General features: G+C 36.9%; 1 protein-coding gene across 2 annotated transcripts; it reads right to left on the bottom strand.

Moving 5' to 3' along the window:
* Positions 1-7,254: 7,254 nt before the first annotated feature.
* On the bottom strand, positions 7,255-104,431 carry ACVR1C (activin A receptor type 1C). Of its 2 annotated transcripts, none has more exons than XM_007965020.3 (9): positions 104,138-104,431; positions 62,171-62,401; positions 36,432-36,671; positions 30,848-31,078; positions 27,465-27,632; positions 25,728-25,884; positions 24,136-24,260; positions 21,662-21,792; positions 7,255-11,204 (listed from the first exon to the last, which is right to left on the bottom strand). In XM_007965020.3, the coding sequence occupies exons 1-9, from the start codon at positions 104,208-104,210 to the stop codon at positions 11,079-11,081; spliced, it is 1,482 nt and encodes a 493-aa protein (XP_007963211.1). In that variant the 5' UTR covers positions 104,211-104,431; the 3' UTR covers positions 7,255-11,078. The 2 variants fall into 2 exon arrangements, with proteins under 2 accessions (XP_007963211.1, XP_007963213.1); XM_007965022.3 differs by lacking the exon at positions 104,138-104,431 and adding an exon at positions 69,117-71,194.
* Positions 104,432-144,179: the final 39,748 nt, after the last annotated feature.

Here is a 144,179-nt window from a genome sequence, read left to right on the forward strand (position 1 = left end):
CAGCCTGGGCAACACGGTGAAACCTTGTCTCTACAAATAATAGAAAAATTAGCCAGGTTTACTGGCACACGCCTGGTCCCAGCTACTGGGAAGGCTGAGGTGGGAGGATCACTTGAGCCTGGAAAAGTCGACGCTACAATGTTTGCCAGTTTGGGTAACAGAGTGAGACTGTCTAAAAAAAAAAAAGAAGAAGAAGAAGTGCAGAATGCAGACAAAAAGAAGAAGTAGGGGGAGGATAATCAAGCAAAGGACAATAATTGTGGGAGAGGACAGTCTGTTGCAAAGGCCAGAGAGGGACAAAGGAAGAAAAGGGTAAATATCCTTGCACTAGACTGCTACAAAATACTTAGCACAGAGGAGGCCATTTTACAAGAAGAGTCAAAAATTCTATTGTAGTGGGTGGAGGAGTGAATGGGCCGAGAAGATGGGGACAGAGAATGTACCCTACACCTACAAAAGTGCTTTGGAAAGGAAAGAACTACAAAGTCTATGTCTTTGCGAATGTCATATTTCTACCCAATTGTAAATTTTTGGTTATTTCACAAATACCTCACAGTGACTACATTCTCAGTAAGATGTTTACGGTATCACCCATGTATTTCTGATAAAGGAAAAGCTGACATAGAGAAAAGTGCATTTTATGAACTAGTTCATATATTATATAAAAGTAAAGAGCCAGATTGCAGTATAGAATTGAAATGTGTTTTGCAAATTCTTGCTTTTGCTCTATACAAAAATCCTAGGCTGTATTTCCCCTGTTCCGCTTCACTTATATCTTATGTGATTGTCACCTTGTGTTTCTCCATTTAAAAATAAAAGGCAAACTCAGCAGTTCCTTTTTCTTAAACTGCTTCAGTAACCAGCAGTTGCCACATTAAAAGCTTTAGCTGCAGGACTATAAAAATAGTCTAATGCTCCCTAGCAAGTAGCTACATTTCAGCCAGTTCTCTTTTCAGGGATGTAGCAAGGTCAAATCTAATGGCCAGGGAAGGACAGGCTATGAGAAAGAAGGGAAAGCCAGTCGACATTCACAGAGCAAAAGTGCATTGTGCTTGGAATTTTTTGTGTAAATGTTAAACAGTGCCCACAGTTAACCACCTGCTTGTTGTTTAGAAGGGTTCAAATGAACAATTTCAAGCACAATTGAATAACACTCAAAAGAAAATCAAGTGTAATTTCCTAAGTTGCTGAAGCAAGGATTCTTCTATGAAACACCATTAGTATTTCTAAACCTGATTTGATTATGTTTGAAATTTAATGCACACAGTGTAGTGGCACCTAGAAATTTCTTTGTGCAAAGATGGAATTACAAGGTAGACCTTTATAAATGATTGTTTCTTTCTGTGTATGTATTTTTTAAAATTCTTTGTGTCATGATTGTAATAAAACTAAATGATTAAAGATTAAATGTCATTTCTTTTTTGTCTTCCTTATGACAATATTTTGTTTTGCATTTAAGATACATTAAAAAGTAGGGAAAATATACCACATAAAAACACTCACATCACACCGCTTGTATAGCTCGTCTTGAAATTCTTCACCTGCGTACTATCTCTAAATATTTATCGTTAGGAAAGAAAGGGTATGTTGGAATCTTCTGGTTACTTTGATAAATCTCTTAAGAGGGTAATTCTTTTACTGCTTTTATTAAATGCCAACTTCACGTATCACTGCTGCTTAAAAACCTTTTTCCCTCAATGACAGGATCAAGTTAATGCTGTAATCTAATCCTTACAGAATCCCTCAATCCCAGCTCTGTAGGTTACTCACTGCCATGAGCATCAGCCCTTGTTTTAGACACGTTTCCAACCAGGGACAACCTCTTCCTTGTATTCTACTTAAACGAATCTTTCCCATCCCACAAGCCTCAACATGTCAATTTTCTTGACTATTTCAACAGAATCAATATCTGATTTCTATGTCTCCATTCACATTTAATATTTGTACCCACACTAGGCCTTAATAATTTTCTTTCTTACAACCTCTCTTATATCACTATCTTCTAACATTAGATAGCTTTCCATGTGCATCATCTTCCTAAATAGATTATCTTCTTGAGTGCAAGAACTTAGTGTTTTCTTAACACATAAATGACTGCTAAGATACTATACACTTAGCAGCAACGTTTGATAAGGATTTGTTAACTAATATTTGAAGGAAAAAAGAATATTAACCTCCTTTAAATATAAAAGTGATTGTAATTACAATTTTGTTACATACATCATTAAAAAGACAAACAAAAAATCGCACTCTGTGGGAAAATATTTCTAATAAATAATTTTAAAGAAACTATTCAAATCAATGTTTTAATAACTCTCTACCAAAATACGTATATTTCTTCTAAAAGTCACAGAGCATTTCTTGAAAATCACTTCCAGAACACCTCATAAAACAGCCTGAATTCAGTAATCCCCTAATCTCCAGGAATTTATCCCGAGGCAAAAAGTAACTATCCAAGTTTATGTTCACACTGTAGGTAAACTATTGCATCAATGTGAACATTCACCAAAGTTTGCACATATTAATGTTTTAAAATTAAGATGCTGAAATTGCAGAATTACAACTGAGGGAAGAAAACGCTACGGCTAATGCCACTGAAACTAAAGCATTCGTTTTATTTCATGCATAGGTTTCACAATCTACATTGATATGATATAAATATTTTGCCTTTCTCTGCAACTCCAAGCAGCAGCTAATAATGAAGCAGTTGAGAACCTGACTTAATGATTGCTAACCAATAATATTTGGCTGGTGAAGCTGGTTAGCACTGACTTAATGCAAAATATTCAGGACACTTATCAAAACTCCCCCCAAAATGGAAAAAAAATAGATAAGCAAAAGAAGTTAAGAATCTATACCAAAAGTAAAACCAATTCAGTGTTGTACCTCTCTTATCCTAAGTCTCAGAAAACATCAACTTTGCAGGGTTCAGAATATAAACCAAACAACTAATCTTCTCATAATGTCATTCTGAAACAGCCATCATGAATTAGAAATCAAGCTGAACTATTCTTGATCGGGTAAGAAACCCAATCTGAAGGTTTATTGCAGATATTGGGGTGTGAATAATGAGTTTCATGGAGTATTTTTTTACTGTCCCAAACAATACATTACTCTTAATATTTTAAAACTATATCTTCAAACCTAAGTGAAATGACCCCTAATTCCCTAATTCCAGTGCTCAAGGATTTAGTCATTTTGATCATACATACTAGCAGATATATAATTGAATGCCGATTAATGCTAAATGCTGTAAAGAAAAAATTACACAGGGGAAATGGGTAGTGAATGACAAAGTGTGCTTCTTTTGAAAGGGTAGCAAGAAAGGTTAATTTGCTGTGATGGCATTCTTACAGAGACCTTTAACATTCCAGGAAGACCAAACAGCAGGAGCAAAGCCCTGGGACAGGCATGTGTTTGGCAAGTTCAGGGAACAGCATGAAGCCAGGGTCTGGAGAACAGTTGGGGATGAATGTGGGGACACTGGAAATGAAGGTAGAGCAGTTGTTTGGTTCCGTGTCCTGAAAAGGCTTGTAGACCACATGCTTGTGATTTTAAGTGTAATGGGAGCTATTTTAGGTTTGAGAGCAGGTCAACCCAGTAGTCATTTAGTAAATGTTTAAAAAGTGCAAAAAACCAGTTGCTTGGTAGAAAAAAAAGAAACAAAATCTATTGTCCTAAGTGCCATGTAGAGAAATGGCTATTGAAGAAGTATCCCTTCCAGTTCTGAAATTCTGGAATTCTGTAACTCCTTGGTTGAAAGGAACGAAGGAAGTAAAATTCCAGTGCCCATTGGAGCCAGCTTTTAAGTCTCCAACACCCTCTGCATACACTGCATACAAATAAAACACAATTTAAAAATAATCCAACATAATTATATAGAAACCAAACTACGACACATCTTCCTTTATTTAAAATAGAGTTCTATATGCTTCACAGAAACAAGTGCAAGTGCTTGATTTATTATCTTTCCCACTTTACAAAACAATACATTTTCAGAAAATGCATACATAAAAATATAACATTTAGGCAGATAATTATTTACATCTGAAGACAGATGAAAGTTACGTGATAATATTAAAAAGCTTTAAAATAAATACTTTTATGACTTGCTGTTGGTAAAGTTAAACATTTTGGTATAAAGGCTATCACTGAGTTTTTAATAAATTCTAAAACACTACTATTTCTAAATAAAATAAGTCTATACATATTACTATAAAATGCATATTTTCACAGACTAGAAATTAATGAAACATCTGAATATCATTCACTTGTCTTTGGAATTTGAAATTCTCTTCACCTTCAACATTTAAATTACAACTACTAAAATCCATCTACATATTTTTGATACAGTTTATTGCCCAATTCTTATTTTAAAACCTAATTTTTTTTTCATATTCCTTCCTTATATACATTCCTTTGGGCCTGTCGGCTGAAAGACAATCTTTTTACATACTTAAGAGTATCAGCTAGCTTACAAAAAGTCTTTACAACGGTGATTCTTTTCACAGTAGTTCAAGAGTTCAAGGCATGTTTTGCAATGTCAAACTGCAATGGTTTTGACATTTGTAATATGTTCTTAGGTATAAGAAGAGTCACGCTACCAAAAGAAAAGTATAATTAGTATTAGTACTTTGAAAGTCAATCCAAAATTCCTTTTTTGAGATCTGAATCTAATTTTCTGTTTTTAGGACATTTAAAAACCTGAAACACAGATCAAGTTTGAATAATCTTCTCCAGTCTAGAATTAGAAGAGTACATGAGCATGACACTAGTCATTGCAGAAATGAACTAGAATTTAATATTTTGGCTCAGATACTCTTATTTTGTATAAAGAGGAAAAAAAGGGCTGGGTCTTCAAAAATAGTTGCTATTATTTAGCCTATGGAAGAAATAGAAATATTAGTAAATTTCATTCTATGCTTGCATTTCCTAGACAAAATTTAGGCACACAATCCTCTCTTTACAGGCAAAGTCAGTAATTAGCTCCATGCATAGAATGAAAACTGTGTGTAAGATGTCAAAATTAGGGTCCATGTGCCTTGCTGCAGATTGTCTGGGTTGAAAAATTAAACCAACACGATAAACATACAATTTCTTTTCTCTCAGGAATGCCAGGATGAAAAGATAAAGTATTATTTCTTCTAAGTTCTATGTTCAATTTGCAGACGTCAAGAATTATTTTGGCTTTTTAATTCTCATTTTCTGAAGATGTATAAGCCAGACCATTCTTTAAACATATATAAGCCAATAAGATGCTTTTCTGTAAAATATAAAATTATGTCTGGGAGCCAATTGCAGTTGGATTTTAGCCCCCATCTGCCCCTCAGCTGGGAAGATTTGTATAGAGCACAGCAGGCCCGACTGGATGTGATGGCAGTGGGTATAAGGGTAATCCCCTAAAGCACTCAGATTCTCAGTGGCCCTATTAAAATTTAGATTAATGTAACCCACAGTAAACTCTTGCAGTTAAAACTGTTAGGTCTGGAGAGAAAAATTTCTTTTAGGATAACCTGGACCAATGATCAGGAAATACAGTCACATCTGAAAATATTGAAATCTAGGATGAAATAGAGCTCTTCTCTCAAATGTATTCACCTACAACTGAAAGAGAAAAGTATGCTGGCAGTTCTATTATTGTTAGGGGAATTTTAAAATAGAGATTGTTACCTAATTTTGCTGTATTATTATATTCCAAACTAATAGCATAATGGCTTAGTTTTAAGAGATGTCAAAAGCAAAACAAAGCAATGGTATGGAACAGCAGAAATAAACTGAGCAAGCACATTATGGGGCATATATTTCAAATTGTCTTTCCCAGTCACTATTTCTCAAGTGGGATTTAGCATTAAAGCAAAAGTAGACATTCTTTATATGTTAGCTAAAAGCTAGAATACCATTAACAGCTAGTCTTTTTAGGTTTTGGAAAAAAAAAATCATCTCTGCCATTAACAAATACTCTATAGTGCCAAATGAAGGATTACTGGAGAAGTTACGAGGTGAAACCTCTTATACATCAGTGGGGAACTTAAAATCTTGTTAAGAAGTTCATTGTGTAGCAGTTTGGACAGATTAAAAGATAACTAAATAATTACAGGAATTATAGAGTGACTTGGGATTGATGAGATCTGCCAAACATTTTTTAATGCACTAAAAGAAGATGGATGCCAAAGACAAACTAATGAGAAACTGATGGGGGAAAAAAAAGAGAAAGAGAGAAAAGTCAGATAATATACCACTGGACATAGTCCCAAATTCAGCTATTAAATCACCTTTCACCCCCATTCCAAAGTACAAAGAGAAAGAAGAATCCTTACAGAAAGGGTGGGGGATGTCAGGAAGCTTCTCTAATTATTACTGGCACTAAGAAATTCTGTACTCTCACTGTCCCTAAATTTTATCCATTAATTTTATCAGCACCCCAGTGGTTGCCTACTTAGCTTGACAACCATTCTACAAATCTCTTTGCCTAGTTTAGTTTTTCTCAGTGACCCCACCCTGAGTGAGTAAATTATTTTATTAGAAACACAAGAAGTGGGATTTTATCATCATCATTGAATGGCACATTACGTTAGTGTGCATTCAAGGTAGGTTTAGATGCGTGCAAATTAATTTTTAACCAGTAAAAGTTGGGGATATGGCAAGGAACAGTGCTGGGTGTCACCACCTGGCTTTCATGAGAGTTCTGCTAATAACTAGTAGTCATTTAATCTCTGATCCTTGGTCTCGTCATCTAAACAAAACTGGAATCAAGTTATATAATCTCTGAGAGTACTAAGGGATTCTCTTTCATTAGAAGGCTAAATTCCAGATGGTTAAGTTAAATAATAGTTACTTTTTTTAATTAGAAACTAATGATAATGTTGAAAGATAGGGAATATTAAGGAAAAAAGTGAGAAAAATAATGAAATATAAAGCAAGGCTAGATGGAAAAAAGAAAGTCAAATATCTATATATTTTCATTAAAATGTTTTGAAAAATGCCCATATTATAAAAATTCTACTTAATATTAACGTTTTTTAAAAACTTATATTCCAATTGACTTGTTATTTAGAAGCAGCTCTCAAGATAAAACAATTACTGTTTTCACTAAAATAGCAGAAAAACTCCATGTAGGTATTAGCACACAGAGCTAGAACTAAGCATTGTCAAACAGAAATGGTATGTTTCACAAAAGATGTTTAAAATATCTTCGAAAACCACAATGGTGCCATTTTAAGATACCAATACTAAACATTCCTAAGTAGCTTGTAATGATGTGTTTGTGAATTTATTTAAAGGAATGATTATTGAAGACATCAACTGCCAGCTTTTATTCATTTGGTACTGTTATTTTCTTAATTTTCCAGTGGGAAATAAAATTTCTATATTTTAAATACATTTATTTAGCCAAATACACTCTCATACTTATTTCAATCAAAGACTATGCCCTAACAAGCAATTTTAAGTTGTTTACTCAAACTTTGTATAATAGCAAACATCAACTCCCTGTTTTCAGATGATTTGCTAAGCAGGTTCCGTTCCCTGGTACTTTTGCGCAGACTCAAAGATAACCCTGAGTTTTCTCTGCCCCAATGAGTCACATGGTGGCAAAATTCCAGGAAAATAGAAGTAGTTGTGTTTTATTTTATTAATAATTCTACAATAGTAGCTGTAATAAAATAATAAATTACTGTGGAACTTCTAACCTAATGAATCTATTGTAGATTTTCATTTTTAAATAAAAGCTAATTTTAATTTTTTCAGATACTGCAACCAGGTTACTATTTTCATACAATCATGGAAATTTAAAATGCAAAGTTAATTGAAAGTATAAAGATGAAAAGCAAGTGCTATGCCTAAAATAGTGCACGACAGTCATGTTTCACTTAACTCTCAAGTCAGAACATAAATTAAGAATTCTAGATGTGACATGCCAAATATTTTAGACATAGAAGAAAGCATACAACAGAATCTGTACCAATTACAAACTTAAAGGCAAAATTTACAAGGCAACAAGTTCATGCTGAAATACTGACAACAAATAATGTTTCTCTTATTTTCAGAAAGTGATGCTGCATTTAAATCCCATCACCACTTTATACAGTACTGAAAATTCATAATAGCGTTTTCCCAAGTCTTGTATTATACCCCAAAGCCAAAATATCTGTAAGGAGTAAAGAACACTGATACTCTGAACCTAACCTAAGAAGAATTTTTTTTTTTTTTTTTTGCTTATAACAAAATTTAAAAGAAATAAATATTACACAAAGGGACTCCATTAAAAACAATATAACATTTGACAGCATAAGTATATACAAGAAGCCTGCCTTATGCTCTAAACTTCATCATCCTATTTTTGTAAGTGAGCATATTCTATATATAATCCTGTTAAGAGTAAAGGAAATATTACAACTTTTAACATTTTCCTCACCATTTTTGCTGCTCTATTCCCTTTCTTTAAAAATGTGTTTTGTAATTGAAATATAAGACTACTCAGCTAGGAGTCATAGTTAACCAACACAAGAACAAGAAAAATACCTCAAAATGTACTAACATACGGATTTCTTCAGAGTGAAAGTTGAACCAATAAAATATGAAATTATATTTAGACACCCTCAAATAAGCTACAAAACATAATGACAAGAAGAATGGAGATGTTAAAAAATCCTCTCTTAAAAATTCAATAAGCATATTTACCCAACATAAGTAAATAAAACAGGAAATATCATTCTTGTTTATTTGAGGCACGTACAACTATAGTAAATAAATAATTTCATTCTTATATATGCAGAACAACAATCTATGAGAAATTAGTAACAAGCATAAGCAAGATTACCCCTTCACATAGGCTCTTTTTAAAAATCACTTCACATAGGCACTTTTAAAAACTGATGATATATTTAGATTGTCTGTAATATCCAAATAAAGCTACTTTCTAAATGCGCTGCAAATGAAAGCGATTTTCAGACCTATCCTAGAAACCCACTGTCATGCAGAACTCAAGACATCCCACTTCATATTTTATCTGTCAATTTATTTTCTTCCCCCACACACTCACATCCCTATTCACATTCCCAAATTAGACTTTAAAATCCCTGAGGGCAGGACCTATCTATCTTTGTATTCCCTCTTGTACCCGATATTGTGGCAAGCAAGATATGGGTACTCTATGATTATTTAATAAGTGGATGAGAGCATTAACAAGCATGGAAGTACACGCAAATTCCATAGCTGTCAGTGTTTTGCCTTCCTTATTTCAGCTCAGTAAAATGAAGATATATTCAGTAACATATTTTCATAGTGAAATGAAGCATAATCACTAAATTGTATTCTATGAGAAAATACAGAAGTATATCCTTCAGAACACTATTACCCAAGCTGTGCTTTGCTTTATAGAACAGTTAAATATGGGATAGTAAAAAGTTTCTCCTCCTCTTAATAAAAGGGTTCCACCACGATCAAGTAATCTGAGCAATCCAGTTTAAAAAAAATTCAAGTAGCATTTCTTTACTGTTATTAGTTTTGGTTTTTTTGTTTGTTTTTTGGTTTTACCATTATCAATAGCATTTATTTCACTCTTCAAAATACATTATATGCTAACATGTACTATCACTTTCTAAGCAATATCAAAGAACACTTTAGTCTTGGATCATCTCAGCAGAAGAAAGTTCTATGGAATGGAGTTTGACAAAAGATGTTTTAGGAGAATAAAAGACATCATGTTAAATTTCCTTTACCAAAATAGCATTATAGATTTGAAGGGCATATTTAATGTCCCATTAAATATTCATTACTCTGTGTCCACAGAAAGTAGAATGAAGGCGGAACTATCATGAGCATTCTTCTGTACTCACTCACTCATTGTGAAAGGGTAGAGGAATATGTATTTGCTGTTTCTCATACCCTCTGTAGGGTTTGGTTGTTACACTTCATTGAAGGGTTTTCTTAATTCTTCTCAATATATTCTCAAAATATTTCCTTCTTTCCTCTTCCTCTTCTGTCTTTTCTTTCTAAGTGTGTATGTACAAAGGAAATAGGGACCTCTGAATTGTATCTTAAAGATATTTTCAGACAATGAATATTTATGTTTGATTAATCTTTGGAAGTGTTCAGAAAACATTAATACTCATTAACGAATGGGATAACCATGATATTTCTATAAGAAAAAAATGTCAACAGATATGGTTCTGAGATTTCATGCAGGTCCATCATGATTCTGCAAAATAACTCAATTTGCCTTCTGCATGACTAAACCACAAATATCATAATAAAAGATATTGCATAGGGAGAAAAGCACTATTCAAGGAAAAGTAGGAAGCTAGCTGACTCTACAGTGCTCATTATCACAAGATGTGGACCTAGTGCCAGTTCTGCCATTAGCTGTGTGACTTTGGGACATTTCTCAGTGTCTCAGGATATCAGGTATGTCTTTTGCAAAGGAAAGGAACAAGTTTAGTGGCTCAGCGACTGCTGCAGTAGTGGATTATGAAGGAGAACAGCAGAAGGGGAGACCAAGCACATGGGACACCGATCTCACTTACATCTTCCACTGAGCAGCTCCACTTTCACATGTTTGATATATTAAAATTTAGAGCAATATTTATTTTTAAAAAGTCCTGCTAACTTAAAAATGGGGAAACATAGATTGCATGACCTAAATTTCTATTTAAGATAGCATGGTCTAGTTCGCATGTTTAATTAATATGTTTTCGTCTCAGGAAAAAAAAAAAAAAGTTTTAACATCTTTTCCTGTTCATTCATGTGCTCTTGGTTCAAGTAAAATAAAAACTTAATGACTATATCATTTTTATAGAGCTTATTTTATACTTTTGTAATATATTTCTTTCTTATTAAATAAAAAGATGAGTGGAGGTGTTGCTTTCAAAATAAAATTAAACATAACAGAGAGATTGGATGAAGTCAACTCCTGCCCATGCTTAACTTTAGAGTTATCTTTTCATGCGGCCTTATGGGCACTTAAATACTGTACTGTCTTATCTTTGAGGTAGAACAAAAAAAATGGCAAAAACGTTCACATAAAGGGGAAAATGGAAAAGAAAGCTGTGAGAGATTTCTTTTTAACATAATTATCATCATTAGGCTTTGCAGTCTTCTTTGACACAAAGTTGAGATATAGTCTTCTTAATACGAAGAGCAGTTAGGCGGGCCGCTCCGTTGGCATACCAACACTCACGCATTATTCTCCCCATGACTCGGAGTGCCTTTAAGAGACAAAAAAATATCAAAGACTTTAGCTACTCACATAAAACAGAGCACAAAAGAAGTAAAGCCATAAACCCAGGAATTGATGCCAAGTTTCTTTATTATTTTTTAAGAGATGGGGTCTTGCTATGTTCCCCAGGCTGGAGTGCAATGGCTATTCACAGGTGCAAGCATAGCACACTACAGCCTCAAACTCTTGTGCTCAAGCGATACTCCTGCTTAATCTTCCAAGTAGCTGGGACACAGGCATGCACCACTGTATCTTCCACTGATGCTAACTAAGCTTTGATGAAGAAATAGTAAATGTAAAACAATATGAGAAGAAGATTAGGGTCAAACTCCTTCAAAAATGATATCAAAACTCAAATATTAACCTTGTAGAGACTAACTAAAAAATGTCTCAATCCACTGATTTCTGGGAATATGGGACATGAAAAACATCAAGGGATATGGGAAGGCTTGGAAATTCCCTGTATCTTGATGTTGGTGATGAGTACACAAATGTAGACATATGAAAAAAATTCATCAATCTGTATAAGATTTGTGAGTTTTACCAAATGTAAATTATACTACAATAAAAATTATGTTCCAAGTATAAATATCAGAAATTCTGGACTTTAAAAATGAACTAGCAAAGAGATAAGATAAATACTAAGAGGGGAAAACAATGAAAATGCATGAAACCAGAGAAATAAAGGAAACTGCTGAAGCAAGTGGCTGCTGTAGGGGTATCTGCTACTCTCATGGTCTAGAACTTCAGAACTGGTGGATCGCATGTAATAGACAGTACAGCCCACAGCACACAGAAAGTTTCAGATCAAGATGCCAGCCAGGCAGTGTCTCATGCCTGTAATTCCAGCACTTTGGTAGGCTGAGGTGAGAGAATTGCTTAAGCCCAGGAGTTCAAGACCAACCTGGGTAACACAGGGAGACCCTCTCTCTACAAAAAAATTTAAAAACTTAGCCAGGTGTGGTGGTCCCAGCTATGCAGGAGGCTGAGGTGAGAGGATTGCTTGGGCCCGGAAATTCAAGGCTGCAGTGCGCCATGATCACACCACTGCACTCTAGCCTGGGTGACAGTGCAAGACTCTGTCTCAAAAAAAAAAAAAAGATGCTTAGAAAGCCCTCAATTTAAGGATGACTACTTCCCTGAAACCCTCTAAGGGAAGTTGCCTAAGTCTTGGCTGTTGGTGAAGAAAAGAACAATCAAGCCCATGCCTTTAAACATTGCAGTAAACCTCAGCTCATAATGAAAATTCACAAACACATGAGGAAAAAAGGTACCATAAGCAAGAGTCCGTTGTAAATAGTAGTTTTGGCCCATAAAAACATTAGATGCTAGAACTAAATGATATAAGTACATAAAATATGTTTTTAAAAGGAAAGAGAAATACAAAATATGAGTAAAAAATGACAATATTTTAAAACGTGAAAAAGTACCAATAAAACATCTTGATATCAAAAATATAACAATTGGCCAGGTGTGGTGGCTCACGCCTGTAATCCCAACTCTTTGAGAGGCTGAGGCGGGTGGATCACCTGAAGTCATGAGTTCGAGACCAGCCTGGCCAATGTGGTGGCACGTGCCTGTAATGCCAGCTACTCCAGAGGCTGAGGGAGGAGAATCATTTGAACTCGGGAGGCGGAGGTAGCAGTAAGCTGAGATCATGCCACTGTACTCCAGCCTGGGCGACAGAGCAAGATTCTGTCTCAAAAAAATAAATAAATAAAGTAGAAAACTCAGTGGATGAGTTAAATAGCAAATTAGACATATCTGAAGGCAGAATTAAAGAACTGAAAAATAAATCTTGAGAGATACATACCATAATGACACAAATATAGAAAATATGAGTGAATTAAAAAAGCAAATTATAATGAAGGGTCTAACATGCATCTAATGAGTTCTCCAAAACTGAGTAATAGAAACAATCAGAGAAAAAACTATTTGAAGAAATATGACTCCGAATTTTCCAGAACTGAGGAAAGTCACAAACCACTAGAATAAGATAGTCCAAATATTCCAAGCAAGATTAACCAAGAGATATCTATACTGAAGACATCATAGAGAAACTGCAGAATGCTGAAGACAGAGTTCTTTAAAGTAGTCATAACGAAAAGCTAAATTAACCAAAAATTTATTGATTGATTATTGCTGACTTCTCAATAGCTAACTGGAAAGTAGGTAATAGTGGGATAATAACTTTAAGGTGTTTAGAGAAAATAACTGTCAACCTAAATTTCTACGGTTAGACAAACTATTTGTTCAAGATTGAGGACAAAATAAAGACATTTTGGATAACCCCAAACTGAAAAATCTTACAACCACTAGGCCTTCTCTAAAAAAACAAAATAAAATACTTTTAAAGGATTCATGTCAGGAAGTCAGAAAATGATTTGAGAGGTAAGAAGAAATGCTAAGCAAAGAAAATGGTAAACATGTGAATAAGTCTAAATAATGATGGCATAAAAAGAGGCCAATATCTATTACATGAGATTGACATAAAACAAGACAGAAACAAAAGTACTGGACAAAAATTGCATATATCAGGAATGTACAAAATTGATCACACTAAAATGACTATGTTGGGTCTATTCCAAGAATGTATATTTGGTTTAACACTGGAAAATCTATAAATGTAAGTCATTGCATTAAAAAACTAAAGCAGAATGCTATATCATCACCTCACAGATATAGTATATGCTTCTATTATATGGAATACTACACAGCAATGAAAATGGACAGATTATAGCTACACATATATAATGGAGAGTGAAAACATTTTGAAAATAATATCTACAGTAAGTTTCAATCACATAAGTTTCACAAATATGCAAAAGTAAACAACATATTGTTATTCTGGATATATGTATATATTCTGAAAAAATATACATATAGTAAAATTCTAAAGCAAAGCAAGAAAATAGTAAAGAAATAATTGATTATAATACTAACCTCTCAGAGGGGTAAGGAATCTTCAAAGGTATTGAAAACGTTCTATTTTTCAAACCTGGTAGTGGATTCACTAGTTTTCATTCTATTATACTTTAAACACTATATGTTTATATTGTTTCATGTACATAAATTATTAGAAAATTTTAAATTTAATTTCAATTGAATTATAAATGCTTCAAAATTTGCTTCTCAAGTATGTAGGTAAGATATCTACACAAAATATAAAACTAACAAAACACAAATCTTGTGTTTTAAATTAGAAATTAGAAAAAGGGTTGAGAAACATGATTAAATTAGAAAAGGGTTGAGAAACATGAAGGAACAGAAAAATGAGACAAAAAGGCAACTATAGAAAATGTTCCCTAAAACAAAACCAGACTAAAAGACATCACCTAAAAAAGACCTCATTCATTACATTAAAATATGGCAAAAAATAGACAGCGATAACTGAAATGAGAGACATTAAAGTATCAGAATGGTTCTGAAACTAGTTAGATGGTTTAGACTCTTTTTCCCACCTTCTACTCTTTTTCCTTGTAAGAGCTAGAAAAAAATCTCTATCTTCACATAAGGCATAACAAGTATTGCAATAACCATTTACTGTTTGTCTAGTACATTACAGTTAAGTACTGGTTTGCTGGAGATGATGAGATAAATAACAATGGTCTCTGATGTGAGGGAGCTTTTCTAATGAGAGAATAAGTTCAAACTTCAGCAGGTTAGAGATGAGGTATAACTTATTGAATATAAAGATGATTGGATTGTAATATTCTGTGTGGCAGAGACATTAACTGTCCACTGAGTCTACCTGTGTTCCCTGCAGTTCCTAGCCCCACTGCAGTTTGGGGGGACTATGTGATTCTGGTCTGAGCCATGAGTGGAAGAGATGTGTGTCACCTGATGCCAAAGCATTAAAGAGCCAGTGTGTGATCCTCCAGCTCCTCTCTTCACCTGACCTAGAGATCTGGAAACTACGTGTCCAAGGATCAAAATCAGAGTGATTACTGAGTCACTGCAGTGAGAACAGGTGCCATGGGGAGTTGCCTAACCTGCAGAGCAGTTTCTGTAAGCAAGAAATAAAGTGAAAAGTCACTGAGATTTCAAGATTTGTTACTGTCACATAACCTAGCATTATGCATGCATAGCACTAAAGGGAAAAAAAAACTCTTCTGAAGACTTATAAAAAGACATGTCGGGGGGCGGAGCAAGATGGCCGAATAGGAACAGCTCCAGTCTCCAACTCCCAGCGCGAGCGACACAGAAGACCAGCGATTTCTGCATTTTCAACTGAGGTACTGGGTTCATCTCACTGGGGAGTGCCAGACGATCGGTGCTGGTCAGCTGCTGCAGCCCGACCAGCAAGAGCTGAAGCAGGGCGAGGCATTGCCTCACCTGGAAAGCGCAAGGGGGAAGGGAATCCCTTTTCCTAGCCAGGGGAACTGAGACACACAACACCTGGAAAATCGGGTAACTCCCACCCCAATACTGCGCTTTAAGCAGACAGGCACACCAGGAGATCATATCCCACACCTGGCCGGGAGTGTCCCACACCCACGGAGCCTCCCTCATTGCTAGCACAGCAGTCTGTGATCTACCGGCAAGGCAGCAGCGAGGCTGGGGGAGGGGCGCCCGCCATTGCTGAGGCTTAAGTAGGTAAACAAAGCTGCTGGGAAGCTCGAACTGGGTGGAGCTCACAGCAGCTCAAGGAAACCTACCTGTCTCTGTAGACTCCACCTCTGGGGACAGGGCACAGTAAATAATAACAAACGCAGCAGCTCTGCAGACGCAAACGACTCTGTCTGACAGCTTTGAAGAGAGCAGTGGATCTCCCAACACGGAGGTTGAGATCTGAGAAGGGACAGACTCCCTGCTCAAGTGGGTCCCTGACCCCTGAGTAGCCTAACTGGGAGACATCCCCCACTAGGGGCAGTCTGACACCCCACACCTCACAGGGTGGAGTACACCCCTGAGAGGAAGATTCCAAAGCAAGAATCAGACAGGTACACTCGCTGTTCAGAAATATTCTATCTTCTGCAGCCTCTGCTGCTGATACCCAGGCAAACAGGGTCTGGAGTGGACCTCAAGCAATCTCCTACAGCTACAACCTACAGCTGAGGATCCTGACTGTTAGAAGGAAAGCTATCAAACAGGAAGGACACCTACACCAAAACCCCATCAGTACATCACCATCATCAAAGACCAGAGGCAGATAAAACCACAAAGATGGGGAAAAAGCAGGGCAGAAAAGCTGGAAATTCAAAAAATAAGAGCGCATCTCCCCCGGCAAAGGAGCGCAGCTCATCGCCAGCAACGGATCAAAGCTGGACGGAGAATGACTTCGACGAGATGAGAGAAGAAGGCTTCAGTCCATCAAATTTCTCAGAGCTAAAGGAGGAATTACGTACCCAGCGCAAAGAAACTAAAAATCTTGAAAAAAAAGTGGAAGAATTGATGGCTAGAGTAATTAATGCAGAGAAGCTCACAAACGAAATGAAAGAGACGAAAACCATGGCACGAGAAATACGTGACAAATGCACAAGCTTCAGTAACCGTCTCGATCAACTGGAAGAAAGAATGTCAGCGATGGAGGATCAAATGAATGAAATGAAGCGAGAAGAGAAAACAAAAGAAAAAAGAAGAAAAAGAAATGAACAAAGCCTGCAAGAAGTATGGGATTATGTAAAAAGACCAAATCTACGTCTGATTGGGGTGCCTGAAAGTGAGGGGGAAAACGGAACCAAGTTGGAAAACACTCTTCAGGATATCATCCAGGAGAACTTCCCCAACCTAGTAGGGCAGGCCAACATTCAAATCCAGGAAATACAGAGAACGCCACAAAGATACTCCTCGAGAAGAGCAACTCCAAGACACATAATTGCCAGATTCACCAAAGTTGAAATGAAGGAAAAAATCTTAAGGGCAGCCAGAGAGAAAGGTCGGGTTACCCACAAAGGGAAGCCCATCAGACTAACAGCAGATCTCTCGGCAGAAACTCTTCAAGCCAGAAGAGAGTGGGGGCCAATATTCAACATTCTTAAAGAAAAGAATTTTAAACCCAGAATTTTATATCCAGCCAAACTAAGTTTCATAAGTGAAGGAGAAATAAAATCCTTTACAGATAAGCAAATGCTTAGAGATTTTGTCACCACTAGGCCTGCCTTACAAGAGACCCTGAAGGAAGCACTAAACATGGAAAGGAACAACCGGTACCAGCCATTGCAAAAACATGCCAAAATGTAAAGACCATCAAGGCTAGGAAGAAACTGCATCAACTAACGAGCAAAATAACCAGTTAATATCATAATGGCAGGATCAAGTTCACACATAACAATCTTAACCTTAAATGTAAATGGACTAAATGCTCCAATTAAAAGACACAGACTGGCAAACTGGATAAAGAGTCAAGACCCATCAGTCTGCTGTATTCAGGAGACCCATCTCACACGCAGAGACATACATAGGCTCAAAATAAAGGGATGGAGGAAGATTTACCAAGCAAATGGAGAACACAAAAAAGCAGGGGTTGCAATACTAGTCTCTGATAAAACAGACTTTAAACCATCAAAGATCAAAAGAGACAAAGAAGGACATTACATAATGGTAAAGGGATCAATTCAACAGGAAGAGCTAACTATCCTAAATATATATGCACCCAATACAGGAGCACCCAGATTCATAAAGCAAGTCCTTAGAGACTTACAAAGAGACTTAGACTCCCATACAATAATAATGGGAGACTTCAACACTCCACTGTCAACATTAGACAGATGAACGAGACAGAAAGTTAACAAGGATATCCAGGAATTGAACTCATCTCTGCAGCAAGCAGACCTAATAGACATCTACAGAACTCTCCACCCCAAATCAACAGAATATACATTCTTCTCAGCACCACATCGTACTTACTCCAAAATTGACCACGTAATTGGAAGTAAAGCACTCCTCAGCAAATGTACAAGAACAGAAATTATAACAAACTGTCTCTCAGACCACAGTGCAATCAAACTAGAACTCAGGACTAAGAAACTCAATCAAAACCGCTCAACTACATGGAAACTGAACAACCTGCTCCTGAATGACTACTGGGTACATAATGAAATGAAGGCAGAAATAAAGATGTTCTTTGAAACCAATGAGAACAAAGATACAACATACCAGAATCTCTGGGACACATTTAAAGCAGTGTGTAGAGGGAAATTTATAGCACTAAATGCCCACAAGAGAAAGCAGGAAAGATCTAAAATTGACACTCTAACATCGCAATTAAAAGAACTAGAGAAGCAAGAGCAAACACATTCGAAAGCTAGCAGAAGGCAAGAAATAACTAAGATCAGAGCACAACTGAAGGAGATAGAGACACAAAAAACCCTCCAAAAAATCAATGAATCCAGGAGTTGGTTTTTTGAAAAGATCAACAAAATTGACAGACCACTAGCAAGACTAATAAAGAAGAAAAGAGAGAAGAATCAAATCAACGCAATTAAAAATGATAAAGGGGATATCACCACCGACCCCACAGAAATACAAACTACCATCAGAGAATACTATAAACACCTCTACGCAAATAAACTGGAAAATCTAGAAGAAATGGATAATTTCCTGGACACTTACACTCTTCCAAGACTAAACCAGGAAGAAGTTGAATCCCTGAATAGACCAATAGTAGGCTCTGAAATTGAGGCAATAATTAATAGCCTACCAACCAAAAAAAGTCCAGGACCAGATGGATTCACAGCTGAATTCTACCAGAGGTACAAGGAGGAGCTGGTACCATTCCTTCTGAAACTATTCCAATCAATAGAAAAAGAGGGAATCTTCCCTAACTCATTTTATGAGGCCAACATCATCCTGATACCAAAGCCTGGCAGAGACACAACAAAAAAAGAGAATTTTAGACCAATATCCCTGATGAACATCGATGCAAAAATCCTCAATAAAATACTGGCAAACCGGATTCAGCAGCACATCAAAAAGCTTATCCACCATGATCAAGTGGGCTTCATCCCTGGGATGCAAAGCTAGTTCAACATTCGCAAATCAATAAACATAATCCAGCATATAAACAGAACCAAAGACAAGAACCACATCATTATCTCAATAGATGCAGAAAAGGCTTTTGACAAAATTCAACAGCCCTTCATGCTAAAAACGCTCAATAAATTCGGTATTGATGGAACGTACCTCAAAATAATAAGAGCTATTTATGACAAACCCACAGCCAATATCATACTGAATGGGCAAAAACTGGAAAAATTCCCTTTGAAAACTGGCACAAGACAGGGATGCCCTCTCTCACCACTCCTATTCAACATAGTGTTGGAAGTTCTGGCTAGGGCAATCAGGCAAGAGAAAGAAATCAAGGGGATTCAGTTAGGAAAAGAAGAAGTCAAATTGTCCCTGTTTGCAGATGACATGATTGTATATTTAGAAAACCCCATTGTCTCAGCCCAAAATCTCCTTAAGCTGATCAGCAACTTCAGCAAAGTCTCAGGATACAAAATTAATGTGCAAAAATCACAAGCATTCTTATACACCAGTGACAGTCAAACAGAGAGCCAAATCAGGAATGAACTTCCATTCACAATTGCTTCAAAGAGAATAAAATACCTAGGAATCCAACTTACAAGGGATGTAAAGGACCTCTTCAAGGAGAACTACAAACCACTGCTCAGTGAAATCAAAGAGGACACAAACAAATGGAAGAACATACCATGCTCATGGATAGGAAGAATCAATATCGTGAAAATGGCCATACTGCCCAAGGTAATTTATAGATTCAATGCCATCCCCATCAAGCTACCAATGAGCTTCTTCACAGAATTGGAAAAAACTGCTTTAAAGTTCATATGGAACCAAAAAAGAGCCCGCATCTCCAAGACAATCCTAAGTCAAAAGAACAAAGCTGGAGGCATCACGCTACCTGACTTCAAACTATACTACAAGGCTACAGTAACCAAAACAGCATGGTACTGGTACCAAAACAGAGATATAGACCAATGGAACAGAACAGAGTCCTCAGAAATAATACCACACATCTACAGCCATCTGATCTTTGACAAACCTGAGAGAAACAAGAAATGGGGAAAGGATTCCCTATTTAATAAATGGTGCTGGGAAAACTGGCTAGCCATAAGTAGAAAGCTGAAACTGGATCCTTTCCTTACTCCTTATACGAAAATTAATTCAAGATGGATTAGAGACTTAAATGTTAGACCTAATACCATAAAAATCCTAGAGGAAAACCTAGGTAGTACCATTCAGGACATAGGCATGGGCAAAGACTTCATGTCTAAAACACCAAAAGCAACGGCAGCAAAAGCCAAAATTGACAAATGGGATCTCATCAAACTAAAGAGCTTCTGCACAGCAAAAGAAACTACCATCAGAGTGAGCAGGCAACCTACAGAATGGGAGAAAATTTTTGCAATCTACTCATCTGACAAAGGGCTAATATCCAGAACCTACAAAGAACTCAAACAAATTTACAAGAAAAAAACAAACAACCCCATCCAAAAGTGGGCAAAGGATATGAACAGACATTTCTCAAAAGAAGACATTCATACAGCCAACAGACACATGAAAAAATGCTCATCATCACTGGCCATCAGAGAAATGCAAATCAAAACCACAATGAGATACCATCTCACACCAGTTAGAATGGCAATCATTCAAAAGTCAGGAAACAACAGGTGCTGGAGAGGATGTGGAGAAATAGGAACACTTTTACACTGTTGGTGGGATTGTAAACTAGTTCAACCATTATGGAAAACAGTATGGCGATTCCTCAAGGATCTAGAACTAGATGTACCATATGACCCAGCCATCCCATTACTGGGTATATACCCAAAGGATTATAAATTATGCTGCTATAAGGACACATGCACACGTATGTTTATTGCAGCACTATTCACAATAGCAAAGACTTGGAATCAACCCAAATGTCCATCAGTGACAGATTGGATTAAGAAAATGTGGCACATATACACCATGGAATACTATGCAGCCATAAAAAAGGATGAGTTTGTGTCCTTTGTAGGGACATGGATGTAGCTGGAAACCATCATTCTTAGCAAACTATCACAAGAACAGAAAACCAAACACCGCATGTTCTCACTCGTAGGTGGGAACTGAACAATGAGATCACTTGGACTCGGGAAGGGGAACATCACACACCGGGGCCTATCATGGGGAGGGGGGAGGGGGGAGGGATTGTATTGGGAGTTATACCTGATGTAAATGACGAGTTGATGGGTGCAGCACACCAACATGGCACAAGTATACATATGTAGCAAACCTGCACGTTGTGCACATGTACCCTACAACTTGAAGTTTAATAATAATAAATAAATTAAAAAAAAAAAAAAAAAAAAAGACATGTCTACATATATGGAATGAATTGGATGCTTACATTAAAAAGGAAAAACTATACGGTCTCTGAAAATTCTCCCTGATACTCACCTCAAAAATATAATAAGAAAAATATAGACAAAAACATAGCCTTACTTCACAACTTTGCCACTGGTTTGGGATACTTGGTCGAAACTTCTGGTCACAAACAACCTTTCTCATTTCCTCTATCGAGGGATCTGAAGGCACCATGTCATAATAAGGCAATTGGTACTCCTCAACAATTCCTGTAAGAAATTTGCGTAATAAATTTCCATGTGCAAATAACAAACAAAGATGTCTATTTCAAATAATACCAATTAAGTTTTCTAGGCACAAGTGACACCCCAGGGAACTGGAAAGCCAAGTCTATTAAAATAATGTGTCACTATAAAATCAAGATATAAATTTAAATCACCCAGTTGAATAAAGTTATAAAAAGTTATATTATAAATTTTTTCATAACTGTAAAATGTATATAAGATTATATAAAATTATAATAAATAAAATAATTTTATAATTATTTAATACATAAAATTTCTATTTTATAATTATATAAAATAAATTTTATATTTTTCTATAATTAAAATTATGTAAATTTTTATTCAATTAAAATGCCATTATACAATATAAAAGTAATGCCTTTCTTTTGATTATGAAATTTGTAGCACAGCTTCATTGCTTTGTGAATGAAATGCATATATTTTCCCATCAGATAACTTTTCCAAAACAAAACAGCTTTCTCTCTTTGAAAACTTTTAGGCAATCTTTTTAACATTGGGTTTCTTACATTTAGACTTCAGAACTACTGAACCTGAGAATGTTCTGGAGAAGAAGCCAAAGATAGTTGAAGATAGACCGTTCAACATGAAGGTTAATATTTAAAGAGTCTCAAAGACAAAGACAAAGATGACCTTAATTATTAGAATACTACTTAAATTCCAAGAAATCCCTTATAAAATCTTTTTAATTAACTGCAATGCTTTTAAGTTAAAATATGTGAGACATGCTATAATACTAGACAACTAACTATAATTCACGTCTGCTAAATTACTATTTTTATAGTTGAAGAAAAGTTAAGGACAAAATCTAAAAGCAACTCTAGACTAATATCAATATGAAATTTTTACAAAAAATTATTAACATGTTTGAAATCTTGCTATTTGCCATGAATTGCCCTAATGCCTTTACAGGTTTTAACTAATCAGTCCTCAAAACTACTGACTAAACAAGGTACAGTATTATTTGTTTTACAGACAAGGAAACTGAGGCACAGAATGTTATGAATTTGTTCAGAGACACAGAGGTACTAAGTGGCAAATCTGTAATTCAAACACTAGTGTCCACTAGGGTTTTATAATGTTTTATAATATCATCTATGAATAAAAGAGAAAAAGTATATATGTTTGCTCATTCAGACATACTTTTAACCTTAGAAGCTTTTCATAAAATCTGCAAGGTTTTTTAAAAAATGAGATTAATGTAATGCAAAATGACATCAATACAAAGTGCAAAAATATGACAATAGTTTAATAATGACAGCTCTTTAATTGAATGTTTACTGTGAACAGGCTCTGTACTAAAAGCTTCACATGAATTAATTCATTAAATCCTTAAAGCCCAAGGGATCAGTTTTTGTATTATCTTCATTTTACAGATGAGGAAATTACTACTAAGTAACTTGCCTGAAGTCGGACATTGAAGGAATTGCTAAACCATTGCTTAGTCCTAAGTCTGTCTCACTTGAAAGTGGAAACTCTAAACCATTTTCTACCAGCATTTAACTTTTTCTCTACTGATGCAACAATTTCATCAGACGTATTTACAGGGCTTCCCCCTCCCTAATTCTTTCTCTCATTATTAAGTACCTTTTTTTTTTTTTTTTTTTTTTTTTTTTTTTTTTTTTTGAGATAGAGTTTTGCTCTTGTTGCCCAGGCTGGAGTACAATGGCGCAATCTCAGCTCATGAGCCCCCACGCCTGGCTAATTTTGTATTTTCAGTAGAGACGGGGTTTCTCCATGTTGATCAGGTTGGTGTCAAACTCCTGACCTCAGTGATCCACCCGCCTGGGCCTCCCAAAGTGTTGGGATTACAGGCATGAGTCACATTCCCAGGTGCATTATTAAGTTCTAAATTGCTGGGAGCAGGAAAGGTAGGAAGTTTGTCTTTGTCCGCCTCTTCCCACACCTTTATCCAACCCCACAACATTTATCATATCACAGGGAAGAAAAAAAAAAACAAGAAAAGCTTAAGAAATTGAACCCTTCAAGTCCTGTTGCCTCTGCAAATCATTTAACATCTTTGGGATATAAGTTAGGAATACCAGCTTATGGCTTACAAACTCAAATAATTTTCAAGTACTTCATAAAGTGTCATATGGAAATAAAAATTATCAGGAGAACTGTCACCCCACTAAGCAGTAATCACAATATAAAATCTCCATTACAAGCAAGATATCCCACTTTTGCCACTGGAAATATATCACCAAAAGGTATTCTTTTCAATATAGTGCTTGGGGAAAAAAGAATATCACATCTTGTATTCAGAGTATCAAGGAAAGGCAAACACAAAGGATATTTCCAAAATTTTACCTCCGACCGAACACCTCCGGGCTATTTCCCAGTAAACCAGACCAACAGAATAGATGTCAGCTCGTTTGAAGGACTCAAAGATATTCACATTCATTGTATCATCAAGCATTTCAGGAGCCATATACCTTCAAAAACATGCACATTTCAGATTCTGTGTATGACTTTATAGCACTCCAGTAAAACAATCTTAATAAATTAGGATAGCTTATGCCATTTTAAAAGGCAGATTTGAGGCATGAATAAAATCAAAGAATACATTATTGACTCAACCATCAAGTGTGTTCAGCAGCACTCCACCCATACTTTCTCTCAGTGAACAATTTTATTATACAAAAAATATAGCCATGTTTGAACAAGAGTCAGTGTAAGAAATCTACAGTCCATGGACCTGACCGAGCCTCGCTGTACTAGGGAGATTTTGGAGATTTCCCAGAATACTGAAGTGAGGATGCAACACCATCCCAAGTTCTTGCAAGGGTGTTAGATCCTCTGAAGGAATCCAGCATCCAAGGCTTCCCTGAAGGTTCCTGATGTGGGGATAATCAGATGGGTGAGCTAAGGCTTTTCTTGCACAGGGAAAAGAAGTCCCTTAGGGCTACCCAGTGTGAATAAACTGCCCGGAAGTGCTCCTGGGGTCTCATTAAAGTCTCCCAGTGAATCATGAGAGGCATTCACAGGCACTGTCCTGGGAATCTCAAATACGGCTTGAAGGCCAGCTATAGCAGCTTAGAATTTCTGTACTCTCAAGGGCCTTTAACAACTCCAAAAAAATATTTTGGTTGTTTCTAATTTCAAGGTGAAGAACTCTGGAATTTTGCCAAAGTAATATAGAGCCTGAAATTCAAGTAAAAAGAATTGGAAGTAGGCTGGCCATATGGCCAAAGGCTGGCTATAACAAGAAAAACACCAGAAATCCCATTCCTAATGGGCCGGACCTGACACATGCGTGGTATATGTTGTTACCTCACGCTCATTCTTAATCTTCAGATTCTGTTCCTTGAAAGTGGGAACTGTATCCAAACTCATATTATCTTAATACATGTCAATTTGGGAGACTTAATGATAAGTAAAAGTATAGGTAATACATAAACTGTGATTTAAAGAATAAGGCAATATAGTAGCACATAAGTGTATTCCGCATATAGAGTCCCTACCTATCTATTTCAACATATTGATTCTGTGTCTGTTGTGTAGAACCTGAATATGTAGAACTAGTCCTGAGTTTCAGTTCATTTATGGGATATAAAGGCTTTGGAGGAGCTACATACTGCTGACATTTTTTTTCTTATCTGTAGGAAAATGCATTCTCAGAAGATGGCACACTAAAAATAATACATCACTATCTCTTCCACCGTTTCTCTCCACTGGACTCTGTAGCTAAATGGCTGCAATCCATGTGGCCCAAAATGCCAGCTCTCCTTGCTTTATAACCATTATGCCCACTAACTTCTCAGTGACCCAGAGAAGACTTCTGGATTTCTTGGACCCAGTGGTTTCCCATTTGGACCTGAGCCTCCTCCACACACATGAGGACATTCATGCTTATTGGGCACTCTCACATCTTACTATGCTACCCAAGTCAGTCATCTTACCTCTTCGTTCCCACTTTAGGATTCTGAGGTATGTCGATAGTGTTCAGTATTGAATCATGCTTCACAGCCAACCCTAAGTCCGCTATGGCACAAGTTTCACATTTTTTCACTAAGATATTCTTTGATTTTATGTCTCGATGAGCAATAGCAGGTTTACCTATGAAGCATAAGAAGAACAAATTCATTTTTTCTTTACCGAAGACTGTTCAAGAGAAATCATCCTGAAGACTTAGCTCTAAATGAGCTAATTCAAAAAGAGTGTTCTTCAAAGCTCCTGTCACTATCTAAATTATCTTGTTTATTTATGTACCTGCTGAATCATCTGTCTCTCCCAAGTAAACTGTAAACTGAATAAGGACAGTAACTATTTTGTTCAACAACATTCCTCTATTGCTTAGAGCACTAGATGACTAGATCACTAATAAATATTTTTTAATAGATGAAGTGAGAATTAGTACTGCTATGTCCTCATAAGAGCATAGCAAATATTGTTTTACAAAATAAGTCTGAAAACTTCTATTACCCCACACCAGCAGTTCTCAGTTGTGGCCAAAAGATCCCTAAGGTCCTTGCAACTCTTTTCTAACTATGCATCTGTGTGACACCACCTTGTCTTCACATATTTCAACCAAAACAACGTATGAGAACAGACGGAATGAAGAACAGGTATGAAAATCCAGACATCAAAACAGACATTAAAGGGATTTGCAACAATGTAAAACAAAACCAATATTTTCGATTGATCAGTTTTTGTATTAGAAAAAAATGTTGTTACATTTAAAATGTTATTTATGTTAACATTTAATTGGTTATTATTTTAAGCAAATTAATAAGTACTTTTAAATTCCTCAATTTTAATTTCTAATACTGTAAACGGTAACAGATACAAGTTACATACACAAAAACCTTTGTAGTCCTCAATAATTTTAAGAGTGTAAAGAGATCATGAGTTCAAATTTGAGAACCACTGCCCTGTCTAGACTAATTGACTCTCTAGAGTCAACCTCTTAACTCAATAAATAGAAACGGCAGTAGGTACTATTTGGCTTCAAGTACATGATATACAATTTTTTTTTCAAAATCACATTATACTTTCCAATTACTTTTTTAATTATCAAAAGTAAACATTTAAATTATTTGTATTCTGTGAATATAGGACATTTGCCACTAAAGCAAGATCTCTGGGTACATATGCTAAATGGCAAAGATGGAACCACTAGGAATAATTTTTTTTTAATATTATTATGGATAAGATACAAAATAGTGAGTATATTGATGAGAGTTGGCTATATCATGACAACACCTTTAGCTTTAAAAATTACCTTTATTGTTTCTTTACCCTTTTTTTTTTTTTTTTTGAGATAGGGTTTCGCTCTGTCACCCAAACTAGAGTGCAGTGGTGCAATCGTAACTCACTGCAGCCTGGAGGTGATCCTCCTACCTCAGCCTCCCAAGTGGCTGGAACTAAAGGCACATGCCACCACAACCGAACTTTTTTTTTTTTTTTTTTTTTTTTTTGGTAGAGATGGAGATCTCACTATGTTGCCCAGGCTGGTCTCAAATTCCTGGCCTCAAGTGATCCTCTCACGTAGACTACCAAAATGCTGGGATTATGGGTGTAAGCCACCATGCCCAGCCTAAAGAAATAATAATTAATTATTTCTAATAAATTAAAATATAACTAAGTACTTCTATCCTCATATTCAAAGTGGAAAAAAATGAAAAGGAAATATATACCTTGTGTCCCAACAATCTCCATATGAAGGTGTGCCAGACCACTAGCAATTGAGAGCGCCAGCTTGATCATTCCAGCCACCGTCACTATATTTCTATTCAAATAGTCATATAAGGAGCCCTGTTCATGATATTCAGATACCAGCCAAAGTTGAGTCCAGGTTCCATTATCTAATAAGAAAATATAATTTTGTTGTTGTAAATACATATTGAGAAAGAAGCCAAAAGCTTTTGACAAATATCAGTGTTTAATCAGTGTCTAATCTGTATTGTTAACAAAGCAAAGTTAATTGCTTCAGTGGTAATGCTTACAGTCCAAGTTAGTAAAGAAAAAATTCTCAATGAATTCCTGAAGATACTGATATGTTGGAACCATAAAAATAAAAAGTTGTGAGGTTGTGATTGATTCTAACAACTGAATAACTCCTTTCTCATTTCCTCTCTATCAATACCTGCTAGCAATAGTAACCACATTATAGGAGAAATCACTGAGAGATGCATTTAGGCTCAGTGTTGTGTTATAAATTACTCTGAGCTTTTAAGAAAAATTGTACCAATAAAGATTAGAAATATAACAAATGTACACAAAGTATTATTTCTATCATAAAAGCTCTAACATTCTAAAAATGTTGATGTTATTTACCTTTCAAAATATAAAGTTGATGATTTTCCCCAAAAGCTTATAGTAAGAGCCAAACACAATTACTAGACATTTTCAAATAATTTGCCTCATTTAGCCAACACCTAATCCAGCTTATAAAAGACGTTTAGAAAAGCAATCACCCTAAAACTTTTCTACATATTAGTAGAGTGAGCTTTAGTTTTTGAAATAAAATGTCTACAGTAACCCTGGGCGGTCCTGACCAGTTCTGACACTCAGGGAAAGGATCTATAATGAACATTTGCTAAGGACCTATCTGACCAAATGCTTTATGTATAACAGCTCTTTGTTATCCAAATATTTAATTTCCAAATCTGGGTAGTGATAAAAATTTCCTACGAATTTAAAAGTCAACATAACATGGTAAAGCTCATTAACATACAACATATAAAAATAATCCTTACTCACACCTCTCTCCCTGATTGACACCAGTGGCTATCTTGCCCTCTAACATCAATGCTTTTGTCAGACAGTTGACTAAAGAGTGAATCTGTAAATGTTGCAAAAGGTAAAGGAATTAAAAAATCAAAGTGAAGTTAGAGATCATTTGGAATCATGCAAAAAGCCACTGACAAGTTAGGAGATGATAGAGGTAGACCAGTTAAACTCAAGAAGAGAAAACCAAGGATAATATCTCTAGTGCATATTATTATTTTATTTTTATGTATTCATTTTTTGAGACAGAATGTCACTCTGTCGCTCAGCTGGAGTGCAGTGGTGCAATCTCGGCTCACTGCAACCTCTGCCTCCCGGGTTCAAGCAATTCTCCTGCCCCCGCCTCCTGAGTAGCTGGGATTACAGGCATCTGCCACCAAGCCCAGCTAATTTTTTTTTTTTTTTTTTTTTTTTTTTTTTTTGTATTTTTAGTAGAAACGGGATTTCACCATGCTGGCCAGGCTAATCTTGAACTCCTGACCTCAGGTGATCCGCCCACCTTGGCCTCCCAAAATGATGGGATTACAGGTGTGAGCCACCATGTCTGGCCAATGCATATTATTTTATAATCCAATAAACATCATGATTAAACTAGCCCATGAAGATGATCCATGTACAGTCATAACTGCTTTGACAGAGTTGCTGCTTAATCCAACCAGCAGGAAGTTCAGCTCAAGATTAGGAGGGAAAAGAAAGCATTCTTAACAGCTAAATAAGAAATGTCTCCTCAATGATCTGGATACAGTTTCAAAGTATATGTAGTTACAAATCTGGAAAGAACTTTTTTTGTTAGCCGTCTTGCCTTTACCCCGTTTCTCCTTAGCAAATCAGAAATGGCAAATCATTAACAAACATAATTATGGCCAAAATGTATGCTAAATGCTAAGCCTCTCTTTTTCCATCCAAGTAATAATGAATACTTTTATGATTAAGTTTATATTAGATAAAATTGACTATAGGTTCTGAATTTTCACAGGCAATGGTGGATCCTTGACATTCATAGATAATTTGTCTTAACACTTTTTTAGACTGGGGTTACAACCTCGACTCTACCAAAGTTCTTCCTGAGTATTACTAACTAGAGTTAAGGTTTAAAAGCCGACTGAATCAAGTTTTCCTCACTTTTGTTACCTATTGGGGCACTAATGAACAGTTAAATAACAATTGCGTAAAAAAGAAGAGTAAAAGCATAGATAATCAACGAATTTTATATCCAATCTGTGATTATACAAGCATAGGTATTTCAAATATAAGAAAGCTGATGCTCTGACTTGCTCCATGAAACTCAAAAAATAACAAACACTACATGGCACCGTTAATGGTGGTCTCAAGACACAAACTGTGCACAAAGTAACATTCACAGAAAAGTTCACTAAAAGTGTCTTGCTTGCCACCATTCCAATACAATCAAAAGAGAATATTTTCAGAAATTTTGAGTCTTGAAGATGAAGGCTGTTATACGGATGAAAAATACAGCCCTAACAAAGTTGAGCATTCAGCTAGTATTAATTGGTATGTCTGTATTGGTTATTAAAATATTGAAATATTTCTGTCCTGGTTGGTAAACAGCTGCTATTCAAAACTCCTGGGCTGGGCGCAGTGGCTCAAGCCTGCAAATCCAGCACTTTGGGAGGCCGAGGAGGGCGGATAACGAGGTCAGGAGTTCAAGACCAGACTGGCCAACATAGTGAAAACCCTGTCTCCACTAAAAATACAAAAATTAGCCAGGTGTGGTGGCAGGTGCCTGTAGTTCCAGCTACTTGGGACTACTTGGGAGGCTGAGGCAGGAGAATCGCTTGAACCCAGGAGGCGGAGGTTGCAGTGAGGTGAGATCGTGCCACTGCACTCCAGCCTGGGCAACATAGTGAGACTCTGTCTCAAAAAAACAAACAAAAACTCCCAATGATACTCCTTTGCCCTAGACATCCAGATGCCTCCATATCTCTTCATGACCAAGCAGCATCTAATGGGATAAAACCTAGCACGGCAGAGTTCTCCAGGATTCTGCTCCAGTTGAGGCTTCTGTTCTGATTAGTTGGTTCCTGCACCAAACAAGTTAGCAAACATTTTAAGCACCACCCTGGCTATCTGGACATCATGATTTCCTATCACTCATTTGCCCTGCTTCATTGTATGGTTATGTACATTTATCTGTGGGAAAGAGGAAAGGATTTTATGCAAATTAGACTTTCATATAGACTTTATTAAAACAAAGAGATGAATTTAATTTTTCTTATCTGATACTAGACAACATTTTTTCACTTGTTGAACACAATTAGATTGGAAATACCTTTGTTGTCAGCAGCAATGAAACCAAGGATGTTTTCATGTCGCAGCATGACCGTCTGGTAAATTTCTGCCTCACGAAACCAAGATCTTTCATCTCTGGAGGAGAATATTTTCACAGCCACATCTTCCCCACACCATCTTCCATGCCACACCTCACCAAATCTACCTTTTCCTACTATTTCCTGAAGCACAATCGTCCTTGCAATTGTCCTTTGAACCAACAGAGGTAGACCTAACCAAAGAAAAGATGGAATTGATGATTAAACACAAATGCCAGAAAAGAACTCTCATAATAATCGCTGTTTTCAGATTTTAAAAAAGCAAGTATTTAAGTGCTTTAATAATTTTGTCTATTTTGAAGGAATAAGTACCATTGTAGCAAACTTATTTAATGTCAAAGCATGCTGAAAAAAAACTTCAAATTATGAATATGAATTTGTCTTCTCGTATTCACAAGTAAAAATTTTTTGAACATAGCCTGCTGCTGCAGATACCTGATTTCCAAGAATTGCTGGAAATCTCCTTCATTTGCCCATCAAAGCCAGTCAGGTTACTAAGTACACAAGAGTAAAAGCAAAAAAAAAAAAAAGAAAAAAAAAATGTGTTAGCCTCTAAAATAAAATGTATGGTTCCTGGTACAACTGGAAGTACAAAATAATTATTTGTGAATTTTTTCAAAACCAAGCTGAAATTGGAAAGTGAAGAATCAAATGCAATGATGATGTGAGACACTTATATTACACTAAAAGCAAGATACAGTCAAATGAGATATCAAATAAATATTTTCTGCGGAACAGAAAAAAATTTCAAAGAAAATATATCCTGAATGCATGTATGATGCTTCTATTCTTTGAACTACTAACTCCACCTCTAGAATTCTGTCGCAAATACCTAATGCAAAATGCAGAAAAATTTATGTCAAGATATTATTATTTATAGGAAAAAATAAGTAAAAGTGTCAGGTAATGGAATAATTGTGAAATAAAGTGTAGAGATTGAGAGCACAGGTGGGTTCAAATTTCAGCTCTGCCACCTGATAATCACGCACAAGTTCTTTCACCTGTCTGTGCTTCAGCTTCTTCATCTGAAAAGCTGGGGATAATCAACATTACCCATCCCATAGAGATGATTTGAGAATTAATAAGCCTGTTCAGCACCTAGCACAGTATCTGGCCTATTACATGCTCAGTAATGGTTAACATTATGTTAATCTTAGGACGGCTTACTCAGAGCCAATAATAATGATGACGCTTATGAAGAGATATTTAATAACATAAAAAAATTTTTGCTATACTATTAAATAAAAACAGCATAGAACATTTTATTCTTATAAATATAAGTGTACCTAGCTATTCAAAATACGCACAGAAAATAAGACTCAAGAGGAAATATGCTAAATGTTATGATGGTTATTTCTCTTGGTGAAACTGGGGTGAGTTATGATAGTCTTCTTTCTAATTTTCCACATTTTCTTTATTTCCACAATAGATATTTATTACTCTAAAATCAAAGGAAAAAATAGTTAAAGAGGTTACAGTCTACGTGTATTCTGAAAAGTCACATTCAGTTACTGTGTTTGTACTCAGCTAGGGAGCCCTCATAGCAATGACCCTGTCTTGCGAGGGCTTTGGTCCCTGCACCTAAAACGGGTCACTGTTCGTTCACATGTTCTCATATGAACATATAAGCACAGGCTAAATAAGCACAGACTACAAATCTGTTGTTACAGATCTCAACAATTAGTCACAAAACCCTACAGAAAGTTTTTTTGAAATCATCTGGTGCAACCCTATCATTTTAGAGATGGCAAAACTGAGGTCCCTCGATAATCAAAGTCTTTCCCAGGATTATGCTGCTAGTGAGAGGCAGACCTAGAATTAAAACAGGGATCTTCAGTGCAAACTCTTCCTCTCTAGAAGCAAACTATAAGGACTGTTTTTGTTTGTTTTTGTTTTTTGAGATGCAGTCTTGCTCTGTCAGGCTGGAGTGCAGCAGCATGATCTCAGCTCACTACTATCTCCACCTCCCAGGTTCAAGCAATTCTCCCACATCAGCCTCCTGAGTAGCTGGGATTACAGGTGTGCACCACTATGCCTGGCTAATTTTTGTATTTTTAGTACAGAAGAGGTTTCACCATGTTGGCCAGGCTGGTCTCAAACTCCTGACCTCAAGTGATCCACCTACCTCGGCCTCCCAAAGTGTGGGGGATTACAGGCGTGAGCCACCGCGCCCGGCCTGGACTGTTTTTGCAGGCAACAATCAATTTTACTACTTGACCACACACTAAGAGTTGTACTAACAATTATTACGTCAAATCTCAATCTCAGTCTCTCCCTTCCTCCTGCTACCCTATAGTCTTATCTGCATACACACACACACACTCACAGAAACATCACTACCAACAACCAGCACTACCCAAAACACAACAAATGGATAGAGAGCTAGATAAGCTTATGCTTTCAAACGGAAAATTAATCAAGTACATAATCAGTGGTGCAGATCAGGAACAAAGTAAGACAACAACATATAAAGTACTCAAGACAGCAATTAAATTGAGACATTAAAACTCAATAAAACTTGCTTTGGTATCTTTCAAAGCAATCACCAAAATGAATCTAATTCTTCTGGTATGCACCTAGACATTTGATTTGAAGATACATGGATTTTTGCTTCTCCCTGTAGGTTCATTTCAATCTTTTAAGCAGGGGTTGTAGAAAGTTAGCTTTCAAGAATGTCACCATCAGTCAGAATTGTTACACTACAAGGGAAAAGCAGCAGCCTACCCAGTTTCTTGGAAGCCATCTGAGACACCATCCATTCTCATCAGTCCATTTCCCCTCTTGCAGGCATTATATACATCTTTGAAATTTGTCCCTGACCAGGTCAAGAATAAGCTTCCCAGTTTTTGTTCCTCAGCATCCAACAAAACTGTCTCACATGTAAAGTTATTGGCCAATTAAGAAAAGCAGAGGGAAGCAGACTCCCCCTTCCTCCAATCCCCTCCCTACAGGTGAGTTTTTAGGACTGAGGTCTCACTGCGGATACACCCATTCTCTGATTATCATAGGCAGGGAGGCCTTCTGTTACTTTCAGCTGCTGGTCACTGCCAAACATATGCAACTGGCTTTGGGGGAAAAAAATGCCTAACGCTCTTTCAGATTGGTATTTCAAGAAATCATCCATGCTTGGGTACATTTACTACTTTTTATTTTTTTTTTAAACGAGAGATCTTAGAAAAATCTGAAAAGGAGAGAGTCCAGAATCAGTAATTCCAGATTTAGGTTTAAACATGCAAAAAACACCAGAAAATGTAATATTAATTTTTGATTTATGCCCAAGTCCATTACTACTTTCTCAAACTAAATCCCAATCTCTAGTATTAAAATCTGAATTACTTTCATTTGAAAGGAAAATCTTTGGTTATCTTAAATGTATTTAAGGAATAGCTCCAAAATACCTAACATCTTCAGATAAATTAAAATGTTTTGGGGGATGGGGATTAAGCAGAGAGTTATGTAACCTCTTGAACCTTATAAAGAAATCATATAAGGTTTCAAGAAACTTGCCATAAATCAGAGGTCTTTGTGCCTAGAATGTTGTCAATATTCAAGAAATCAAGGCACGGTGGGCCTCAAAGTGTCAGAGTCAAATAAGGAAAGAGTATTGAATACCAAGTTTTAATTTTAAAGAAAAATCTGTCTGGTGCATTGGCTCACACCTGCAATCCCAGCACTTTGGGTGACAGAGGCAGGCAGATCACTTGAGTTCAGGAGTTTGAGATGAGCCTGGACAACATGGTGAAACTCCATCTCTACTAAAAACGCAAAAATTAGCCAGGTGTAGTGGGGCACACCTATAATCCTAGCTACTTGGGAGGCTGAGGTAAGAGAATCACTGGAACCCAGGAGGGAGACGTAGCAATGAGCCAAGATAGCACCACTGCACTCCAGCCTGGGTAACAGGGTGAGAATCTGGAAAAGAAAAGAGGAGAGGAGAGGGGAGGGGAGGGAAGAGGAGAGGAGAGGGAGGGAAGGAAAGAAGGAAGGAAAGAAGGAAGGAAGGAAGGAAGGAAGGAAGGAAGGAAGGAAGGAAGGAAGGAAGGAAGGAAGGAAGGGAGGGAGGGAGGGAGGGAGGGAGGGAGGGAGGGAGGGAGCGAGGGAGGGAGGGAGGGAGGGAGGGAGGGAAGAAGGAAGGAAAGAAAGAGGGGGGAGAGAGAGAGAAGGAAGGAAGGAAGGGAGGGAGGGAGGGAGGAAGGAAGGAAGGAAGGATGGAAGGAAGGAAGGAACATGCCAGTCTTCTAGCCAATAATTTAATTTAATTTAATTTCCGGTTTTTAAAACTTTGCAGTTTGGGAGTTTTCTTACCAGTATTCTTCCCTTGAAAGATGCTACCTAATGTGTACAGTGATGGTGTAAACATTTAGACTTTGTCAGTGGGGGGCCAGGTGATTTTGCCCCAGAAGGAGCAAACTCTCTGGGTTCGACTATGCTTTTCTTTTCTGATGAATACAAAGCTGCTTCACGCTAAATATGGATGCACACAGAGATGTTATCACCCCTCTGTCCCCTACCTCTGTTAATTGTGTCTGCGTGAATTTTCCTGAAAGCCATTGGCAAGGGAGTTCTTCAAAATGTTGGGCTACAATCTTAATGATCCTTCCAAAACAAGAAGAGATGCAGGGGCCTCTGAAGTGGTTCACCTAGGGTTACTCTTGTTCCTATTTCCGTAAACCATGAGCTAGCAGGATTTCTGGATATATATATATATAGAATCCCCTACCATTTTATGGAGTTTGTTACTCTGGGAAAAACTGTCTTCCCACTAACCCCAACCTCCTGGAAAAAAAAAAAAAAAAAAAACAACTTCAAATGCTTTGTGTTGTGAGAGAGGCTCATTTAGGCTATAATACAGCCTGGTACTTTGAATGCTTTACCTGGGGTTCTGGAGTTCCATTAAAGAGGAAGAGGGTTATTAATATACAACTGTAGCCAGCAAAAGCCAGCACAGGAATGCTACACTGCTGTCTGTAATCTTCTGTTTCTTTGCTTTAAGAACATATTCTTGATTTAATTTCAGGTGTGTTCCCTGTTAGCTTCACACATATCCCAGGGGGTGTCTATAGATTCTGAAAATCCTCATAACCACAAGCAAAAGTGCTCAAAGAACACTACTTTGTATAACCCACATCTTTCCCTCAGAACTCAACACCTTAAATACTATAACCCTAACTCTTTTGTGTCCATAAAACATTACCAAGAAAGCAACAGTGATTGTTAGTAACCATAATAGGGGGAGGTAGGGAGGAGAGAAAGGAAACTGCTTTCTTGCTTCAGAAATAAATTCTGAAGGAAAGTGAACGTAAGAATCTGAACACCTAAAGTTACAAAAAGCAACTGAGAAGACTTAATTCTATAGGCCACAATGGTTTTTCTCTACCTCAGGTACTAAAAGGAGTTCCTATACCAGAGCGCACCATGTATCCTTTCAAGATGGAATGCATAGTATTTGGGCCCTTTTGTTAAAAAGTTTTTATTTACTTTTCAATAAAGAGTTTGCTTATGAAAAAATGGACAATGGTAACATACCAGAGCCAGATCCAGAGGCAGTTACATCATAAATCAGATCTTTCAGGGTTTTTCCAGCATTTACCAGATTGCACTCAGAGAGTGGTTCCTCCACATTCGGTCTCTTTTTCTTCCTGTAGGAGCACTGTCGACCCTGGCATGCCCATATTGTCAGCATCGCAGCTATGGACAGGAGGCAAACAGGCACAGTAATAATGATGGCCAGCTCCATCGGTCCAAGTTTTGGGGCATTTGGTGACGCTAAAGTTTAAAGAAGAAAGAACATGACCATAAATCAACCCATTTTAAGTATTTTTGGAATTGGAATTGCAATCACCAAAATTTCACATCCAGAATATGCAGCTACACAGTATGCACTTATGTTCATTGGTAAAGGCTCTCTGTGGTATAAGAAAAGATGGAGAAAAAGAAATGAGATGAGGCTGCAGCTAGGAATGGTTATGGCAGGTGACAATAAGAAATATGATTAGGATAATGGAAACTAGCACATGGGATCTGTTTTACGATCTCTGAAGCATTTTACTCTTTTCTATCTACTATTTTTCCTCCATTATTCAGCAGTACACTTTTTTTTTTCACTCTATCACCCAGGCTGGAGTGCAGGGGTGCAATCTGGGCTCACTGCAACCTCCACCTCCCAGGTTCAAGCCATTCTCCTGCCTCAGCCTCCTGAGTAGCTGAGACTACAGGCGCCCACCACGACACCCGGCTAATTTTTGTATTTTTATTAGAGACAGAGTTTCACCATGTTGGCCAGGCTGGTCTCAAACTCCTGACCTCAGGTGATCCACCCACCTCAGCCTCCCAAAGTGCTGAGATTACAGGCGTGAGCCACCATGCCTGGCCACAGTAGTCCACTTTTAAAGTATGTACATTCATTCTTTCATGCCAAAATAATTATTGGGCTCTTGCAATGTGTTGCTGCTATTCCAGGTGCTGGATATACAATGGTGAGGAAAGAGCCCAAATTCCTGTTCTTGAGTCATATATGTTCTCACTCATCTACTAAACAGATGTTTAACACAAAAGCAAGAAAGAATGGTGCTACAGAAAAAAAAAAAAAGAAAGAAAGAAAATGAAGCAGGGAAGAGAAAGGGAATGATGGTGGGATGAAAAGGATTAAGAAAAGGACTGTGAATTTTATTCTAAAAAGTTGTTTCAGGGTTTTGGTAGGTGAGAAGCATGATCTAACTTTTATTCTGAGTGGCCGCTGTGTGAATAGGCACTAGAGAAGCAAGAATAAACGTGAATAGGCCAATTAGAAACCTAATGCAAGAAGCCAGTTGGGAGACCGTGGTGTTGGCTGACAACCTTACCTAAAATAGCACTTCTTTCCCATTCCCTGTACACTCTCAAGACCCTTGTCCTGCTTGATTTTAATTCCTAGCTCTGATCACCACCTAACACATCACATACTCATTTATTGATTACCCAGTTCCCTCCAGAAGACATAAGCTTCGGGAGAGGAAGAAGTCTGCCTGCTTTGTTCCCAGCCATATGTCCAGTGTTTACAATGATGCCTGACACATAGTAGATGATCAGTAAATAGTTCTTCAATGACAGAATCACTAAAAGTTCTACTAGTGGTATTCCTATAAGAGACAAGACTTTTCATTTTAGAAAAATAAATGTGATCATTGAAACCAAGTAACATAAGGATATAATTAAATTTGTGATTCTAATTTTAAAAACACATGAAGCCAATTTTTTTTTTGCTTAAACTTCATCTTGCATTTAAGAAATCTTTTTTTAATTTAGAAAAAAAAAGTGATACATGAAAAATCTATGATGACAGATAATTTCCTGTGTTTTTCAAAGAAGTTATTTTGACACTTGAAACTGACACATTGTTCATTTCCTTTTCGTTGACTAAAGATAGCCACTGCATCAATCCCATTTCATCCCTTTGTCCTACTACTGTGGTGTTGATTTTTGTTTTTAATAAATCTTACAGCATATTTGATAGACTATGGGAACAGAATTGAAGAGATTTAGGTTCTCAAACATCAAGGAGAAGGAGAGGAATCCAGGTTTTAGAGACAGAGACACCAGCTCCACCTGTGGGCTGCCATCTTCTTGCTGTGAACCTTTGGCAAACTGCCTCCCCAGCTGATTCCTCACAGACCAAAGAATGGGAGACTATGCTTGGAAATCAATAGCCTGACACCAGCACCAGGGCATCTAAACAAATGGCAATGATAATGGGCCTTGATAGTTTTGCCATTCCCCAGATGTCCTCCTTTGCACTGACAATGCTAAAGAGCTTAATATCTTAGACGTTCTTACACTTTACCTACGATGTGTCAAAAAATACATGACTATCATTGAAAACAAATATTAATTAATTCTGAAGGAAAAAGAATCAAATTCCTCATAAATGTGTTCATAGAAATTTCACTATAATGCCAAAGATAGTAGTTTATCTACTATCAGTAAGTAAAATATTTAAAATTGTTAAGTGAACTTCAGAAATGATCATAATCCGTGCTGTTCTACTACTTTGCCTAGTGAATTTTAACTGATTACCAACTTTTCTTCCCTGAGTGTTTCAGAATTCCTCTGAAATCATTAGTAGTTATACAGGTGCATATGAGGAGAAATTGGCCTAGAGTGTTCTTAGAATAGGTACTAAAAGAATTCTCTGACTTGACTTTGTTTTAGTAATCATTAGCCACAGTAATTCCAACTTCTAAAGTTTGCTGTTCTAAAATTGTGTATTTCACAATGATCTTTCAAACTGTCTCTATATTTTTATGTCTGCACAAAGGTATTCCAGTTTTTCTAAAAAAGCCACAGAATGCATTTAATCTCCTGCATCTTACATAAACATCTACTTAAATGTGTTTTTAAATATACAATTCCACTATTGAATCCAATTACATGACTAAATTTTATTTTGATATGTGTTATTAGGAACCATCAATAAAACATTAGCATTAACAAGCTTATTGATCGTCATCATTTTTGTAAAGCTCTATTAAGCAGAGCTCACATCATCACTATAGCAACTAATAAAAAAGCAAAAGGTCAGCAACCCTAAAAATAGAATAATCTCCATAAAAGTATACCACTCTAGCGATGGCTATGGCTCTCAGAGATGTTTATTATAGATGAACAATGTTTCTACTTTTGTGAACAAATTTACCAATATGAGTCAGTAAAGAAAAAAGATTACTCAGCTAGAAAAAGTCTAGCAACACCATTCTGTAAGAACTCCTTAAACACTGAGGAATTTTAAAAGCAAACATTTGTAAAACTATGCTTTAAACGTAATGCTGATGATAATCACTAGAGGAGATAAATTAAAAAAAAAAAACAAAAACTGTAGTCTACATCCAGCAAATCATGGTACAAGAAAACAATCATGCAGCTAAGAATAGGTTTCAATAATAGCTAACTTTGATGAACATATTAATTTTTCTAGCAGTTTTACATTCTTGATCACAGGAAAACTTATTATTTATATGCTTTGCAATTTAGGGGATTTTCTGTGCCAAGTGAGATGCATTCTCCATGGAATTAGCAGCTCCATGGAGGGACACGTTAAATCCCAAAAGTGAGGTGGGAGGAGGGCTGCATTGTTAATTCAAGTCATTTCACTCCTTAGAAAATTAGGTTGAAGAGGATGGGGAAAATGAGAAAAAAGCACTAACCCAGAAAGGGTGAGGGCCTAGCTGACAAATATTTTCCCAAAATAAGCCCTACAATATGTTAAACTGAGATAATGCAAGGGAAGGAAGTATTAACAAGATAGCAGGAAGAGAAGGGGGAAGGGAGAGAAGGAGAGAGGAAAGGAAGGAAAGAGGAAGGAAGGAAGGAAGGAAGGAAGGAAGGAAGGAAGGAAGGAAGGAAGGAAGGAAGGAAGGAAGGAAGGAAGGAAGGAAAGAAAGAAGGAAGGAAGGAAGGAAGGAAAGAGGGAGAGAAGCAAGAAGGCAGGGAGGGAAGGAAGAAAAGAAGGAGGGAGGGAGGGAGGGAGGGAAGGAAGGAAAGAACGAAGGAAGGAAGGAAGGAAGGAAGGAAGGAAGGAAGGAAGGAAGGAAGGAAGGAAGGAAGGAAGGAAGGAAGAAAATTTTTAATTTATCTTTGTGACTTTTGCAACTCTCCCTGGAGACCTGCGTGGAACTGGTGGTTGTGAAAGTCACCGCTGGTTGCCACTGTCCAAGTGAAGACTTAGTTTAGATGCAGCAGCTTCTCCCAGAACAGTTTACTATTCCCATTACCTCCTCACTACTTCCTATTTCTTGCTTTAAGGAGCGCCTCAAGATGAAAAGAAAAAGATAAGACAATGTAGACATCATCCCCACATTTCCTTCCCTGCTCCTTCTTTATTGAAAGTATGAGAAAATATTGATGTTTATGAGATTTACATGACCTTCAATTTAATTAATTTACATTTCCTTAGCATATGCTATAAGAAGGAGATGGCTATGTGAACCTGAAAAAGTCAATCCCTCAAGATGAATCCTGAGTGGCAAACAGGACCTAAATTTAAAATAGAACCAAGTGGCCATTTGCTGACTTGAGGTTACACACACACTGTGAGTTCCCAGAAAAGCCATACATCTGCTTAACTCTGAAACTTTCATAATTAACTGTTCTTGCCCATGTTACCTGAATCAATCAATAGACTGTGGTCTGCATCAACCAATCAGAACTAAGCAACTTCTAATCTTTCATTTTCATAGGAGGACCTGACTGAAAACCTAAATGGGAACTTTCTCTATAAAAGCCAAACAAACCCTGCCTTTGTTCTCTGGAATGCACCTTCAGTTTATCCTGAGGGCTATTTCTACCCAGTTTGCAAACTGTTTACTAGAATAAAATCTCTTTCCTCTAAATTCCTTCTCAGAACTTTTGCTCACACTTAGAAGTGGAGGTGTGTACTTGATCAATTGCTTCAAATAATCATATGGACTACTGGCATGGAAATCTTCTAGTATAATAGCTACATTTCAAATTACAGACACATTTCCCCACTATATTAAAATGGCAATCAGCTGACTAAAAACCAAAGCATTACAATGGAGTGACATATTAGAAACCCTCTGAGAATAGAGGAAGTGAAGAGATATGTCCTGCTGGAAAATTGTTTAGAAACAAACAAACAAACCAGACATCTTCATCCAAATAAAGTTCATTCTTGTAAAACCTTTCAAGGTTAGTGCTTCCATCCCAAAAGTCACTGTCATTTTGCATTAAAACTACTCTCCCTGCCGGGCACGGTGGCTCAAGCCTGTAATCCCAACACTTTGGGAGGCCGAGACAGGCGGATCACGAGGTCAAGAGATCAAGACCATGCTGGCTAACACGGTGAAACACCGTCTCTACTAAAAAAATACAAAAAAGTAGCCAGGCGCGGTGGCGGGCGCCTGTAGTCCCAGCTACTCGGGAGGCTGAGGCAGGAGAATGGCATGAATCTGGGAGGCGGAGCTTGCAGTGAGCTGAGATCGCGCCACTGCACTCCAGTCCTGGTGACAGAGCGAGACTCCGTCTCAAAAAAAAAAAAAAAAAAAAAAAACCCTCTCTCTCCTATTATTAATAGTTTTTCCCAAGTAAAAAGATAACATTTTGCAAGGTCCAATTCATGAAGGTGTAACTATTAATATCAAGTCTTCAACTGCTTTCTCACTCCCCTTCACCCATAAAAAGAAAGCATTTCCTTCTCCAGCTTGTGACTTTGAAATGTTCTCAGGTAACACACCAACCAAAAGGGAACATTGCTGGAGATGCTCTTTTTTTTTTTTTTTTTGAGACTGAGTCTTGCTCTGTTACCCAGGCTGGAGTGCAGTGGTGCAATCTGGACTCACTGCAAGCTCCGCCTCCCAGGTTCAGGCCACTCTCCTGCCTCAGCCTCCTGAGTAGGTGGGACTACAGGCTCCTGCCACCACGCCTGGCTAATTTTTTGTATTTTTAGTAGAGACGGGGTTTCACCGTGTTAGCCAGGATGGTCTCGATCTCCTGACCTCGTGATCCCTCTGCCTCAGCCTCCCAAAGTGCTGGGATTACAGGCGTGAGCCACCGCGCCCAGTCGGAGATGCTTTTTGATGGGTCTGTTTCTGTCCTGGCACCTGAGAGAAATGCCACCACTGTCAACTGAATGACACGATGATGTTCTGTCCATCCACCCCTATAACTCTATGACACAGTCCTGTGAATTCAATTAAAGGGACTTTATTTAGTTCACAGGTTTCTGGGGGAAAATAAGTAGAAATAATATGTACAGCTGAAATAGAAGAGAGAATACACTACCACTACAACATTCAAAGATAGCTCGTTTATTAGTTCAATGGGAATAATTGCTTTTGTAAAAACAGAGTGACCCGTTAAGCAATGAGAAATCTCCCAAATCGTCATGATGAACCTCCCTTAACCTGCCACTTCACAGCATCCAAAAATGTGGGTACCATTATTTCCAATATTTGTTAGATGGTAATGAGAACACATTTCTAACTGGTTTCTTGACACTTTACTAAGTTGGTTCTAAAGATTAGCTCCAAATGGATTGCTTTGTATGCACTGACTGAGAAAAACTCTTTAGAGGGAATGCCAGAAAAGCAGGGCAGAGTCCATGAGCTTGTGGAATTTAAGATCTACTACATAATATATGACCCAACTAGAGAACAATTCCCAAGCAAGTTCACAAGTAAAAATATGGAGAAGGCTGGGCGTGGTGGCTCACGCCTGTAATCCTAGCACTTTGGGAGGCAGAGGCAGACAGAGCACAAGGTCAAGAGATCGATACTATCCTGATCAACATGGTGAAACTCTGTCTCTACGAAAAATACAAAAAATTAGCTGGGCATGGTGGCTCGTGCCTCTAGTCCAGCTACTCAGGAGGCTGAGGCAGAAGAGTCACTTGAACCCGGGAGGTAGAGGTTGCAGTGAGCTGAGATCGTGCCACTGCACTGCAGCCTGGCAACAGAGCGAGACTCTGTCTCAAAAAAAAAAAAAAAAGTGTGTGTATATATATATACACACACACACACACATTTTAAAAAGTGTATGTGTATATATATATGTGTGTGTGTATATATATAAACAAACACATACATACATACATGGAGAAAACTTTAAGATTGGGGGAGGAGGCCCAAGACTAAACCAGGAAGAAGTTGAATCCCTGAATAGACCAATAATAAGTTGTGAAATTGAGTCAGTAATACAAAGCCTACCAACCAAAAAAGAAAAAAAAAAAAAAAAAGCCCAGGACCAGACGTACAGAGAGGAGCTGGTACCATTCCTTCTGAAACTATTCCAAACAATTGAAAAAGAGGGACTCCTCCCTAACTCACTTTATGATGCCAGTGTCATCCTGATACCAAAACCTGGCAGAGATACAACAAAAAAAGAAAACTTCAGGCCAATATCCCTGATGAACATCAATGCAAAAATCCTCAATAAAATACTGGCTAAGCAAATGGCAGCACATCAAAAAGTTTAACTATTACAATCAAGTCAGCTTCATCCCTGGGATGCAAGGCTGGTTCAACATATGCAAATCAATAAATGTAATCCATCACATAAACAAAACCAATGACAAAAACCACATGATTATCTCAATAGATGCAGAAAAGGCCTTCTATAAAATCCAACATCCCTTGATGTTAAAAACCCTCAATAAAGTAGGTATACAGGAAAATATGTTAAAATAATAAGAGCTATTTATGACAACCCCATGGCCAATGTCATACTGAATGGGCAAAGGCTGAAAGCATTCCCTTTGAAAACCAGCACAAAACAAGAATGCTCTCTCTCACCAGTCTTATTGAACATAGTATTGGAAGTTCTGGCCAGGGCAATCAGGCAAGAGAAAGAAATAAAGGTATTCGAATAGCAAGAGAGGAAGTCAAACTGTCTGTCTGCAGAGGACATAATTCTATATTTAGAAAACTCCATCATTTCAGCCCAAAAAACTTCTTAAGCTAATAAACAACTTTAGCAAAGTCTCAGGATACAAAATCAATGTGGAAAAATCACAAGCATTCCTACACACCAACAACAGACAAGCAGAGAGCCAAATTAAGAATATACTCCCATTCACAATTGCTACAAAGAGAATAAAATACCTAGGAATACAGCTAACAAGGAATGTGAAGGACCTTGAAGGAGAACTACAAACCACTGCTCAAGTAAATAAGAGAAGACACAAACAAATGTAAAAACATTCCATGCTCATGGACAGGAAGAATCAATATCATGAAAATGGCCATGCTGCCTAAATTAATCTATAGATTCAATGCCATTCCCATCAAACTACCATTGACATTCTTCACAGAATTAGAAAAAAACTACTTTAAATTTCATATGGAACCAAAAAATAGCCTGTATGGCCAAGACAATCCAAAGCAAAAAGAACAAAGCTGGAGGCATCATGCTACCTGACTTCAAACCATACTGCAAGGCTACAGTAACCAAAACAGCATGGTACTGGTACCAAAACAGACATATAGACCAATAGAACAGAACAGAGATATCAGAAATAACACTACACATCTACAACCATCTGATCTTTGAGAAACCTGACAAAAACAAGCAATGGGGAAAAGATTCCCTATTTAACAATTGTGCTGGGAGAACTGGCTGGCCACATGCAGAAAACTAAAACTGGACCCCTTCCTTACACATTATACAAAAATTAACTCAAGATGGATTAAAGACTTAAATGTAAAACCGAAAATCATAAAAACCCTAGAGGAAAACCTGGGCAATACCATTCAGGACATAGGCATGGGCAAAGATTTCATGATGAAAATGCCAACAGTAATTGCAACAAAAACCAAAATTGACAAATAAGATCTAATTAAACTAAGAGCTTCTGCACAGCAAAAGAAACTATCATCAGAGTGAACAGGCAATCTACAGAATGTGAGGAAATTTTTGCAATCCACCCATTGGACAAAGGTCCAGTATCCAGAATCTACAAGGAACCTAAACAAGTTTACAAGAAAAAAACAAACAATCCCATCAGAAAGTAGGCAAAGGATATGAACAGACACTTCTCAGAAGAAGGCCTTCATGCAGGTAATAAGCATATGAAAAAAGGCTCAACATCATTAATCATTAGAGAAATGTAAATCAAAATCACAATGAGATACCATCTCATGCCAGTCAGAATGGTGATTATGAAGTCAAGAAACAACAGATGCTGGCAAGGCTATGGAGAAATAGGAATGCTTTTACACTGTTGGTGGGAATGTAAATTAGTTCAACCACCGTGGAAGACAGTGTGGCAATTCCTCAAGGATCTAGAACCAGGAATACCATTTGACCCAGCAATCCCCTTACTGGGTATATATCCAAAGGAATATAAACCATTCTACTATAAAGACACATGCACACATTATGTTTAATACAGCACTATTTACAATAGCAAAGACATGGCATCAATCCAAATGCCCATCAATGATAGAACAGATAAAGAAAATGTGGTACATATACACCATGGAATACTACGCAGCCATAAGAAGGAATGAGATCATGTCATTTGCAGGGAAATGGATGAAGCTGAAGGCCATCATCCTCAGCAAACTAATACAGGAACAGAGAATCAAACACCACATGTTCTCACTTATTAACTGGGAACTGAACAATGAGAACACATGGACACTGGGAGGGAAACACACACACCGGGACCTGTCAGAGGGTGGGGTTAATGGGAGGGAGAGCATTAGGACAAACAGCCAATGCATGTGGGGCTTAAAACCTAGATAATGGGTTGGTAGGTGCAGCAAAGCACCATGGCACACGTATACCTATGTAACAAACCTGCCTGTTCTGCACATGTATCCCAGAATTTAAAGTAAAATTCTTTTAAAAATAAAAAAAGAGTGGGGGAGGAGGTAAATAAGAAAAAGATTATCATGAGATATTTCATTCATGATGAATGGAACATTCATAAAAGAATATGTAACTGCACTTTGATAGGCATTTAAAGTAGAATAGGCTAAGAAACTAAGTCACAAACATCAATTTTTTTGTCTACTCCTCTCGTGTAAATCTGTACTTACTGGTTGCAGGCAGATACCCCCTTCACTCTCCCATCCTTGACTTCCTTCCCTTACGATGGTCACTTCTTCACAGTGACCATTGTAAGTTTCATCAAGAATCATCCAATTACAAGTTAATTCACTTAGATCCCTCCAACATGCTCCATTTGCCATGCAGCAAATGGCCTCCCTTTTGCAAACAGCAAACATAATTATGTCAGAGGGGTTATTTGGGATCAATATGAACCTTATATACTGAATAAGGGCAGAAGATTTTCCAATCCAGAGATCAAATCAAGCCATGACAGAGGCAGAAATAACATGACAATTATTTCTCCCTTTTAACTGAATCAAAAGAGCTATTGATGGGCCATTCCATTGTTTGGTGCTCAGTCTATAAATGGCTATTTGCATAAACTATCTTCTTCTGGCCAGGTTTCATAATGGAGTGCCACACATAAAAATATCTCCTGTGTGTGTTCTCCTTGTGCTGCTGGTTTTCTGGGAGTAGATGACAAACATCAAGAGGCTGCAAATCTTCTTTCATCCATTAGCATTAGAATTTAAGAAGAATGACATTTTTATGCTTTAAAGAAACAATCTTGGATTAAATAATATAATCGTTGTCATAAAAAGTATGAAGAACTTTCACTCAAGCATAGGTAAGCTTAATAAAATGTAAACAGAATATAAATAGGTTCCATAATCAGTGTTCTTAATTTCAGGACACATACCTAGCAGAAATGATAGTCTCTTAATCTTTGTTATCAAAACACATATTCTCAAATAATGCATGTCTGTAAAGAACTTAGATAGTAATTGTTCAAGAAATGTTTTAGGGTTCCTTTTTTCTTAAATCAACGCTTTACATAAAAAAAAATGAAAGTCTTTGGAGCAGCATCCATATCTCAATTTCTCTGTTTCCCCAGCACATAATACAGTGTTATTCACAGAAAACACTTAAAATATTGATGACAGGGGAAAGTTATACTTCTCTGTCCTAAAGTCTATGCTAGCATAACTTCTCCCACAGCTAATATATTCACACAAAGCAGCTTGTTTACTTGGAAAAAACTGATGTGAGATAATTACATTTTGGCCTAGCTCACATATAGCTTACATATAGCTCAATGTCCTATACGTAATAATCACCTCAAAAATATTTGCGTAAAAAACATCACACACCGGGGCCTATCATGGGGAGGGGGAGAGGGGGAGGGATTGCATTGGGAGTTATACCTGATGTAAATGACGAGTTGATAGGTGCTGACAAGTTGATGGGTGCAGCACACCAACATGGCACAAGTATACATATGTAACAAACCTGCACGTTATACACATGTACCCCAGAACTTAAAGTATAATAATAATAATAAAGTAATGGTATTTAAATAACTGAGAGAGTAAAGCCTTATATAATGTAAAATCCTCAATTTAGAATTAGCTATAAACTTTGCTTTCAATTTCCTATTACATCTCTATGAACAAAATTTCATAATGTAAATCAGTGTACTTGTTTCTGGAGACAAGAAATGCCTGCTATATTAAACTTTAAAACACAAGTCTGACTTTTAAATGCTTATATTTCAGAGTACTTTCCAAACAATAAAAATCATAGCACCTTTCATTTTAGGGGGGAAAAAAGCCAGAGTCCCCAGAGAGTGAGCTATAAATGGATTTGTTCGTGTGATGACAGAACAATTCCACAACGGGTCCCGTGAGTATTTCTCAGCATGCACATGTCACCTTTGCCTGACTAGAGCAATGAATTTATGTATCAAATAGAAAACCAGAAGAAAGTTAAGAAACAACAATGAGTCTTTTAAGAGGAATGAAAATAACAAGACTTTTAAACTCCCAAAAGAATAACACTCACTTTCTGAGTCTGCAATTCTTATAATTACAGCTTGCTTTACAATTATTAGTTTTTTATAAATTTGATTTTAATGTTTTGGCAGCTTATCTTCTTTTAAATGTAAACTTTGGTTTGGTTTAAAAAGTCTAATTTAGACATGTGCCTAATCAATATGTATTATATACCTACCACAATTGATACAAATTATCAATTTTCCTTTTCCTCTTTATGCAATTGAGAACAGAACAGGAAGGCAGAAATTGTACTGAAGTTAATAAAGCACCCACATTTTAATGTTTTGTCATATTTTCTTTATTAAAATAATTATTTGAATTAGTGAAAAATATAATGACATTATTAAAATAGTATATTGAAATCTGGAGGAAAAAATCAGAAATTATTACAACACTTACCCTTTTAAGCACTGTATGTTTTGGTAGCAAAATGGGAACAAAGATAACTGGAATTTGAAGGGTTTTTTTTGTTGAATAGTCTATTTCCATATGAAGGGCTGTAATTAGTGCAAGCATGAACTAAGTAGCAATTCTTATCAAAATTAACCCTAAAAAGTGCCAGCTTCTCTAGCCCAGTCTTCCTGATCTTATTCTGGATGAATTTTCATAGACAATTTTAAGGTGCTCTTGGTGCTATTTGACATCATCATAATTTCTCTGAGCATGTCTCTGCTATTACCCAGAGTCTACAGAAATCATTTCTGTCACAAACCAAAATACAACCCAGCCATAGAGGAACCAAGCAACAAAATGGGATTCCTTCACATAGGAAAAAAATACTTGTCTAATATTAAGGAAGTAACATACAAAATTGTATTAAACAGAACAAGTCAACTATGCTAAAATATAACTAAACTATTGATAGTGGGAACTCTAGGCCAGTGGATATAAGCACAATACATCATGAATGAATGAATGAAATAAGAAAAGCCCATGCCCCACACAGAAGAGTCAGTAACTATTCAGCTTCGGCCAACTGATAGCATGAGACTTCAAGGATGTCGTATCTTCTGAATTTTCAAGACCAGCCAGGAATCTGGATTTTTATATTAAAACTTTATCTTCATCCATTCTGCAAAATAGCATACACTGGGTAACTTATAAAGAACAGAAATTTATTTATCATAGTTCTGGAGGCAGGAGGTCTGAGATCAACATGCCAGCAAGTTCCATGTTTGGTGAAGGGCTGCTTTCTGGTTCATAGATGGCACCTTCTCCCTGTGTCCTCTTACGGTGGAGGGAGCAAAGGAGCTCCCTTGGACCCATTTTATGAGGGTGCTAGTCTCATTCATGAGAGCTCCACCCTCCTGACCTAATCAAGTCAAAAGACTGCTACTTTCTAGTACTATCACCTTAGAGGTTAGAATTTCAACATATGAACTTAGGGGGAACATATTCAGACCACAGCAGACTCTTAATGTTTAACATTATAAACAAATTCAATTTTCTTTCCCAGAAACTGTGTAGATCAAATAAAACCTGTCTACGAGCCTATCTCATAGACAGGTTTTATTTGATCTACAAACAAAAATTCTACCTTCTATGAGCAGGTAGGCTTGCTTTGCTGCCTCTCTGGATGACTTGCTTTGCTGCTTTTATGTTAGTTAGAATTTAATTTAACTACAAATAACAGAGGAAACCAAATAAATCCATTGTTTTTCTCCCTCATGGGAAAGAGATCTGAAGATGGGTAGTCCAATAGTAGCAGGATGGTTTTATAAAGTTTTCAGTCAGGCCCCTGTCAGTTCCCTTGTTGTGGTCCTACAGTGAAACCACCATCCTCATGATCCAAGGCAGCTGCTATAACTGCTATAACTCCAACCTTTGCATCCAGGCAGCACGATGATGGTGGTATACTCATATGCCAATTCTGTTTTGTTTTTTTAATTTAATTTTTTAAGAGACAGGGTCTTGCTCTATCACCCAGTCTAGAGTGTATTGGTGCAATCATAGCTCACTGCAGCCTTGGTCTTCTGGGCTTGAAGGATCCTCCTGCCTCAGCCTCCCAAGTAGCTGGGACTACAGGTGTGCACCACCATACCCAGCTAGTTCTTTTTTTTTTTTTTTTTTTTAAGGAGTTTTGCCCTTGTCACCTAGGCTGGATAGCTGTGGTGTGATCTCGCCTTACTGCAACCTCTGCCTCCCGGGTTCAAGCAATTCTCCTGTCTCAGCCTCCTTAGTGAGTAGCTGGGACTATAGGCATGTGCCACCATGCCCAGCAAATTTTTGTATTTTTAGTAGAGACAGGGTTTCACTGTGTTGGCCAGGCTGGTCTCAAACTCCTGACCTCAGGTGATCCACCCACCTTGACCTCCCAAAATGCTGGGATTACAGGCTTGAGCCACTGCACCCAGCCTAATTTCCTTTATTTTTTGTAGAGATGCAATTTCACCATCTGGCCAAGGCTGGTCTTGAACTCCTAGGATAAACAGATCCTCCTGCCTGGGCTTCCCAAAGTGCTAGGATTACAGGTGTGAAACATTATGCCTGGCCACCAGTGCTGTTTTAATGAGTCTTCTCCAAAGTCCTCCAAAACACTGCCATTTATCTAATTAGCCAGAGCTTAGTTACATTACCACATTTAGCTGCAAGAGTAGCTGAAAATATTATCTGTTAGGGAGACAGCCACATAACCAGCTAAAAAGTCTAAGTTATCCTGTGAAATGGGTATGGAAGAAAACCAGATGTCTTGGATACACTTATTTATAGTCATATTAACTTTTGACTCATTAGGCTTTTTTATTAGAAAAAGAATATATGTGCAACAAAACAAGCCAGACACTATACAAATTGACAAGGTAAGAGTTAAAGAACGTCCTTTGCCTGTCAGCTGTCTCCAATACCTACTCTGGATATCAACAGAATGTGTAACCTTCCATAGATTTACCTATACTCACACATTACTTTGAAACTTGATGTTTTATTCTTCTTTTGTTGTGAAATATAATGAATATACAGAAAATTATGTACAATATATAGGTAGAATATAACAAATAATTATAAATGTCCATGTAAATCCCCTCTCTGCTCAACACTGGCACCCCCATTCTGAGAAACTCCCACATGATCACAACCTTATCCCTTCCCCCAGGACAACCATTATCTTGGCTTGAGGAATAATCATTTCCTTTTTTTTTTTTTTTTTGAGACGGAGTCTCACTCTGTGGCCAGGCTGGAGTGCAATGGCTCAATCTCGGCTCACTGCAACCTCTACCTCCCAGGTTCAAGCGATTCTCCTGCCTCAGCCTCCCAAGTAGCTGGGACTACAGGCATGTGCCACCATGCCCTGCTAATTTTTGTATTTTTAGTAGAGACGGGCTTTCACCATGTTGGCCAGTCTGGTCTCCATCTTTTGACCTTGGATTCCACCCGCCTCAGCCTCCCAAAGTGCTGGGATTACAGGCGTGAGCCACCGTGCCTGGCCTGGAATAATCATTTCTTTGCCTTAAAAAAATAGGTCTATCATTATGCTTGATCATTTTCTTGTTAACTTGGGTAAACTTGAACTATGGCTCCCAGAGTCTCATTTCCTATATGGTTCCAGGTCAAAGTTAGGATGCTTGCATACACGTTCATGAATGAGAATGGCTTGTACTTTTCCTTTTCTATACTTCGTTTGGTTTTGATATCAAATTTATGCATAAAATGAGATTCCTCCTTGTCTGTGCTTTAGAAGAGTTTGTGTAAGAATTACCTGTTCCTTGAAGTTTAGCACAACTTTCTGGTAGAGACTTCTGGGTTTTGAAATTTTCTTAATGAAAATACATATATTACTGCCCATTTTATAAATGATTCAAGTTCTTTAATGTCACAGGACTGTTCAGGTTCAGTAAATTATAATTTTTGAAAAAGTAGGTTGTTCATAAATCATATTGTTTCAACCCTGTATATTCTCCTAATTTAAAAAAAAAATCTACTGTAATATCAATTACCAAGACAGTGGTATGTTGAAATCTCCCTCTGAGATTGTGGACTTTTCTATTTATCCTTATAGATCTGTGAATATTTTCTTTATTTTTAAGACTTTATTCTTAAGTACATAGAAATTTAGATTTCTTTAAAAATCCCTGGTAAACTAAAACTTCAGCTGTGAAAAAGTGACATTTTTAAACTCTAGTAATTTTTTTGCATTAAATTCTGTTTTGTCTTCTATTAATTTAAGTAAACTAACACTTCTGTTTGTTTAATATATGTATACTATATATTTACCATCACAATAATTTCAACATTTCTGTAAACTTTCATTTTAGATACGTATTTTAAACATTTAATTGAATTTGTTTTCTACACTTTGATAATCATTGTTTTTTAACTGGAATGCTGAGTCTATTTACATTAAACTATTTACATTTAATTATTACTGATATATTTGGGTGCTCTCTCTTTGTCACATCTTCTGTGGGCTTCCTTTTCTCTCTTTCCTTGACTTCTTTTGGTTTTTCTGTCAATTTGTTTTGTTTTGTTTGTGTTTTTGTTTTGGAGACAGGGTTTTATGCTCCTGCCCAGGCTGCAGTGCAGTGGCACCCAGGTTGGAGTGTAATGGTGTGAGCATGGCTCACTGCATCCTTGACCTCCTGGGCTCAAGCAAGCTTCCTGCCTCAGCTTCTCAAGTAGCTGGGACCGCAGGCACACGCCACCACGCCTGACTACTTTTTAAAAAATTTTTTGTAGAAACAGGGTCTTGCCATGTTGCCCAGGCTGATTTCAAACTCTTGGGCTCAAGCAATACTCCCACCTCAGCCTCTCAAAGCATTGGGATTACAGGCGTGAGCCACCGTGCCCAGACCTCTTGACATTTTTTGGATTGTTTTTATTATTCCATTTTTCCCTACTGAAGATTAGAAAGAATATACTCACAATCTGTTCTTTTAAAAGTAACATAGAAATGACAACAGGCACATTTTAAAGCATTAATGCTTAAAAATATCTTTTACCCTTCTCCTAGACAGAATAAGGTCTTTAGAACATTTTGACCCCATTGGCCCCTCTCCTGACACATCCAGAATGCCATTATTACACTGAATGGTTTATATTAATATTTTTAAAGCCCTATCTGATTATTGCTGTTATTGTCAATAATATTCTTGAGAATTAGTCACATGTTCTCACTTTCTTTGCTTTTCGTTCCTCCTTGCATGTCAGAACTTTGGTGTTTCTTTCTTTCTGCCTGAAGTACATCCTTCAGAATTTCCTTTATCAAGGTGTCACTAATAGCAAACTCACTCTATTTCTGTTACTTTACAAGGGCCTCTTCCTTACCCTCCTTCTTTAAAGATATTTTTGCTGGATATAGAATTCTGTTACTAGCTATTTTCTTTCAAAATATTGCATATATAATTGCACTGTTTCTCTTTTCACTTCTTGCTATTGAGAAGACAATGTTAATTCTACCTGGGTTAACATGTTAATAAATGTTCATTGATTAACATTTAATTCAATTTAATTGAATTTAATTAAGACAATTCAAAGGAGCTGAATTTAATGTTAATCTATTTACTCGAATTTAATGTTAAATTGAGTTTAACTGAATTTAATGTTAAATTTAATGTTAAATAGAACTTAACATTATATTCAATTAAACTGATGAACATTAAATTAAATTCTGCTCTAATTAACTTTTTTCCTCTGTCAACTTTTAGGAATTCCCTTTGTCTTTGGTGTTCTGTAGTTTTACTATAATGTGTTAAGCTTTGGAAGTCTTTTTATTTGTCCTATTGATATTCATTGACTTTCTTGGGGTTGGGGACCAGTGTTCTCCATTCTGGAAATGTTTGAGCTGTTATCTTTGCAGGTACCGCTTTTGCCCCATTTTCTCTCCCCTCTCTTTTGGACTCCCATGTGAAAGCATGTATTAGCTCTTCTATCACTTTCCTCAGTTTGTCATCCTCTCTTCCATACATTCCATTTCTATTCTCCGTGTACTGCATACAAAATTATTTCTTCTGACCTGTATTTAAGACCCCTATTTCTCTCCTCAATCATTCTTATGCTAACTGTTCTTAAACCCATCCCTAAGTTTGGTAAATGAGTTATTGTATTTTTCATTTTTAAGAGTTTTCTTCTGTGCTTCTTTAAATCTGCCAGTTCACTTTTTAATGGCTTCCTATTCTCTAAAAATATTTTCAAGTTTGCCTTTTGTTTCTTTACATTTGGAAAACAGACATAATTTTTGTCTGTTAATTCCAATATATGACGCCATCATCGGTTTCTGGTATATGCTCTTTTCTGCTGTCCTTATTCATACTGCCTCGCATCCTTGTATGCTTGGTTGTTGGAAGTACTGAAATATGGAAGTAGGCTGGTGACATTGTCAAGCCTCTTTATTAACAAACAATAGACCCTGACTACTTCCAGATTTCTTGCCATGTGAGTCACTGAATTTCCTTATTAAGATATTATTATCTAATTTTTGGATAATTTTATTTAAAAATGTTCTGGCTGATAGAACATTTTTTTAACTTTTGCCCATCTAATAGGTGGGAAAAATGGAATCCCAGCTAATAGTGAGGTTAAACATCTTTTCGGTATTTGACCATTTAGATTTTCTCCTCTGTAAATTTTGTTTATGCCCTCTCATTTTTTGTTCATTTAGCATTTTCCCTTTCTCAGTCTCTCTCATGTACCCTCTCTCTTTCCCCAACCCATCTTGCAATTAACACATACACAGACACACACACACACATACACACACACGCCCTCTTTATCTTTTAAATAGTTATCTTTTTCCAGTCATATATACTACAAATATTTCTACATTTCCACCCAATATTTAAATTGTTTTCTAGTTTTATTTATGTTATCTTTTGTCATTCATTTTTATTTTAGTTTTCATCAAGTCAATTATATCTTTCTTCTCCTTTTATAGCAGCTGGGTTTCCTGTCTTATTTAAGAACAGCTTCCATACTATAAAGTCATAAAAAATCTTTTTTTCTAAATTTTTCTCTGACATTTAAATTGTTTTATATTTCACAATTAGATATTTAATCAAGCTGTAATTTATTTTTGTATATGGTATGACACTGTGGTACAGTCTTGTTTTCTTCCAGATGGATAGATAATTATGCCAGCATCATTTCAAAAATAAACTATCTTAGAATTTCCATTTTTGCCAAGTTACACTTTAGATGTCCACAGAAACCCTTCTTGCTACAGTACACATAAAAATGCTGAATAAAATATCAATAATTTTTTTCTATTTTATGATAAAGCTGGTGCAAAAATAAATGAATTGCTCGACAGCCAAGAATAAAGTACAAATCCAGAAAGGGGATTGAGCACTGTGGCTGCCTTGACCCTGGAGGCATCTGCCAGCTCTTGGTGGTGAAGTGCTTAGTTTACCACACTGTATCACGAGGCTGGGAAATAAAGCATGATTCCTGAAACAGCAAAAGGTCAGATCAGCGATTCTTGCATAAATCAGACAACTAAGAATGGCACTGCCATGAAAACAAAACAAAACAACAAAACAAAAAGTTCTACAGAGAGAGATAGGGTATATGCTTGTGTGTCTCAAGTCTGACTTTGGGTAAAGCAGAAAAAAGACAAAAGAAAAAAAATCTGAGATTTCCTCACTACAAGTGCGTATCCCTTACAGGGAGGCTTAGAGTCAGAAATCACTCCATTACATTGCCCCAAAAAACCTAATCAAAACACTGAATGGTTTTGGGTTGGTAACACCCCCCGAGGCAGCTGGCAGAAGCTAATATAAATCTTCTCTGGAGGAACAAATTTTAAATACAGGCTTCAAAACTTTCCTCCAGATAAGGTTTCCCAAGACCATGAGCTCACAATAAAATAAATCATTAAAAAACACAAGGAAAGAAGTCACCAAAACGGCAGAACCAAAAACAGCAGAACCAAAAACAGCAGAACCAAACCCACAGAGACTATAGATACTGAAATCATCAAAGATTCAAAAATTAGAAAATATGAAAAAACGGTTTAAGAGACATGTTGAATAGAGACAGGAGGCCGAAATTACACGAAATCAGGAAGGAATTGTCAGAACTGAGGGGGATGGATTAGGGGCCTCACAGACAGAAACCACTGTAAGGATACACACCTACTAGGGGAAGAGGGGAGGGGAGTCATGAGCTCTAGTCAGGAGAAAAATTTTGTCACACACACAAAAAAATAAAGCAAAGTCCCCACCATAACAAATAGGATCTAAGTACAGAAGAGAGGACCAGCTGAAGCATGAGACTGAGTTACTGCACTTACATCAAGTCAGCTACCCTTAGAAATGACCCCACCATCTGGGGTGACTGATGAAAGAGTCAGAGAGGCAAGAATCCACTTGGCTTTCAGGTGAAACTGTAAAGGGAAGTCCGAGATTTTGTCCAACCTCTTCTGGTCACCTCCTGACCTTTCTTCTACTGCACATGGACATGATGCAGACTACCAAGTACTGTAGAAATATCACACTGTCTACTTTTCAGAGTACATTTCTGTATTTCCTGTTTTGTGATCACTTCAAAATTGACAAATCCCTACAGGCAGAGGGTGAGATGTCAATCACACTCACTGATGACACAGAAATGGTGGAGCTGTTGGCACTAGCTTCATCATCCAGTACTCAGCCTGAAAGTCCCCAACTTTTTCAAATAAAAAGGTTTGCATCTGGCCAGGTACAGTGGCTCATACCTATAATTCCAGCACTTCGGGAGGCTGAAGCAGGAGATTGCTTAAGGCCATGAGTTTAAGATAGGCCTGGGCAACACTGTAGGACCACATCTCAAAAAAAATTTTTTGTTTTGAAATGAGCCAGGTGTGGTGGCATGTACCTGTAGTCCCATCTACTCAAGAGGCTAACGTAGAAGGATCACTCGAGCCCAGGAGTTCAAGGCTGCAGTGAGTCATGGAGCAAGACACTGTCTTAAAAATTTTTTTAATTAAAAAGAAGCTTAAATTCAATTAAATGTCACATAGCATTTCTTGTAGACATTAATTAGTGGCCAGACAACACATATCTTCCCTATTATAGATAATATTTGAAAACCAATTAATGCAATCCATCATATGAACAGACTAAAGAAGAAAAATCACATGATACTCTCAATAAACTCATGAAGCTACTTTTTAAAAATGTAATATCCATTCATGATTTTAAAGAGAAACTTTCACCAAACTAGGAATACAAGTAAATTCCCTCAATTGATAATAGGAATCTACAAAAAGCCCACAGTTAACAACATACTTAAGGGTAAAAGAATGAATGCTCTCCTCCTAGAATCAGGAAAAAGGCAAGGATCTTCACTCTTACCACTCCTATTCATCAGTATATTGGCAGTCCCATTCAGTTCAAAAACTCAAGGAAAAGAAATAAAATTCTGTATCTTCTATATATCAGAACAGAAGATATAAAATGGTCTATATTCATTGATAAGATGATTATGTATGCAGAAAATGCTAAAGAATCTAGGAAAATAAAGCTACTAGAATATAATTTCTTTTCCTTCCTTTTTTTTCTTTCTTTCTTTCTTTTCTTTCTTTCTTTCTTTTCTTTCTTTCCTTCTCTCTCTCTCTCTCTCTCTCTCTCTCTCTCTCTCTCTCTCTCTCTCTCTCTCTCCTTCCTTATTTTTTTTTAACAGTGTCTCACTCTGTCACCCAGACTGGAGTGCAGTGTGCCACGACCTCAGTTCACTGTAACCTCTGCCTCCTGGGTTCCAGTGATTCTCCCACCTCAGCCTCCCGAGTAGCTGGGACTACAGGCATGTGCCACTACGTCTGGCTAATTTTTAGTAGAGATGGAGTTTTGCCATGTTGGCCAGGCTGGTCTCACACTTCCAACCTCAAGTGATCTGCCCGCCTCAGCCTCCCAAAGTGCTGGGACTACAGGTGTGAGCCACCGCACCAAGTCTATAAGTTATTTTCACAAGCTTTCAGGAAATCATAAATAAGATAAAAAGAAAATTAATTTTATTATCATATACTAGCAGTTAACATTTAGAAATTGAGATATTTAAAATACCATTCACAATAGCATCAAAAACATGCACTAGAGATAAAGTCAACAAAATATTTATAAGACCTGTTCTCTGATAACTACAAAGCACTGCTAAGAGTAACCAGAGAACTAAATAGGTGAAGAAAAAAAAATACTAGGTTCATGGATTAAAAGTTCAATATTGTGAACATGATTATTTTCTGCAAATTAATCTATATATTCAACTCAGTTTAATCAAAATCTCAGCAGGTATTCTTGTAGAAATTGTCAAGTGGATTCTAAAATTTAGATAAAAATGCAAAGGATAATAGGCAAATTAATCTGGAAAAACAAAGTTGGAGAATTCACAAAACCTGATTTCAATACTTACTATAAAACTACAATAATCAAAACAGTTTGGTGATAGTATAAGGCATATAGAACAATTGAACAGAAGAAAGAGGCCAGAAATATACCCACATATATAAAGTAACTTTATTTTCAACCAAAGTGCAACCATCACTCAATGAGTAGAGCATAGACTTTCAATAAATGATGCTAGAACAACTTCAAATCCATATGGAAAAATAAAATTCCACCTTAACCTCACATAATAACACAAATTAAGTAGAAACTGAATGTAAAAATTGAAACTAATTGTAAAAACTGAAATATTAAAACTTCTGGAAGAAAACAAAAATATATATGAATTTTGGGTAGACAAAAACTCAGGACATGAAACTAGTAAACTATCATAATTATTTAAAAAAAAAATCAGACTTCATCAAAATTTCAGCCTTGTGCTCTGTAAAAAATAGCTTCAAGAAAACAAAATGGCAAACCATAGAATGGAAGAAAATAGTCACGATTTATCTATGTGATAAAGGACTTGTATTCAGAATATATAAAGAACACTTCCAATTCAACCAGAAAAAGATTAAAAAAAAAAAAAACCCGCCTCCCAGGTTCACGGCATTCTCCTGCCTCAGCCTTCCGAGTAGCTGGGACTACAGGCGCCTGCCACCACACCCAGCTTATTATTATTATTATTATTATTATTTTGTATTTTTAGTAGAGACGGGGTTTCACTGTGTTAGCCAGGATGGTCTCGATCTCCTGACCTTGTGATCTGCCCGCCTTGGCCTCCCAAAGTGCTGGGATTACAGGCATGAGCCACCACACCTGGCCAAAAAAACTCAATTTTTAATAAACACTCAAATAGACACTACACAGAGGAAGATACATAAATGATGACTAATATGTACATGACAAAATAATTTAACATTATTAATTATTGGGAAATGCAAATTAAAACCACAATAAAATACCAATACAAAACCCTTGAATAACTAAAATTAAAGACTGATTATACCAAGTGTTGGCAACAATACGTACTAACTGAAACTATCACACATTTCTGTTAGAGATATAAAATATTATAAGCAGTCTGAAAACTATTTGGGAGACTATAAAGTTAAACATATACTTATCATGTGACCCTGCAGTTCCACCCTTAGGTATTTTCAAAGAGAAATAAAAGCACATATCCAAAGACTTGTACGTGAATGCTCATAACAGCTTTGCGAATAATAGCCTCCACATGGAAATAACCTGAATGCACATCAATGGATGAATGGATTTTTTAAAATTGTAATATATACGTAGAGTGGGACATTATTCAGCAATAAAAGGAGTAAACTACTGATAAACTCAGCAACATGAATGAATCTCAAAAACATTATTCTGACTGAAGAAAGCCAATTCCTCACCCCTCAAAAAAAAGTTTCATAATGACTCCTTTCATGGGAAACTCTAGGAAAAATAAATCCAATCTACAATGATAGAAAATAGATCAGTGGTCTAGCACTGGTGGAAGTGGGACTGAGAACATTTTGAGGTAATGGAGATGTGGTGGTGGTTACAAGGGCATATGTATGTGTCTAAACTCATCAAACTATATAGTTAAAATATGTGTATTTTAAATGATAAAGGTTTGAGATGATGAATATACTAATTACCCAGATCTAATCACCCACTGTCCTCCCACTATTCATCACACACATTCTCGATAAAGAAACTATTTTTTGTAAATAAATAAATAAATAATAAAACATGCGCATTTTATCATGCCTAAATTAGACCTTAATAAAGTTGATTTTTGAAAAAGAAAGACTGGTTACTGATTAACTTAAGGGTAGAACATATAGACCTGTCAGTACTTTGGCAGAGCTTACAGTTAGGTTGGGAAGGACCTATATTCTAGCTGCATTGAGTACATTTGATTTGCCCAATTGCATATGAGACATCTTGCCCTCTAATACCTTTTGTTGTAGTTAAAGAATATAGTCTTGAGGATCATTCACTATTGGCAAGACACATTACAAGTCACTGCCACAGCTAATGAGGAGACTCTTTTTTACCCCTAAAATCCTTTGTATTTGGCTATGGAGAAGACCATCAAACATAAGGAAGCTTCACTTTAGGGTGTCTCTGGTGCACAGATAAACTGGGAGATAAAACGTAAGGAAACAAGTGCCCATAATAGATCCCAGATCACTACCAAAGCAAGGAAGTCTATGGAATCTGAGATAGAAAGAATAAATATGGTCTAAAATCCATGACTGCAAGTAGCGTTCAGGGATGAAATATGCCAAGTATAACTTTTGAGGTTGCAATATACATGATAATGCCTTACAGCAGTGTTTCCAAGGACTGGGATAAGTACTAGTGGTGGTACGTGGAATTACTTTAAGAGTTTTTCTGAGATGAATTGGGATGGCAAACAAACATGATATTAAATAACACTGAGTCATATTATGATTCCTTCTCTTATTCTCTTAGTTTTTTTGTATTTTGTAACAAAAAGTCTCATTTCCTGCTAATATGTCTTATTCTTCTGTCTTCTCTCTTTTAAAAAGGAGAAAATGCAAATACCTAACTGAAATGCAGGAGCATTTTTTGTTTGTTTACATAGTTATCTTCTATTTAGGGCAAGTTTTTAAATTTGTGATAGTGATACTATATTTTATACAATAAATGTTTTTCAATTAAAAGGCGGTTAGCTTATTTTAAAAATAGGTAAACAGTACGTTAGTGGTATACTGATATGATGACATATGAACACCTGAGCTTAGATAACATTGCCTTAAAATGTTAATTTGTAAGGAAGTACATGTATCTCTGTATAGATACATCTATATTGATAATCATTAAATTATTGTTATATTAAAAATATTAAAGAAGTTCAATAGCAGGACTACTTTCACATCGTAAACTAGTTTTAAAGTCAGAATTACATGCCCCTTAATGTCTCCCAAAGTTTCAGATCCCAGTTACTGATAAAGAGCCAGATCAGGATTTTTAGCATCTTATAAATTGGGGTAAAGCACTGTATAATTGGACGAAAGGCAGAAAAATATCTGAACAACGATGAAGGGTCAAATTCCACTCTGCCTCTACCTCTCTGGGGTGTGCTCTCACTTGAATGTGGGTAGATGGAGAAGATATGCAGAGGATGCCCCTGAAAAAAAGATTCTGTCCCCAGAAAAGTTGGCAATCTGCTATTTTTAGTTATGCTCTTTTTCTTCTCAGTATATTTCTCAATGTCTTTTACACGTGATCTTAGCCAAAAGGCCGAGAAGCGATCTCAATTTCTTTTTGAAAAATCCAAAAAAATTTACATTTGACTTTAGGTCCATTAATCATTTCAAAAATACATCACATGGACAAATTTCTTCAAAATTGTTACGTTGCTGTCAATGTTTTGACAATGATGTGCAATTTTTTAAAAACTTAACCTCAGCTAGACTCTAGAGAATTTTACCAGCCAAAATCAAAAACAGAACTGTAAAACAGATTTTCTTATTTAAAGAAACACAAGACAGTTTGATTCCTACCATTTCTTATAGTTTCCCAAGAGTAAAATTAAATTTGGAATGAAGAAAGATAAACCCCTTACCTGTTGGAAGGTGCAGTGTTATGTTGTTGCAAAAATCTGTGAAGCAGCATTCGGTTTTGGTAACATTGTTGGAACTATGACAGAAGACTTGAGCATTCAGTTCTGGAAGGGAGACACAGGATTTGATCACCTGTTCTTTTCCATTGGTTAGCATGACTGATGCCCAACATGCTCCTTCTGTTTGGCAGGTAAAGTTTGAAGAATCACACAAAAGACATACACACTTCAGTCCTGGAAAGAGTAAGGCAAAAAGATTTAAAATACAAAAGACATCATGCTACTTTACTTGATAATACCTCAGAACATAAATTCAATCTTAATGAAAATGGAAAAAGGGTTTAAATAAAAACACTTGCTAAACACATGCTAAGCTCTTACTCCCTCTCCATCATGTATTTCACTAAACATCTTGTCCAATTATCATTTACTATTGCTAATATTTTTGTGATTTATTCAGTTGCTACTATATTTAAAGCATTTTTCCCATCCATGCTCTAAATACCTCCTTATTAAGTTCAATCAGCTCATTCCTAAATCAATAGCTCCTAGGAAATGCTAGGAAACAGTATCACAGCAACCAAGAGGAGCTGTCCAGCAACACTCACAGAACATTAAAGTGGGGTTATGGCAGCTGTGTAACCAAACAATTCAGTGTGTTCTGTTCATTTGCCCTCCTTCCTTTAAACTTTTAAGCAAATGTGCTAAACGCAAAGCTAACCATAGACATTTATGTCTCTAAAAAGTAGTTGTGACACTTTATATTTATTTTCTGTGATACTTTAACACAATTGTTATTGTCATAGTTCCTTTAAGACATTGGTGAGCCACTATATTTCCCCTCTTCACTAAAGAACATATATTAGAATGAATCATTTGAACAGACACCATGACCTTCAGGTAATTTTCTTTAATTCACACATCCAGTCCATAAAGTAAGGCACACCAATAATAGAATTTAGAATATCGATACCAATACAACTGTGAAAAATTACACTTGGTTAAACTAATCTGTTCACTATCTACACCTCTCCAACATTCTTCACTTATTACACACACACACACACAGTCACCACTAAGTCACATGTCCAAAGTGGTGCCTATTTATGTTTTGATGTAAAATATTCATCAGCATGAAGCATCTAGTGGTTGTGAGTTATTTATTCAAATTTTATTTAAATATATTGTTTCTAAATAGCATAATACTAAATAAGCTTTGTATTACTGTTTTAAAATTCTTTAAATTTCAATAGCTTTAGGAGTACAAGTTGTTTTGGGTTACTTGGGTGAACTGTATAATGATGAAGTCTCAGCTTTCAGTGTACCCATCACCCGAATAGTGTACATTGTACTCAATAGATAATTTTTCATTCCTAACCTCCCTCCCACCCTCCCCCACCTCCTGAGTCTCCAATATCCTTTACGTCTCCCTGTTTGCCTTTGCATACTCACAGCTTAGCTCCCTTTTATTAGTGAGGACATGCAGTATTTTGTTTTCTGCTTTTGACTTACTTCACTTAGGATAATGGCCTCCAGTTCCATCAAAGGTTGCTGCAAAAGACATTATTTCATTCTTTTTTATGGCTAAGTTGTAGTCTATGGTATATATACACACACACACAAAAACACACACACCATATATATATACGTGTGTGTGTATATATATGTGTGTGTGTATATATACATGTGTGTGTATATATATACATGTGTGCATATATATATATGCACATACACATACACACGTTTTTATTCATTTATTGGTTGATGGGCACTTACGTTGATGCCGTATCTTTGCAATGTGAACTGTGCTGACATAAACATACATGTGCAGGTATCTTTTTGATAACCCAATAGTGGGATTGCTGGATCAAATGGCAGTTCCATTTTTAGTTCTTTGAGAACTCTCCATACTGTTTTCCATGGACATGGTAATAATTTAAATTCCCATCAGCAGGGTATAAGCATTTGCTTTTCACTGTATCCACACCAACATCTATTGTTTTTTGACTTTTTAATGGTGACCATTCTGGCTGGGGTAAGCTGATATCTCACCATTATTTTAATTTGCATTTCCCTGGTGATTAGCGTTGAACATTTTTTCATATATTTGTTAGCCATTTGTATATCTTCTTTTGAGAAGTGTTTATTCATGTCATTTGCCCACTTTTTAATGGGATTATTTGCTTTTTTCTTGCTGATTCTCTTGAGTTCCTTGTAGATTCTGGATACATCCTTTTTTGGATGTATACTTTGCAAATATTTTCTGCCATTCTATAGGTTATCTGTTTATTCTATTATTTCTTTGTGCAGAGATATAGATGACACAAACAAATGGAAAAACATCCATGCTCATAGATTGGAAGAATCAATATTGTGAAAATGACCATGCTGCCCAAAGCATTCTACAGATTCAGTGCAATTCCTATCAAAATACATCATTTTTCACAGAATTAGAAAAAAAATCCTAAAATTTTTATGGAATCAAAAAAGAGCCTGAATAGCCAAAGTAATCCTAAGCAAAAAGCACAAATCTGGAAGCATCACATTACCCAACTTCAAATTATTCTATAAATACAGGGCTACAGTAACCAAAATGGCATGGTACTGGTATAAAAGTAGACACATAGACCAATGAAACAGATTAGAGAATCCAGAAATAAAGCTACATACTTACAACCAACTGATCTCCGACAAAGCACACAAAAACACACACTGGGGAAAGGATACTCTATTCAATAAACGGTGCTTGGAAAAGTGGATAGCTACGCGTAGAATAGCTACGCGTAGAAGAAAGAAACTGGATCCTCCTCTCACATTATACAAAAATTAACTCAAGATGAATTAAAGACTTAACTCTAAGCCCTAAAACAAGAAAAATTCTAGAAGAAAACCTACAAAGACAAACTATTCTCAACATTCCCTAGGTAAAACATTTATGACTAAGACCCCAAAAGCAAATGCAACAAAAACAGAAATAAATATATTATTAATGTTATGAACTTTTTGTTAAATCACAACTTTCCTCCCATAATTATCTAAATGTCCAAATTTTTACCATATAATCATTGTTAGTAAAATTAAAGTCTTTAAATTGCTAATCGCTCAAATGGGAGTTGATTTTACACTTGTAAAATATTTGATACATAAATGACAACTTTTACTTAACTTCAAATACCGATATGGGAGCAAAAATGGGTACTATTCCTATATAACTGAATATTTAACAAAGAACAAATTCTATATCGATCATATAGAAATTATTCTCTTCTATCAACAATTTTTCTTAACTGATGAAGCATCATTTCTAAAAACATTTTTAATACTGGTATCCTACAGGAAATACAATCTTAAAATAAAATACTGTTTTGTTATCAACACTGAACCAAGCATAACAGCTCACTTTCCTATTTATTCCAATGGTGACCAACATCAGTAAATATACTTTGTCATCAATATTTATGTGATACAGAAGAACCATATATTCTAACTTGATTGGGATTCTATAGAGCTATATAGATAAAATCTAGTGCTTTAGAACATGTTTCAAGGCACTTTCCTTGCAAAAAGAGAACTCATGGGCAACCATTCATCTAGGTTTCTACTGGCAATGAAATCTTTCTAGCATTCTCCAGTTCCAATCTTAGAAATTTGATTATACTAGCTTTGCAATCTTAGGCATTACTTTGTCTCCTGTACCTCCATTTTCTTACATGAAAGGCAGGACTAATAATAATATATCTCCTCATAATGTTGTTGTGGAGCATAAATTAGTTAACCTATGTAAAGCCCTTAGACAAATCTCTGGCACATAGGAAATACTATATAAAGACTTAGGGACTATCTCTCCTACTACTGAAGGAGGTAAAGCCAGTTGCCTTATGCAAACAAGCAAAACAGTCAAAATACATTTGTAACCCATAAAGGAATAGCCAAATGAACTAGGATGCAGAGACAATTCAAAAGCCATAATAAAGAAATGCATCTCTTTCTGCTCTGTCAAGAGTGATTTGACTGCTCTCCTTCTTTTAATGACCCAGACTAGATTCTAGATGGTCACACAGCAGGTAGTATTTGGTGATGGTCCAGCCAAAGAATTCAGGAAAAGACAAAAGTTCCAGCCCTCACTCTGTCACTAACTTGCTGATTGACTTTGGAGAAGACATTTAACCTTACAGAGTCTCAACGTTGTTCTCTGAAAATAGAAAATGAATAGCATAGGGAAAGTGGGTCTAAAAATCTTAAACTCTTACATAACACCAATATTTTATGACTGTACTTATTTACACCTTATGGAAATCTACAATTACAAAATAGGAAAACTCATTTAATGTTAACTCAATTGCTGAACTATGGTTATTCTTCACTTTCATATTTTAAGGGGCTAAAGGTAGGAAAAAGAGTAACTCTTCCAACACACAATCTCAAACTGTTGTCACTAGACATTTCATCAGAATCTCCTTGGACACTCTATTTCCAAGAGAAGCTTAGCACTGACACAACCAACTAAGGAATATGAATCCGCTGAGTGAAGACAAACATAAAGCACTCAACAATTAAATATATGCTAGTTTCACATGCATTCATCATCTCATATAATCCCACTGCAACTGTGGGAGTTAGTTGTCACTATCTCCATTTCATATATAACAAAATGAGGCTGAAAAAGATAAAGTGACTGACTTATGTAACAGTCTCTAGACTAGTCAAGCAAAGGTACCATTTTTTAATGGCACCTTACTCATGAAAGGTGCCATAAAAAAAAATAGGTATGTGAACAATTCTCCCACCCCACAAATTTCTAGCAATTGTGAATAAAACAGAATTCTAATACAGCAGAAAGAAGCTGTTAATGAATTAACAATTGAAAACTAGGATTCTGATCGGTATTATCCTAATAGCCTTTAAAACACAGTTGGTATTTTTGAAACGAATTCTACCTACCTATTTTCTGAGGGGACATGCAGTCAAATAAAATTCAGTGTCATGTGCCTTGCATCTAAAATAAATAATCTCACCTTACAGCTTTATCTAAATTCTGTATTAAGTAAGGCTCTGGGTACATAATCTGATACTTTCTTTTTGAAGCACTACTGGCTCCTTATAAAAATGATTACATAATAGTTCTTAGCAAGGAATTATGCAGATATTCACTAAATGTTTAACAAGCTATAAAAATTTACTTTGGTTAAAAGTAAAAGGTACAAATCATAAGAATAATATATACCTAGGTGATATAGTTAAGACAGAAAGTGACACCTTACTTTAAATCTTGCATGATGAAAAACACTGGCAAAATTGAGGATTTGTTAATGATAATGGCTTCAAACATCTGCTAAATGTTCCCATTTATTCCAGTTCAGCTGGCAGTACGATAGGACTGACAGCGAACAAACAGCAAACTAAATAGGACCTAAGATGAATAAGTAACATACAACATACTCAGACTCTCATATTTCATTTCGCACCAGTCCACTATATCACTGCATTTGACATATAATTCAACTATATTTATATTAACCATCCTCAACATAGAACTTTTGTGCTGCCAATTACAATATAAGTTGCCATTAGTGATTAGACATGATTTCGTATTTTGTCTTTTTCAAAAAAAAACTGATGTTCATTGAGTTAATTATACTACAATATTCTGTGACAGAACAAATCTGGTTGTTAGCAGGCAGTAGTCTTGTCTCATGTTTATTTTATACTTTCCCATTACAATGTACTTGAGTCGTATGGAAAGGGGCAGCAAATGAGGTTGAAGAAGGAAAACAATTACCCATAATAAGGAGGTTTATTAGATTTTTCACCACAAGGAAGATTGTACTTTGCTTTTGTCTCCTCCTACCCCTTTAATTATCCCCTTTTATCCACTCTGCCAATTCGTCTCTAAAAGGCAAGACATCTGTTACCCACAAGACATCTGTTACCCACATCAACTAAAGGATGTGCACATTCCTAACCAACCAGAAAATAAATATTCATCCATATTTACATGTGATGGCTAGCACACCCTGGTGTCCAGAAATATAAAAACCATCTGACTACAAAAAAGAACCAAATTCGTTGATCTGCATTTATGTGCTATTCTTATTAGAAAGCCAAATATTTATTTGGCAAATATTAGGTGCTTTGAATTAGACAGTATTTTCAATATGTTGGTTACATATTACTATGTTCCCTATGTTTGGGGTCTAGATGCTAAAATTAACCAGTGCTTAACATAAACATCTGACATAAACTCTTTCTTCTTTTCCAGACATCAGTTTATTCAGTTTCTCTAGTTTTAGACCAGGCTATGAAACGCAAAATATTTTTTTTAATTCAGAAAACCATCTCGGATTTGACCTGCTGAATATGTAATCTTTTCATCATTTGCAGGCTTCTGAGTTAACAAAGGGAACAATTCAAGCTTTTCACTGTGCTGAATATGAAAAGTACAGCAGCAGGAAAGAAGCCAGGAAAACTAGCACTAGTAAATCTGAAGGAAAGCCAGACAGGGTCAAAGAAAATCAGGCAAAGATCTAGCTTCCTTTTCTATTCCTTGTTAAAATTTTATTTTCTTGTCATGTGGTCATTTCAAATCATTCGCCTTTCTTAATGGTAAGGAAAAATAGAACAAAGAATGAAAATAGCATTAATAAAATATGGTTAATATAAATGCAAACTTTTAGGTCAAATGAGCTTTCAATAAAGATTCAGCTGGTAGAAATACTACTTCTCAGGCTGCAACCAAAAAATTCAGAACTCCACAAATAAGGGAAGACACCCATCACAAAGAAAAACTGTTCCTTTGCACAAAGTAGCAATTACATTCCCCATTAAAGAAGGTTTAGAGCTGAGAAGGAATGAAACCAGCAGGGATTCTGTCCAGGAGAACTGCTTAAACTTCCAGCTGCAGTGCTCAATTTAGTTAGAGTTCAGCACATTGTAAATTATTCGTACTAACCATTTGGAATTTTCTCAGTCCAAAGGCAACATTGATTGAAACTCAAGGTTTTAGCTCACTTGACCACCAGCCACCCGAGACTTTAGACAAGTTCCCCAATCTCTCCAGATCTTATCCTCTTCACCTGTAAAATAAGGAGGTCAAGAAGCAGGCTAGAAGACTTCTAAAGACCCCTCCAGTTCTCTAGTCCTCTGCTACTCTGAACTTGTGTCACAGTTCTCAATATAAGTGACTTAAGGATTACCTATGATAGATGAAAAGAGAGAGCTGGGGTTAGGGATGTGAACAGGATTGGTCTGTGCCCCCAAATTCACACGCTGCTATTTCAGAGGGTGAGAGAATTCTACTGGTTTCTAAATCAGCAAAACTTCTCCAATTAATGTTAAAGATTGTTTATCTTGTACTATATATATTACACAAGAATTGAATGTTCTTTTCAATATCAGCATGAAATCTGGGGGCGATGGGGGGAAAGTGATGGAGGCCTGAAAATGTTCATAGCCTCTCTGAGTTATGTGAGACAATCTAGAGACTGTCACAGGATCACAGAAACGGTATGCAAGACCAAAAGCAACTCAAAAGAGCACCACACTTCAGCAATCTGAATACTCTACATTCTACTAAGTAGATATGAAAACGTTTCCCAAAAATATTTCAATGGCTGACAGCAATTAGAGCTTAAAACTGACTAGAATGATGTTATTTATTTACTTATTGCCTCAAAACTTTGAATACATATGGAAAGGACACGTATGATGGCACAATGTCACAAAGCTTTTAGTGCAATTTTAAAACTTAACGGGAAAATTTCTATTTAGCATTTTTGCTTATCAGCGTGGTGATTAACTGAAAGTTTCACCTTTCAAAGAAGGCTTTTTCCAGAAATACCATTAATAACCTTCGCTGCTAAGCTCCTCCAGTGTGGGACAATTAGTAATCAACCATAAAGGGATACAATATAATCAAAATGGTTCATGACAAAATTATTTGTGTGGATTCTCTTAAAACATCCCTTTGAAAGGATGAAAATGCAGGATTCTTAGATAGGAAGATGGGCAGCCTTCTCCTTCCTGCCTTTGGAAGTCAAGGCATGAATGGGCAACAGGCTAGCAGGGGTGGCAGTTGGTGATACTGCTCTTGGGTATATAGCAGTGTTTCCAAGGCTTAATCTTTGTTTCCTTAAGGAGGATACAGCCTATCTGGAGTCCTCTGGCCCAGTTTAGACTTTGCAGCCATGTAGGGGAAAAAACAGACCCTATTTGAAGGGTCAAAGAAAAGAGTATTCCCAATCACAGGACACGTTTCCTCTGCCACTCCTCACATACAATTCTTGCTTGGTTTGAAAGGTTATTTTCTTACCCTGGCAGCCTAAATGATTCCTCATCAAACTGTTTCCCAGTAGTTGGGGTTTCTTAATCTACTGTCTTCTGCTTTGGAGAATATTGGTGTTTAATGGATTCCAATTACATTTAGAATAAAGCAAAATCCACAATCATTATCATGACCTGATAGGCTAATAGTCTGGGTTCATCCCACTCATCCAATCTCATCTCTCATAACTCAGCCTTCCGGAGCACTTGTCTCCTTTTCGCAGCTGTGATATAACAAGTTTCCCACCTCATGGCCTTTACTCATCTTTTTCCCTTTGCCTGTAGTGCTCTCCCCTTTCTTCTCATTCTCCAGGTCTTAGCTCAAATGTCACCACCTCAGAGAAATCTTCAGTAACTACCCTTGCTCAAGGATCTGTTCCCCATCCTTCCTGCTATGTATCACAATCTATAATTCGCTTTTTAATTGTATTAGCCCCACTAGAATGAAAATTTCATGAGGGCAGGGCCCTTCTCCTGTTTTATCTACTATCACTTCCCCAACATTTAGAATAGGGTCTGGCAGTGTGGTAAAATTCAATAAAGATGTATTGAATTACAAATTGTAGAAAACTGCAAAGTACAGAAGAAATTTTTGTCCATGCTATTTATCTCTTGGATGAATTTTAAAGTTTCTTCTCAGTTTGAAAGAGGTTTTTATAAAGATAGAATAGAATAGAATAGAATAGAATAGAATAGAATAGAATAGAATAGAACAGAATAGAAATATAGAATAGATTTAGCTTTCATATAGCTTTTCCCACTTTCATATTTATTTGCTTTTTCTAACACATTACCTTTATTATTTGGGGGGTAGGGGGTGGAAAGATACTTACCCCTTGTCAAAAAGAAGTCAAGTAATACACATAAAGAAGGAAGTAAAATAAAATACATCACCCTTAATCCCAAATCCCCCAAACCACTACTGTATACAACCTCTCCAAATATTACTTTGTGGAGTTTCACACTAGATATGCATAGTGATGTTCTCATTAAAAGCCTAATAACATGATAGACATAAACTGTGTCTATCAATATTTTACTCTGCAATTTATTTTGCTTTAAAGCTTAGAAAATCTCCCATCCAGATATTTTCTAGTCAATATTTTCTTCCAGTTTCTGATCTGTTTCTTAGACACTTAAATATATATGCAATTTTGACATGGATCATCCAAATCATAGATAATATACAAATCTCCTTGACAGTAGTAAGTGAATTACTTTATGGCAAGTCTTTAGATACATTTTTAAAATCATTATTTAAAGAGTACTTTACTATATGCCAAAATACTAAAAAACTCTTTGGCAAAGAGTCAAGGCAGGGAGGGAGGCAGAGAGGAGAGAGAAAAGGCATGCACTAAAGCAACTTGACTGTGTAGGTTAAAGGATGTTAGGACAGTGTGGTAAACTGAGCCAGGGACACATGTAGGAGCTGCGTAGGAGCTGCGAGCTGCGTTGGGACACAGAAGTGAAGCACTACTGAATCCGGCTGGTGCTGGGGGTAAGAGATAGGGGCAGGGGCGGGAAGGTTTCTTGGAGGAGAATCTTGAGAAGCATACCTGTTCACCCTTCCTGCCGTTTGGAGGACGAGTCCCAGCCCATCCTCTCAGTAGTCCTCCAAGACGGTCCAGAGAGCACCCACCAGCCTGAGGAAACCGCGGCAGTCCTCCCCCACCAGGCAGTGTGGAAATACCTCCTGCTGCGAGGCGGCACCGCATGGACACTAACTGCCCCCACTTTGTCAACGGGTTTGGTAACACTCACTGCCCCAATGGAACTCCATTCCCGGTCCCCAGCCCGCTCCCCACCCCAACAATGACCTTGGCACCCCAACCCACCCCCGCGGAGCTCCCCTTGCCTGGACTTGCAGGTTGGAGCTCGGAGCCCTACCCCAGAGCAGCGGTCAGCGGCTTCCGCCTCCCCTTCGTCTGATGAATTTGCGAAAGGGCACCCTGGGGTCGCCGGGATGCCCTAGCTGTCCGCTGGACCTTGGTGCAGTGAATTCGCCCCCGACGACAGCTCCCGCGGGGCTCAGCCACCTGCCCGAGGGCAGGGCAACGTGCTCCGACGGCTTCCCGGCGCATCAGGGTACCATCTAGTGGCAGCAGAGGCAGGACGCAGGCTATTTTTTACAGAATGACCTCCACTCCGGATTAGCATTTCTCAAGCATTTTTAAAACCTGTGTGTCTTTAAAATAATCATAAAATGTTACACTCTCGATTTTGTTATTTGAAATTTTAAAATAAAATGCCTTGTCTAGAAGCAAATCAATGCAGTGATGATTTGATGACGCTTTTTCATTTGGAAATAGTGGCCCTCCACTCTCCAGCACCCTTGAAGATCACCATTTTAGCCTGGGAGGACTTGCTAGACCGGTATTTATTGAGAGAAATCTCTTGTTTGAACCAAAAGATTCCACCTATCCAAATACTGCCAGTGAAGTCTTTCCAAATTGTAAGAAGAAATGAGAAACTGATAAGCCCTTAATGTGTATTATAATTTGCATATTCTTGGGAGGCCGAGACGGGCGGATCACGAGGTCAGGGGATCGAGACCATCCTGGCTAACACGGTGAAACCCTGTCTAAAAATACAAACCCTACTAAAAATACAAAAAATTAGCCAGGCATGGCGGCGGGCGCCTGTAGCCCCAGCTACTCGGGAGGCTGAAGCAGGAGAATGGCGTGAACCCGGTAGGCGGAGCTTGCAGTGAGCCGAGATTGCACCACTGAACTTCAGCCTGGGCGACAGAGCGAGACTCTGTCTCAAAATAATAATAATTATTATAATTATTATTATTATATTATTATTATTTGCATATTCACGTAGGTCCTGTTGGTCTTATAGCTGTTATATTTACGCTCACATAAAATCATACCTGATAATGGTGGTTACCAGATTTGCAAATTACACTGACCAGTAAAATTTCAAAAATAATTTGGGGACCCAACCAAGGGTTACATCAAATTTTTGTGTTGTCAAGGAAGAACATTGAAAAAAAAAAATCGGTGGCTCATGCCTGTAATCCCAGCACTTTGGGAGGCCGAAGCAGGCAGATCATGAGGTCAGGAGATCGAGACCATCCTGGCTAACATGGGGAAACCCCATCTCTACTAAAAATACAAAAAATTAGCCGGGCATGGTGGTGGGCGCCTGTAGTCCCAGCTACTCGGGAGGCTGAGGCAGGAGAATGGTGTGAACCCAAGAGGCGGAGCTTGCAGTGAGCCAATAATGCACCACTGCACTCCAGCCTGGGCAACAGAGTGAGACTCCATATAAAAAAACAAAAAAAAAAGCATTCTCTATTACCATCATTTCAAAAAAGAACTCAATTCACATGATTTAATCATTTCACACTGTATACATATCAAAACAACACATTATACCTCACAAATATATACAATTATGATTTGTTAATTAAAATATTTATTAAAAGAAAACAATAAAATAGCTCACATTAAAAAAAGAAAAAAGAGCATTATAATACCAATTAAGAAAGTAAAGACATAAATCCCAGAATTAAGGTCTGACTTTACCAAACTCAAGGATATCTTTTAAAAATTTTCAAATGTGGATAAATATAATTGCATTTTATAATGTTACATTTCTTTTATTTCTTTTAATGGTCTTTTCTTTTTTTTTTTTTTTAGATGAAGTCTCACTCTGTCACCCATACTGGAGTACAGTGGCACAGCCTCGCCTCACTGCAACCTCCACCTCCTGGTTTCAAGTGATTCTCCTGCCTCAGCCTTCCGAGTAGCTGGGATTACAGGCGCTCACCACCAAGCTCGGCTAATTTTGTATTTTTAGTAGACGGAGGGTTTCCACCATGTTGGCCAGGGTGGTCTCGAACTCCTGACCTCAAATGATCCATCCATCTCGGCCTCCCAAAGTGCTGGGACTGCAGGCGTGAGTCACCCGCCCAGCTTTAACAGCCTTTTTCTAATAAAAATTATTAATCTAGGGTTGACTGCATCAGAAAGTGGAGCTGAGTGTCCAACCTGTTATTATTCCAACCTATTGTGTTCACAATGAAAGGCCATACTCCACATGGAAACGCTGTCTCAAGTGGAAGGGGCAATTGTCTGTAGTGCTATTTTTACTCAATATGGAATATTCTGGAAACTGAAAAAAGCTGAATAGTCCGGGCACAGTGGCTCACACCTGTAATCCCAGCACTTTGGGAGGCCAAGGCAGGCGGATCACGAGATCAGGAGACTGAGACCATCCTGGCTAACACAGTGAAACCCCGTCTCTACTAAAAATACAAAAAATTAGCTGGGCGTGGTGGTGGGCGCCTGTAGTTCTGGCTACTTGGGAGGCTAAGGCAGGAGAACGGCGTGAACCCGAGAGGCGAAGCTTGCAGTGAGCCGAGATGGCGCCAATGCACTCCAGCCTGAGTTCAAAAACAAAAAAAAAAAGCTGAATAATAATAGCCACCCACTCCAAGCAACAGAGAAAGCTAATAATGGCCGACCAGGTGTCTAGCTAACAAGGCACATCTCTGCCCAGGGAACAGAGCTGCTGAGCTTTCCTGGCTCAACAAACTCACTCTAGATAGATGTTCACCTACCAGAAATTCACTTGGCAATGCCTCCATCAGTACTGGAGCACAAATCTTAACAGTGTATTTGATCAGCCTGCACACGTTGGTCTATTTTACAGAACTTGGAAGATAGTATGCATTTTCTGAATTAGTACAGTCTTGTGTTCAATATATTGCTTGTCAAGTCTATGATTTACTTGATGATTAACTCCTGATCAAGAATACACCATACACTTTTAACACTGTTTCTACAGGAAATGTTTACCAATTATAATCAATTCCGGAAGGATACTATTTCCAGCAATATCTTGCAGTGGTAAGTAAGCAGGGATTGCTACTCTGTAGCATGGAGAAGTGAACCTGTGTAAAGAAAAAACACCACAGGATCCCTAATCCAGTCCAGGGCATTTAGGGAACAAGTTAGGAGACTTGGGGTTCTAATCCTAGTTCTAGTAATATGGCCTCTGGGTCTTATGTGTTCAACTGATCTGTTTAAGAAAGAATTCAATTAAATGATCTCTAATGTGCCTTTCAGTTGTAACATTCTATAACCCTAAAAGCAGAAGGCATCAATGGCCACCATCCAGTATCAGAAAGAGCAACATGAGTGACAGCATACCCAGAAAACCAAGTTGTTGCCCTAGAATCACAGTTAGGGAAGAAAACTGTTCAGGAGAATTAATGTATTCTGATAAAGACTGACATGAATAATCAGAGTTCATATTTTGAAGGTCTGTTCAGTCAGTGAGATCTAGTTTTGTGTTTTCAAACTCTATTAAAGTAGAGAACATAGAAACCAAATGAGAAAAGAGCAGAGTTCAGTGATGAAAGGAGTATATGGCATAATCAATCTATTTGGGAAATATGCCATGAAATGCAAAAAAACAATTAACCACAAAAAATATTAAGTTCCAAACTAAAAGCTAAGAAAGCTCTGACTTGTTAAGCAGAAGCAATTAAAAGTAACCAGTAAGTAATCAACAATTAATAGTCATATTATGCAGTTACAAGATTGAAGAGATACAAAAACAGAACTGTCTGTCTCAAGTTTAGAATGAAAGTAGCAAAGAAAATTGAAAAGGTAAAGTCCTCAAGGGTTCTCAGGGGCTCATTCGTCAGAAATTTTTACCACAATCCACAGCTGCATATTTATATATGATCAGATATGGTAAAGAATAGATAATTCTCAATCTAGAAATAAAAGGAAACTATCCTAAGAAGCTGATCTAGCTAAAAAATAGAGTGGCAAGCTCAGAGTTGAAAAGGGAAGAGGAGGACAAGTGATTTGGAAGGATCTTTTTGTTTCATTAAGGCTGATCCTAGCTGAGCATCTTTCCAACATTGACCATGAGGCTCAAAAGTTTAGCCTGGATAATATGAAGAACGCATATACTGTGCAAACATAAAAAGGGCAGCATCACCTACCGCTCCCTTCAAAGAAGATGGGTGGGAAAGGGAGCTGATGAATGGGGAGCACATTTTAAAAATCCACAATGCTTTTTTAAAATATAATTCTTAGACTTCTAGGAATTATCATAACTATTTCCGAAGGTAGGTTACTGGCCAGGCGCAGTGGCTTGCACCTGTAATTCCAGCACTTTGGGAGGCTGAGGCGGGTGGATCACTTGAGGTCAGGAGTTCAAGACCAGCCTAGCCAACATGGTGAAACCCCGTCTCTACTAAAAACATAAAATTAGCCAGGCATAGTGGCAGGCTTCTGTAATCCCAGTTACTCAGGAGGCTGGGACACGAGAATCACTTGAACCTGGGAGGCAGAGGTTGCAGTGAGCCGAGATTGTACCACTGCACTCCAGCCTGGGTGATAAAAAAAGACACTCTCAAAAAATAAAAATAAAAATAAACTAAAAAAAGAAGGTAGGTTACCTGGCTTCTCCTGATTCCTTTTATCTATCAAGATACTGTTGAGTAACGTAATTGCCTGTTTCTTTTTTGCAGCTGCCCAAATATATTTCAAGACATAAAAGTATAAAAGTGAGGAAACATAAGAAAGAAGTTATAGGACCTCCAAAAAGTCTCAAAGAATTCATATTAGCCAGATGAAAAGGAAAGTCTAAGGTAGGTCATCTAAGTCTTGTTGCTTCTTTTATAGTGATATAAAACAAAACAAAACAAAAACTATAGCAAAGAAACAAACGAAAACCTTGTTTTTAGCTGTGTCTGAGTTTAACATTGTTGGAATTCAGCAAGGTGCAGTAAAAAAGATCCTACACTTTGGAAGATGCCTATCTGTAGTTCTAATCCTGAGTCACCCCTAACCCTGCTATGCAGCCTGAGAGGTTACCACACCTCTCTAAATCTGTCCATGCACTGATGAAGTAGGGATAATAATTCCTATCTCACAGGATTATTATGAAAATTTTAAAAACAGATATTCTAGATAACACATTTAACACACCACAGATGTTTAAAAAAAAAAAAAAAAGGAAAAAAAAGAACACCCAAAAATTAAGCTCCTGCTATTACAAGTTATGGGCTATTCAGAGCTCAACATTTAAGGCACAAACCACACTCCTTAAAAATAGCTTTCAGTGTTTCTCACAACTTTCTGGTTCTGATTAACGTTTTCCTTGGTAGTGACACTGCCACACTAAGGTGATAAAATCAGCAGCTCCAAATCAAGATAGATATTTTTGTTAAAATTTAAAAAAATGGTATCCATACATAATGAACGGGTAGATGTATCTGGAACATTAACTCCCATATTGGTTACTACACTAATTTTTCCTTTTCAATCAATTATTTCTTGGGCCTGATAATTTCAACAGAAAAATGAACAAAGTAGATGAACAGAGAAAGAAAAGCTGTCAATAAACATGAAAAGTTTAAATCTCACTAATAATCAAAACAGAAAATTAATGCAAAGACATAACTTTCACTTGCCAAATTAGAAATGATGTTGTAAGTTACAACACCCAGAAATGGTTGGGGGGTTGGTCAATGAAATTTCATCTTCATACACAGTTGGTAGAGTATCAGTTGGTACAAACTCTTAGATGTACAATCTGAAATATTTATCTCAAGTCATAAAAATATTTATGATATTTGTGGTTGTATTTCTACTTCTACATGAAATAAACACAAAAGTTTCTTTAAAACTTCCATTACAGAGTTATTATTCACTAAAGTAAAAAACAGAAATAGACTAAACACCCCCAAATCAAGTAATATCCTCCTTTTTAGTAATATTTAGATTGGAACTTGCTCACTATAAATATGAAAAGTAAAATAATTAAACATACAGGATATGTGCTCAATTTTTATACATGCATTGAAATAAATTGAAACACATTCAAATATTAATAGTGGTTATCTCTGAGGTATGGGAATAAAGATGATTTTTACATTTTCAACACCTTTTCCTAATTTCCAATAAAGAATATATTAATATTCTGTAATCAGGAATGAATATTATTTATGAATATTATTTTGTTAAAGTTCACTTCTTGTTCTGTCAAAGTATTTAGTTCACAGGGAGTAGCTAAACATATCATAGAGACATCTTCAGTCAGTTTTTCAGCAAAGGCCTCTAACATAATCCTGATGGTGGGGTCTGGGTAAACACCCACAGGTTCGACCGCTAGACTATACACCATAGCTAAAGCAAATCTGTTTTCAAGTCCAAAAATTGGAATTTGTGGTCTGAAACAGGCTAGCATACTTGAAAGCAGGGCTGTCCCTGGAAATTCAAATACATCGTCATCATAAAATGACTCCTACTCTACATGGAAACTTACCTGATCTCTGGGACATAAATAAGACTAGCCTAGTTTGATGATCTTTCCATAACTTTTCCTCTTACCTTTTAATTGTTGAGAGAGGGTTACAACAGACACAGTGACTTTCCCTGACTGAAGAAGATAATCAAGAAAATGCTGACTGCCCACTATGTGCATGGCACTGTACTCAACAAGGGGTACCTCTAATCTGACTCAGCAAAGTAGGTTTGTTAACACATTAATGAGCCTCTGTAGAAACTGCAGATGCAAGCAAAATTCTCCATAAGCAAGCTTAATTCTATAGTAAAGAGAGAAAAGGAGCCCAAGTAGCCCATAAGTGTTCTCCTGTAGGTGATAAATGACCTTTCAAGTCTAACCAAGTGCTTTCACCTAAAAGAACAGGTGAGCAAATGTTGCATTTACAATGAGCTTTATCTGTGTATGGACAATGTCCCTGACTGCAATTTCCTTTGCTAAGAGAAGAAATCACTATTCCATGTTAACAAATTAAACATAACCTAATTTATCCTAACTTGATTTCATTTCTATCTACTTAATACCATTTTGCAGAATGAAGATTACACAGATAAAAAACATTTTAATATGTACAGAAATTCCTCACTTTCAAAGAAGTTATAAAACATGGGTAAATTTTAATTATTTATAATTTTAAAATATTTCTATTGAATTAATGTTATAAGTGCACATGGCAAAAAAAAATAGTATAGGAAGAATTTAAAAGAAAAGCATCCATCTAGTGACCCACATCTCCCCACTCTCACTTCCCAGAGGTACCCACTTTTAACTACTGTTGTTATTATTTAGGACATTATGTTAGGACATTAATTTTAAAAATATATCTGATTAACCAATTTGAAACATAATCTGTTGACTTCCTGATCTGTATGACTTCTTAGTTTATCTATAGGCTCTCCAATTTGGGGAGGAGAGCCGGGTTTATTGAGCTGTAATTTACATATAGCAATTATTACAGTAACTATTTTAATGTAGTTGTATGAGTTTTGACAACTACAATTCCATAATCCCTCCTGCCAAACTTATACTACTTTTCAGACAATTTCTCTCTCTGTCTCAACTGCTGGCAAGCACTGATATTTTCTGTTCCTATACTTTTGCCTTCTTCAGAATGTCAAACAAAGGCAGTCTTTTGAGTCTGGCTTTTTGCATTTGGTTTAAGGCACTTGAGATTTATTCACCATGTTGCATACATCAGTAGCTTTTTTGAATGCATATACAACTGTTTGTTTATCCATTCATCAGTTAAAGGACATTTGGATTTTTCCCGTTTTTCTGGATTAGAAATAAATCTGTAATAAGCATTAATATACTGTTTTTATGTAAAGTAAGTTTTATTTCTCTTTGTTAAATATCTAGGAGTGGGATTACTATTTTGTATAGAAGGTGTACATTTAACTTTACATAGAATTGCCAAAGCGTTTTCCAAAGGGCTTGTATCATTTTACATTTCCACCAGTAATGTATGAGAGTTCCAGTTACTTATAGATTTCATCCACTTCTTACTGAGTTGTTTCCTTATTATCGAGTTCTGAGTATTCTTTATATTTTTTGGAGACAAGTGCTTTATAAGATATGTGCTTTGCAAACATTATCTCCTGGCCTGCATCTTGTCTTCACATTCTCTTAACGGCATCTTTCAAGGAACAGAAGTTTGTAATTTTGATGAAGTCTAATTTATTCAGTATTTTTCTTTTACAGATCATGCTTTTAGTACCCTCATCTAAGAAATGTTGCCTAACCTAAGATCAAAATGTTTTCTATGTTTTCTTTTAGAAGTTTCATAGTTTTAGATTTTATTCTTAGGTCCATTTTAGTTAATACTTGTAAACATGCAAGGGATTTTGATTATTTATTTATTTATGTATGTATTTATTTATTTATTTATTTTTGCTTATGAATGTATCCAGTGTAATTTGTTGAAAAGGCTATTCTTTCTCCGTTAAATTGTCTTTATAATTTTGTCAAAAAAATCAATTAACATATATATGTATGTGGATCTATTTCTGGTTTCTCTATTCTATTCTGTTGATCAATGTGCCTCTCCTTCTGTCAATACCACACTGTCTTAATTATTGTAGATTTATAATGAATCTTGAAATAGGTACTACGAGGATTCCAACTTTGTTCTTGTTTTACAAAATTGACTTGGGTATTCTCATTCCTTTGCCTTTCCCTATAAATTTTAGAATCACCTTGGTGAATTCTACATAAACTCCAGTTGAGATTTTGACTGAAACTTTGCAATCTATAGACCAATTTAGAGAAAATTAATAAATTGACAACACTGAGCAATTGATTCTGTGAATATAGTACAATACGCCCTCAATATCCGCAGGGAATTTGTTCCATGTCTCCTGAGGATATTGAAATCCATGGATGTTCAAGTCTCTTCTATAAAATGGCATAACATTTGCTTATAACCTATGGACATCCTCCCCTATACTTCATTTTACTTTTATTTAAATATTTATTGATACATAATGTCTTATAAGGCACATATCAGCATTGGTTACATGCACAGAATGTATAATAGTCAAGTCGGGGTATCTACTACCTTGAGATTTATCATTTCTACGTGTTGGTAACATTTCAAGTCCCCTCTTCTAGTTACTTTGAAATATACAATATATTGTTGGAAAGTACAGTACCCCTAATCTGCTATCAAACATTAGAACTTATTTCTTCTAAATAATTATATGTTTGCACCCATTAACAAACCCCTCTTCAGCACCCCCTCCCACTTTCCCTCCTTCCCAGCTTTTGGTATCTGTCATTCTATTCTCTATGTTCAGGAGAGCAAGTCTTTTAGCTCACATATATGAATGAGAATATATGGTATTCGTCTTTCTGTACCTGGCTTATTTCACTTGACAAAATGACCTCCAGTTCCATCATGTTGCTGCAAATAACATGGTTACATTCTGTTTTATGGCTGAACATATTCCATCATGTATGTATATCACATTTTCTTTATCCATTCATCCACTGATGGACACTTAGGCTGATTCCACAATGTAGGTTTTGAGTAGTGCTGTGATAAACATGTGAGTGCAGGTATCCCTTTGATATAGTGATTCATTTCCTTTGGATAAATACCCAGTAGTGGGATTGCTGGATTGAATAGTAGTTCTAATTTTAGTTTTTTAAGGAAACTTCATGCTGTTTTTCATAGTGATTGTACTTGTTTACATTCCCACCCACAGTGTATAAGAGTTCACTTTTCTCTAGATACTTCGTCAATATCTGTTGTTTTTTGTCTTTTTCCTAATAGCCATTCTAACTGGGATGAGATGATATTTCATCTCATGGTGGTTTTGATTTGCATTTCTCTGATGATTAGTGATGTTGAGTATTTTTTTCATATACCTGTTGGCCATTTGTACGTCTTCTTTTGAGAAATGTCTATTCATAATCTTTCCCCGTTTTTAATAGGATTATTTGTTTGTTTGTTTGTTTTTACTGTTGAGTTTGGGTTCATTTTATATTCTGGATATTAGTCTCCTGTCAAATAAGAAATTACTAATATTTTCTTTCATTCAACAGGTTGTCTCTTCACTCTGTTGATTGCTTCTTTTGCTATACAGAAGCTTTTTTTAGTTTAATATAGTCCCATTTGTCTATTTTTATTTTTTTTGCTTGTTCTTTCATAGTCTTAGCCATAAAATCCTTGCCAAGACCAATGTCATAAAGTGTTTCCCCTGTGTTTTCTTCTAGTAGTTTTATAGTTTCTGGTTTTACACTTAAATCTGTAATCCATCTTGAGTTGATTTTGTATGTAGTGAGGACTAGGGGTCCAGTTTCATTCTTCTGCATATAATTATCCACTTTTCCCAGCATCATTCATTAAAAAGGGTGTCTTTTCCCCCAATGTGTATTCATGGCAGCTTTTTTGAGATCAGTTGGCTGTAAATACTTGGATTTATTTCTGAGTTCTCTATTCTGTTTCATTGGTCTATGCATCTATTTTTATACCAATACCATGCTGCTTGGTCACTATAGCCTTCCAATATGTTTTGAAGTCAGTTAGGATGATGTCTCCAGCTTTGCTCTTTTTTGCTTAGAATTGTTTTGGTTATCTGGGCTCTTTTTTGGTTCCATATGAATTTTAGGATTCTTTTTTTATATTTCTGTGAAAAATGACATTTGGTCACTATAGCCTTCCAATATGTTTTGAAGTCAGTTAGGATAATGTCTCCAGCTTTGCTCTTTTTGCTTAGAATTGTTTTGGTTATCTGGGCTCTTTTTTGATTCCATATGAATTTTAGGATTTTTTTTCTGTGAAAAATGATATTAGTATTTTGATAGAAATTGCATTGAATCTATAGATACCTTTAGGTAGTACAGTCATTTTAACAATACTAACTCTTCAGATCTATGAGCAAGGAATGTCTTTTCATTTGTTTGTGTCCTTTTCAATTTCTTTCATCATTGTTTTCTGGTTTTTCTTGTATAGATGTTTCACATTCTTAGTTAAGTTTGTGTATGTATTTTTGTAGCTATTTTAAATGAGATTGCCTTCCTGATTTTTGCTTAGCTAATTCATTACTGAAGTATATAAATGCTACATATTTTTGAATGTCAGTTTTGTATCTTGCACCTTTACTGAATTGAACAGTTCTAGGAGTTTTTTTGGTGGAGGCTTTTGATTTTTCTAAATATAAGATCATGTCCCCCGCAAAGAGGGATGATTTTATTTCCTCATTTCCAATTTGAATGCCTTTTACTTCTTTCTCTGGTCTGACTGCTCTGGCTGGGTCTTCCAGTACTATGTTGAAAAGGAGTGGTGAGAGTCAGCATTCTTGTCTTGTTGCAGTTCTTAGAGGAAAGGCTTTCAATTTTTCCCCATTTAGTATGATATTAGCTGTCGGTTTGTCACATATTACTTTTATTATTTTGAAGTATATGCCTTCTACACCTAGATTATTGAGAGTTTTTTTATCAAAATGAATTGCTAAATTTTATCAAATACTTTTTCTGCATCTATTGAAATAATCATATGATCTTTGTTCTTCATTCTGTTGATGTGAAGTATAACATTTATCAATTTGTGTATGTTGAAACATACTTGCATCCTTGACATGAATCCCACCTGATCATTATATGTTATCTTTTTGATGTGCTGTTAGATTCAGTTTGTTAGTATTTTGTGAAGGATTTTTGCATCTTTGTCCATCAGAGATACTGGCGTGTAGATTTCTTTTTTGGTTGTGTCATTGTCTAGGACTATCAGGGTATTGCTGGCCTTAAAAAATGAGTTTAGGAGAATTTCTTGCTCTTCAATTTTTTCTAATAGTTTTAGGATAATTGGTATTAGATCTTCTTTATATGTTTGGTAGAATTCCACAGTGAATACATCTAGTCCTGAGCTTTTTCTCGCTAGAAGACTTGTCATTACGACTCAGTCTCACTACTAGTTATTGGTCTGTTCAGGTTTTCTATTTCTTTCTGATTCAATCTTGGTAGGCTGTATGTTTCCAGGAATTTATCCGTTTCCTCTATGTTTTTCAATTTGTTACTTTATAGTTGTTCATAACAGTCTCTGATGGTCTTTTGTATTTTTGTGGTATCAATTATAGTATCTCCTTTTTCACTTCTGATTTTATTTGTGTCTTCTCTCTTTTTTTTTTAATCTAGTTAACAGTTTATTACTTTTGTTTATCTTTTCAAAGAGCCAATTTTTCATCTCATTGATTCTTTGAATTTTTTGTTGTTGTTATTTAGTTCATTTAGTTCTGCTGTGATCTTTATTATTTATTTTCTTCTGGTAATCTGGGGTATGGTTTGCTCTTGAGGTTCATTGAGGTGCCTTGTTAAGTTATTTGAAATCGGGTGTGGTTTTTTTAGTGTGGGCATTTATTGCTATTTAGTGTGGGCATATAGTGCTAACTTCTCTATTAGCACTGCTTTTGCTGTATCCCACAGGTTTTGATATGCTGTGTTTCCATTTTCATTGGTTTCAAAACTTTTTTTTTTAATTTCCATCTTTATTTCTTCCTTGACTCAATGGTTGTTTAGGGGCATGTTGTTTAATTCCCATGAATTTGTATAGTTTCCAAATTTCCTCTTGGTATTGATTTCTAGTTTTATTCCACTGTGATCTGAGAAGATATTTGATATAATTTTAATTTTATAAAATTTGTTGAGACTTGTTTTGCAACCTAACACATGATCTCTCCTGAAGAATGTTCCATGTGTTGATGCAGAGGATGAATATTCTGCAGTTGTTGGATAGAATGCTCTGTATATGTTTGTTAGGTCCATTTGGCCTAAGGTCCAGTTTAAATCCAATGTTGTTTTGTTCATTTTCTGTCTAGATAAACTGTCTAATGCTGAAAGTGGGATGTTGAAGTCTCTCACTATTATTGCATTGCAGTCTCATTCTTTCTCTAGAACTAGTAATATCTGCTTCATGAATCAAGGTACATACGTACTTAGAATTGTTATCTCTGCTTGCTATATAACAACATTCTTTGTCTTCCTTTTTACTGTTCTTGATTTAAGGTCTCTATTATCTGATACAAGTATAATGACTCCTGTTCACTTTTGGTTTCTATTTGTGTAACATATCTTTTTTCATCCCTTTACTTTCAGTGTATGTATCTTTACCGGTAAAGTGCATTTCTCGTAGGCAGTGTATAGTGGGATAATTTTTTGTATCTATTCAACCAGTCTGTATCTTTCAAGTAGAGAATTTAATCCATTTCTATTCAACGTCATTATTGATATGTGAGGTTTTGTTCCTGTCATATTGTTAATTGTTTTCTAGTTGTTTATAAATTCTTTGTTCCTTTCTTTTTCTCTTAATATTTGTCCTTGTGGTTTAGTGGTTCTGTAGTGGTCCTATTTGAGTTATTTCTCTTCCAAATATGTGTGTGTGTGTCATGTCAGTGAGTTTTATACTTTCATGTGTTTTCATGATGGTAATATTTTTCATGATGGTTGTCTTTTTGCTTCCAGGTTTAGGACCCCCTTGAGCATTTCTTATAGTGGCGATCAATTCCCTCAGCATTTGCTTGTCTAAGAAACACGTTATTTCTCCTTCATTTATGAAGGATATTCTCACTGGATATAGTTTTCTTGTGTATCAGTTTTCTTCTTTCAGCATTTTAAATATATCATTCCATTCTCTTATGGCCTATAAGGTTTTTGTTGAGAATTCAGCCTTTAAAAAGATGGGAGTTCCTTTATAGGTTATGACATACTTTTGCTGTTTCTAGAATTCTCTTTTCTCTTTGACTTTAGACAGCTTGATTATAATGTACCATGAAGAAAACATTTTTGAATTTTATCTGTTTGGTAATCATTGGGCCCTGTACTTCAATGTCTAAATCTCTTGCTAGAGTTGGGAAAGTTTTCATCTATTACTTCACTGGATAGGTTTTTAAACCCTTTTGGTGTCTCTTTGCCTTCTGTGATACTAATAATTTGTATATTTGGTCCCTTTATTGTGTCCCATATATTATGAAGATTTCGTTCATTCTTTTTTATTATTTTATATTTGTTTCTTTCTGGCCAGACTTTTTTGAAAGACCTGTATTCAAGTTCTGAGATTATTTTTTCTGCTTGACCTAGTCTTTTGTTGAAGCCTTCAAATGTATGTTGTACTTCATTCAGTAAATTCCTCAGTTCCAGGATTTATTATTATATCTTTGGTAAATTTCTCAATCATATCCTGAATTGTTTTACTGATTTCTTTGCACTATTTTTCAAAGTTCTGTTGTATCTCACTGAGATTCTTTAAACTCAACAATTTGATTTCTTTATCTGGGATCTGTAGAATTCCTTTTAGATTGGGATATATTGCTAGATAATTATTATGTTCCCTCGAAGGTGTCATATGTCCTTGCTTTTTAATGTTTCTTGTGTTCTTACATTGATATCTGCACATCTGACTTAACAGTTACTTCTTCCAATTTTTCAAATTTCCTTTTGTAGGAGAGGACTTTTTCCTAAAGATGTATCTATGGCATTGGTTGGGTAGGGCCCTTCCTCTTTGATTTTGGGTGCATGCAGTAGTGTAGTCTCTGTATGACTTTTTCGTGGTAAATAGCATCAGTGGTATCTATGATTTCCTCAGTGAGTTACAGTATGGTTATGAGTGGAGGCTGTGGTGAAATTGTGCTGATGACAGGAATTCCAGGTGGGCCAGTCTTTAGGCACGAGTGGTGGCAGCAGTGGGCTGAGCGTGCCTGTTGTTAGACTCCAGGGTGGCATATGTTGACTGTGATGTTAGTGGGTCCAGATGGGTCCATTCCTGGGCCTCCGGTAGCTGCTTGGGATGCTGGCAGGTGGGTGGGTGGGTTCTTGGGCCCCTGGGCAATAGGCTTGTTGTGGGCAATGGCAATAGCAGTTGTGGGACAACTTTCTGGATCCTGAGCAGTGTGTGCTGGTGTTGGCAGTATCTGTGATGGGTTGGGTAGACCAGTCCCCAGGCTCCTAGGTGGCATGTGTGGGTGTATTTTGTCAGAGGTGTTGACAGCAAGCTGGGTGGGCCAGCTCTTCAACTTCCTGAGGGAAGTGCACACATGCCAGAGGTGGTGAAATGGGCAGGGTGATCCCCAGGTTCTCAGGCAGAATGCTTGGGCTCTGTGGATGCGGTGCCAGGGTGGACAGGTCTGACCTTGGTGCCCTGGTGATATGCACGGCATGGGCTGTAGTAGACAATGTGAGGTAATCTGTGGTGAAGGGTGTGGAGAACACGACTCCAGGACTCATTCTAGAGCACAGCATTCACGCTATTGGGATACATGGAGCTGCTTTTAGCAGTCCCCTGTGGTTAGCTCTCGGGGTCTGAGAAGTGCACACTTTGTCTCTGGCAATAGCAGTGGCCAGAGAAATGTGTGGGGAGCCTGTATTCAGGCCACACACTAGAGTGCAGAGGCTGTGCTCCTGGTGTGGGCAGAGTTGGTGACCACAATCCCAAACACAGAGCTCTTAGGTTCTAGGTAGCACTTACTTCAGCTCCTGGCTGCAGGAGTGACTGCAATGTTTTGGGGGGTTAGTGGGAGGGATCCTGCCCTCCTTGCATGGGCCCCAAAACAGAGGCTACATTGAGAGTGGGGGCTTAGTTACCACTCACAGCCCCAGACAGGCAGCTCCAGACAGGCAGCCCACTCCAGCCTCTGGCAGCACAAGGGCAGCTGTGGTGCAGTGGTATGAGTGAGGGACAGGATCCCACTTTTCTATGTGCTAGCCTGAGCACAAGGGCTACACTGCCAGCGGGAACAGGGTTGCTACTCCCAGTCCATCAGCGCTCAGGCTCACCCACCTCAGGTCCCGGTGGCAGCAACTGCTGCAGAAGTGTGTGGAGTTGGGAACGGGTCCCACTCTCTGATTGCAAGCCCAACGACAGAGTCCATGCCACTGCTGGGGACAGGGTTACTTCTCACTGCCCCAGACAGGGAACTTTCAGGCTCTGGAAAGTATACACTCCAGTTTCCTTTGTCCCAGGAGCCACCTCCTTGGTGTGCTGCACAGTTCCTTCCCCAGAGAGTAGTACTCCATGTGGACTAGAGTACTAAGGACCACACAACACCTTTGGGTCCAGCCAGCACTGTGCCACTGTAGCCCTCTAGCTAGACACTGGGGAATGTTAGTGGAGGCTTCCAGAATGTAGAACTATAGGGCCTATGGTTACCAGGGCAGGATGAATCCAACTGACAGCAAAACACTCACAATTATGCTGTTTTGCAGCTGCTTAGGTCTCAGGGAGGTGTGTGACCCAGTACAAGTTCCCTGTCTAGTGTAATGTCCCCGCAGAGTCTCTAGATCATTGTCCATGTTAGTCTAAGGGTTCATACAGGTAGAGGAGCTCTCCCATGGCAACAGTCTAGTGGGAATGTGGACTGCTAAGGGTCTCTCACTTACCCATTCCCTGCAATACGAAGCCCCTCTGGGCTCCCAGCCAATCTCAGCCACTGGCTGCTCACTTCCTTTTTCTTCCTTGTCTCGGTTGTTTCCTATGACTTTTCTGTTGATCTCCAGTGATCTCTCCTAGATGTTCTATTCAAGATGTGATTATCTCTTTGCAATTTTGGTTCTTGTTTCTGGGGAGGGTGAGTGTCTAATGTCCCTAGTCAGCCATCTTAACACCCCTATACTTAAATAATCTCTAGATTACTTGTAATACCTAATGCTACATAAATAGTTTTAATACTGTATTGGGTTTTTACTTGCATTATTTTTATTGCTGTATTGTTAATTTTTGTTGGGTTTTTTCCCCAAATATTTTCAATCTGCAGTTGATTGAATCTGCAGATGTGAAACCCACAGATATGGAGGGCCAACTGTATAGGATTTCATTCATTTAGGTTTACTTTAAATTATTTCAACTGTGTTTTATAGTTGAGTGTTGTCATCTTGTTTTAAATGCATCTGCTGATATTGTCATATGGTTTTTCTTTAGTCTGCTGATACGGTAAATTGAAATATCAGATTTTTGAATGCTGAACTAGCCTTGCATTCCTAGGACAAACTCCACAAGAAAATAATGTATTATCCTGTTGTTATATTTCTGTTCAATTTGATAACATTTTGTTGAGGATTTTTGCATCTCTATGAGAGATACTGGTCTGTAGTTTTCTTTCATTGTGATGTCTTTACCTAGTTTAGCTTTCAGTGTATACTGGTTCCATAAAATGAACTGAAAGATGTTCCCTCCACTTGCACATTCTGGAAGTTTATGTAGAATAGACATTATTTCTTCCTAAAAATTTTGATAGAATTCACCAGTGAAGTCACGTGAGATTAGAGACTTTTTTGTTGGAAGTGTTCAAGCTTTGCTGCAATATCAACATCTTTAATCTCTTTAGGACTATTCAGGTTATCTATTATTTCTTGATTAGTCTTTGGAAGTTTATATCTTTCAAGGAGGGATTTGCTCATTTTACCTAAATATTTTAATTGTGAATAAAATGCAACATTCTTTTATTTTTAGTTTTATGTCTGTAGGGGGGAGAGCAATGTCCTTCTTTCATTTATAACATCAGTAATTTGTGTATTCCCTTTATTTTCTTTGTAAATCTAGCTAAGGTGAACCACTTTGACCTATGAGTATTTAGAAGTTTGTTGCTTAATAAGTTCCTGTTGTTGATTTCTAGTTTGTTTCCATTATATTCAGAGAACATATTCTGCATACTTTAATTTTTAAAAAATTTACTAGGTTTGTTTTATGCCCCCGCAATATGGTCTATCTTGGCTAATATTCTACATGCACTTTAAAATATGTGTATTCTGCTGTTAGTTGGAATGTTACATAAATGTCAATTAGATCAAGTTAGTTAAAATTATTTTTTAGATTTTGTATATCCTTACTAAAGTTTGGTTTACTTATTCTATCAGATATGAGAGAGGAGTTTGAAGACTCAAAATATAATTAAAGATGTGTCTATTTCCCTTTCAGTTCTATCTGTTGTTGTTTCATGCATTTTGAAGCTCTTTGGCTAGAAGCATACACAACATTATGATATCTTGTCAGTGAAGTGATATCTCTATCACTATGGAATATCCCTTGCAGCATCTTATCTTTTGATGTCTATTTTGTTTGTTATTAATATAGCCACCCCAGCTTTCTTATAATTAGTGTTTGTATAATTTTTTCCATAGTTTTACTTTCAATCTATTTGTCTCTTTATATTTAAAGTGCATTTCTTATATTAAAGTGGATTTCTTATGATAGCATATAGATCTTGCTTTTTTACCCAGTCTGACAATCTGTCTTCTCATCAATATACTTAAACCATTTACATTTAATGCAACTATTGGTATAACTGAATTGAAATCTACCATATTGTTCATTGTTTTCTCTTCATTATTTTTGATCCCTTGGATATTTTATCCTCATGCTTTTGGATTAATTGAATGTTTTTATTCCATTTTGTTTACATTATTAGCTTATTATTTTTACCATTTTAAAAATATTTTTGAGAGATGTCCTTGCAGCAGGGCACAGTGGTTCATACCTATAATACTTTAGGAGGCCAAGGCAGGAGGATCACTTGAGGCCAGGAGTTTAAGACCAGCCTGAGCACTGTAGTGACACCCTATCTCTACAAGTAACAATCACACGAAAAAAAATACACAAAAAAGTAGCCAGGCGAGATGCATGCTTCTGAGTTTTTGTGGGTTTTGTTTGTTTGTTTTGAGACAGGATTTCACTTTGTCAGCCAGGTTGGAGTGCAGTGACATGATCATAGCTCACTGCAGCCTTGACCTCCCGAGCTTAAGCAATCCCTCCCACCTCAGCCTCCCCAGTATCTGGGACTACAGGTGTCTACAACCATACGTGGCTAATGTTTTTCATTTTTTGTAAAGACAGGGTCTTGCTATGTTGCCTAGGTTGGTCTCAAACTCCTAGGCACAAGTAATCCTTCCACCTTGGTCTCCTAAAGTGCTGGGATTACATAAGTTCTTATTTATTGGAAAATGTCTATTTCTCTTTTAGTAAACAAAACAAAACAAAAAACTTCATGTAGTATGGAATATTGGGTTGGCAATTTTTTACTCACTGCATTTAAAGTTGTCACTTTATTGCATTATGGCTGTTCTTGTAAAAATACTAAAAATTTAAAAAATAAAATCACTTAATTGGTTTGTGTTTTGCAGTTTCTGCTAAGAAGTCTGCTGCAATTCTTAACTCTGCTCCTCTTTATGTAAGAGGTATTTTTTAATGCAAGCTGTCTTCAAGATTTTCTATTCACCTTTGAATGTCATCAGTTAGAATGTGATGGATGTTGTCTATTGATGTAAGGTTTGGAAGTAGAGAAATTTGTCTGGATTGGGCTCTCCAAGCTTCTGTGCTTGGTGGTTTGATGTCTTTCATTATATCTGGAAATTATTAACCAACATCTCTTCAACTATTTCTTTTGTCCCATTCTCCCTTTTTTTCCTTCTAGCATTCCATTTACACATATGTTAATATATTACTTGATATTACCCTATACCTCTTGGATGCTCTATTGAGTCTTTTTGCTCCTCCCTCTTTATTACCTTTGGACACTTCCCTCTTTAGTGTAATGGCTTTAAACAAGTATAAGTACACTATTATAAGGTAATTTCTAGTGATCCATTTTCAAATTTATGATTCTTTCTTTGGCTGTCTCAGGTCAATTGATGAGCACACCAAAGGCATTCTTCATTTGTTTTTCATATTTAGCCTTTCCTTTTGACATTTTCTTACACTCTCTACCCTTCTAATGAAATGTTACATCTGTTCAGGCATATTTTCCACCTTTTCTACTACAGCTTTTAATCATAGTTATTTTAAATTTCTTGCCTAATAGTTCTAAAATCTGCATCATATCTAAATCAGGTTCTATTGAGTGCTCTGTCACTTGTGAGTAGGGTTTTTTCTTAAGTATCTCCTCATTATTATTGGTTGATATAATTATACTATTGGTAAATTTAATCATACTATCATAAAGTCTTTACACTAAACCTGGAGGTGTCAGGGTAAAGAGAGAAGCATGAAGTAAGAAGATTGAAGTGTCAGATGTGAAGAGTAATGAATGAAATGACACAGTATTGATTCAAAAGGAACATTAAGAAAGAATACAGTTAAACATAGAGCAACCACTTATAAATAATAATTAGAAGAGAGAGTTAAGAAAGTCATAAAGTAAAATGAAATACTCAAAAAATTACTAGTCAAACAGAGGGCAAAAAAAGATGAACAGCAGAATGATAAAAAGAAAAATAAATAGGCTACAAATTACTATACTAATTGTTAATGAACTAAACACCTTAATTACTGTCCAAGTGTTAAAAGGTAAAAGCTAAGAACTAACTATATGCTGTGTACAAAGGCTATACTTTTGTTATAAAGAAGCTGATAGAAAGTAAAGGAAAGGGAAAAAATACACGCAAATACTAAACATAAGAAAACTGGCATGGTTATACTACTATTAGAGAAGATTTCAAGACAAACAGTATTACTGAGATAAAGAGGGGCATCTTTTATTAATGAAATAGTCATTGCATCAGGAAGGCATGGAAATTGTAAATGTGTACGTGCCTAAGTGTTTCAAAATATATAAAATAGAAACTAATGAAACTAAAGGGAGAAACAAATACATGAGTATAGCTGCACACTTATCTCAGTAAGAAATACAGATGATGAGAACAACACTATCAATAAACCTCATCTAACTGGCATCTACAAAACAATACATCCAAGAGCCAAAACTAATCTATGGTGGAATAAAGAACAGCAGATGCCTTTGGGTGTACCGCATTGAGATACGACTAGGTAGACATGAGGGAGCTCACTGTGATGATGCTTATCTTTAATATCTTGAAAAAGGTTAGGTGAATGTATTTCTCAAAATTTCATGAGTACACACAAAAGACTTGTGAATGTCATTATATATAAATATTTTATCCAAAGAGAAAAGTGTTGAACTCTGTGTAATAATAGGCATGCTGAAGTACTTCAAATGAAGTATACTGCTATCTGTAATTTACTTGGAGTTGCATCAGAAAATAACATATATTAATGGACAGAAGGATAGATAAATGGATACATATGTGATAAGGCAAATATGATAAAATAATGATGGTATAATACAATTGGTCAGTATATGGGTGATAACTAAAATTCTTTTAATTCTGGTGTATATTTGAAGTTTAAAAATAAAACTTGGGAGGAAAAGTAAAGCAAAATCAAACTTTCCCCAAACAAAAATGAATTAGAATGTGTTGCTATCAGAACTGAACTACAAAAATTGAAGGAAGATCTTCAGGCTGAAAGAAAATGACAAGAGATATAAACTTGGATTTACACCAAGTAATGAAGAGTACTAAAAGTGATAAATAGGTGGGTAAATGTAAAATAGTACATTCATTTTTAAAACTTCTTTAAAGGTAACTAAATACTTAAAGCCAAAATAATAACTCTAAGTTTCAAGGTTTATAAAATATTTAGAAGTAAAACATATGAGATTAATAGCACAAAAGACAAAGAGAGGGAAATGGAGGCATATGACGGTAAGGTTCTTAAATAAACTATGGTAATCAAAGGTATTATAAATTTTGGAACAATCACCAAAAATAAAGAGGCATAGCTTAGAAACTAATAGTGAAAATAATATATAAAGCTAATATTTAGTCAATTTAACCAAATGAAGGCAAAAGGAGGAAATGAAAGAGGATATATAAAAATAAGATGACAGATTTATTACATACAACCATATTGGTAAATACATTAAGTGTATATGTTGTAAATGCTCCAGTTAAAAGACAAGTATGCAAGACAGAATTAAAAAAAGCAGGACCCAAACATATGCTCTCTATATAAGAAACACAATTTAAATATAAAGATATATATGAGTTAAGCATAAGAGAATGGAAAATTTATAACATGTAGACATTCAGCACAAGAAAACTGGAATAACAGAGTAACTATATCAATAGTTTAAAAAAGTAGATATATAAATATTAACCATAAGAAAGGTGGGATAGTTATATTAATATCAACAGAGTGGACCTCAAGGCAAAGCATATCGCCAGTAATAAAGATAAGCATGTCATAAAAACAAATATTACCAAGGATAAAGTAGGAGTTTTCCCAATCATAAGTATGAATCAAGAGGACATAATAATTCTAATTGTGTATGTACCTAAAAACAAAATTTTCAAATATAGGAAGCAACAATTAGAAAAAAACAACAAAAAAAGGAAATACATAAATCCACAAGTAAATTAGAGATGTCAACAATCCTTTCTCAATAGCTGGTGAAACAAGAAGACAGAGAATTAGTAAAGATAGAAAATACTTCAGTAACACTGTCTAGCAACTTGACCTAAATGACACTTACAGAACACTCCACTCATCCAAAGGGAATACATAGTATTTTCAAGTACATATGGAGTATTCACAAGGTCAGACATATGCCAGGCTATAAAACAAACACAAATGAATTTGAAATAAATGAAATCATACAGATTATGTTATTTCATCCCAAATGGATTTAAAGTAGAATTCTATATGAAAAAAAACTCTGAAAAGTACTAAAATATTTGGCAGTTAAATAACAGACATCCAAATAACACACAGGCGGCTCCAAAAAATTACAAAGGAAACTAGGAAGTATTTTTAATTCAGTATGAATAAAAACGCAATATCACAATTTCTGAATGAGCTGAAGCAGTTGCTGAGAAGGAAACTTAGAAGTTAAATACTTATATTAGAAAAGAAGAGCAGTCTTAAATTAATAATTTAATATGGGTCAGCAAACTGTGGCCCATTGACTATAAATAAGGTTTTATTGAAATGCAGCAACACCTATCTGTTTATGTATTGTCCATGGCTGCTTTCATACTACAAAGGCAGGGTTAAGTGGATGCAACAGTGACTATTCATTTCACAAGCCTAAAATAGGATAAACTTTGACCCTTTGAGAAAATGTTGCCAACACTTGGTATAATGTACCTGCTAAATAACTTGGAATAAAAAGCAATAAATTAAACCTAAAGAAAGTAGATGAAGAAAATAATGAAGAGAAGAAAATAACTGAAAACAAATAGAGAAAATAAATAAAACCAAAAGCTATTTATTTGCAAGAAATCAATAAAATTGATAAACCTCCAGCTAGACTGATCACGGTAAAAGGAGAGAAAATTCAAATTCCCTATGTCAGAAATATTAAAGGGGCCATCACTACAAATCTTATAAATATTAAAAGGATAATAAGGAAATATGGCAAAAAAAAAAAAAAACCCTTCATGGTAATGGCAATATCCAAAACATAGTTGAGTAAAAGCCATTCTGGGGAACATCATCTTGATTTGGCACAATAACTCTCTATACTTCTAAAGGAGTCCAGTTGTTTTAATGAAGTCAACTTTCTTCTCTCTACAAAAGGGAATGCCTTTTAATATAACATAGCTAAAGAGTAGCTGCAGGATATAAATATTTTCAAAAAGAGTTTCATTCGGTTACACATTTATTATTCTATAAGGAATCTTCTGCTAATTATATAATTATTCTGTATTCAACCTGTCAAGTTTTGTGTAATGTCTATTTTCTGGAAATACAAATGACAGATTGCAAGTAGAATTTAAGTGAGAATGCAATCTCACCATGACTATCAGAGCAGGCAAATGTCCACAGAGTAGAATTTTTACTCTTGGAGAATGAAAATGGGGATGATAGAGAAAAAAAAATACACTTCCAGGGGAGTAGGCCAGGAAAATCTCATCAGATAAAGTTGTGAGACGTGATTAGTTAATACTGTTAAATATATTTTGGCTGTGTTGTAAAACAATCTTGTTTTTTTTAAAGCTGCATTAATCTGGATTACCAGTTTCTGAATTAACATCGCTTGGATACGTATGCATTTAAAAAAACTAAATATTTGTTGTTTTTAATTATTTTTAATTGACACATAATTGTATATATTTATGGGATATAATGTGATGTTTTGATACATGTATACAGTGTCCAATGATCACATCAGGAGAATTAGCATATCCACCACCTCAAACATTTATCATTTCTTTATGTTGAGAACATTCAAAATCTGGTCTTCTAGCTATTTGAACACATCCACATCCTGAAGAATTAGATTTTTTTCTAGTCCTGTTTTTGATCATAGAGTCTTTATTTCAGTCAATTATGGAGTTGCACAAAAAAAGGTATAAGGTGCTTAATCAACATGCAGAGATGTAGCATCCATCCCTGTCTTTTTACTAACCATGAGATAAGAAAGACAAAATAGATTGGGAGAAAATGTGTGTTTCACTTTCAAAATGCGAGCATCCTAATGATTTTCTTGAAGTGAAAAGTTTAATGAAGAAGTGGATTGATCTAATTTGGGATGTTTAAGTCATTGGCAAATTTAAATTGTTTTAAAAAAATAATAATAAGCCAAGCTCTTGAGTCATACTGAGTGATTCACCCATGAATTCTTGAGATTAATTTAAAACAGCTCCAAAGAAACAGTATCTTTGCATGCCTACTCTCTAAAAGACAGAAGAGAACAACAGAAAGGAGAAGTTATTCCAGAGGAAAAAAAGTGAAGAATCAGGACACAGCAGGGCCGTGTTAGCCTGGCTGGCCAATCAGAGTAGATAATTCAAGGGGCACAGGATGAGCCAACGGTAGGCCCTGAGAAGTAGCCAAGTGCTGGCTTCTATGGAAATAAGATCTTCCTTGTCTGTTTCATACTCCCACTCACCTCCTCCATTCTTTTACTTTCTACTGGATCCCTAAGTAGGAGGAGTAGTGATTTGTATTGTTCGGGTTTCAGGGAACCAAGTGGCCCACATGCTTTAGGGATCCAACTTTCAAATAACAAGAAAAACATGGGGCTCATGGTCATGGCCATGTCTCCCATCTTTTCCACAGCAAGTGTGGGAAGGGTACAACCTGCTTCCTTGGTAGAAGAGATCCCGCCACCTCTTTCTAGACTTTCTACTTTTTCCCTCACTTAACAGTTGCCCCTGAAATTATTGCCTGGAACTCCTGCTCGAGTTTCCATGAGAGCTGAACTAATGTGAGGTATTGTAAATAGAGGTCCCTTTCTCCACAACCTCTATGGCTTCATTTTGCCAGGACTGAATAGCCTTTCAGTGGTTTCCTGGAGTTAGGATCCAGGGTTCGGGTTTATCACAGCTCCCCTGCCTTTATGCTTGGGCTCTTTAGTTGTTGAAAAAAGGAGTGTATTCAAGTTTGCCATGCTACTGGGGGCAAAAGCTCCAGGTAATAAGAAAAAGTTACTTTGCCTTGTTTCACCTCCTTTTTCTAGATGTCACCTCTTAAATGAAGATGAGACTCAGAAGATAGTGTTTGGGTATTCCTAGGTCCCATTAGCAAAAGAGTCATTTCTGTATCATTTATGAACATACCGCAATTTCTTAAACATACTACCCCAATTTCTTAAACAATGTAAGGATAAATCTTGAGATTTTGACTATTGACTGTGAAAAATGTATGACCTAGAAGACCAAAGCAATGGAAAACCAAGAAGAAACCTCACAGATACAAATGATAAGGTGTAACTAATGACATTCTTCACAGAAATAGAAAAAAAAAAAATCCTAAAATATATATGGAACCACAAGAGGCCCAGCATAGCCAAAGCTATCCTAAGGAAAAAGGACAAAACTGGAAGAATCACATTATCTGACTTCAAATTATACTAGAGAGCTACAGTAACCAAAACAGCATGGTACTGACATAAAAACAGACACATAGACCAATGGAACAGAATAGAGAACCCGGAAACAAATCCACCCACCTATAGTGAACTCATCTTTGACACAGGTGCCAAGAACATACACTGGGGAAAGGATAGTCTCTTCAATAAATGGTCCTGGGAAAACTGGATGTCCATATGCAGAAGAATGTAACTAGACCCCTATCTCTTACAATATACAAAAAAAATCAAATCAAAATGGATTAAAGACCTCAAACTATGAAACTACAACAAGAAAACATTGGGGAAAATCTCCAGGACATTGGTTTGTGCAAAAATTTCCTGAGTAATATCCCACAAGCACAGACACCCAAAGGAAACATGGACAAATGGGATCATATCAAGTTAAAAAGCTTCTGCACAGTAAAGGAGACAATCAACAAAGTGAAAAGACAATCCACAGAATGGGAGAAAATATTTGCAAACTACCTCTCATAAGGAATTAACATCCAGAATATATAAGGAGTTAAAACAACTCTGTAGGGAAAAAAATCTAATAATCCAATTTTTAAAAAGGGCAAAAGATTTGAGTAGCCATTTCTCAAAAGATGACATACAAATGGCAAACAGCACATGAAAAGGTGCTCAACATCACTGATCATCAAAGAAATGCAAATAAAAACTACAAAGATATCATCTCGCCCGAGTTAAAATGGCTTACATTCCCAAGACAGGCAATAATGAATGCTGGCAAGGATGTGGAGAAAAGGGAACACTTGTACACTGTTGGCAGGATTGTAAATTAGTACAACCACTAAGAAGAACCCTTTGGAGGTTCCTCAGAAAATTAAAACTTGAGCTACCATATGATCCAGCAATCCCACTGATGGATATAACCCAAAAGAAAGAAAATCAGTATATGGAAGAGATCTGCACTTCCATGTTTGTTGCAGCACTGTTTACAATAGCCAAGATTTGGAAGCAACCTGAGTGTCCATCAACTGATGAATGCATAATGAAAATGTGGTACATATACACAATGGAGAACTATTCAGCCATAAAAAGAATGAGATCCAGTCATTTGTAACAACATGGATGGAAGTGGAGATCATTATATTAACTGAAATAAGCCAGGAACAGAACGACAAGCATCACCTGTTCTCACTTATTTGTGGGATCTTAAAATCAAGAAAATTAGACTCATGGTCAGAGAGAGGAGAAGAACTGTTATCAGAGGCTGGGAAGGATAGCAGGGGGTTGGCATGGAGGTGGGGACAGTTAATGGTACAAAAATAAAGAAAAAATGAATAGGACCTACTACTTGATAGCACAATAGGGTGGCTATAGTCAGTAATAACTTAATTGCATATTTTTAAATAAAGCATATAATTGGATTGTTTGTAAGTCAAAGGATAAAATGTTTGAGGGAATGGATACCCTATTTTCCATGACGTGCTTATTTCACACTGCATGCCTGTATCAAAACATGTCATGTACCCCATACATATATATATCTATGATGTACCCACAAAATGTTTTTAAATAATTTAAAATTGTTTAATGATAAGGCATAATACATAGTACACTCCTTATGCTTAGAATTTTTCCTTTGTTTTGTTCTGTTTACGAATTATACTTGAAAATTCTCTTGTTCTATTATTTATTAAAATAAACTCTTCATATACATGTTGACATAATCTGTTTGAGCTTTGTAATGATCCACGCCTGCAGTTGTCCATTTAGAGGACACTACAGATCTCAAATTGAAGATAACATTAATCATTTGGTAGCCACATTTACAGGTCAAGACTAAGCTAGAGCAGGAACTAAACAGCTTCAGGATGATATTTATGTATCCAAGCCCCTTCCGCCAAAAACATGTCATTGCTCTCTTAGGAACATGCTCTAAAACTTCAAACTACATTGGAGTAACAGGTCCCATAGGGCTCAGCAGCCTCCCTATTCCTGCCTCTATCCAATCTCCTCTCCTCTTAACCTTATTTATGGCAAGAGATGCAAGTACTGCCAAGAAAAGTACAACAAAGTGGGTCTTGGCCATTGCCTGAAAGCATTTCCCCTAAAAGAGAAACATGAAAGCTTATTCAAAAGGAAACTACTCCAAAACTGCATCTGAAAATAACCAGTTTCAAAATACAGCAAACTTGGGAAAAACCAACTGCTTTCATGCAACAATCAAGGGAATCAAGAGTTATTCTTGTTTTTTTCACCCATATTTTCATGTCTAGATACTCATGTAGGATTAGGAAAAGCTAAGCAGCCTTTCAGGTTCACACAGAAGAGAGATATCCTGTGCAAAGAGTTGGGAGTGACATATCCAGAGACGCACATGAAGACAATAACAGAGCTAGAACAGGAGAGGTTTTCAGAGATGAGGGCTAGAAAATAGGTCTTCACTTCTCTTTTTAATAAAAGAGCCAGAAATATATGCATCAGCAACAGTTTATCTCACAACAGGATTTCATTTATGTTGGTTTGCAAGATAAAAGTACAGAACACCCAGTTAAATTGGAATTAAACAGCAATTAATTTTTAATATATTTGTGTTCCATGTCATACTTGTGACACACTTACACTAAAGAGGTATTCATTGTTTATCTCAAATTCAATCTAACAAGGTATTCTCTGCCTTATTTGCTAAGTCTGTGGCTCTATTTAATGCATCTTTGAAAAGTTATCGGTAAATGCCCTTGGCTCTCAATTTTTTATCATCAGTCCAGATTTATCCCCTGAACTTCAGACCCAGAAAACCAGCTGCTTACTTGACATCTCCATTTCAGCATCTTAGAGGTATTTTAAACTCAACATATCCAAAACAGAGCTCCTGTATCTGTCACCACCAACCCTTCTCTCCCCACACCAGCTTTTCCTGCAGTCTGCCTCACCCCAATTAAGGGTCCATTCTTCCATTGCTTGGGTAAGTCATCCTTAGCTACTCACTTTCACAGCTCAAAGTCCTTTATTTTTTGTATGAGTTTACCAATTCAGAGGAAATCTCTAATCATAGCTTCTCTTGGGCCAGAGATGTCTTCCTTGGAACCAGGGAGCCTCTTGCCACACCTGTGTCAATCAACCAATAAATGACTACGCTTAAAGAAGGGCAAAGGTGGCAACATCTTTTGCATTTATAAACTCAGTCAGCCCTGAGCTTTCACTTTCACTTCCAGCAACACTGTGGAAAACTCTTAGTGGAAACTGCTAACTATTGTTTGCGGTGGTAGTGCAGGGGTGCAGGGGGATGGGGGGGATGAGGGGGTGAATTTCATTACTTGAAACCCTCACTCTCACCCTGGTTATTAAGGAGATACTTATTCCATTTTTAGAGTAACAACATACAGCTTTCTGGACTATAATGCGTTCTGGACCAGAGGACAAAGGAGTTTAAGAAATTAGAAGAGAATGCACAATATGTAAATCTATGAAACATCTAAATCACAGCTTCAAAGTAGAGAACTCCAGGACATTTTCTGCCACTTCTTTTTTGGGTACACATGATGAATGTTGTGAAGCCATGTCAGGTCTCTCTTATCAGACATCAAAGCATCCAGTACCTACATAATCAGAGCAACTCAGAGCAGCCTGATTTTTTCGTTTCTTTTGTTTTTAGAGACGGTGCCTCACTGTCACCCAGGCTGGAGCGTAGTGGTGCGATCATGGCTCACTGCAATCTTGAACTCCTCATCTCAAGCAATCCTCCTGTCTCAGCCTCCCAAGCAGCTAGGACCACAGGTGTGTGCCACCAGACCTGGCTAGTTGTTCTTAAATTTTTTGTAGACACGGCATCTCACTGTGTTGCCTAAGCTGTTCTTGAACTTGCTGGCCTCAAGCAATCCTCATGCCTTGGCCTCCCAAAGTACTGGGATTAGAGGCGTGAGCCACTGCACCTGGCTAGCCTGATTTTTTAAATTCCAGTCCAGACCAATAAATAGTTTTTCTAAGTCTCCACCAGCTTTTATCTTCTGAGATTCTCAAAAAGGAGCAATGGACATCCCTAAGGTGACAACAATGTGGGGAATGAGCAACCAAAGTAAAAAAGGTTTCCTGGTTTATCATGTGTTCAGATATTTAAAGTTCTAGGCCTGCTCTGCAGAGTCAAATGAAAAGTGGTGCCTTCTGTCACACCGTTTCACTAACTATTTACATCAAGTCATTACATCAAGAACGACTTCTCATGTAACATTCCAACAATGGCAAGTACATGTCATAAATGGCCAATATGATTAACAGTGTAATTTGTAAAAGTGACCAGGTAAAAATACAGTTGGCTAAGCATGTGATAAAACCAATTGAAAAAATGAAAAGCAAAACAAAACTACCTTGAATCTTTCTACCAATAGCCAGAGATTTTTAAAAGTTAAGAATAAATACTGTAAGTGGCAATATACATTGTTAATGTGGGACACAGAGGGGTAAAAATTTCTTAAGAAGATTTGAAAATGATTGCACCTGACGTAGAAAAGTTTTTTGTAAAAGTTCAACTTCAATAAATACGTCTCTACTATATTATTCCATATCATGCATTTTTCTTAGACTTCAAATTTTAAGTGAGCGACTTTGAATGGATTATCTTTTTTTATTTTTTGCATATTTCAATGTCAAAAGTTTCCACGCCTTTTCAAGAACATGAGGCATGTTGCTATGCTCAAGGTCCCTGAAATTTTCTAAAGATTCTGGATATACAACAAAATATACCCTTGAAGCTACATTTAAAAAAATTGAATCTGTTTTTAAAATGTGTGCAGCCAAGTTATCAGCTCCTCCAAATAAAAAGAGTTGTACAGACAGCCTGCAGAGGCAGTTTCACCCCATCAAAACTGTGATATCTTAAAGACTTTTCTATGTAAATTCTATTAAATTGTCAAGAGCACTTTCAGTATCCCAAGTTAGCAGAGTTTTCACCCATTTTTTAAAGACTTTCCCATAGTTGGTTTTCTCCCACTTATAAATTTATTAACTCTAAACGCAAATATTTCACTTTATCCCATTATCTTTCTGACAGTCTTGGGCTGTTTTCCTAAAAGATAACTGAAATGCTTTAATCCTCAGATTTTGTCAATAATCAAATTTGTATTTGAATATTGTATTTAGTGATTCTCTCAGGCCATCTGAAACACTGAAATCTGTACATGACAACAATCACATCATTCAAATCATTCTGTTGCACATGTCACTAAGAGGAAAACGACCCACCATGAATATAGCTATTAATGTCAAACAGATTGTCATCTGGGAAAACAAAATGCATCAAAATCAGCTTCGGACAAAACACAGCTCTATGGGAAAACACCATATTTTTATGTGCAAATGACTTCAATGTCTGATAGGAATTTTTAAAGAATGAGTTAGCAAAGAATCTGTTCCTCCTCTGCATAATCCAGGACAAGGTAATGAAAACAGTTTTCTAGGTAAAGGGCTTTTAGTCACAGCATATTATGATTTTATCAAAGATGCATTTGCCCCACTTTCTAGTAAACATTATAAAGAAACGTCTGGCTTCTAGATTGGGTAGAGGGCTCTATTTAGCCTATCAAGGCACAGACCTGTTATAAACTCTGGGGCGCTTGCCAGAATTTTTTTCCCCAGGAACTCTGAGTAAAGATCGTACCTCGAAAGCAATGTGCGTTGCAAACCACACAGATTCAAGCTCCCACTCTCGCCTCCATAGCTTGGCATCTGCGGCTTTTGGGGTATTCCCCGCCTCCTAAAACTCAGACGAAATCACCACCTCCCACCACCACCATGCCACCATCCTTGAGCAGCTCTCAGGGGCTTAGCACAGAGCGCGTCCGACGCACACCTGCAGCCCTCCCGGTCCCTGCAGGGTGAACCCAGCTCCCAGCCATGCGCGCACCCACAAACGCTCTCCTATTTTCTCCGCTGCAAACTGCCCACAAATTAGTCACCCACCTCACCCCTACTACTTATTCCCCCACGTCCCTGCCGCCTTTTCCCTCTTCCGGTGGCTTCGTCCCCAACACACCTGTTTACCCCTACGGCTGCCAGACGTCAGGTGCCCACGCTGCACCCTATCCCGCGCCCCCTCAATCCGACTGGCTCTTCCCGGTCCTCCCCGAAGGTCAGTTTGCTCGGAGTACCCGCTGTCCCCCACCCCCGTGCCCACTCGCAGACCTCCCCCCAGCTCCCACCGTCGCATACGCCGGGAGAGAAACCAGCAACGTACCTGCCGAGAGCTCCGCGGCCGCGGCGAGCAGCAGGAGAGCCTGGCGGAGCGCTGAGCGGAGCGCCCGGGTCATCGCCACCAGGCGGCCGCGCCGGGGCTGCGAGGCCCCAGAGCAGAGCGAGGCAGCCTGGGCAGCACGGCCCGCTTTGAAGTTCCCGGGCCGCGGGAGGGGAGCGCGGCACCGACACCCTTTTGAAGTGCGCGGTTGGCTCTAGTCAGTGTGGGCGCCCCCCTCCCCGGCCGCCCCCATCCCACGCCCCCCGCGGCTGGCGGTGCGCGGCGCTCCTGCCACTGGCCCCGCAGCCGGGCGGGGAGGGGGTGGTGGGGCGGGCGGCAGAACCCGCCCCTGCCGCGCCTCCGCCCCCTGCGCCCTCTCGTAGCCGCCCGGGCCTGCTGCTGCAGGGCAGGCGGGCAAAGGCGGCCCTGTACCCAGCGGTGAGAGCCCAGAGCTGGGGCGAAGAAAGAGGGGAGGTGGGGAAGCGTCGCGGAACCTCCGGGACTAGATACTCCGGAAGGGGGCTCCGCACGAGAGGGAAAGCCCCACTGAGACTTTAGGGAAACTTCAACTACGCGGCGATTGCACCCTGGTGATCCGCTCTATAGCCTCCCGCAGAATAGCCAGCCCCCTAGCTCTCCTGACGTTTATTGTCCAGGGTCCTTAAGTCCAACCAGGCTGCGCTGTGAGAGCCCCGCGGGCTTTCTACTCGTTTGTCCCACCACTACGTCCTAGCCGTTTGCGCCTCTGGGGAAGGGCGCCCTCTCTGTTCATCCCTGGAAATGACCAGTTGTCCGACTGCCTTCTGGACCTATAAGCTTTGGTTTAACAAACTTCATCTCTTCTCGGGTGCCTTTTGGGAACTCTCCCCTCTATGAATGGCGACCAAAGTTGGACCACCTGCGCCAGGTGATGTGGCCATCTACAATGTGTGACCCAGGTCTGGTGGTAAAAGACCTCACTTATGGAAGATATTTCGGCAGCTACAATTTCAGCAATTGAAGAACTAGGGGAACATACATACATACACACACACACACACACACACACACACACACGGATTAAGGGAAAGGGAAGAATTGTTTAAAGTAATATATGAGAAATTTGTTTGAGTATTGTTTAATCCCCAGAGGCTGTCAAATAGGTATGTTTCCCATGTGGATTGTGCCTGAAAATATAAGGACAACGGCAACATTACCAATTAACAGAAATTAGCCTAAATTCAATTCACCTACGGAGTCTGAACATTAAAGTGAATGGGATTATTTCAACCTGAACAACGCGAAAAAGCAAGAATACAGTACTGGTATTATTACTACTCTTGGGGGTTCCTTGAGAAGTGATAGCATCATAAAAATTGCTTTAGAGTAAAACATTGCTTGCTTCTTCATCTAGCTCAGCACCAAATTATATGCTAGGTGTTCTTTCTAAGTTCTATGAAAGACTTATGGTGAAATGTTGTATATAATTGACTTTATTATCAAAGGATCACAATATTGGAGGTGAGATGGTCATTGGACTTTGAGATGTGGGTGGCATCCTGAGGATCCCTTCTGCCACCACCTTGGATAAGTCAAAATATTCCTAAGCACAAAAAAACTTTGTTCTCATTTTATCCTGGATCCAAACAAACAAAAAACTGGAGATGTGGGACAAATCTGAGCCCTTTCAGACACCCACAAAACAGATGCTTTTTTAAAAAGGCAAGAAAATGCTAGGACACATTATATTTTGTCTGGTTTGGCTTGCTCATTATTTGATAACTGCACCTTAAATTGTGATCTGCCAGTAGATCATGATACCAGGAGCCTAAGAGCAGAATGTAGTGAACTTTCTGGGTCTGCTTCCTCAAAAGTAAATGGAACTTAATTCCTCCCTATTTCCCAGAATTTTGACCAGGATCAAAAAGGGAAGTGTATGAGAGAGCATTGTTAAACCATACACATTACAACAATGGCAGGGATTTACTCCCCACATACTTATTTTGTCTCAAATTTAGTAAGCAACATCCTCTGCAAGTTGTAAAGCTCTCATTTGCAAAATAAAAAATAAAAAATAAAAATAAAAAAGCTTCTTATTCCAAGAAGTCGAATTTTGAATAATTTCAATATTCTACACAAACTCAATGCTTAGTCTAATGGTGCATTATCAGCACGGTAGCCACTAGCCACATGTGGGTGGATATTGAGCCCTTGAAATGTTGTCTAGACTGAATCGACATATGCTGTAAATAAAAAATACATGCTAGGTCCAAAGATTTAGTACAAAAATAAGAATGTATCAAATACATTACTAATAATTTTATGTTGCTTAAATGTTGCAGTGATAGTATTTTGGACATACTGAGTTGAATAAAATATATTATTAAATCAATATTACCTATTTCTTTTTACTTTTTAGTGTGACTACTAGAAAATTTTAAATTACACACGTGGCCCACATTACATCTCTACTGGACAGTACTGGTCTAAAGAATCCTCATCAGATGGCAAGGATCCTTACCTTGTCTTAAGAACAGTATACATATATATATATATATATATACATATATATATATATATATATGTAGTTACGTATCTTGTCAGTCAGCATATGGTCAGCCAATAAAGGAATCAGGATCTTTTAAATTCTTGGTTGAAAGTTCTGTAAAACATCAAGAAAGGTTAGTACATCAAAAACCTAAGTACTTTATTTGTAGGAATATTTTAAACTAGGTCTTTAAATACCATTTTCCCCATCCGCTTGTGCATGTTCCAATGTCAGTACTATGAAAGCTTTGCAGTAAGGTGTTAACTACTCTCAGTGTATTGAATCCTAATAGCTAGCAAAGTATACTCTTAGGAAATTATAAATATTCCTTATATGCTTGAGTTCTTAATGCCACATTCATGGCAACCAAGAAAATATCTTAATCCTTATAATGTGTCCCAATTATACTTTATTTACACACACACACACACACCCCATGGAAATTAATCCAGTCTTAATCCAGTATCTTTTAAAATGAACCATTAATAAAAAATACTCTTTGGACCATATTTAGTTGTTCGTGTTATTTAATATAAACAATATAAATGCATTATTCAAGATGTGATATAACACATCTTTCTTTCATATTTTTGCACATAACAGAAAAAGATTTACATGCAAGATTCTTTTATTTCACTGGAAAGAATTTACATGCAAATGTGTTTTTCAAGATTTAACACCCCCCCGCCACCTTAATCATCTATTTGTACATATTCATTGCCATAGCAACATTACATCATGACTCCTGTATTCTCGTAAACCAAAAGAAAACAACAACAAATAATTGAGGGGTTCATAGCCCATCAGTAAAACAGATTTTGTCTGAGTAAATCTTATATAAGCAAGGAATCCAGGTATAGGAAATGTAAATTGTAAAGATTTGATACATTGCAGAATAACACCCCAAGTTAATAAGGCAGAGAAATGTGTGTAATAATTGAACTTTGAAAAAGACTGTCTGTTGGGTGTGGTTTTTTGTTTGGGATTTTTTTTTTATCATGCAGGTTCCTTTTATTATTACGCTTTCCAGAATCTCCAAACCCATGCATCTTAATTTCTCATTTCATCTTGGAACATGAATTTATCATGGAATGAGCATATGGTGAGGAGGCATGCTACAATAATTTGCTATGCACTATCAAGGCCTAATCTTTTCTCATTTTACTGCATTTTTCCTTCCCCAAACTCATATTACCCCTAAAGAAGTGCATGGCACACTCAGCTCCACTCATCTCATCTCATCTCTTAATCCCAGAAATCTTTGCTTTGGGAAATCTTGGTTTCACTTCTATTCTTTTTTTCTTTTTCTTTTTTTTTTTTTTTTTTTCAATTCTTAATTTCCATTCCATGAAAATACTCATGTGTTTCAGGACCTTTATTGAAAATTTGCAATATGTGTCCTCAATGCATCTACCTCATGAGGCAGCTCTGGTTTCATAAAGAAGAAAAATATGGAGCCCTCTGTGGACATGGTTAACGAGGAGATATCAAACTGTTTCTTAGCTCAACTGCTGCTGCTAAATCTTAAAGTCTATTTTCAGTACTTATATTATCTGTTTTCACCACCTTCCAAAGTGGTTACACTCCTTCACTAATTTTCTTTATTTTAAAATTTTTTTATAGATTCAAGGGATGTAAGTGCAGTTTCGTTACATGCATATAATACATAGTGGTCAAGTCTGTGGTTTTAGTGTATCCAGCACCTGAACAGTGAATACTGTACCCAATGGTACTTTTTCAACCCTTACCACCTGGCTCCTTCATCTGCCCCTCTTTTGGCGTCTCCAGTGTCTATTTTTCCTATCTTCATGTCCATGTGTACCCTTTGTTTAGTTCCTACTTACATGTGAAAACATGCAGTATTTGATTATCTGTTTCTGAGTTATTTCACTTAAGATAATGACCTCCAGCTCCATCCATGTTGCTGCAAAGGATATAATTTCATCCTTTTTATGGCTGATTAGTATTCCCTGATGTATATATACGACATTTTCTTTATCCAACCATCTGTTGATGGACACTTAGACTGAATCCATGACTTTGCTATTGTTAATAGTGCTGTGATAAATATACAAGTTCATGTATCTTTTTGAAATAATGATTTGTCCTCCTTTGGGTATATACCCAGTAGTGAGATTGCTGGGTTGAATGGTAGTTCTATTTTTAGTTCTTTAAGAAACCTTCATATTGCTTTCCATATAAATTTACATTCCCACCAACAGTGTATAAGTGTTCCCCTTTCTCCACATCTTTACCAACATCTGTTGATTTTGACTTTTTAATAATGGCCATTCTGACTGGTATAAAATGGTATCTCATTGCTTACTGATTTTCATAGCCTTTTAATACTATTGACAGGGTATTTTCCCATAACTAAAATTTTGTCTGTTTTTTCTTTCACTGATCAATGTCAGTATGCTGGGCTGATAAGCTATATTCTATACAGGCCCTATAAAAGGCAGGTCAGAGATTCAGTTCCAAGTAAGCAAGTCACACCACTTGGATGATTTTCTTAGAATGGTCCCATAATTACACCCTACCCGAATGAGGTCACAAGGATGTAAGAGCATTAGATGGCAGAGTATAAGTCTATTACTTCCTGGGAAGACTCAAAGAAGACAGTTATTAAAAACCTCAGACAAAAACGTGAGGGTTCTGATGATCCTGACTGAAGTAAATGAGTAGTTTAAAGCTGCTGTGTCAAAGGTGGCAGCCACTAGCCACTTGTGGCTATTGAGTACTTGAATGTCACTTGTCTAATTTGATGTATACTGTGAGTATGAAATACAAACTAGATTTCAAAGACTTCATACCAACAAAAAGAAACTTAAGTTATCTCAATAATGTTTATATTAATTACATGTTGAAATGATATTTTTGATATATTGGGTCAAATAAAATATATTATTATTAAAATTAATTTTACTTTTTTACTTTTTAATATAGCTATTAGATCATATGTGTTGCTTTCATTATATTATATTTCTACTGGATAATGCTCATCTAATGAATCCTTATTCAATACTAAGGATTATTTTTCCTGTACTTGAAATGTACCAGCAGCAAGACTATATGAGTCCATTCTCACACTGTTGTAAAGAAAATTACCCAAGACTGGGTAATTTATAAAGAAAAGAGGTTTAATTGACTCACAGCTCTGCATGGCTAGGGAGGCCTCAGGAAACTTATAATCATAGCAAGGCCAGGCGCAGTGGCTCGCGCCTGTAATCCCAGGACTTCGGGAGGCCGAAGTGGGCAGATCAGATCACGAAGTCAGTAGATCAAGACCAGCCTGGCCAACACAGTGAAACCCTGTCTCTGCTAAAAATACAAAAAATTAGCTGGGCATGGTGGCAGGCGCCTGTAATCCCAGCTACTCTGGAGGCTGAGGCAGGAGGATCACTTAAACCCAGGAGTCAGAGGTAGCAATGAGCCAAGATCACACCAGTGCCAGTGCAAAACTCTGTCTCAAAAAAAAAAAAAAAAAAAAAAAAATTCATGGCAGAAGGCACCTCTTCACAGGGTGGCAGGAGAGAGAATGAGTGCCAGCAGGGGAAATGCCAGACACTTATAAAACCATCAGATCTTGTGAGACTCACTCAGTATCAAGAAAACAACATGGGGGAAACTGCCCCCATGATTCAATTATCTCCCACCAAGTCCCTCCCGCAATGTATGAGGATTATGGGATTACAATTCAAGATGAGATTTCGGTGGGGACATGATGCCAAGCCATATCAAAGGTCTTTCTTCCAATCACATTGCTCCAAATGCAGTTATCTGTTACTCTTTTCATTTCTTCAATAGTAATTCATATTCTGTCAATAAGCAAGTCACATTTTTGTTTTATGTTGTCTATTATCACATTAGCTGTTATTACCATAGTTGGAGCCAGAGTAATTTCATACCTGAATTGTTGTAATTACCAACTAAATCAACTCTGTATCTTCATGTTATCCCAATCTTAATGTATCCTCGAGGTTGCCATGAGGACAACTTTCTATTAGCATGACTCTTACTATGTTATTCCTTGCCCTCCAGTCTTTGATGATCACCCTTGCCTATGGAATCAAGGCAAAATTTTCTAGCACAAAGGTTCTCAAATTTTGTATATCATTATCCCTTTTCATACTTCAGAAATTTTAAGGATCCCAAAGAGTTTATGTTTAAGTGGGCTACATCTATCAATATTTGCTATATTAGAAACTAAAATTGAGAAATTTTTAAAACACAGGAATATATGCAAAGACATATTTCATTGACCTTCAGAGCAATGACATGATTATACATCATGCAGCCTCTGAAAAATTTCAGTGTATACTTGTGTGAGACCAAGAGAGGAAAAGGCAAATAACATCTCGGTATTACTTACAGAAGTAGTTTTCACTTTGTGGACTCCGAAAAGGTCTTGAGCACCCTCAGGTGTATCTGGGCCACATCTTGTGAACCACTGCCCTAGCTCATTTCCATACATTCTTCCTAGATGATATCCTCCACTCCCACAACTACAGCTTTGATTTCTGTTATGTGCTTAAGACATCCAAATCTCTGTCTCTAGCCTCGATCTTGCTTCTCAACTGCAAATCTGTATATCCTATCATCTTTACCTGAATAGCCCAAAAGTAGTCAAACCAAACATGTGTCAAGCAGAACCCTGATCCCCAAACTTGCTCCTCCTCCTGTCTCTTTTATTCCAGTAATTGTCACTACTGAAGCCAATTACCTTATTTTTCTCCTTATCACTTTCCTCTCCCTCATCCCTCATATCCAGTTAATCAGCAGTTTCTATGGATTCTAGTCTCTATAAAAGTCTCTCCAGTTTTTTCACTTCTTTCCACCTCACGGCCACCAGCCTAGCTCCATAAAAGAGTCTTGCTCTATTACCCAGGCTGGAGTGCAGTGGCACTATCCAGCCTAGTCTCATGAAACAGTCTTCCTCTATTGCCCAGGCTGGAGTGCAGTGGCACCCTCAGGGCTCACTGCCTTGACCTCCCGGGCTCAAGCGATGCCCCTGCCTCAGCCTCCCAATTAGCTGGGATCAGAGGCGTGCAACACCACACCCAGCTAATTCTCCCTTTCCTGAGGCTCGCTCCCTTCTGACCCATTCCAGAGCCATAAGCCAGAGAGATCTTCTTTTAACACAAATGTGAGCATATCACTAAAAACCATCTAAAATATAATGCCTGATCTAACACTGGCATTATTTATTATTTAACCTCTCTAAACTCTAGTTTCCTTATCTGTCAAATGAAGGTAATATTTGTAGCTGCTTCCTCTGCTTGACGTTAAGATTAAATGGCATAGCATGGAGATGCCAAGGAGCATCTGGCACATGATGAGCACCAATCCACTTTAGCACGTTGAGTTATGAGGGTGGTATTCATGATCCTAAGGCCACTGAAGATCAACTTAAAAAAAAAAAAAAAAACCCCTTGTACCCCAAACTCCCAACTTGATCATTACATATTCTACACATGTAACAAACACTCATACGCAACCCATAAATATGTAAAATATCATGTCTCAATAAAATAAAAACAATAACAAAAACATAAAACCTTCCATGGCTTCAGGTAAAATTGCAAACCTCCTTTTCTGGCTTAAAGGTACTTTACCATCCAGCAAAATGGGAAAAATCATATTTTCCCACACAAAAAACATTTGATAATGAGGTGAGATTATGGGAAATCCTTTTTGAATTAAAAAAAATTTGGACAAATACAAGAAACAGGTTCTTAATTACTTACGTGAGAAAAAAGAGTAGAATACTAAATATAATTAAAATTTACAAGTATTTACTTAGGTGGTTGATAAATGTCTTTGAAAAATACTAGAATCTCTGTTTTCCTTTTCTGATGATAAGAGTTTATGTACAGATATTGGTTTCCACAAATGACCCATTTCCAAATGAAAGGGACCACATAATTGTGTTTGTTCTCTTCTATTTGCCTGTTTCTGTTTTGTCCAGCAGAAACTTGGTTCTCCATGTTTTTCAAAACAAAATGTAAAAACTGAAACACATTATAAATATGAAACCTAGTAGGAAAAGAAACTGAAAAAAAAAAAAACAACAATGATAGAAAACACTACCACCTGAGGTTCCAGTGGTGCAAATTTGAGAATGAGGAGGAAGATGCTAAAAGATCTCAATAAAAATTCAAATCTAATAGTACGCTGTTGGATTATCATGTGACCCAATAGCTTTTCCCATTCTACTGCCAAAAAGGATACCTTTCTTCTAATGAGAGCCCCAAAATGTGTCTCTGCTCTTAGGAATTAATAAGTTTATAATAAGTCATTATCAAACCACCCATTTTTATTTAGATGAGTCCTACATTGAAACGATGAACTACTATAGACAGCACACTCTGACATTTTGGAAGATGAGTATGTTATTTACTTGCTCCCTGTCTTTATCTATTGTGTAGAGATGTAAAATAACTCTGATACCTATCGTCATTAATTCTCTGAGAATCAAGTTTTTCTTAAGAAACTCTGCTGTGTTTGGGAGAAAACATCACCCAATACTTGATCCATCACTCAAAGCCAAGTTAGCTCAAAGTTTATCATCCCCTATACCTCAGCTACACAGAGCCAAAGGACTTGGGGCAGGGCCTGATGGCCCAAATCTAGTTAAAAGAAAATGTGCCTCGCCCTATGCAAAAAAGCTAAGTAATCCTAGCCCATCTTTGATTCTTTCCAGCCTTTCTTATTTCATATTTTTTTACTCCTTCCTCCCACACAATGGCCTCCTGATCTCTCACACATTCCTCCCATTTGAACAAGAAATGTTCAGAAATCATGTATTTGTTGACCATTTATATTTCACAGTAAACAAGATTCTGTCAGACTATTACTATAGCCAGCTATTTGTACATTGTGTCTATAAGCTTGTTTTGAAGAAGGAAAATTTATTCTTAAAAGACTTTCAGGAAATAGCAATCCCATTAGAGAGAAATCTGAGGTCTATGGAGAAACTTGAAATCTCACTGTCAAGAAGACTCCAAAGGTATTCCTATAAGAAGACCAGAATCTGCCTTAATCGAGTATAATATCTTCTGAGGTTTCAATGCAGAGAATATTGTCCTGTGGGGGAGAGGTAGATAAATAGACTTCTCGATAATTCATTCTGCCACCAGTACATGAGCCCAGAGTGGGGACATGAGAGACCACAAGTAGAAGAAAATGTTCACCCTTTAATACTCCAGCTCCAATGTGGTACCAAATTGTTTTCTAAATTCCTAGTATTAGAGTTAACATGGGGCTGGAACATGTCAACAAACTCCGTTTAAAGCTCACAGATAATAAAGAGGGAAACAAAACCAGATAGGAACACAAAACCAGGAAATATAGTTCATAAAATATAATTTTCTCATGTTTTATCTTGTGTTCTCCTAGACAGGCATCTCCTCCCCTGCTCCAGGCTCATTCTCCTGTGGCCCAGGCAGCAGAGGCGGCCTCTAACATGAATTGGAGGCAAATTCCTGAGAGCAACAGGCATTCCCTCTTGCCTCCTTAAAGCCCACCTTCTAAATGCTCATCCTTTTCCAAGAATCTACCTCTTCACCACATGATTGGGCCCAAAAATACCAACTCTCTCAAGTGAGACCCCTCACTCTCCGTCACCCAACGTGTGTGGCCTTACCACTTCATAGAAGAACCATATCAGAATAAAAGAAAAGAGCACCAAAAGAGGCTCAGGCATACATACCCCCCGCCCCCACTATGACACTCCCCATCCCCACAGTAGCAAAGAACTCAATCCATTGCAGCACTAGATTTATGTCTTTGTGGATGACTGACAGTCAAGTTTGCATGCAAAAGCACCAGAGATGAGTTGCCCCTGAATAAGGTGGCCTGTTTCATCACCCTGCCGCAGCTGTCCCTTAAGAGTCCAAACCTAGAAAACAAGGTAGAAGCTGAGAATTGGACAACCGGCTGTCATCTGCTTCTTCAAAGTCCTGGAACATATGCTATAGCACTGATACACCTGTCAAACACTTATGTCTTTAGGAAAAATGAAACGGAGACAGAGGATTTTCCATATTCTTTTATAAACTTCAGAAGTCAAATTATTTGACAGGCCATGGCACAGAGGCAGAGAGAAAAATTATGGTTTTCTGTATTGATTAGATTAAGATTATTTCCATAAAGCCTCAAAGTCTTACATAAGTTTTCAGGGTCTTTATACATCTTTAGAGTATATTGAAGCTGTATTGCTAATATCTTTCTTTTCTTCATTAATTCCATAAATGAAGAAATATTACTGTGTGAAGCAAACGGTTTCTTGACACACACATCAAACAGATTTAGGTCGTAGTGTTCCCTTTTGTTAACAAAATTTTTAAAAATTGACATAATTTTTCAGACATAGTTCTTGAATGTCTTCCACATGGAATGTGTTATCATAGCCCTGGCATCCACAAGGAGAAATGTCTGGTCCTGTTTCAAGGGAGTGGGCTTATTTTTCTTAATATATTGAATTATTGCCATCTCTACCATGTGATAACTGTGTAACTATGGTCAGTTTACTCCTTGGGTCTTTTTACTTTCCCATGAGTTTACAGTGAATAATTATAGGAATTACATTAGAATTAGTATTCCTTGAATTACTTAAAGGCCTTGTAAATTGCAAGCTCTCAATAAATATAAATGCTCATCCTCTTACTTCTTGGTTTTTACTAAAATTTGTGCTTAGAATTAATTTTCCTATAATTAAATAATAGGTAAAAGTTAACTTTAATAATTTCTACAAGGTAAAATCATATAACTATTTAGAGTGGGATTTTCTAACTAATTCAAATGGGTCATCTTTTATTACCTAATTTGTTTATTAATTTTTTCAACACCTACTATGTGAAATGCAATATGCCAGGCACTGGGTATATAGAGTGAAAAAGAGATGCCATTCACTGTTCATGGAATTTATGTCAAACAAAAAAGAAACATCTTAAACAAGTAGTTACATGATTTATTAAATTACAATAAGTATTACCAAGAGCAAATACAGGGTACTATAAAAACCATAATGGACTGAATCTGTCAGAGATGGCGTGAAAGATTTTTCTTAGGAAGTGAGTCAAATATATCTTGACAGTAGAACAGACATTAGTTAGGCATCAGGAGTGTGTGAATGTGTGTGTGCGCGCGTGCGTGTGTGTGTGTGTGTGTGTGTGTAAATGAGTCAAGGAAAGAAGGCAGTTGGTTTTAGAGGAAGCTAAATAAGGCCAATGTGGCAAGATTTGAAAAGTGCTAGAGATAACTCCAAAAAAGTATTCAGATCAGGCAGGCAGCTTTTAGGCCATGTTAAGGATCTGAGTCTTAATTTTTAAAGTAATGGGAAGTCATTGAAGAATTTCAAGCAAGGAAATGATATAATTAGATGGAAATGTTAAAAATGTCACTCTAGCTTCTGTATGGAGAGTGGGCTGTGGCTAGGCAAGAGTGAAATCTAGGCCACTAGCTGGGAGGATTATGCAGTCATCTGGGGAAAAAAAGATGTTAACAAAAACCGGTATGAGCAGGGGTGATGGAGAAAATAGAATTATGTTAAGGGAGGAGGAGGAGGTAGGAATAGAGTAGAATGATTCAAGGTATCCCCCAGGATTCTAATGTCTGCACTAGGTGGACAAAGATGTCATTCACTCAAGAGGGAACACTGAGAAGGGTCAGGATGGATGCGTACAAATTCCTTTTCCAACCTTAAGTTTGAAAGGACTGTAGATGCCAAGTAGAGCTAAGTCAGTAGGTAGCTATATAGATCTAGGGCTTAGAGGATTGGTTGTGGCTGGAAGTAAAACTTTGAGAGTTCTCTTATACAGAAGGTAATTAAAGCCAAGATTATGGGTAAGATTTTCTGGATACATGTTTTTAGACTAGACATTCAATGAAACTGTCTTGAAGTGCTCCCTGATTTTTCAGTCTTCTAGCAAAGCTCACAATTGGTTCATCCTGACTTAAAACATTACCAAGACTCTTGCTATGGCACCAAGGTTTAGACTCTTAACCAATTGCTTATGGTAACTGCATAAGACAATTTAAAACTCTTTCCTAAGAAAAATATTGACTGTATGTGTAGATACCACTGTATTGGCCAACACCTGTGCCAGCATGTTGATTTTTTCACTAAGAGAGACTTCAATTTCATGTACTCAAGGGTACATAACTGAAAGAGAACTCTGTCCCTTTAATGCTGGAGTTTAAACCTTATTACTTTCATTCTATTCACAACACAAAATAGCTACAATACAGCTACTTCCTAAAAAATCCAATTATGAAAGAAACAAGTCTATTTTTGCTTGAGAATAGTATTTGGGAGGAGGGAAGCAAGATACATTCCTCTATTAGTTAAATAATCAGCAAGAAAAGTGGCGGTGATTGAAGATATTATTTTAGTCGATTATGTTGCCCTGACTGGGGATTGTTTCCTTGCATCATTGAAGGTTAAGTTATTAAAGAACAAACTTCTGCAAATTTCAAAAGCTCTGCCTCTTTTGAAGCATGGCATGGTAGAAGAGAAAGAGGGAGAAAAAGCTAAAATTTTAATTTGTATTTCTATTTGTTCCACAAAGAATTTGAGATGCTTTATAAGAATACATGGAATAAAATATATGTATGTATATTCAGAACAAAAGAAAATACAAATTGGAGTAGATGACTATGACTGAGGGGGAAGTGAAAATGCAACATGTAGGCCAAAGACTCCTACATAGGTACTAAAGTTGGATTGCAGATTTGAGTCTGAAATTTTGGCCTTTGAGTAAAGAGAAACACCATTGTATTCTTTATTATGCATAAGGATTTTTTGTTCTTCTAAACACAATTTATTACTTGGAATTTTGTTTTGAAGACACTGAAAGATACGATAAGAAACATACTCAAAAACGTTCCTAAAGTAAATACAGTAGTAGATTTTGTATACCTTTTTCTGGTAGAGTTTCTTAATTCCAGACTCAAACTTGATTCCAAAACAACTAATAATAACAATTCTGTGAGGTGAGAGGAGTAGAAAGAAGAGGCTCAGTGTGACCCAGTGATGTGACTCTGTAATAGACTAACTTAATTCTGAGCTAAACCCCAGAAGAGCTAGATGACTGATTCTTTGTTGTTTTAGATGAGATCTTCTAAGGAATCTGATGAAAGCTGTGGACCCCCAGAAACACACTCATATACACATATAGAACATAGCATATAAATGCAGATGATTCACAAATCCCTTAGAGCCCAGGTTGAAACATGTAATGTCAAGTGTCTATAAAAAGTAATTTAGAAGTAGTATAAGGGAGTACTTAAGAGTATATGCTAGGCATCCAGCAGATCTCAGTCTGATTTTGGGTTTTGCCACTTGCTAACTATAGAGCTTTAAGCAAGCTATTGAACTTCCCTAAGCCTCAGTTTTCTCATCCTTAAAATGAGGGTAATATTGTTTATTCATTGGGTAGAAGTGAGGATTAAATGAGATAATGCCTATGAAGTGCTTTGCATAATGTCTTTAACATAGTAAGGACTTAATAGTAGTTATTAGTTATTGTTAGCTTTATGCATTCATAATTAATTGAAGCTATTGTTACTGGCTATTAGTTATGCTGTTTCCATTTCCCTACATGACCAAGAACGTTAGAGAAGGGGTTATCAATTCACAAAACACTGTGCATATACATATATGTAAATATAAACTACTTCTCTAGGAAGAATATGTATAATCTCTTTCTGATTTTCAATGAGGCCCATGATTAAAAAATGTAATGACACAATGGAAAGAGGCAAACGTAAGTTTGCTGTGTTCTTCATGAAGGTACTGACTCATAGCCACTGTTCCCCACTCTCAATTTAGAGAGAACATTCATGTGCTCAGGGCACCCATTTATCTTCTATGTTGTTCCCCTAAGAAATAATAGTGGCCTCATTGGCTGTTAATGGCCCTAAGCGTTTATTGCTCTGATTCCATTTCTGGACACTCCGTTGTTGACTTTAATGCTCCTGACTCACCCCTAAGTCCTTGGTTGAGTCAAAGATATGTTAATATTAGAAATGATAGAAAATCTCCCAGGTAAGTTACTGAGCTATGCAAAATTACTTTAAAATCCCTCCCAAAATGCCAGTAGTCACCAATGCTTCCTCTGTTTTTGTCTGCTATCTCTCTTCTCCTATTCCCTGAGTTATTTTTTCCCCACACCTTTATTGACCTTATTTTGGCCTAACCTCAACTCCCCATTTTTGTCCTTTTTAAAGCTGGCATTTGCAATAAGAATATTCCTTTTTGTTGTAGTTCACCAGACAACCAATCAGAGTAAATCTTCAAATCTTTACTCTTCTTTACAGTGTTCATTGCATCATAAAGATTCTATTTGGTTTGTTATTGAACATACAGCATGGATTCTTTTACTCTTTTCCCAATTCAGAACCATTTTGGACACCTATATGAGTCTCCCTGCACAGAGCCAAGAAGGTACTCTTTTGACACGAACATCATAAAGCTTTAGGAATTGAAAACTTTTCAAAAGCCTTACAAAACTAGGGTTAGAATCAAGATGAGAATTGAGGATCTAGAGGTCAGTCAGCGAGCTTTATTTACTGGAGCTTTGCTTTGCTAATGTGTTTACATATTACGTGGCTCCAATAAAAGCCATCTCAGGCTAACACCATTGCTATTTTTTTCTTTGTTTCAGTGCCATAATTTCTGTTTTTAACATTTAATGTAAATATAGCCATGAATTTTTCAGCTCAAGTAATTTAATTAAAATAATCAAATAATGTAATTAAAATAAACCAAATAATTTAATAAAATATAAATTTAATATTTGGACAATATCCTCACAGCAAATAAATCAAACCCCTTATGAGTGCCTATGATAAAGAATAAATATAGCACACACCATATGCTAGCAGCACTCTATGATGCTGTCATATATTATCTCATTTTACCTCAATCACATTCTCCTGAGGATAGTTATCCTTCCCGTCTTGCAGGTGATATAAACTAAGGGCCAGAGGATTTGGGTGACTTGCCGTTGCTCAGTGAGTGCAAAGTTTTAATTTTTAACTCAAGTTTGTCTGACTATAAAGCCCTTGCTTCTCTGACTAATCAAGAAGGAGCCAATTAATTTCATCAGAAACAATGAAGGAACTTTACAAAATTATGTATTCTGAGCTCTTCAAGCTTCTAGTTCAGTAGATCTGGGTGGAACCTGGACCTGGAATACTTGTAAGAGCTCAATTAATAGTATCTATTGTTAGTTATTAGTTATGCTGCTTTAGTTTTTCTAATAGGACAAAGAACATTAGAGAAGAAGTTATTAATATTCAAAGCATGTTGTAAATATGCAAATGTGCATCTCTCTGGGAAGCATTCCATAACCTTGTTCAAATTCTTAGTGAGGCTTTTAAACCCAGAAGGTTAAAAACCACTGGATAGAGGTAAACACAAGTTGGTTTGCTCTATTTTTTAATGAAGGTTTCTACTTACATCTGACCACACCTCATTCACCATTTGAGAACATCAATGTGCTTAGGGCAGGCATGTTTATTTTATATATTGTACTCTAAGCTGTATAGGTCACTAAATGTCTCTTAGCTTTTTTACTGTTTAAATTACAAATACCTTGGGCCATTCCATTTTTCACATTTGTGCTATCCATCCATCCGTAGCCCCTTGGAATTTCTAAAGCCCATGTGACTCAGAGTCATAGCCAGGTTTGAGAAGAACTAGAATTTATTTAATATCTTGGTATAATAATAATCCTACTTATTAACTAAAATCTCTTTATTAACTGGCACCAGTTAATGGCCTGAAATAATGGAAATTTTTCAAAATGCATCCCATTTGTGCACAGATACTAGAGCAGTCTTTAAATAGAATATGTCTTAACACCACAACTGAATTCATAGTAGTTGTCACTCCTGTGCATCTTCTATGCTCCAAGTTGTTTATGAACATGAATCTCTAATCTTTAGAAATGCCATCTTTGGTGTGAGATGGCACTCAACATCCTAGCACTAGGACCTGTTCTTTGAATTGATTTCTAGATATGATGTAGCACACACTATTGGTTATTTCCTCAACACTCACTACCCTCTCCTTTCTGATGTGTTGGTTACAATGCATTCAGCTCCATGGAATAAACTGCCATTGGTCCAGTTCATTCCCTTTTGCCAATGGTTAGGCTTACGATACAGTTTTGTCCAATGATATATAAAGGGAGGGCAGCTAAGGCTTCAGGGTTAGTCTTAGGTCCCTGATATGAGACTAATGCTCAAGGAGAAAGGTTCTCTTTGCCCCCACTCTCTGCCTTCCTGCCAGGGACATTCTCAGGAGGAAGTAATGTTTAGAGCAAGGCAGCCATTCTGAGACCATAAGAAGAGGCAATGCTGACCCACTGAGCATGGCAGAAGAAAAAGAAAAGAAAAAGCTTCGTTCTTTATGACAGTGTTGATCTACCAAACCAACACTGAGAGTGTCCACTTCTAGTTTTCTACAATAAATAATACGTAACTATATAGGTTAATCTGCTTGCTTTCAATCAAAAGCATCTTAATTGATGCAAATAATGACAAACTATTTTGAAATATGCACATAGCTATTCACAGACATGCCACTTCTCCCCAAAATTGTGACCAACAAGACAGCCTGAATGAGGAATGTAGAATAGCCAGTGGACATATCGGAATAAAAAGGTCTTCTTAGAAATGGGATTGACAGCCCAGGAAAGAAAGTATTTTTCTTCCTAGCCCAATGCTTTAATTAGACCAACACCTACTAGATGAAAATTTACATTATTCAAGTCTCAAAACCTTTCCAGAAATCCAAGTTTAGAAACCTAGAAGTAATGGTTCAGAGTCCTGATTCCAAACATACTTTTCATGTGTGCTCTCTCTTTCTCTTTCTACCTTCTCTCTCTCTCTCTCTACCTTCTCTCTCTCTCTCTCTACCTTCTCTCTCTCTCTCTCTCTCTCTCTCTCTCTCTCTCTCTCTCTCATCACACGCAAACTTCTTAGGGAAGACGGTGGGACCATATCTTGGTGGGACCCAAATATTATTTGAGCATAGATCCTACGCTATGGGTCATGATCAGAACAGAAACTGCACATGTATCACCTCTATCCACTTGCCTGTGCCCAAGATAGACATTACTAAAAGATCACCAACTGCTTTTTCCCCTCAACCTGGGGAACAGTCTGACACTCCTCCTCAAATCAGTGTTCCAGGCAACCACATTAAAGGATGGGAATTTGCCTTTCAGATAGATCGCATCTACCATCCCGATAATAGCTGATTGAAAGCTAGCCAGAAGCTGTGGTTGAGTTCTGTATACAGACATTGGGGAAGCTTGTTAAAAATACTGTTTTGAATTTAGTACAATTGAGTGGGGCCTGAGATTCTATATTTTTAATAACATTTATAGGTTGCAAAATGGTGCCCACCAGTGGTTTTACATACGTTTTATAGGATTGACTAAGTTATTTTTATATTTTATATTTACACTATCCAATATCTAAAAATTGAGGGGAAATTATATAAAATCAAAAAATTTTTAATGTGCCGCTCTTTAAAAATTAGAAAATCTACAACACTGGGCTCTGTTCCAACATGATAACAACCAACTGGAGCTAAACAGAGCTGCCTTCTTCGGTTGGGGCATGCACTTACCGTTTTGTCTTAGTCCTCTTCCTTCCCTGATGCCTCCCTGACACTGCAGATGAATATCACTGATGTTTACCATCGTGTTTGCTCTGTTGTTTCCTTATACAAAGAGTTGTTAAAAACAGGAAAACAAATGACAGACCCAAAGGGTCAGTCTAAAAGACAGAAAATTTAGTGATATTAGGGCATCAATCTCTTTCTCATGAAATTTCAAGAAGGAAGATTAACAAGGTCCTAGAGCAAGGGCTTTGCCAAACAACTGTAAGTCCGTTTCACAATTTCAGTGATAGCAGGGAAACTTTATACTGCCACTGTTTTTCTTACGTGTTAAAGAGCAAAAGTTCCGTAGGATTACAGCAGAGAAAGTCCATTCCAGACTGTGACACTACTTGCTGCATAGCAGAATTTAGTATGATGGGGTCGGGTGCAGTTTATCAGCAAAAATCACCTCATTATAACTTATGTCCCACTCTAATGAGGAGCTAGGCATTATCTTAAAACGTGCTGCAGCAAAGCCAGCACCTATATTTGGTGGTTTGTGAACAATCCTGTTATATGCCCAGAATATTTGTAATTTCACAATTGATTCTCCAATTGTATTCTGAAAATATAAATTATCCTCGGCAAAATTTTATAAGCAATCCTCCATCACACATCACAGCAAACAGTATTATGTAAGGTTAACCACGGTATCTTTTTTCCAGTTTATTTACGGAAGCACACATGAATACACTCTAGTTATAAACGTTTTTAACAACAAAGAGGTACAGAGAATAAAAAGTGAAAATCTCTCATATTCTTTTACCTCCCCACTGCCCTGCCCTCCTCGCTCCTCTATTCTCCTTATTAGAAGCATTCTAAATTAACACTTAGTTGTGTGTTTTTCCAGACATTTTTCTATGTTTATATATATATGACATGTACTTTTATCTGGAGGATTTCTCATCACTTATGACACTGTTACACTATACATTTCTCATCACATACATTTTGTTTTGCGACTTGCTTTTTTAAATAATAATATGCTTGGGAAATCTTGCCATATCAGAATTTACCACATGCTTTTTAACCATTATATAGCATTCCAAATCAACCATTCTTCTATGGATGAATATTTAGATTGTTTCTTCTTCCTTATGAAGTTGCAATTAATTCCCTCAATCATATATCTTACTGTACACACAGGAGTATATAGAAGAGATATCTAGAAGTAACATTTGTCTGTTCAAAGTATACATATATTATTAACTTTTTACCTACTCCCAAATTGCATTTTACCTGCAATGTATGAATACCTAATTCCCCATGCTCTTGGTTATTATAAATATTTAAAATATTTGCCTATCTGAAGGCCAAAAATATATCTCTGTTTTAATTTGCATTTAAACATTTTCACATTATTTATTAGCCATTTGTAATTCTTTGAATTTCTATTAGGCTGTCTTTTTCTTCTCAATTTGCATGAAATCCTTAGATATTAAGGTTGTTATCTTTTTATGTATATATGTTGCAAAATTTTTTACCAGGTTGACAATTGTCTTTTAACTTTGTTCTTTGACATGAATTGCACAGAAATATTCTGAATTTTTAAATATTAACATCTGTTGAGGCTTTCTTTTATAACTTCAGAATTTTTTAATTCCCAGGAAGGTTTTACCTACTTCATGGTTATAAATATATTCTCCTTTATTTTCTATACCTGTTACCCACCAGGCCTGCTGGCCTGGATTTGGATCTCACAATTAGATGAATGTGAGTCTGCAGGCTTCTTGAAAAGCTTGGTGGACACTGGGCATAAGCAGGACCCTTCAAAGTCAAATGATAATGTGCAATGCACAATTAGCGAACAAGTCCTAACCAGCTCTAAAATTTTGTGGCTTTTGTAGTATGGCATGACTAGAGACAATACCTTAGACAATAACATTCCCACTAAGTGCACCGTTTTTTGTTTGTTTGTTTGTTTTGTTTTGTTTTGTTTTTTAAGATAGCATTTTGCCATATTGTCCAGGCTGGTCTTGAACTCCTGGGCTCAAGAGATCCACCCCCCGAGGAGGCAGCCTCCCAACGTGCTAAGATTACAGGTGTGAACCACAATGCCTTGGCACTAACTGCACCTTTGACATCACTGAAATCCTCTCCAGATCAGCAGAGAAAGCTATCTTATTGAGACTCTGCTGGCAATTAATAACAACACGGTATTATCAATTATTATCAAAAACAACATTAATGATAATGTTGATGAAGATAACAGCTAATATTACCACGTACTTACTATATACCAGGCATTTAGCATGTATCATCTCACTTAATCCTCACAGCAACCTTACAATAGCAACATTACCACTACTATGGCCATTAGCTTCTACTGAGATTTCCTGAAGGTGCCTCAGCTAGTAAACAGAGTTATAATTGAAATCAAAGTCTATCTGACTTCAGAAGTCACAATTATAACCAAGGAATTATTCTCTCTCATACTAGACAGTTTGTGAAATAACCCTTCGGGAATATCAAAAAAAACAACCAAGGGAGACTAATGGAATGGCTGATATAATCGAATCCGGTAAATAGGAGTTTGTGTAATGTAAGTTGATCATTAAATCAGTATAAGTAGATTTAAAACTTGGTATGTAAAAATAAACCAAATAGTTTTCAGACGCATGTGAGAATTAACAGAGAAAAAAATTAGCAATAGAAGTACTAAAAAGATCAAGTGATTTTAAAAAACAATTTGGAAGAGGAAATGAACTTTCAATATCAAATAAAACTCAGAAAGCACTAAAAATAGATGATAAATTCTACTAGGTAAAAATGAAAACTTTTTTCATTGCAAAATAATTACAAAGCCAAATGATAAATGATAAATTTTGCTTGAAGGGGGTGGGGTAGGTGAATTTGCAATTAACATCACCAATAAAAGGTTATATGTGAAGAGTTTACATGACTCTTCAATGTCCAAGAAATGTCCAAGAATCAAATTTGGAAGAAAATGAAATATATATATATATATAGAAAAGATAATACAAATAGTTCTTAAACACGTGAATTATTTTTCAGCCTCACTGATAATTTTAAAATATAGAAAACAAAATCATAATGAGGTATCATTTTTTAATCTATCAATTTGGACATGATAAAAAGAGAGGGGGAGAGAGAAAGAGAAAAATTGTGCTGGACAATTGTAGGGAAAAATGCTTTTATATATTCCTAGTACAAGAGTATACTGTTACAACTTCTCCATACAAAAGGTTTAAAATCTGAAATTTTCCAAAACAAAATTGCATATAGGTTTTGATCCACCGATTCCACATACATCTGATGCTACAGACATATGTTCATCTGTGAAAATGGCATATGTATAAGGTAATAGAGAAGATGGAAAACAAATTAATAAGGAGCTATTTAATATTTAATGCGTTAAATAAATTACACTATATCCATATAATAAAATACTTCATAATAGAAAGAAAAAAGGGATAGGCAGTTTAAACCAATTGATCTATTATTAAGTAAAAGAGCAAGGCACATAGGAGTGTATAGATTATGGTAGCCTATGTGCAGAGAAATTTTACATACATATATATACACACTAAATAATCCCCAGAAGAACTCTTTAAAAGCTGAGTGGTTAGGAAATAGGAGTAGAAGGGAGATTCATTTCTTAACATATATGTGCGTATCTTGAATTTTGAGTCAAGTATGGATTTCATCAAGTATAAAAATCAGTATTAACGTTATTGGGAGATCTACAGGAATCTTTTCACCAGGAATCATTTTATAGAAAATAATTTAGAAGATGATTTCAATATCTATAAATAAGGAAATTATTTTTTAAAAGATGATAGATGGAATAATATTTAGCTGTTAAAAAATTAATTTAATCTTTATATGTGGCTAAATTTAAGATTTAAAAAAACAGGTTACCATACAGTAAGTATAATCTGATCTCAATGTTTATAAAACAAAATTAAAAATGTATCTGTAGATGCATATACACAGATAAGTTTGTGAAAGAGAGCATGGAATTTTATACACTATGGATACGTAAGAAATAGGGAGTGGAGGTGGGCAATCACTTTTTTTAATTCACTTCTGTGTTGTTTGATTTTTACAAAGTAATGTGTTACATTCATGGTTAAAAATGTATGTTATTCATAATTTAAGTCATGAAGACACTATTTGTATTCAGAGGATGGATAAGTTAGGGATCCAGTGATTATATAATATTATTATTTTTGTCTGAGTTTCCATGGTATTTTCTACTTGATATACTCAATATACTCAAACATTAGGAAATACATATCAAATAACTGAAAAATATTTACTTGCTTACCATATGTTAAAGTTTATATGCTGAAATCAACCTATAGTCAACATTTAGACCTCAATGAAAAAGAGCTTAAAATAAAAGACACTTGATTTGGTCTCAAAACAACAACTGGGATTTCAAATTAAGTTAAGAAAACAGCCTCAATTCTAACTCTGAATTTTTTAGTATGTATTTATTCTTTTGAAGCTCTATGTCAGGCCAATTTACAGATGGTCTGGTGAGCCACAGGAAAATAACCCTGTTTAGCTCATGAATCATAAAGAGTTACTCTAAATAGTTATTAATGCAACTTCTCAAGGCATCTGCCTTAACGCAAGGGAATATTTTACCCATAAGTTTAAATCTTGCTCAAAAGCAAATAGGTAGATTGATGCTCTGCTTATAAGTGAAACTGTCTCATAATGAAGCCCTTTGGGTACTCCATAATCTAAATTCCTCACCACAAAGAAGGATTAAAATTAGTTCATTAAAACTAGATTCTGTTCTTTAATTAATAGAACTTAGAAGAAGAAACATGTTCTTTAGTTTTCACAATTGAATACTATTGAGTATCCTAAAATACTAGGAGACCTTCCCTTCCATATTTTTTAGAATGTCAGCTATTAAGATGAAGAGAGCTTATTTTCCACATGTTCTTTAGTGTACTTGAATCTTTTTTTTTTTTTTTTTTTTTTGAGAAAGAGTCTCTTCTGTCGCCAGGCTGGAGTGCAGTGGTGCAATCTTGGCTCACTGCAATCTCTGCCTCCCGGGTTCAAGTGATTCTCCTGCCTCAGCCTGCCGAGTAGCTGGGATTACAGGTGCACGCCACCACACTCAGCTAATTTTTCTTCTTATTATTATTTTTAGTAGAGATGGGGTTTCACCATGTTGGCGAGGATGGTCTTGATCTCCTGACCTTGTGGTCCGCCTGCCTCAGCCTCCCAAAGTGCTGGGATTACAGGAGTGAGCCACCGCGCCCAGCCTACTTGAATCTTTAGTTGTATTCAACACATATTAACCAATAGCAATGTTTCAGTTTTTAAAACAAGCAACTTATTTGTCTTGTATGTACCTAAGGAACTAATCATGAACTGGAATGGAATGGTGCAAGGATTGAAAAAGGCAAGCCAAGTCTCATTCAAAGTTACTCAAGCACTGTTCAACTTTGTTCTAGGGCTGTGAATATTTAAACTTATTGTTATTACATACTAGAAAGGTACACTATGATTTCGTGATATAACTCAATATTACTCAGTTATGAATGATATGAAGACAATAGGTATAAAACTACTGGACTACAACCCTTCAGAATTAAGGATGCTGGAGATAAAATGGCTTCCCTAAAAGGCTAAAAACGAATCATTATTCTACACCATTTATGAAATATCTTGGTTAACAGGGCATCACAGGTAGTAATGAATATAAAAATAGCCCTAGAATCCAATTTCATCAACAGACTGAGTCTCCACTCCTACCAAACATTGTATTTGTGAAAGAGTGTAAAGCTTTGGTTTCTACCTTTTTTCCCTTATGAAGTGGACATTCTGGTGGAGATTAGAATACCTAGAAAATAGGGGATAAAGTATAATATTAGATCACTGGACTAAAAGTCAAAAAATGTGAATTCTAATCAAAATTCTATCAACAATTGGTTGACTGTCAAAGGAAAGCCAGTTCTTTTCAATGGGCCTCAGTTTGCTTATTTAGCAAAATGAAGGACTAAAATTAAAATTGCCTAACATCTCACCAGGTCAAAGGCAATATAAAATAATGTTTAAGAGACTGTCCTCAGTTATATATACTAGGTACATACATTTGGGTAAATTATCAAACTTTTTGCCTTAGTTTCATAAAAATAATCAGGATAATAATATTATCTGCCTTATTGACTTATTGAAAACCACCAATGAGTTGATATGTGTTAAGTTGTTAACACGTGCTCAATAATAATAATGGTGTCTTTGTCTGTCTTGTGCTGCTATAACAGAATATCTAAGGCTGGATAATTTAAAATGAACAGAAATTTATTGGCTTACAGTTCTAGAGGCTAGAAAGTCCAGTTTCAAGGTGCTAGCATTTGGCAAGGGCCTTCTTGCTGCATTATAACACGGCAGAAGACAAGATAAGAGAGAGCAAGAGGGTCAAAATTAATTATTTTATAACGGTATGAACCTCACCCATGGGGTGGAGCCCTCATGGCCTAATGTCTTCTTAGAGGTCCCACTTCTTAATACAATTACAATGACAATTAAGTTTCAGCGTGAGTTTTGGAGGGGACAAACATTCAAACCATAGCAGATGATAATGATGGAGAAGGTGATGATGGTTGTGATGAAGATAATTTTATGTACTCAATGTTATAATGGAAGAGAGTAAAACCAAATATATGATCTGTGATGACTAATACTGAATGTGAACTTGATTGGATTGAAGGATGCAAAGTATTGATCCTGGGTGTGTCTGTGAGGGTGTTGCCAGAAAAGATTAACATATGAGTCAGTGGGCTGGTGAGGGCAGACCCACCCTTAATCTGGTTGGGCACCATCTAATCAGCTGCCAGCGCAGCTAGAATATAACGCAGGCAGAAAAATATGAAAAGACAAAACTGGCCTAGCCTCCCAGCCTGCATCTTTCTCCCATGCTGGATGCTTCCTGCCCTGGAACATCAGACTCCAAGTCCTTCAGTTTTGGGACTCATTCTGGCTCTCCTTGCCCTCAGCTTGCAGACAGCCTACTGCAGGATCTTGTGATCGTGTGAGTTAATACTTAGGAAACTCCCCTTTACATATACATATATATTTTATATTAGTTCTGTCCCTCTAGAGAACCCTGACTAATACATTATCCCTTGTCTTGTTCTTATCCAGTGGTATTCCTCATACCATGCTTCACTCACTGTCTTAACCCAGAGATGGATATTTCTCAGTAATTTGGTCATAAAATGTTCATCTTTGAAGAGTGAGCCACTCATCCAAATGGATTACAAAAGCGTGAGATGAGCACATACAAACATGTAAATGCAAGTCAGGCGATCTGCATTGTATTTGCAGCTCTCCCCATTTTGTTACTTACTCTGCTACTCTTGGTCAAATTCTCAGTTGCTCTGTGTCCAAATATGGGATTCTTAAAAGTGACTAAAGCACTATACATCCCTTTCCTATATCACTAAAAAAGATCAGAAATTTATAATTGATATCTCATATTTAGCATCTTTAGATTCAAATATACTTTTCCTTAGGTAACTAACATATTATAATTGTTTAAAATGTGAAAATGAAGCTCTTCTTTTTTACTGCCTCTTTCCTCCCCTCACAAACAGAAATACCACTGGATCATACTTTATAAATCCACTCTCAGAAATATTCCTAAAATATTCCTGCAATAAATATTCCCACATATTCTTACAATTAAAAAAACCCTTCACAAGTCAATGAAGTAACAATGTACCACCTGCAAAAGGAAGTATTTAATCCATAATTTCTCTGCCTAGGTGACCAGTAGCAGTTTCACCCCAGAGTTGAGTGTGCCCACTGGTTCCCCTACTGATTCATAGAGCCTCTTTATCGTCACTCTTGCTACTCTCTGGAGAAGCCTCCTCTAGCCACTGACATGATGCAACTTAGGCAGGCCCCAGGAAGTACTCCTTTGCCAAAAAAATGGTGTAACTCCAATTTGAGATTTTCCGTTTGAAGTCCAGATCCTTATTAAAGAATAGGGTATAAGATTAAAAGCCACTCTCTTTTGGTTTGTGGGAACTCTGTAGTTGGTACTTGACTGGACCTGTTATCAATGCACTAGAACCATTGTCAGTTGCACACACCAGTGGAAAATGAGAGGGGATGAAGCAAAGGGTAAGGGATGCAGTTGTTTTCAATAAAAGGTATGGTGGCTTTGAAAACAGATTTAAGCTCAATCACATCCTTCATAAGAAAGTCAAATCAAAATTGTCTGTTTTATGCTTCTTGTATTTCTAAAAATGCATTTTCAATACTATCTCCCAGTTCAAGTGAACAGAATCAGCCCTCAACAAACTTATTAGTATTTTGGAGGGAAATCTAATCTCTTCTTTTGACTAATGCCCGAGGATAAGTAGGTTTCTTTTTAAATTTGCTGTGAGCTACAAGAAGATACCCAAACACATTAAAATGTTGTGTGAGATAAGAGTAAATTGGTTAAAACAAAGGCCTGAATTATCTTTCTTCAAATAAAGCACATGAGCTTTAGTTGATAGACCCAGTGACTTCTATTTTAGACACTCAGAGGCTCAGTTTTACTTACTGGATTGCTGTTATTTTTCAAAATTTGAGATTCTTGAATTAATGAGCTGTTGCACCTAATGAGCACATTTGTCATCACCCATACAGTTGTTCAGTCATCTCCGTCAGTCTATTACGTCTGCCATGAAGTATGAAGATGCACAAAGCACGGGCTCTGCCTCAGCTCTTTCACACAAGTCCTGTGTGGCACAGGCCACGTGGCACTTCTACTACCAAGTAAAAGCAACAAAAGAGATTGAAAAAACAACTTGAGTTTGGAATAAAAAATGAAATCCATATCTTCCTGTTTGGCATACAGTCCATGAGGCCCAAAACAGTGACGCATTTACCTTTGTATCCCCAACAAGGAATGCAGTGTTGGCATATTACACATTCATTGCCTTAGTCATTACTTGCTGAAAATAAATAAATAAATAAAGCCTTTAAACCCACTTATGAAACAATGCAGCATGGTGGAGTGACGGGAACAGCTTCCCTCTGTGAGTCTAGTTTCTTCATCCACAGAGCATGTCTTGTGCTCTAGACAGACAAGACATGAAAGGTGGAGGTGGAAGAGTATCAGTCACTTACCCTACTTCACAATTTTACATAGAACTTGACTGTGGAATAATGCCTATCCTACAAGGTAATGGTAAGGAGTTACTGAAATAACCTGTGCTGACACAGGACTTGGCCCATAGAAGGTACTCTGGAGCTATTTGTGGAAATAGAATCATAGATACTTTTAAGTGAGTTAATAGACAAGGAAGGAGCATGAGTTTCACCCATTCACAGAGTTTATTTGGATCAGAACAGCTCGCTACAGAAGGAGGAGGTAAACTTCCCTCCATATGGAGAACATTTATAGATAGCCCCATTCCCTAGATATGTAGACTGCATTTATAACAGTGAAGGATTTTGACAAGAGCAACATGCAACAATCCAGAATCTTAAATCTGTATAATTGTCCCATTCACCCTGTGCTCCATCAAGTCATTCAAGGGTAGTAAGGAATACAACTAAAATTTAGAATTGCAAATCTCCTTAGGTCAGCGTCTCCAGCCCTTCCCAGCTGAGAGACTACTTCAATGAATCTACATAACCAGCTTCATATTTCAAGGGCCTGAATACCCACTTTGGAACATTGAAGTCTCTTTTGTTTCTTTTAGACACAATTTTTATTTTAATTGATTCATTTGAAACTGCTTCAGAGATATGGTAAAGTCAAATAAAGAAAATTTTCAAAACCAATCAAAGGTATTATTTATTAGCTATAGAAATGGTTTTAGTAAGGGCAGAAAAAGGTGACATCAAAACCATGGTTTTTAATCCATTGCCATCTCCTGTTACAGTTATAAATTGAGAGTGCATAGGACTATTATCCTCAGGTTCCAAATGATACAAAGTGTACTTTTACGTAAATTAATATGGTAATACATTTAGAGCATGTTTTCCTCTTTAATAAAGGAATCTGAGCCCAAGGTTAGTGAAATAAAAGACTTGAGCAAAACAACGGCAACAAAAACAGGCAAACAAAACCAACTTCTGTGTCTTCCTCACTGCAACAAAATGTTTTAGGGATGGAGCTAATGATGAGATTTATTAAATTTCCTAGGTGGACACACTGGGTCTGCCCATTTGCAAAAGAGTACTCTGTGTCCTTGACTTTAGGTTTTATTTTGTATTATTTTGGAAGGGTAAACAAATCTCCTCCTCTAAAGGGGAACATCATGTGCTGCTGGAAACGCTCTCTGCCTTCCCACGTAACTAACTTACAGAATATTTCACAGCCCTTGCTGGTAATCACATGGAAGTTTTGTTTGATGGCAAACACTATCACACTGTTCCACTGCTCAACATGATTCTTACAGGGTTCCAGGAACTGTCCCCAGTGTAATGTCTCAAGAATAATAAAAAAATAGCCTTCTTTTGCATGACTTTTTTTAAAAAAGTTAGAGCCACCAAAACAGATTACGAATAGCAAATGACAGCTTTTTAGAAATTCAACCAAGCCTCTCTTCCTCAAAGCTCAGAAACAGTGAAGTGGACAGAGAGTGGGGGTATTTTTGTCGTTGCAATAAAATGGAGCACTGTGGTGTACAATAAAACAGCAACAACTTCTGACTAGCATCACTAATGCTCCACAGCCACTTCTGGGCTCAAAAAAGAAAAAAACATGCTCAGGGTTGGCCTCTTTGGCAAAGTACATGGCTGCTTAATGGTGTGAGTTGAGGCATACTTAGAGTCCTTCCATCCTCCAAAATATTCACTTTGCCAATTTCCATAATCCTAAGATTCCTTCACCAAGGCTTTATTTCTTGTGGTTAAGACATATAGCCTGTTAACACAGTGATACTCCTGAAGCCCATTAATGTTAGGCCACCATCCAAACTATTTGCACATCCTAGAGGCAATACATTATCAAGAGTGAGTTCTATTGGGGGCCCTCCTCAGTCTCCAAAGATACTTAGATCAATATTTCTCCAACATCGACATGCATATGAATCACCCGAAGATCTTATTAAAATACAGATTCTAACTTATTATGTTTGGGGATGGACCTAAGATTTCTGTATTCAAAGGAGACTACTTCAGTCTGCTGCTGCTGGTCCACAGACCACACTTGGAGTAGCAAACTCCTAGACTCTTCCCAAGATCTCCTAGATAAGGACTCAAGACCAGGGGTCAGCAAACTTTTATTGTAAGGGGTCAGATAGTAAATATTTTGGTTTTGTAGGCCACAGGGTCTTTGTTGCAACCACTCAGCTCTGCCATTATAGCAAGAATGTATCCATAGACAGTATGTAAATGAACGGATATGCCTGTGTTCCAATAAACTTTATTTATAAAAATAGGCTGCAGGCCAGATTTTGTCCACAGGTCATGGTTTGCTAACCCCTGCTCTACCTACGCCTAATAAAGTTAAAGAAAAATACATTAGGAAGCCAAGAAAGCAATCAGAAAGCAAGCTGGGTTTGAGTATCTTTATAGGAAATTTGGAATCCCCTTCAAAAGCCAAAATTTGGTGCTCTAGACAGACAAGACATGAAAGGTGGAGGTGCAAGAGTATCAGTCACTTACCCTACTTCACAATTTTACATAGAACTTGACTGTGCTCATCTTGGGCTTTCCCTAGGGACCCTAGGAAAGGGAAAGGAATAAAGCAAGTTTATATTCTGTGAGTTTATATGCCAACAACTCGCCTTTTGTTAATACAGACAAAATCACAGAACGCTTTTTTTCAGTAGCCAAGAGAAAAGGTATGCCTGAAGGGCAAGGTCTGTGTACAAGTAACACAGATGGCCCACCCCTTTGTCTTACTGTTAAACACCCTGTACCTATCCACTCCACTACTGAGGTCTTACATGCGTTGATAATCTCCTAGGGATTCTCATATGTCCAGATTTATTCATTTACTCATCACATATTTCCTAAGCATCTATTTGATAACTGAGAGAGCAGTAATTCCTGAGAAAAACATGGAAAAAACATCCCTGATCTTTGCCCTCAGAGTTTATGGTATAGTGATGGTCTCAGACAAATATATGCACAGTTAAGCTTCAATGTGGAAAGAACCATGAGGGTAGAAATACTGGTGTCTGAGTGATGGTAGAACAGACATATAACAGAACTGTGCCATGACCTGAATAATGACTTGCCATTAGGTAGCGTTGAAAGAAGATAAAAAATGACCCAGCAGGAGAGAAGAATATGGGCAATAGACTGGAAGCTAAAAAAAGGAGTATGTGTCAGGCATTTATGAGGCCAAAAACATACGAAAAAACATTTGTCATCACTGGTTATTAGAGAAATGCAAATCAAAATCACAATGAGATACCATCTCACACCAGTTAGAATGCTAATTATTAGAAAGTCAGGAAACGGCTGGGCGCGGTGGCTCATGCCTCTAATTCCAGCACTTTGGGAGGCTGAGGTAGGCAGATTATGAGGTCAGGAGATTGAGACCATCCTGGCTAACACAGTCTCTACTAAACCACATCTCTTCTAAAAATACATTAAAAATTAGCTGGGTGAGGTGGCGGCCGCCTGTAGTCCCAGCTACTCGGGAGGCTGAGGCAGGAGAATGGTGTGAACCTGGGAGGCGGAGCTTACAGTGAGCCAAGATTGTACCACTGCACTCCAGCCTGGGCAACAGAGTGAGACTCCATCTCAAAATAATAGTAATAACAATAACAATAAAGTCAGGAAACAACAGATGCTGGTGAGGCTGTGAAGAAATAGGAACGATTTTACACTGTTGGTGGGAGTATAAATTAGTTCAACCCTTGTGAAAGACAGTGTGGCGATTCCTCAAGTATCTAGAACTAGAAATTCCATTTGATCCAGCAGTCCCATTACTGGGTATATACCTAAAGGATTATAAATCATTCCATTATAAAGACACATGCACACGTATGTTTATTGCAGCACTATTTACAATAGGAAAGACTTGGAACCAACGCAAATGCCCATCAATGATAGACTGGATAAAGACAATGTAGCACATACACCATGGAATACTATGCAGCCATAAAAGAGAATGAGATCATATCCTTTGCAGGGACATGGATGATGCCGGAAGCCATCATTCTCAGCAAACACAGGAATAGAAAACCAGACACCGTATGTTCTCACTCGTAAGTCGGAGTTGAACAATGAGAACACATGGACACAGGGAGGGGAATATCACACACCAGGGCCTGTTGTGGCGAAGGGGGTAAGGGTAGGGAGAGCATTAGAACAAATACCTAATGCATGTGAGGCTTAAAACCTAAATGACGGGTTGATGGGTGCAGCAAAGCACCATGGCACACGTATAACTATGTAACGAACCTACACGTTCTGCACATGTATCCCAGGACTTAAAGTAAAACTAAAAAAAAGAGTGTGTGTCAGAAGAACTGAAAGGCATTTGGTGATACTGGAGCAGAGTTCAGTTAGGGAATGGTGAGAGAGAGGCCAAAAAGGTACGTAAAACCCAGATGATAAAAGGCCTTATAAGTAGGGTAAGCATATAATCTATTGACCAGTCCCGGACACTTGTGAGAACTGTTAATAATTGTGCTGAAATAACAGGCATAAATTGAGACTTTAAAACCATATAAAGGAGATAGGTCTATGTGCAAAGGGCAATGGGAAGCTGTTGAGTATTCAGAGTGAGCGGTGACATGACGAGATGTGTGCGTCAAAATGATCATTGTGTCTGCAGTTGTAGCAAAGCTGGAGGGAGGAGATCATTAGGCAACTACTGTAGTATCCAAGTGCGAGAGGATGGTTGCCTCAAATAGGGTAGTGACAACAAAGATGAAAGAAGTAGATAGAGTCGAGAGCTGCTTCAGGCTTAGATCAGCAGAACTCAGTATCATTAGGCTGGCTGGCTGGGTGAGGTGGCAAGGGGAAGGAGGAAAGGAGGAGTAAGGATGAATTCTAGGTCTCCACCTTGAGCAAATGGATTCATAGTGGTGCCTTTCAATAAGATTAGGAAGCACGATGGTTGTTGTAGATAAGATGAAATAATTATGAATATAGTTTTATACATACTAAGTTTGAGAGGTCATGGAATATCCAGGTGGAAATACTCACAGGCAATTAGCTACATATCTGGATCTGAAGCACGTGAGAAAAGGTCAGGCTGTAGAAATGATTGGATTGTCATTGGCTTGTAGATGGTAATCACCTTTGTAACCACAAATTGCCCATGGAGAATGTGCAGTATAAGAAGAGAAAGTACCTTAAGACTGAGCAGATATGAATTTCACAAGCCCCAGACAAAGGCATGCAAAAATGTTAACTTCCTTTATTTTTGGAGGCATTGTATTACATTTTCACTGCCTCTCAGATGAATGTCCTTGGTAGAGTGAATTCCTTTATTAAAGTTATCATTAAGTGTATACTCTACAGCAGGTGTTTACATAGACTGGCACATAGTAGGCTTTTTATTGTATCTCTTATGCCAACAAATATCCAGACCACGTATTATTTACAGCAGTGGACGCAGTCATTATCAAATGAAAACTGCCAACTGAGGCAGATTCCTCCCTATAAATCTCCTCAACAGGGCCCACCACAGCAGTACTCAGGCCAGGAAGACTGTTACCATGTAGTTTCTCATTTCTGAGTTAGATGCTTTGTTTGTCTTTAGCAAATCTACTAACCTTTTGGACCCTACATTTCTGCAATGGGGAAACACTAATAAATAATTTTGTGACGCTAGTTATCTATTTAGATCCCTCTTACCCTCTTTTACTTTCTGTTTCACTTCTAGTCCCCCCTTCTCTTGTTCCTTTCTTGTCAAGATTTGACAGAATCAATGCCACATTTCACCAACACTGGGCAATTTGTCATTATTGTCCAAACCAATAAAACATGAGTGTTGTGTAGAATGACTCATATTTTAAAACATAATCCACGCTAATACCATTTATTAGGTGCTTAGTTTGCACCAGGTATTGACATGATGTAGCACAGAGTAGGCCCATATTACCATTTGATGAGCTTCACACAAAACTCTCCCGGCCATTCTTACCAACCTCAAAGAGAGTTTTATCTTCAGTTCACAACCAGGGAAATTAAGGCATTGAGAGGTTATTTAACTTGTCAAAGTCACAAGCTAGAAATGGCAGAAACATATCTGTGATTCCCTGCTTAGGGCGTCTGGTACACCAAGTAAGTAATTTTGTTGTTTGAGGTGTTTCTTTCTCAGTAACACTTACAGGAAACACTTAAAGGAACACTTAAGTAACACAGTAACACTTAAAGGAAACACTGAGAGTAACACTCTCAGAGGTAGTAAGTCCTTGTCTTCTAATAGTTTGTTTTTTGGTTTTTTTTTTTTTCTGTTCAATTGAAAGTTTTTGGAGCTCTTGATACCAGGTGCTATGACTAAAACAGGAGATTGGCACACCATGAATCCAAAGGCTCCTCTGATCTAGCAAAGTCATTACTTTATAATGGCAACAAGGACAAGGTTAATCAAAGCATATCAGGTAGAACAGCAGAGAGAAAACGTTATACACAGCTCACTTTTTAACAATCCATCCTTTATTAATTCAACAAATACTTAAGGAGTCTATTACCTACCAGGCACTATGCTTGGCACTGAGGTGCAACCGTGAACAAGAAACAGTCCCTGCCGTCAATGGGCTTCTAGCTCATTGAGGAAGATGGCAAGGAAACAGAGGACACAGCACAGAGTGGCAGGTTCTGTGACGGAATTAAATTTGTGTTGCTTTGAGAACATTTAAGAGGGGATACCCAGTCCAGTCTACGGGGAAGGAGAATAGTTCCTGATCTTGTCCCAGTAGTCTCAGAGACCACGTCCTTTGCCTCATTTCTGTAAGATCCTTTGTTTTAGATCACTGCCTCAGTTAGCAGAAGTTTTAATCTGATCATGGCTGAGTCCACTGCTGGGAATAATACATGGTGCATATGTCCACTCCATGTTCTCATAGAAGAAATCCAAATCCTTTTTATCTATTGGCAATCGAGGGCACTGTGATACAGTTCTGAGTAAAAAGACTTTTTTTAAAGACTTCAAGTTTTGTGGATTTAACCTTTTTATAAAGATCATTTATAATACTGTTTTAAAATGTGAGGCAATAAGAATTACTTTATGTTGGATCTGAGGAGCCTTTGGTAAAACAGTTTCATATAAAAGAAAGTGGTAATCCTCTTCTAAAATAGCAGTAACTGAAAATGAAAGTGTTAATTTTACCTTGTTTAAGTTATCAGGGAACTGAGTAAGTAATATCAAACCATTTTATAAATGATATCAAAGAAGAGTCAACAATGATCCAGTAATTTTATGTTGCAATATTGAGGGATAATTTTATTTTGTAACATTAAGGGTTATTAAACAGAATCATTCAGGAGACTTTACAAACCTTTCTTATCTGGAAATAATGTCATTTATAAAGGGACATTTTTATGTTTTTCCCTTTTTTATGTTGGTTAATATAACACAAAGAGATGTTTAGGAAAATTCTTACTGATGAGGTTTATTCTATCTGTTTTGAAAGCACAGAGGTTGCATTCTAGATAACCTTGTTTATTAGCATGGCATATTTTAATCATTATTTGAGACTATACTGGGCCTGATTATTTTAGCTAAATTCTTGGAGATTGTGTGGGACAGGAAAGCATGCATCGAAAAATTTCTAACCATGGTTATTTAAACATGATCTGAAAACATCTAACCCAAAGGTAAGTTGCTATTTTCATCGCAGTTGCCTATGCCCAGGGAATAAGCTGTATTCTTTATGATTGAATTGGTTTTTCCCGCTTCTAACTGGAAACAAAACAGAAGGGGTACCATAAATTTGAATAAGCAGAACATACTGTTCTCAACATACTGCAATCAAAAGGAGGAATTTCAGTGTGTCTCTGTGTGTGTATGAGAGAGAGGCTGTGTTTCATGTGTTTCAAGGTCAGAACAGGTTTTTTTTCAACTTGGTCAGTAGAAAATGGACATCAAGTTTGAACAGATAAAGCACGGACAGCCTTTTGTTATTGAAATGCTTGTAGATTTGGTGCCAATTTTCCACCACTGTTTACTTGGTTGCTATTTAAAACTGTATCAGCTCTAATGGAAGAATAAATTATTTGTGATTAAAAAAAAAGAAATGAGAAACTAAAGAGTAGAATTTGAGGTTTTCATTCTTTGTGCATGAAGGAGTGCTCGCCAAGAATGGGCAGAATAAGGCCGGGTGCGGTGGCTCACTCCTGTAATCCCAGCACTCTGGGAGGCCTAGGCAGGTGGATCACCTGAGGTCAGGAGTTCGAGACTAGCCTGACCAACATGGTGAAACCCCGTCTCTACAAAAAATACAAAACTTAGCCAGGAGTGGTGGCATGTGCCTGTAATCCCGGCTGCTCAGGAGGCTGAAGCAGGAGAATCGCTTGAACCTGGGAGGCAGAGGTTGCCTTGAGCTGAGACAGTGACACTGCACTCCAGCCTGAGCAATAGTACAGACTGCCTCAAAAAAAAAAAAAAAAAAGAAAAAAAGAATGGACAGAATAAGACTGTATATTTGACATGTAAACATTTGGGTGTGTGCCTTGACAAATTCTTTACATTAAATCACGTGCAACCATTGACAGAGTTCCAATAGACTAGGCAACAGATGACAGACAGATTCTGGAGGCAATTAAAATAGCAATTTACTAGGTATGGAACACTAGAACATGAAATGGAAACAACAACTGTGATATTGCTGCTAAAGAATTTGGCCCACCTTTTTCTTCCCTAATTACTCACATTTCAGAATGAAAGAGAGTTGCATCCAAAAGTACTTCAATACACCGAATCAGCAAGTTTCATTCCAAATCGCCTTTCAACCACTAGAGTGGGCTCCTTTGATGTACTGGCAGGGTGAGCATCACTGATATAAACATTAAAGAGCTCCTCGTTCCAAAATCTCTCCCCCAGATTATTTAGGGGTCTTAAAATATGAAAATATGCACTATTTATTCAACTTTGTAAGAATTCTTTTAAGAAAACAATCAAAATAAGACAGAGTAGGTGCTTAAACATATATAGACTGAACAAATGCAATAATGAATAAATGACTGACTGAAAGAAAGAAAGAATGAAAGAAAGAATAAAATATTTTTGGCCAGAGTGAAGTATAACATAGTAAGGCAGAATATTAATTGTCCTAAGATCCATTTTACTCTCCTTCCTGTGTACATAGCCAAAATGTGGTCACAGCTAGACGAGACTATATGACCAAGTTTGGGCCAACTTCTGTGACATGCGCCACTCCCAGCTTATTTTTAACCTGAAGACAAACTACTTTCTTGATTTTTGACTTTTCTTTTTCACATGGGCTGGAACTTTGATATGACAATGACCAAGGGCTGGTAAAGCTATAATTAGAAGAAATGTGGATTCCTGAATGTCTTTGTGGAGCAGAGCTGCCTAAACAACTTAGACTAACTATGAAACCATTATATGAGAGGGAGGGGAATCAACTAATATTTTATTTAGCCCACTATGTTCTGGGAGTCTCTGTTATACTAGCTAAGTCTTTACAATTTTACAGTAAGCAGCAGTATCAATGAAGATAGGGAAGGAGTTGAGGAGCATTGATGACAATCTTGAACTTTTTCACAAGTAAGCACCTCTCTAAGGTTCAAAGGAGACATAATTGATTGCAGTCATTTTCTCCACATATTTTAAAGCTTGGATTAGAAATAGAATGGGTGAAGACATAAAATGTTTTGAAGGATTTTGAAGAATCAGCAGTATTTTTGTAGGAGACTTTAAGTAGGGAATAAAATAAAAGTTCAAGATTTGAACTTGGAGAATTGAGAAAGTAATTTTACCAAATGGGGAAAGTTGGGAAAGGAAGACAGCCAGTTTGTGGCTGTCTCAAATGTTAACTTGGAGATAGGACTAAAAAAAAAAAAAAAGGCCATGAGAAAGGATTTCAAGATTGAGTTCCTTAATACAGTAGTTTTCCATACTTTTAATACACTAACGTGCAAGAGCAATCCCAAGAGGGAAGATACAGCATGATATCTAAACTTAGTTGATCACAGACCATCTCCTCAGAGAAGTTGAACTTGATGTTCCTTTTTTTTTTTTTTTTTTTTTTTTGAGACAGAGTCTCGCCCTGTTACCCAGGCTGGAGTGCAATGGCATGATCTCAGCTCACTGCAACCTCCACCTCCTGGGTTCAAATGATTCTTGTGCCTCAGCCTCCCGAGTAGCTGGGATTATAGGCACCCACCACCACGCCCAGTTAATTTTTGTATCTTTAGTAGAGACAGCGTTTCACCCTGTTGGCCAGGCTGATCTTGAACTCCTGACCTCATGATCTGCCCACCTCGGCCTCCCAAAGTGCTGGGATTACAGGCGTGAGCCACCGCGCTTGGCCAGATGTTCTCTTGTTATGTTATGGCCTCTATCAAAGTTCAAATTTCAGATGCTGTGGCAATACCAGTAAAGGGGTGTGGGACCTGGCTTTGAAAATAGTTGGATTGATTTTAATATAGTCATATTTTAGGAGACTATTCTAACATTCAACAAACTCACTCCTGACCTTGAGAGAGCTATCCCTTTGTAAAAATTAGGCTGTGAGAGGTGAATGCAAGTATGGAAGTCCTGAGAAGACAACCAGGCAAGCTCCTTGATGGCCCAAAGTGGTATTGTAAAGCACCAGCTAAGGATGGACTTAGAATTTTCTGGAGTGATGAAAATGTTCTGTATCTTGATCTAGGTGATGGTTACATGGGTATATACTGTGTGAAAAAAGTCATCAAGCTGCACACTTAAGAGCTATGCTTTTTGCTATATGTTAATTATACCTCAATTTTTTTTCAAAAAGTAAGAAAAATGGAGGGAGGGGCAGATTGCTTCTGGTGAATTAAAAAAGCATTTAAATAGATTTTATATAATGACAAAATAAGCAAACCTCACAGTCTGTGATACCTTCTCCCACTCAAGTCTCACACTTGATTACTAGAATGTCTAAAGTCACAAGGGTCTGAAGTTTATCACACATAATGAGATACAGCCTGAATAGGAATGCTAATACAATTTAGTCTTTGGTCTTTAGAAAGAATTTATGGAGATCTCGCTGCGCACCAAGGAATATAGAGTTTGGCCTAGATTAAATCATTTAATCTTCCCAATAACCCTGGGATATAGGTACTATTACTGCTTCCTATACTATATTACAGATGAAAAAATTAAGATGCAATACATTGTCTACATTTATATTAAATCTAGGCAGACTGTCTCCAGAACTGTACTTTTTACCACTATGCTATATAGCCTCTCAATAAAGATGGTAATTTCTTTTGGAATCCAAATTTACATAGAACCATAACATTATCTTTTCAATGAGAAACTTGAGTTTGCTTCTACTACCTTCACGTCTTCGTCATTTTGCCCCTGGATTACTGCCACAGGTCTCAAATTGATTCTTCTATTTCCTGTCTTGCCCTTCTCTAAATTTTAAAACATTCTTCACACTACTGTTATTTTTGTTTCACTTATCCATGTCTTCTAATCAGCCAACTTTAATCTTCTTAAGAACAATAAAGACCCTGCCTTTATTTACTCCATATCCTCAGGGTCCATCATCAGTACTTTGCACTTTATATGGTAATTAAACTAAAGCCTGAAGGTGAATGGAGCGGGGTGGGGAGAGAGAATTTTGGAGCCAATAGCATTTAGTCAACTGTTAAAGGCCTGTCTCAAATGTTACCTCCTCTGCGAAGTATTTCCTAAATCCTGAAGCTGGAGGAATGGTTATTATTAGATTGGTGCAACAGTAATTGTGGGTTTTGCCATTAAAAGTAATGGTAAACAGTGTGATAATATATATATAAATATGTAATATCTGTATATAAACGTGTAATATCCCAAATCCAATCCTCCACCATTTAATCTATGCCAAAGTCAGTGACTCTTACTATATATACAACCTGAACTCAATAAACAGGTTGTATATATAGTAAGAGTCTCAAAAAAAAAAAAAAAAAAGAAACAGATATATTTAATACATTGCTGGCTCCAAATGCAGAGAAAATGTGTCATAACCAGCCTTGGATCCCAGAGCCTAGCACATCTGGAATGTAGTAGATTCTCAATAAATATTTGATTGCTTAATGAAGGAAAACACTTTTGAAGGTGTTTGGGAAACTGAACTATCTTGTATTAAAGTAGCAGCATTAAATTGATTGAACAGCAATCAAAACTGACAAATACACATTAAGATTAGTCAATGTCTGATTGCTAATTATCAGTCCGCTCTAATAGTCCTTGCATTTATTTGGCTAAGCAAACATTGTTTCCAAAAAATTAACTAGTAATTTTTGAAATCATTAACAAAATCCCCTCTATGAGTTTTTCCATCCATCCCCCCAACTCTACCCTACAACCAACAATCTTGAGGAATCTATTAATGTGTTTCTTATTTTAACTTTTGCAATACTCGACAGAGTAAAGCATTTTATAATTTTGATTTCCTGTTCTTTGCAGCAACCTATACATTAGTGTTTAGATTTGAGTTCTGGATATTTCCTTAGACCAGTCTACCAAATGTCCTTGTGAGAATTACTGGGGCTATACATCTGCTTCTGTGCTCAGGGCTCTAGCTGACCTTTTGAAACGATTCAGCCCTTTTCCCTAAAGCTTCTGAATCCTTCTCAATACATTGTTCAAGACAGTCTCTACTAAATAACCAGTTGAGGACTATGTGCTATTTCTTTTTTTTTTTCTTTTCTTTTCTTTTCTTTTTTTTTTTTTTTTGAGGCAGAGTCTCGCTCTGTGGCCCAGGCTGGAGTGCAGTGGCGCGACCTTGGCT

The sequence above is a fragment of the Chlorocebus sabaeus genome, chromosome 10 (genome assembly GCF_047675955.1).
Source record: "Chlorocebus sabaeus isolate Y175 chromosome 10, mChlSab1.0.hap1, whole genome shotgun sequence".
NCBI classification, from domain to species: Eukaryota; Metazoa; Chordata; class Mammalia; order Primates; family Cercopithecidae; genus Chlorocebus; species Chlorocebus sabaeus.

Bases quoted from the DNA above. Each gene is read 5' to 3' on its own strand.
- ACVR1C (XM_007965020.3), bottom strand. From the start codon at position 104,210: ATGACCCGGGCGCTCCGCTCAGCGCTCCGCCAGGCTCTCCTGCTGCTC. The intron at 27,633-30,847 runs GTATTTCCAATC...TTTTCTTATTAG, and splicing joins CATTGCTGCTGACAACAAAG to ATAATGGAACCTGGACTCAA. The intron at 25,885-27,464 runs GTATATATTTCC...TATGCTTCATAG, and splicing joins GGAGATTGTTGGGACACAAG to GTAAACCTGCTATTGCTCAT.